The sequence below is a fragment of the Saccostrea cucullata genome, unplaced genomic scaffold (genome assembly GCF_032062105.1).
Source record: "Saccostrea cucullata isolate Sc308-1 unplaced genomic scaffold, CSIRO_AGI_Scuc_v1 ctg672, whole genome shotgun sequence".
NCBI lineage: Eukaryota > Metazoa > Mollusca > Bivalvia > Ostreida > Ostreidae > Saccostrea > Saccostrea cuccullata.
In genome coordinates, this window is record NW_026928000.1 from 15,265 (window position 1) to 159,443 (window position 144,179).

General features: G+C 32.3%; 10 protein-coding genes across 15 annotated transcripts in view; 9 read left to right on the forward strand and 1 right to left on the reverse strand.

Moving 5' to 3' along the window:
• The first annotated feature begins 5,904 nt into the window (after window positions 1-5,904).
• Window positions 5,905-9,774, forward strand: LOC134276124 (uncharacterized). Its single transcript, XM_062758396.1, has 3 exons — window positions 5,905-5,976; window positions 6,788-7,165; window positions 8,194-9,774. The coding sequence occupies exons 2-3, from the start codon at window positions 6,874-6,876 to the stop codon at window positions 8,688-8,690; spliced, it is 789 nt and encodes a 262-aa protein (XP_062614380.1). The 5' UTR covers window positions 5,905-5,976; window positions 6,788-6,873; the 3' UTR covers window positions 8,691-9,774.
• Window positions 9,775-16,877: 7,103 nt separating this feature from the next.
• LOC134276125 (uncharacterized) lies at window positions 16,878-18,718 on the forward strand. Its single transcript, XM_062758398.1, has 3 exons — window positions 16,878-16,957; window positions 17,707-18,006; window positions 18,191-18,718. The coding sequence occupies exons 1-3, from the start codon at window positions 16,939-16,941 to the stop codon at window positions 18,679-18,681; spliced, it is 810 nt and encodes a 269-aa protein (XP_062614382.1). The 5' UTR covers window positions 16,878-16,938; the 3' UTR covers window positions 18,682-18,718.
• A 3,029-nt stretch (window positions 18,719-21,747) lies between these two features.
• Window positions 21,748-23,308, forward strand: LOC134276126 (uncharacterized). The gene is made up of 3 exons (XM_062758399.1): window positions 21,748-21,829; window positions 21,918-22,340; window positions 22,463-23,308. Exons 1-3 carry the CDS (start codon window positions 21,772-21,774, stop codon window positions 22,969-22,971), a joined length of 990 nt encoding a protein of 329 aa, XP_062614383.1. The 5' UTR covers window positions 21,748-21,771; the 3' UTR covers window positions 22,972-23,308.
• Window positions 23,309-29,557: 6,249 nt separating this feature from the next.
• Window positions 29,558-30,459, forward strand: LOC134276127 (uncharacterized). Its single transcript, XM_062758400.1, has 2 exons — window positions 29,558-29,730; window positions 29,856-30,459. The coding sequence occupies exons 1-2, from the start codon at window positions 29,724-29,726 to the stop codon at window positions 30,338-30,340; spliced, it is 492 nt and encodes a 163-aa protein (XP_062614384.1). The 5' UTR covers window positions 29,558-29,723; the 3' UTR covers window positions 30,341-30,459.
• A 4,718-nt stretch (window positions 30,460-35,177) lies between these two features.
• On the reverse strand, window positions 35,178-48,242 carry LOC134276134 (uncharacterized). Of its 3 annotated transcripts, none has more exons than XM_062758408.1 (8): window positions 48,154-48,242; window positions 44,978-45,184; window positions 44,401-44,725; window positions 43,986-44,122; window positions 43,024-43,168; window positions 42,292-42,458; window positions 39,317-39,532; window positions 35,178-39,088 (listed from the first exon to the last, which is right to left on the reverse strand). In XM_062758408.1, the coding sequence occupies exons 2-8, from the start codon at window positions 45,170-45,172 to the stop codon at window positions 35,213-35,215; spliced, it is 5,061 nt and encodes a 1,686-aa protein (XP_062614392.1). In that variant the 5' UTR covers window positions 45,173-45,184; window positions 48,154-48,242; the 3' UTR covers window positions 35,178-35,212. The 3 variants fall into 3 exon arrangements, with proteins under 3 accessions (XP_062614392.1, XP_062614391.1, XP_062614390.1); XM_062758407.1 differs by lacking the exon at window positions 48,154-48,242 and adding an exon at window positions 45,366-45,464 and having other exon boundaries at window positions 44,401-44,722; XM_062758406.1 differs by lacking the exon at window positions 48,154-48,242 and adding an exon at window positions 45,366-45,464.
• A 728-nt stretch (window positions 48,243-48,970) lies between these two features.
• Window positions 48,971-53,389, forward strand: LOC134276130 (beta-1,3-glucan-binding protein-like). The gene is made up of 12 exons (XM_062758402.1): window positions 48,971-49,154; window positions 49,686-49,766; window positions 49,988-50,104; window positions 50,417-50,544; window positions 51,260-51,334; window positions 51,525-51,591; window positions 51,705-51,875; window positions 51,967-52,044; window positions 52,161-52,275; window positions 52,642-52,710; window positions 52,901-53,024; window positions 53,174-53,389. Exons 1-12 carry the CDS (start codon window positions 49,043-49,045, stop codon window positions 53,369-53,371), a joined length of 1,335 nt encoding a protein of 444 aa, XP_062614386.1. The 5' UTR covers window positions 48,971-49,042; the 3' UTR covers window positions 53,372-53,389.
• Window positions 53,390-57,043: 3,654 nt separating this feature from the next.
• Window positions 57,044-63,333, forward strand: LOC134276128 (beta-1,3-glucan-binding protein-like). Its single transcript, XM_062758401.1, has 12 exons — window positions 57,044-57,176; window positions 58,724-58,804; window positions 59,009-59,125; window positions 59,396-59,523; window positions 59,730-59,804; window positions 59,929-59,995; window positions 60,158-60,328; window positions 60,497-60,574; window positions 60,666-60,780; window positions 60,980-61,051; window positions 62,617-62,740; window positions 63,117-63,333. The coding sequence occupies exons 1-12, from the start codon at window positions 57,065-57,067 to the stop codon at window positions 63,312-63,314; spliced, it is 1,338 nt and encodes a 445-aa protein (XP_062614385.1). The 5' UTR covers window positions 57,044-57,064; the 3' UTR covers window positions 63,315-63,333.
• Window positions 63,334-68,421: 5,088 nt separating this feature from the next.
• On the forward strand, window positions 68,422-77,804 carry LOC134276131 (beta-1,3-glucan-binding protein-like). The gene is made up of 12 exons (XM_062758403.1): window positions 68,422-68,568; window positions 69,250-69,330; window positions 69,439-69,555; window positions 69,851-69,978; window positions 70,719-70,787; window positions 71,145-71,211; window positions 71,305-71,475; window positions 72,936-73,013; window positions 74,182-74,296; window positions 74,421-74,480; window positions 76,392-76,515; window positions 77,536-77,804. Exons 1-12 carry the CDS (start codon window positions 68,457-68,459, stop codon window positions 77,731-77,733), a joined length of 1,320 nt encoding a protein of 439 aa, XP_062614387.1. The 5' UTR covers window positions 68,422-68,456; the 3' UTR covers window positions 77,734-77,804.
• A 4,630-nt stretch (window positions 77,805-82,434) lies between these two features.
• On the forward strand, window positions 82,435-83,998 carry LOC134276118 (uncharacterized). Its single transcript, XM_062758393.1, has 2 exons — window positions 82,435-82,603; window positions 82,758-83,998. Exons 1-2 carry the CDS (start codon window positions 82,435-82,437, stop codon window positions 83,855-83,857), a joined length of 1,269 nt encoding a protein of 422 aa, XP_062614377.1. The 3' UTR covers window positions 83,858-83,998.
• Window positions 83,999-96,995: 12,997 nt separating this feature from the next.
• The window catches only part of LOC134276135 (transient receptor potential cation channel subfamily M member-like 2), a 59,888-nt gene continuing 12,704 nt past the window's right edge, over window positions 96,996-144,179 (forward strand). For 2 of the 4 annotated variants that reach the window (XM_062758410.1, XM_062758411.1), the window contains exons 1-27: window positions 96,996-97,049; window positions 99,105-99,309; window positions 104,639-104,730; window positions 106,828-106,872; window positions 109,410-109,593; window positions 110,149-110,329; window positions 111,642-111,805; window positions 112,076-112,265; window positions 115,758-115,867; window positions 116,280-116,377; window positions 116,588-116,796; window positions 117,050-117,150; window positions 118,243-118,377; window positions 126,522-126,581; window positions 127,792-127,990; window positions 130,815-130,951; window positions 131,278-131,378; window positions 131,544-131,769; window positions 132,328-132,429; window positions 132,583-132,665; window positions 133,217-133,319; window positions 135,399-135,527; window positions 138,374-138,520; window positions 140,022-140,276; window positions 140,780-140,954; window positions 141,226-141,385; window positions 143,144-143,334. In XM_062758410.1, the coding sequence (XP_062614394.1) occupies window positions 99,160-99,309; window positions 104,639-104,730; window positions 106,828-106,872; window positions 109,410-109,593; window positions 110,149-110,329; window positions 111,642-111,805; window positions 112,076-112,265; window positions 115,758-115,867; window positions 116,280-116,377; window positions 116,588-116,796; window positions 117,050-117,150; window positions 118,243-118,377; window positions 126,522-126,581; window positions 127,792-127,990; window positions 130,815-130,951; window positions 131,278-131,378; window positions 131,544-131,769; window positions 132,328-132,429; window positions 132,583-132,665; window positions 133,217-133,319; window positions 135,399-135,527; window positions 138,374-138,520; window positions 140,022-140,276; window positions 140,780-140,954; window positions 141,226-141,385; window positions 143,144-143,334 (3,727 nt within the window). In that variant the 5' untranslated portion in view covers window positions 96,996-97,049; window positions 99,105-99,159. The remainder of the gene's footprint in view (window positions 97,050-99,104; window positions 99,310-104,638; window positions 104,731-106,827; window positions 106,873-109,409; window positions 109,594-110,148; window positions 110,330-111,641; window positions 111,806-112,075; window positions 112,266-115,757; window positions 115,868-116,279; window positions 116,378-116,587; window positions 116,797-117,049; window positions 117,151-118,242; window positions 118,378-126,521; window positions 126,582-127,791; window positions 127,991-130,814; window positions 130,952-131,277; window positions 131,379-131,543; window positions 131,770-132,327; window positions 132,430-132,582; window positions 132,666-133,216; window positions 133,320-135,398; window positions 135,528-138,373; window positions 138,521-140,021; window positions 140,277-140,779; window positions 140,955-141,225; window positions 141,386-143,143; window positions 143,335-144,179) is intronic. The other 2 variants (XM_062758413.1, XM_062758412.1) reach the window with 2 other exon arrangements.

Consider the following 144,179-nt stretch of genomic DNA (forward strand, 5'->3'; position numbering starts at 1 on the left):
AATTTCTAAAATGAAGTTGGATATAATATTGAAAACATGTTGATGAAACAAGCATTTCGCAAATCTTATATAGTAATAAGTTTTACAGTTTACAATTTTTCAGGACAAGGAGCACATGACGGGTGTTATTGATAGGCAGGGGATGGTTCAGCAACCAACCTCGGATGTTTTGGAGGTCCGAGTTTGTTCTGCTCCGGATTTGTATTGTTTTATGTACTTTTGGGATTGAACACTGTTCGTTATCTCCATATATTTTATCATTATATCGAATACTGACTGATTTCTTTTTTCCTACAAATGTGTCTATGGATTTTTCTGTTTGTCTTATCAGGACGTGGGGCACATATATGGCCGGTGTGAGCGGCCAGCAGGGGTGATTACTCCTTCGTTCGAACCTGATATCACATTTCATGTTTAAGAGATCCGTGTTTGCTCACACCTGCTACTTACACCACCCCCACGAGGAAACAAATTTTTGAAGTCAAACTTCTAAGTTTTGATCACTGTTAGTGGTCTATGTATTTAATTTAGAATATTTTTATTTAATCAAAAAAATACATAGCTGTAAGAGATAGTTTGGTTAAATATGTCCATTACGCTAAAAGTGTAGATGTATTTTTTTAAAAAATCATAAAATGTCTAAATAATGTGTGATTGATTCTCAAGAGTTGGCAATTTGAAAGACTGTGAAGCTGATGATTTTCAGTTACAATTACAAAAATGTGAGGATCTTTTTAAGACAGCCATAGAGACTAGAACCATTATCTTTGATACAAATCTCAAGATGTCCATGTTAATAACTTTGGATACAAAATGATTGATTTTTTAAAAACAATGACATTTATAAACAATTTCTTGTAAGGGTAGTAGCACGGTGGATGTGGTTGCCACAACATGAATTTTGTGATATCTTCTTTGTAACTTGTATTCGGATGTGCACAATCTTTCCTATTTTCGCTTTTGTGTAATTTCAGAATAATATATCAATGCAAAATGCATAATAACAATAACTAAAATAAGATTAGTATATGTCAACAAGGTAGATTCTATCACCCGCGCGCAAAATTCAAAACAAAATATACATCTTTCATGTAAGTGTCTTATTAAAGAAAACTAGAGAATTAAAGACTTTGGTACATAAATGTAAGTAATATGATTATATTAATGACAAAGTCTTGTTTGTTGATTTTTTTGTCAGTCTTGCATTTGCACCAAGGTTTGATTTATATCAAAAACCAAGATTTATATACAGTGAAAAGCATCATTAAATTTTTGTTTCATATTGTAAAGTCGAAAGAAACAGTAAAGTAAAGTAATTGATTTCTTTTTTTTACCTATAAATAGCTACAATTTTTGGGAAAGATAATATACTTGTCATAACCATATATAACAGTATATATAGAATCTGTCTTTTGTGTGGAATTCAAGGTATTAATTTTAATAAATATAATTTAACAGCTATCAGTATGGTCAAAATATTAGTATTCACGCTTTCAAAACTTAATGCTAGTAGATCTAGTACTAAGAAAAAATACGACATAATTCAATTTGAGGATATTTCAACATGAACACTTTTAAATATTGTCATCAATAATTTTGACTATAGATATTGATCAAAAAAAGAAGCATTTGCCTCCAGGGTACATGGACGTGTGGCAATATAAATCCAAAGGACAACTGAGGCCTAGTTAAAAGCCACTTTCCTGCACATTCAGTCTTAGACTACATTGTTTGCTAACAATAGGACTCAAACTGATTTACATACTAAGGAAAAACTCTGCAAGGGAAATTAATCTTAGGTGTCATATCAATTAAATGCTCTTATTACTTAATTGTAATGTTTTTAATGTACTGAATAGGTTAATTTAAATAAATTCACAATTGTTTGAAAATTTTGTTTGTTTACTCGTAGGTTTTGAACTTTAGATGTGACGTTAAACGTAGAATTAACTTTAAACAGCCTAATTTTAAGAAAGATAATTGTGAAAACAAACGCAATAAACCCTGGTTCAATAAAGAGTTGAAATATCATTTGGCAAAGCGATTAAATAGTAAAAATCCTTGTTTAGAAAATAAAGCTAATCTTCAATTAGAAAGCAAAAATTATAAAAAGATTATGGATTCGTGTATAAAAGATTATAGGAAAGGCATAACAAAAAACTTGAAATCTTTACGATCAACAAATACTAGAGAATATGGAAAATTTTAAATGGTCCTAATGCGATAAATAAATGTGCTGTAGATATTAATGCTATGTTTGATTTTCTGAAGGGCATCAATGAAGGTCATGACAATGTAAGTTTTCCAACAGATAGCCGTGTATGTGATGATTTTTTGAATTTTGAGATTAGTGAGGAAGAAATTTTATGTGCAGTTAAAAGATTAAAAAATAATAAGGCCGCAGGCTATGACCAGTTGCTAAACGAACATATTTCATCAACAATAGCTACGTTTTTGCCTGTATATAAAAAAATGTTTAATTTGATTTTTGATAGTGGAATAATTCCAGACGAATGGCTCACGGGTATTGTCAAACCGATTTTTAAAAATAAAGGTGACCCAACAAATCCAGAAAATTATCGTCCAATAACACTTTTAAGTTGTCTTGGTAAGCTTTTTACCTCCATTTTATGTAAACGCTTGGAATGTTATGTAGATAGCTTAAATCTTATAAGCGAAAGCCAAACTGGCTTTCGGAAAGGTTATTCTACCTTGGATAATATACTTAGTTTACATTTTCTTTCAAACATGGTGATGTCTCTCAAAAAGAAACTTTTTTGTGCTTTTATTGACTTCAAACAGGCATTCGACACAGTGTGGAGAAATGGGCTTTGGTACAAACTTTTGAATAATGGCATTACCGGAAAATGTTTTACTTTTATAAAAAATATGTATAATGGTGTCAAGTCTCTTGTGACTATGAATGGTCTTTCATCTGAATTTTACAATTGTAACATTGGTGTCCGCCAAGGAGAAAATTTATCACCTCTCCTGTTTTCTATGTATATTAATGATCTAGAAGAGTTTCTGGCCAGCAAAAATGTACATGGGCTATCTTTTAATAATGTGAGCAGTTCAAACTCTGTAGAAAATGAAATTTTGATGTATTTTAAAATATTTATTTTGTTCTATGCTGCGATACATATAATGTCTGAGTCTGCAGAGGGTTTACAACATGCTCTAAATGAGTTTCATTCATATTGTGTACAATGGAAACTGACTGTCAATGTAGACAAAACAAAAATTATGATTTTTTCGAAAGGTCCATCTGTTAAGAATGTATTTTATTACAATAATTCTGTTATTGAAATTGTGAACGAATTTAAATACCTAGGTATACTGTTTTCTGGATCAGGTTCATTCTGTAAAACTAAAAAACATTTATGTGAGCAAGCTCAAAAAGCAATGTATGGAATTATACGAAAAATTCGACAATTTAATTTTTTGCCAGCTTGATTTGTTGAAAGTTGTCACTCCAGTACTTTTGTATGGATGTGAGATATGGGGTTTTGAGAACATTGATATGATTGAACGTGTTCATCTTAAATTTTTGAAACATATTTTTAATCTAAAAAGTAGTACTCCTAGTTATATGGTTTATGGCGAAACGGGTCGCTTCCCTTTGTATATAACAGTGTATTCGAGAATGATATCCTATTGGGCAAAATTATTGGTAAGCCTGAAAATAAGATTGTTTATGTTACATATAGACATTTATTTGAACAGTTCAGTACAGGAAGTCATAAGAATCCTTGGATTTTATGTATTAAGAATATACTAGATAGTTGTGGCTTCTCAAATGTGTGGAATGAACAGACCTTTATAAATATTAAATGGCTAAAGGCTATAGTTGATCAACGTCTTAAAGATCAGTACATACAGAAGTGGCAAAGTAATATGCGCGATTCATCTAAAGGTCTCTTTTATAGTATCTTCAAAACAGAATTTGGATTTGAAAAATATTTAGCCTTACTACCAAAAAAATTTAGAACAATATTAATTAAACTAAGAACAACAAATCATCGTCTTCCAGTTGAGACTGGGAGATGGTTTGGGATTCCCAAAAATGATAGACAATGTAATCTTTGTAATAATGGACAAATAGCTGATGAGTATCACTACATTTTAGAATGCAAATATTTTTCCGAATGTAGAAAAAAATATCTTCCCAGTATATTTGTAATAGACCAAATTTTTTCAAATTATCAGAATTGTTGTCATCTGCTGACTCCAAACTATTGATTAAACTATGCTGTTACATAAATAGAGTATATGAAAAAGTCTGTCCTCCATAGTTATCTTTGTTACTTTATATGAATATTTCCGCCATTTCACGTGTATCTTGTATATTATTCTTTGTATATATTGTACATATTGTTGAACCTCATGTACCATTGATATGGTCTGAGTGAATAAAATGAACTTGAACTTGAACTTGAACTGCTACTTATTTTTGAAGTTTCAGTTGATCACTGTTAGTGGTCTATGTATTTAATTTAGAATATTTTTATTTAATCAAAAAAAAATACATAGCGTCCATTACGCTAAAAGTGTAGAATCTTTTAAAAAATCATAAAATGTCTAAATAAGATTGATTCTACAGGTTGGCAATCATACAAATCTCTTTACAATTAAACAATTTCGATCTACAGAATTGTGCTTCTTTGTTTTCTTATCTTTCCTTTTGCTTTTGTGTAATTTCAAATAAAATTCAATGCAAAATGCATAATAACAATAACTAAAATAAGATTAGTATGTCAAGGTAGATTCTATGCCAAAATTCAAAACAAAATATACATCTTTCATGTAAGTGTTCGAGTACAAAGTAAAAGTGCATTTGCACCAAGGTTTGATTTATATCTATTTCTTAAATTTTTGATTGAAGTTGGAAAAAAGTTTTTTTTTTTATTTCTAGTCTGTCATAATTATATAACAGTATATATAGTCCTTTTGTATGATCCACCCACCCCCTTCGAAAAAAGTGGTTTGCAGAAAGCAATAACAAATAAAAAAGACAAACATATGTGTACAACATGCATAAATGTCATAACATTTAATGTAAAGGTGATATGCATATACATTAAATATTCTTTTTAACTAAAACTTAAACTTGTATTTTGATTAGCATTACTTCCATAGATAGGTGGTTTGAAAACATTCAGCTAATCAAAACAGATAATCAGGGTCAAACACTAAAAATAAATCTCTTAAATCATGCACAGCTAATACAATTGTACATATATTGTCTTCAAGAATGTTAACGTGACCTGATAAATTATTTTCTTTTTACTCAAATTCCTGACATTGCAAGGTCATTTTATTGATATCATATGATTAAAGAAGCGGAGTTTTTGAAAAGAAGTTAATGTTTTAGTTTCCTCTTTTCATTCTAAATCTAATATGTTTAGCTATGATAAATAGAATACCTCTTTTGGGGATTTTGTATAGTGATGTTGTGCAAAATTGATGCTGAGCATGAATTCACTTTAATAAATTCATAAAGTGTAATACCAGTAACAGACAAAAAATTAATGAAATAGTACACTATATTAATTATGCATATATTCATCAAACGCAGCGTTTTGAAAGTTAGAGCATTGCATTGTGACATGCATTATGTATATCTTTAGCAATTAAATGAATGTTCTACAAGCTATTTGGCGCAGTAGCTACAATAATGTTAAAACGTTCTTTTTTTGCAGTTGAACTTTGACATGTCAGACCATCGCGGGGTTTGGCGTAGATCAACGTACATGTACTTCTGCGTGTCCATAGGATTTGGAATACCGTCGCACCTTGGGGTCCTAAATATTTGTTACAACTTAAATCCTGGCCTGTTTTCAATGTAATTGGGCGGTATGAGAAGAGTATAATACCCATGATGTGTATTTAAATTTAGACTTGTATAGGATTTCCAAAGAATCTATATATAGGATTATTTTTTGTCCATAACAGTTGGAAAACCTATGGCAAAAGGTAAGGATATCAATTGTAAAAGATTAATGAATGAATGGGAATCCATAGTTTTTATCTGCTTAATAGTCGCTCGCGTGGAGAAGTGGTTAGAGCTTCTGCTCTAGGATCGCGAAGTAAGGAGTTGACCCTTACGTCGCGGGTTCGAATCCCACTGTGGGACGTGGAGACCGGTCCATCGGATGAGACAGTATAAACCGTATATATTTTCATATAAAAGGTGCTGACAGGAAAAAGATCCCTCACTGCTCAATAACCCTAAGTGCCGAGCATAGGACAAAATTTGTAGCTCTCCACCGGCAAGTGGTGGCGTCTCCATATGAGTGAAAAATTCACGAGAAGCACGTTAAACTGCATATTATCAATCAATATGTCTGGAATAGCATGATTAATTAATGATTACTATCTACCTTGTATTTTGATGTAGCAATAATAAGAAAAAAGACGGTATTTGCATTATGTTATGAGCAAAATTATGATGTAGTTAACTATTGTAAAATTAAGTCATGCGATTTATTTAAAATACCCCCAAAACATAATGTCCCTTTAAAATAGTAAGATTTGCAGGAGCCTTTCTTTCTACAGTCATTGATTGCAATATTTTATCTTGAATTTCTCTAGGTTTAGTTCGAATCTGACCTTTTGTAATAATATTTTGAAAAATTTGTTTTTATGTACATGTGTACTTTCAAAGTGAACTATTGCTTAAATTCAAGAAATCACATTTGGTTTTTCCAACCTACAGGATAAGAATTGATACAGATCTTAATTGATGATTTTAAAAATCTAAGAAATGAGCATTTTTATTCAACAGAAATCACCGAGGAACAAAATGATTTTGGGCGTGTACTGCTTAATTCCCCTTAAGCAAGCACTTTAAGTTTTTGATTCTGAAAATCAATGGCGTCCCTTCCAGAGGATGAATCTCTATTGAAATCACTATGTGAAATGCATCGAAACAGTCCCGATGGGGCTTCTCCAGAGGAATCTTTAAACCAACAACCTGCTATTGATCCTGAATCAAAGTCATCGAAACCAGGAGTTTGCAGCTGTTACATGTATAATAGATGTGCTTCAAAAAGTCAGCCTCTATCGACGAGCTCAGAGTCTTTGGAGGACAGCATACCGGCAATATACCGATCAGCGTCGTTTTCTAATTTCTTCAACTCTCCAAGAAGTTCCTCTACAATCTGTAAGTGTCTATTATGGCTAGTTTACTATAATATTTACGGAGAGGCTTATCCTAGCCGCGTACAAGATTGTCTCTGTTAATATATACTAATCAAAATTTCTAAGTCCACAGGTAAGTTTATTTATTATTAGATTTTGCTGCTGGAAAAGCTCTCACTCTCCGGTCCGTCTTGTCCCATTCATGTTCTATAGGGTTGAGATGTGGATGACATTGAAGCTTACCGAAATTGTTTGTACCGGACAATATTAAGCCTACAGTGAGGTCTCCTTACATGCATTCCCCACTCTTCCAGTTTGTTTCTTATAATTTGGATAATTAAGGAGACTTCAATTAATTTTTGATAAGTGCAGAGTAATTGCACATGCACTTAGGTTCCTTCAAAACAGTGAATAATCTTTATGCAGTATCCCTGTTGTGTCGTCGCAGTACGTGCATACGCCTTGACCTTGGGCACTTCCGGTTCCGGTTTCAGTGAATTTCCGGATAAACCCTAGGATGGTTTAGTAGTATATGTTGAAAATATAGCGATTTTTAATGATTGTAAAGAATTCAAGTAAGCTTTGTTCATCTTTCTGACGGTATTTTTAAAGGTTTTAAGTAAAAAAAAAAACAAATACAGGTGAAGGAAATACAACTCTCCTTTAATGCTACAAGCGTGGACCATGTCAACTTCATTTGCACATTGTTGTGCGGACATACACGGCATTTTTATGAAGCCTTTTTCTGTTTTTCGTAAACAGCTTAAGATGGAGAACACATGGAAATTTAAATAAATGAAAGATACACCAGAAAACATAATTATGAAACTCTCACTTTATGCTTTTTAACAAAAACGGTCATGGTTGAGTAATTACACATTCGATTACAAATTTTTGGCCGTAACACGTAAGCATTGAAAAAAGGCAAAATTATAAGCAACTTGTTAATTGATTTTAAGGTTTTTAAATAGTACTTAAAATAATAAAAGTGGGGAAATAGAAAGTTTGACAAGTATATATATTTTTTCAAATGGTATTTAATCATTGTAGATACAAGAAATCCAATTATTTATTTGACATTTTCCGATGAAAGTAAGAGGCATACACTTGAAATGTGTTCACTTTGTACAGAACTCAGCGATTCCCTTGAGTATTCTGTGAAAATTGATTCTTATAAAGCGCTTCGAAGAGCAGGAGAACTGAATATTCATAGTTGGAGAGACACAAATTACAAAAGAGCTAAATGGATACTGTTCTGTATTTCACCGCAATATAAAAACGCATTAAAAGCAGGAGAAGATAACCGTCCAGTAGTTGAGATAAAAGAACAAGAGCAAGGCATTATCTACATTCATAATATTGCAAGGGCGGAGTTTCTGCAAAATGGGAGCAAAAACCATAGAATGATACCGGTTCTTTTCACCAAAACTAAGGCATCTACAGATGATATTCCGGAATTTTTAAGATCTTCGGCATTTTTCTGGTTTCCAGATCAGAAAGAGGATTTATATCAATTTTTAAGTACACACAGAAATGACAGTCTGTAAAACAAAAGCCTTTACATGTATATTTGTAAATACCTATTTTGAGATTGGAAGAAAAAGTTGAAAGCATATACAGTTATAAATATAATAGAGCCTATTTGTATAAACCACAAACGGAGGTTAAGGCAGCAGCTAGATCATTTTTCCGCCAATGAACACTTCAATAATTATTGTAAAATCCACAATTAAGGGAAAATCAAATATTAAATTTATTATATATTTCAATTTATTGTCCTTTAAATAGTCCTGAATGAGTCTCGGGTAAATTGTTTTATTCGAAAAAATGTCAATAAAAAAGTTTCAGCTAATCCTTCATCCAACAATCGACTATTTGAATTTAATGTCTTTAAAGACCTCTTATCAAGGTACATGTAGGATGTGGCACAATAATAATCTCTCACTAATCATTTGTTCCTAGTGCCAAAAAAAGGCATATAGCTGTAGATTTAAAGATCTTTACCGGTATATAGTGAACCTATATACTGGTGAAAAATTTCGAATGGAAGGTTAAACAAAATATAAACAATCTTGTTACAGAATTAATTATTCCATAATTTTGCATGAAATAATTTGTACATAGTATTGAATAAAGTTCATCAATTCCTATTCATCACACGATGTTAGCAGCACATTCAAAGTACAGTGTACATTAAAATAAGGAAATATTTGTTATTTCAAAGTATGCCGTGTAATGTTGAACTTAAGCATCTTTGTTGGTCAGAAATACAGAGCAAAAACAAAACTAAGCCAATTTTATTTTTAAAAAATTAGGATAGTAATTCAGCTAACTAATTTCTCTCCATTTATTTTTAAAGAATCACTCATGATATTTACATGTAGAATATATTCTTCATATCTCTCATTTCATAATTTTTTAACATGAATTACTGGAGGATTGCTATTTTTATTATCACTCAGTATGCACACTTATTTGATCAACTGTTATGATTTTATGTGTTAAGTATTTTACCCTTATGACAACACTTCAGTACAATGACAAAGGTTTAACTAATATTTGTTTTGTATGTTAGTATTTAATTTTAGCACTTATATTAATCTTTAAACATGAATAAAAAATGTTATCTCAGTCTATAGTTCATGTTATTTATGAAAGCATGTAAAGAAGAAAACACTTGCTGTATTGTGGCCTTCAACTTGACATTTGGATATATAGACGACGATGTATTGTCAATAAACAATGTTTATTTCCAAACTTATGTCGAGACGATATATCCCGGTGAGCTTGAGATGAAAGATGCCACAGAGTCTGACACATCTGTGCCATATTTTGATATTTTACTTGAAAAAGACGTTAATGAAACATGCAACAATTCAAAATGGGAGCAGGGATAAAAAGGACCCCCAAAACATAGGAGGTGGATCAGATTTCATGGAGGAGTGAGCATCTCCTGCCGACCGGTCCCACCCGCCGTGTGTTCCTTGACACGATCGGAAAATAACGAGAAAATCCGTCGTCAATTCAGTGTATAAATAATGGTCTAACAATTACTATGAAAAACGTCAGTAGGCATTTGACTCAATGATACCTTGAATTTGCTGACAAGGTCATTACATCGACCATAGATTTTACAAATGATGACTTTAAACGAGATTGCTGGTATTTTTGATTCATCAACTTATTTGTCAATAATTTACCCCGTTTTAGAAATTGTACATAACGTAGAGCATGCTCTTGTGTACCGAATCAACTGCAAACTCCATATGCAAGTGATGAAGGTATATTGCTGCTGGAAAGGAAGCTGACGATTGAAAAGTTAGTCAACACGTTTATCATAGAGCTTTGGTGTTAGATTGCTATTAACATCTAACAACAAAGCTTTATGATAAACTTGATAAGTTTACAATCGTCAACTTCCATATGCCTTAACATACTATTCGTAATGTACATAAAATATATGTACAAATTGTGACAGGCTATTGATAAAAACTTTTCAAAGGTATTTAGAAGTAAATATCTCGGCAACCTTTATGACTCCTGGTCACAATGTTTGAATTACATTGATCTATAAAAGGTAATCCAGTTCTAAAAGCAGTTTACGATGCAACATTGTCCTCTTGTCATAAAAGAGTATGTATATTTACATGTACTGTTTCATTGTGTGCGATATGGGTTTGCACTTAATTTTCACTGGTTTCATGTTTGCACATTTTCAAATGTTGACCTTAATGAAGCTTCACATTCCTTTCACTGTTTAATTGTACCGAAGTCCAGATCGGAGAAAATTCTTATTCACAACTCAGTTTTCGAATCATTTACTGAGGTGAAAATGAAAAGTGTGTGTAAGGAGGAGAATAATTCTCTACATAAAGTATAACCAATTTTCGGTAAACTTGATTTTTTTTTTTACAGACATTAAATCATGAAGACTGAGAAACGTCAATTTGCAAATTGATAACAAAAAATACTCAACCAAAATTATACATCCTATTTTATTGGGCGGAGGACTTGGACCCTTGACAAACATGTTGATTCCTTTTTTTCTAAATTCTGGAACTTGCCATTGTTTGTTCTTACATCAACAAAAAGCCGAGGAAACCTGCAACTAAATGCAAATTGATTAAAACAAAAAATAGTTCTTCATGAAAATTCCCTTTATAAAACTTTTTACATCCAAAAATTATTATGGAATATTTTGATAGACAAGGAATATGAACAATGTCACAGACCAAATTGTAATTAAGGTACAGATACCTCATATATATATTTTAAAAGAGAGGTGTGAATGCAACCTAAATTAAAAATAATATATTTATTTGAATTCACGTGAAAAAGAAATCAAAACAAAGGAAAGGACAAAATAATGCTTTTAATCGAGTTTGACACACAGGGTCGGCATATTTTATATTTTTACATCATTATATCAATGCAATGAAAGTTCAACAGGTAGATCTTTTTTCCAATGGGCAAAAAATGAGATAATTTTTCACTCAGTGTTATTTTTTTATGCCTAGATATTAATTGAGCTGTCGTTTGAAAGAAATTTCTAAATTGTACATTTAATAAATAAAAATGAATATAATGTGCGAATTTAATTAATCTCTCTTAATATATTTAGAATTTTGATTCTTTATCACCGTCATTTTCTCTGAGAAATTAAATAACAAGATAACGCTTTTTCTAATTATCTACATCGATTTAATTCTGTCAGTAACGGTATATCCGAGGTCATGATTTATCATCTGATGGACTGTTGAATACTTGGCAACAGAAATATAACCTGGGTGGGATAGAAAAATTTGTTACCTGTATACATACAAAAGCAATCTACTTCGACTTTGTGCATTGGCCTACGTGCAGTATGTCCAGGTTGCAATGGCATGTCAAAAATAAGATCTAGGACACTGCCATGGAGTGTACTCATGCATGGGGTCTTACATATTCTGTATTTCACAATGTATGTATAAATAGCAAAAACGAACTAAAAAAAGTAATATGAATATCTTTAAGATGTTCAATGATGCATTTGCTTATATTTTATTATAAAAAGATATAATGAATCCTTAATGTCAGTTGTATTGATGGAATAAAATGAATGGTCATGCTATTATCGCTAGAAAAGTGGGAGGGTATATACTGATCGGGATGTCCGTCCGTCCGTTGCGCTTTGGGGTACCCGTCTCTTTTAAGAATTTAATGAGACATTCACAGAATCTTTGTTATATAATGCCATCGTGCTCCTCCTATTTTACTTTTTGATGTGACACTTATTTCGGGCCTCTGAGAGCAAAATATGAACTTTGCCATAATAATCATATGGGAGGAGGGGGGGTCATTTAGTGAGGTCAGTGCTCTATATGTAATTTGTAATTAAAAATGATATAGATCAACACTTTATGTTATGTAATGCTATATATTTTTAAAGATCATCATAACATTAATTAAATTGTGTGGGTTTATTTTTTATATACACAGCACAATTACAACCTCAGGGGTTACCTTATGAAAAAACTAACAGCTACATTGCAGATTCAATAGCCATATATATGATAAATGGTAACTGTTTTTGAAAAGTTTGCTATGTGTTGTGCATATAAAAGAAACTGTAATGTTTTCTGAAAATTTAATTAATATCTTGTATCCCAAGTCGAAGTTTTATATGGGAAAGAGCACGTTCAAGCCGATTACAAACTTGATTGTTCGAATTTCACTGTGTGTCGTGGAGACCGGTCCTTCAGTTGAGACCGTATAAACCAAGGTCTCGTGTCACAGTAGGTGCTGGCACGAAAAAGATCCCACACTGCTTAATGGCCCTAAGTGCCCCGAGTATAGGTCAAAATTTGCAGCTTTTTTCACTAGCAATTCCTTTCAATATTCATTTTTAAAGCTTCGAATACTATATTTCCTTCATATTGAGGGGGGTAAAGCCTTTCAATGAACATTTTCAATAGTAAAAGTATTGTTGGCAAAAAAAGTGCCCCCCCCCCTGTTGCTACGTCCCTGCAACATTAAACCATGGCAATCATAAGACTATTTTATTTAAAATTAATAAAAAAAAATTAAGGGAGGTCAAAATGTGACAGATAATTGTGATATCGAATAAGATATTGATAATATATTGATAACAACGTATCATTCTATTTTTACATACTTCATTTGATAGCCTCTTCCTATGATTCGTTTATCTTGTTCTAAATGTTTAACACATACATTTATACAAGAATAAGGCGATGATGATTATTCTGATTAAAACAAAACTGGACATAAAGGTTTAAAACAAAGACAAAGCATTTTTTAGCCGATCAGAACTCGTCGGAGAGAGAATGCCATCGATAGCATACCCTGAACAAAAGTTGAACAACAGTTCATGATAAATATGGATGTAAAATATAATGTTTTTTCATTATTGCCCCCAAAATTATTATTTTTCTAAAAATATATTTAGAATCTTAAAGCGATTTAAAATTAAAGTTTCACAGACTCTTTTCCGATGATTAAATTAATGGCAATGTTTGTTGATACATTATGTGTATTTTTGTTTAAATGTTTAACATATACATTTATACAAGTAAAAGGCGATGATAATTATTAAAAACTGAATTAAATAAGCTGTTTTATTAAAGAACTTAAATACTTATGGAAATTACAAAGCAATTTTTATTAAATTTGAAATCGATGGACAGAGAGAATGCATAGTTCGTGTACCGAATGTAGGTCATTATCAAATTTCAATATCGCAAGGGCATAAAGTTGAAATTAGAAATTCAACTATTAATTGTTTTCACTTTGTATGAAAAGTATGCTGCTTTGTAAGAACATTTTAATAGTTAAATTTTCAGGTAAATAGACCAAAATTATTTTTAAAAAATATTTTGTGTACTTATAAAATCTCGATTTAAAGAAAGCAGCAGCACTTTTCAAGTTAACGAAAACATCCTTTATCTATATTCAAAAAATGGTTAAGATCTATTCAATGTATGCCCTTGCGAAAATACGATTTTACGTGGCATCTCGATGTAAAATATATGTAACCTGTACATAAAAATACGACATAATTAATAAAATACATTCTCTTCATGGGTAATGAATAATCGCACTAAATAAAGGATATACATTGGTATTAATCGACTATTAAAAACCTTTGAATAATTTTCCGTTTAATAGTAAAAGGCATTTTTCATTGTTAAAAAATTCCTCAATCTGCCTCTCAAAGTACATGGAATACGTCATTTTTACAAAAATGACGTCATGTTTACAAGTTCATCCTGATCAGTGCTTTCTTTATAAGCAGCTACATGGGAGTTAACTAGCAACTTTTTTTTTTAGTGCATTGATAAGTTTTATTGCTGTTTATTATGCTAATACAGTTAAAAATGGCATATTATTTATTTCAAAGAACTTAAAATATATTTTTGTGTGACGTCACAGTAAACTTTTCTCGAAAATAGGCCCCGCTATTTCTATATAACACAATTTTATTCTTTTTAAGGTAATTCACATAAATAAGGAAGTGATGTACCAAGTGCTGTTGAACCATGATATAATTCGTAATTCAAAAAAATCATGGTTTTCCAAGATGATAAGTATTTCAAACTTGATATCTTGATCAAGTGTCATTCTGGTCATACAACTTGAATTTTATATCATTCTGTAAAAGGGGTATGATATGTTTATACCTTTAATTTCTAACACGACATGAAAATAATGCATCTAATAACAATATATACACAATGTGTAATAGTCAAGTCTATAACTAATAAAGGGGTAATATACAGATATATTCACAGAAACATAACAAATAAGTGCAGAGAAAATTATTTTTTTTTCTTTTTCTGTTCAGAAGCAGAAGACATGTATTTTTAAATGTCGATTAAAACACATAGTACGAATGCACCTAACAAAGCAAATTATCAGAGTTGTGAAATAAAAAAAAAGTTTATTTAGTTATTCGCATGTAATACAAGTGTTAAATAGCCCTATTACAGAGAGAGGGCATGACTTGGTAAACTGTTTTCTTATATTCTTTGAAATCTCTTCTTTACAAAGTCATTCCTCTTTGCATTGGAAAAGTCTTGATATGCATGTTCAATCAAAAATAGTTTATGATAAAAAGTTTAAATCTTTATGTAATTTCCTCATTCTTCTCTTAATTGTTCATAAGGATACTAGGTATACTAGACAAAGTAATACTTCAGAAATAATTAATTGCTGTTATTGTCGAGTGAATATGAGATTTCTTTTTTAAGGATGCATTTGTATATTTACTACAGTGATTTATTTTTTTTTTTTTACATTTACCTAACTAAACTATGATGTGATCATGCTGATGACTTGTTTCAATCATTCATTAAACTTGTTCATAATTCCATCGGCTTAGAAATACATTTGCTCTCGATTTTGAAACAAAGTAAGTGCTCTCTATTAATCTTTATTGATTTTTTTAAATTCATGTACGTGTTACAATATTGAAAATTAATTGTCATTTTATATATGAACAATAGTTTTAGGAAAAGATAACACCATGAACACTGGCATTTTACTATGGATATACATGTATCTCTTAATAGATGCAAGAAACTAGAAATACTGTGAGCACTGAGCTCACTAAATCATACCCCCGCCTCCAATATGGTTATAATGGCAAAGTCCATTGTTGCATTGGGAGACCCAAAATAAGTGTCAAATCAAAAAAGTAAAATAGAAGATACACAGTGGTATTATGTAAAAAAGAATCTATGAGAGCATCATTTAATTTTATTCAGTGGTATAGGAGGAGTTGCAGATAAGAGATGGGTGCCCTTCAATATTATAGAAGAATGGCCGTGTCATTGCCTTGCTCTTGGAAACCAAAAATATGTGTCCTATCAAAATCTAAAAATGAGGTGCATAATGGCACTTTGTAACAAAGGTTTTGTGAAAGTCTCATTAAATTTCATTCAGTGATATAAGAGGATTTACGGATAAGATATCCCTAACAACAAAATACTGTAGTAAACTACATGTATAGTTTACTATAGTTAATTTTACTAAATCAGTGTCAAAGTTATCACTATAGTAAATCAAAGTTTTCAAAGTTTTCACTAAAGTGTCAACGTGTTCACTATAGTAAATAAAAGTTTTCAAAGTGTTCACTATAGTGTCAAAGTTATCACTATATTAAATCAAAGTTTCAAAGTTATTACCATGCATAGTAAATCAAAGTTTTCCATAGCAAAACAAAGTTTCTCATAGTAAATCAAAGTTTCTATAGTGATCACCATGGCCATTCAAAGTTTTCATAGTTATCACTATAGTAAATCAAAGTGTCAAAGTGTTCACTATAGTAAATCAAAGTTTTCATAGTGTCCAAGTGTTCACTATAGTGAAATATAGTAAACTATAGTTAACTTTAGTATTTTTTTTGTTAGGGAAGAGGTACCCTGAAGCGTAACAGATGGACAGACGTACAGACAGACGGACGGAAGGACCTCCCGACTATTATATACTCGGTACCCTCCAATTTTTCAATCGGGGGTATAATAAGCTGTTTAATCGTAATGAGGCAAAAATATGACTGTTTTTGTGTTAAGTGCTGTCTTTTTATCACAATTTGACTGTGTTTCAAAAACAGTTAAAACGTTCACAAAAGAACATTTAACTCCATTCATAAAATATAATCTTGGCATATCGTCAACATTTTTCGGCTGATATCTCGTAAAGTGGGGTGAACAGTAGGGTGACGTGAGGTGTATCTAAATTTAGACTATTACCTGTATTTCAAAGAAATGTGTTTGGTCATATCAGCTGCGAAACATGGACCCAGGAGATCAAGGTAAGCATGGTTCTTCTGTTAGATGGACAATGAACATGTTTATTTGTTTCTGTTGCTGTTTAATTAATATGAACATGTTATATTGATATTGATTTTAAATTCGTTTATATAGCACCCATACTTTTTAGGTCATAGAATAAAGCATGTCAAAATTTATATAAACCTGTCAACAAATATAATTATTACTTTGTGCCTTCTTATTTGATGAAAAAAAAAATCAATTGAGTGCGCATTAGTAGTATGTTCATTAAAAAAATTCATTATGTATTTTATGCCCCGAAATAATTTGCTTTTTAATATAGGTCATGCAAATCTTTCAAATGTTCCCATTCAACTGATGACCCTTTAAAGTCAATTTATAAAAGCCATTCAGGTTTTGCTTAATTTTGTAAAACTGGTTGATAACTCTATAAAATCTTAGAAGCATTAGCATCAATTTACAGTAAATACACATCTACACTACCTTTCGTATACACTACATTTACCACGTAAATATTGCTTGGCGTAAAACAATATATAATCAATCAATGCACACTACCTTTCGATCTTCAATAAGTCGTCGAAGTCTGTTTCATTGATAAACTGTCCCCGTTCTTTGTTATTGCATTTAGAAAATTTGATGTTTTTGCAAATATAGTGGTTTTGAGAATCATATGGATATTTCATACATATACGGTGAAGGATTTGGTATAAAAATGTTTGTTCATCTTGCCCTGTGTAGACTTACAGATGGTTGTTTTATTCAATAGGAAATAGATGTAGAGCAAGCGAGAACAGGTGTGACTGTAGAGACTGTAAACCTCACCATTCCCTTGAACCTTACAATACATACACTGGCTCTGAAATTCCCTCTTCTTATTCCCATCTTCATCCTGATTATCCTGATCCAACATTGGAACAAGGGTGTTGTACCTGTTATAAGTATAAGACTTCCACTGCAAAAAGCCAACCCCTACTAACTACATCAGACTGCTCAAGGGAAATCACCAGGTCTCGGACTTGGTCATTTTCTAGTTTTTACAGCAATCCCAGAAGATCGACGATAACCGGTATGTAAATAAATGGTTTCCAAAAACATTTATTTGTTATCAGGAATATAATTAACGCAGAGAAAAACTTTAAGACGATATTGCAGATTTTTCTTTTTATTTTTCTTAATCTATGCAGCAAATAGAATAAGGCCTACTTATAGGATATACGTGTTATTTATTGTGTGTTATTCTAATGTTTCAGATGGAAGAAAGCCAATTATTTATTTGACATTTTCTGATAAAAGTAGGAGACACACACTTGATATTAGGAAATTGTGTGAAGAATTGAAGCATTCTCTTGAGTTTTCTGTGAAATGTGATAATTATACTGCCTTAAGAAAAGTAGGAGAACTAAATATTTATAGTTGGAGAGACAAAAACTACGAAGAAGCTAAATGGATACTGTTCTGTATTTCTCCGGAATACAGTAACGCATTGAAAGCAGGCGAGTGCAATAATCCAGTGGCTGAAATAGATGAACAAGAACAAGGCATCATCTACATTCATAACATTGCAAGAGCAGAGTTTCAGCAAAATGGCAGCAAAAACTTTCGAATGATACCTTTAATTTTTACAAAGACTAAGGCATCTAAGGAGAATGTTCCGAAATTTCTAAAATCCTCTCCGTATTTTTTGTTTCCAGAAGATAAAGAGGATTTGTTTCAGTTATTAAGTCCACAAAGACAGCAATGACAGTTAGTTAAAGAAATGAAATTTTACATCACTCTGATTCAGAAACAATCGCACATTTTTCGTTCACAAAGGAGTTTTTTAACTTGTTCTTTTAAATAAAAATGTCAATTTTATTGGATTTGTTTTTGCTACAAAAGCTCTAAAAATTCTAATAATAAATGTTCTAAAATTCTGAATGCTTAAGATATGTGTTATTTATTGATGTTTGCATGTTTCTTTATAAATAGGACTGTGCTATATAAAATAAGAAACATTTATATATACACAAATCCACAAAATTTTAGTTCTCTATATAGAGAAATGTAAAAAATAAAGTATTTTTGTTTCATATTAAAAAAATAATTTTCCACATTTTTGGATATTCTAATGTCCTATGAATGAACAAGCGAACACGAACTCTACTTGTGTCTATGGTCAGGTGAAAGCTAAATTACCTTAACATGGATGACCCCACCTTTTCCATCCTCAATAAACTCCCAATTTATGTTTAAATTTCTCAATATCATATCACCTGCATATTGAATTTAATCATTTTCAAATCGAAAAAGCACAAAGGCAGATTTTTGAGAAAAAAATTGATATTGAATAGCTTTCTTTAATTTCCATTGAAGTAAGAATTTCACAAGAAACCTTTTAGCACATATATTGTATTTTGTATGTATGATATGTTTCCTATCAATTCTAATGTTATTGATTAAAACCACTACTGACTACGGATTACTTCATCTACATGACTATAAAAGAGAGATCAGGTGTGGCCGGTCGACATGAGGTGTTTAATATTCCAATAGTGCACCTGATATTCAACCTCTGGTGTTTCCAAAAGTCCGTGTTTTGGTTTTTTCATGATTTTTATTGAATAAAGGATTCATGAAATATACGGAGATAACATACAGTATTCAAGCTCAAAAGTCCATTTTACTATACAAAATAGGATAAGAGCTAGCACAGATCTCAAAATCATCAGAGGTGGGATCAGGTGCCGTGAAGGAGTGAACATTCCCTGCCGACCGGTCACACTAGCCGTGTGCTCTTGGTCATGATTGGGAAGTAAAGGGAAAAATTCGTCGACAATTCAGTGTGTAAATAATGGTCTAACAATAAGTATGACAAATGTCACTCAGTATTTGACTTAATGATAAATTGTATTTGCCGACAAGGTCATTGTATCGATCACAGAAGTTACGAAATGATAACTTTAAATGAGACTATTGTGATTGACCGCTTCTTGATATTTTCACTTTTGGTACTAGACCTTATTGTTGAAGGTGATATGGCGAATGAGATGTTTTGTGTACTTGCTTCACTAAGGATGATTTAAAAGATATGCTTATTTGTAAGATTGTAAAATATCCAGCTTGTTTTATTTTAAAACATTCAATGATTTATATTTTTAAGTATTTAGGAGCTGCATAAGGGCATACTGTATTTCCGTTTTTGTTCTAACCTGAAGAAACATTTAAAACGCACATTTACTTTTCCAAATTGAAAGCAAGATGTGTTTGTGAAACACCGATGCTCCGTATATGGTAGCTTTTATTAAGGGTTGAATGTGCATACAACGAATGAAAGTCAAACTCCAAGGTTAAGAAAGGTGTGTCACAAGAAATATACATGTGAAATTTGAAAAAAATTGTATTAACTGTTAAAAAGATATGGCCAAGGAAACAGTTTTATGAAGTGGGCCAAACTCTAAGGTCACGTTCAACGGGTCAGAAATATTTATAGTCTTTTAAAGGTCTTCTCACAATGAATATTCATGTGAAGTATTAAAGCAAACAAGCAGGTACTAGTAATCAGGCAAACAGACGTGCGGACAGAACAAAAACGCATACGCCCGAATCCTCGATTACAGGGACAGAAAAATAGCGAACTTGTTTATAATGATAATAACTGAAGCGGTAAAGTGGCAGTCTACACTAAATCAACGTGATTAAGGCATATATTTTATTTTTAAAACATCAATTAACAAAAAAGTCGTATTTGTATTGAATTGATTGGCTTTTAAAACTACAAGATTTTTTCATGAAATAAGTAGTAAAAAAAGTAAAGTACGGGTTGTTATCTTGGACCAGGACTTACAGGACTTCACTGTTTATTCATTTGCAATTCAGTATAATTAATGGAGATGATTTATTTGCATCTAATTGCAGTTTAGTAGTTATAGGATAACATTTTTGCATTCCTATTTTGCTACATACGACTTCTTCAGGCAGTATTAAAATTACTTTGGACAAGTTAAGTTTTTCCGCTTTTCTTTTTAAAAAAATACCACACTGTAAACCAATGAAAATGTAAAAGAATAAGAAAAGAGAGTATATTCTTCCTAAATAAATTTACCTTTATTAAAAAATTCTTTTTATAGGGTTTAATACTCTGGATATCCTATTATTAGAAATAACCCTTATCGAAATACGTAGCAGAGGTCATTCAGTTTGAGTTTACATCAGATACCTTGTAAAAAATTGTATGTAAAAACGTGAAATTAATTCTACTCCTAACATTTGGAATACATTTATAGGTTTATTCTTTTAAGAGCTAAAATGTTTCATTCTCAATGTATCAGTTTGAAACCAACCCGCAACGATTTTGACTACTGATAGAATATTTTCTATGATCTTTAAGTAAAATAAATGATTCGCAGCGATTTATATTCGCCAGCTGAGATCACCAAATTTGCAGAAATGTCTCACGCGCCAATAGAAGTTGGTTTATAGTATTTCATATGTATGTATGAAATTATTTAAAGGTTAAATTTCGTTGTCTTTTGAAACCAATTGATTTATTTATATCATAGGCGTTGGAACCGGGGGGGGGGGGCTTACTTTTTTTTTTGGTTGGTTTAGCCTGCCCACTTTCAATTAGCCCGTCCTTCGATTTGCTTCCGACGCCCAAGTATATTTAAAAAGATAATATAGTGTTAAAACCCGTTTGCGAATCGCTCGGGTGTTAAAGTTGCCAAGATAAGAGTACGTCACAGGTGACCCAAAATAAACACGGTTTCGGTATGACCACGTGACTACGTTTTAACCTGTTTATAAACAAGGACAGGGTATTATGTCTGACATAGGACTTTTCACCAAATCTGACATGGACAGGATGCATTTGGACCAAGTCATGTCTGCAAAAGGACCTTCCAGTAATTTTGGTACGGACAATTGCGACATATATAGTCTGATAACTTTCTTTCTTAATTTTTTCAGTTGCATTACGTAAATTCTACATTTTGATTTCAGATCATTCGTGCTCTTGCCAAGACTGCCAAAATTATCTAAAACAAATAGGAAATTTTGATTATGTGAAAGGTGATGACATACATTGGGGTCAATGTAAAAACAGTTCATTTCATGAAACTTCAGTTGAAAGTAACATTAAACAAAACTTATGTAAATCAGATTCGAAAGACTGCAAGTCATGCTTGATGCCTAACAAATGGCCATCTCTTCCGAATTCACTTTTTGAATCTAAACATGAAGATGGTTTCAAACCAACAGAGGATAGCTCAAGAAGCTTGCCAAAGTCGAAGAATTCTCTTGTCAAAGGAAATGTTTCATTGAGCACTGGACATTTACCAAACCGGCTTATTGATTTTGAAACTTTGGAAGACAACCCACACAGCTCTCATAGTGCGGTTCAATTAAGCAGTAATATACCCCTCTGTAAGTACTTATTCAGTACATATTAACAATGATAAAAATATTAACATTCTTTTCGTATTTAATCATCTTTCAATATCAGGTCTTTAGGTATCTACAATGATAATTCTTTTATTTCTTTTCAGGCATTTGCAATGACAATCCAATTGTTTACGTAACGTTTGCTCCTGGAAGCAAGAGGCATGAACAAGAAGTTGCTGATTTGTGTGAGATATGTGATGGAGCCGGGTTTACCGTCAAATGTGACAGTGACAGGACTCTAATGGAGAACGGGGAGCTGAATGTTAATCAATGGCGGGATATCAACTTCCAGCGGGCTGCGTGCATTTTGTTCTGCATTTCACCAGCTTATAATGGAATGGTTAAACTGCTGGAGGAAGATAACATAGCCATAGCAGAAGAAAATGATCGTTTCAAGGGAGCTTTGTACATTTTTAATTTAGCTCGAGCTGAGCTTGTTGACTCTTACTCAATTGATAGGAGATTTTTTTGTGTTTTGTTCACGAACTCAGCGGGGAAGCTGGAAGTTCCGAGGTGCTTTACACCTTATGCAAAGTTTAAATTTCCTGGAGAGTCCCAAATCCTTGTCAGTGCAATACAAAATCGTTATATACGCAATCAAAGGAGATTGTAGTTAAATTTACTTGTGCTTTGTTTCGGATGATAAAAATGTTTCTTATTTTTGTCATAAGAATAAACATATATATGATTGCATATACTGTTAGACACATTCTTTTTGAATGTCATTAGTCTCCTATGGGGGTTTTAAATGTTGCAAATTTCAATTGCATTAAATTTGGATAAAGAGAGATAATTCTTTTTAACAATGTGCTTTTAAATACGGTATGGCATTTAGCAATACTAAATACGAATTTCCAGGGAATTCCAATTGTTATATTTAAATGTGCGTCATTGGGTGGGTATCTGTTCAAGTGTACTCTTTCAAAAAGTGGTATGTACAGTGTATACAGAAAAGTCTCTTTAAGTAGGTTTATAAAAAAATAAAAATTACCTGTTTAGACAGAAAACATTGTTTAAAGAGGTATTTTGTATTCATTTTATGCTTTATAGCTACTTAATTCAGATTTTTAGATTTAAAACTTTTGGTATAGTTTGTTTTTATTTCCAGTCATGGTGATTATACATCACTATTTCATAAGCATTGTTCATTTGAAAAATAGCAATGTTAAAAAGTTCACAGGGACATGAACTTTGCTGGTCAAATTATCACATCCTTTGAAGTCCGAAGAATTTCTCTGCAGATGTGATCGTGTATGAACTTAATTTGTCGTAAAAGGCATTTAGAGTAGCGGGCGTCAAATTAGACACTTTTTCGACACGAATGATTTGTGTTAATAAATTTTCTAAATTAAATGTTTTTTCTCTTAAACATTAAAACCTTATCCAAATAAAGGCTTTTGGAGAAAAAATTTAAAGAGACATTAGTCTTTTTAAAGATTTTAGTTGATAGCTAGGTATAAATTTTTAAGGTACTTAGGTAAAATAAAGAGGGAACTGTTTATGTGATAGGAAAAATGGCAAGGCTCCTCATATACATTTGCTATTAAAAGATTGTATATCAGTAGGTAGTAGTATTCAAAAATATATTACGTATGCATCGTTAAATATTATCAGTTTTGACTGTTTTATAATGCATTTTTGTGTGCCAAAATAAAAATGTTAAAAATCAATATTTTTCATCAATTGCAACTTATGAAATTCATATTTTGTTTTAAGCAATTGTTTGAACTGTAAAAACAATTATGATAGGTAATTACTTTTAAAGTAGATCAGACTTTTTGTCAATAAAAATGGATTCTAGCGACCTTTTAGAAGTCTACAATTTGTTAGAGGACTTAGTTTCCGAAAATTAGGTTTACAAATGTTGTTAATGCCGAAATCTAGCATCCTTTTTATGTCAACTAGAGTATCTGTGCGTAAAATCAGAGTGATTTTAACGAAGTGTGTAATTTTGTCGAAGACTCATCACAACATGTAAATTTCTGAGTTCCGCTTTTATTGACGAAGCGGTTGTAAATCAAAAAGTCTTGTTTTTTTTTTTTAGTTATTGTGAGGCATGGTAATAAAAAAAATGTACAAATTTAAAGTGGATTTATCGGAGTTTTTGAAGAACCACATCTGATTTACATCAATTCTAGAATAAGCTGCAGGACAGAACGTCTGCGCTTCTCCTTAACAGTAAATATCATTTTGGTAAGAAAAGAAGTATAGAAAGTGTACGATAGAGTTTTTAATGAATCCGGTAATATATCTTTGTTTGTTTGGAATTTCATACGAATTTTTTAAGAACACAGAAAAGGTAGGATGGATAAAACTCATTTTGGATTGGTGAAATTTTAAACGTATGAATTACTGAAATGTGATTTTGATGCATTTCATCTCTGGAAAGTGGATTGAGAGTATGTGTATAGGTCTTCCAGACCTAGAATTAACACCAAATTCTTCCAGAATGCGTTACAAACAAAGACGATATTGTTACCAGACTTGTCTTCTGGCACCATTACACATTTTTCATGTAGTCTCTCTAAAAAGATGTTTCAAACAGGACTGTAGTAGAGAGAAGAAAAAAAATGTTTTGGATTTTCAATATCTAGGTTCTGTAGGATTTGTTTGCAATTGAAAATTTTGGAAGCAACAATACAAGTATCTGCAGGAAATGCGAGGTGTAGACTTCAACATGAAATATAAAGGAATGCAAGATATTCCTGTTTGGTTTTTATTTTCGAAAAGAGTAGCTAAGTTCCTTTCTGCAACGCTTTTCATCTGAGGTTTAATTGATGCAGTTTTTAAGAGTCTGTAATACTTAGAACTTTTAATTATAGAAAGCTGATTATAAGCTTATGTACAATAAATATTTTTGATGATTGATTAATATTATGGCCAATCTTTTTTATCCTTAAAAAAATGTGAATTAAAAGTAATGAAATTAAAGTTTCTTGAAATACACTCATTATTAAGTTGTGATATATTCCATATATCTTTATTTTTATGTTGGTTTAAAAAAGTTATTAAAAAACTTTTTAATCTACTCCTATTTTGTATTTTGGTATGGACATTTGAGCTTGAATACTATTCGTTAACTCCATATATTTCACCAAAGTTCTTGTAACAATTCTCTCTCAGGCGGTAATGGAATGATACAATGTTGTCAGTAACTGTATTTTCAAAGGCCTGACTCATTCTTTGATACACTGAATACCTGACAACAACCGTTACCCGGAGAGCGTTGAATCTTTTGAACCTGTTACTTTTCCATTTACATGTATCTATACAATCTATTTCGAAGTTGTGAAGTGGTGTTATGCGCTTGGTACCCTGGTCACAATGGCATGCCAGAAGATTATGCAGGATCTGGGATTTCCGCGGGTATTGAATACACATTGAGACATAAATTGACCAGACCGTCTAAAACATGCAGGAAGGTACTATAAAAACAGATTTGAACATATCCAGTAAAATTTGTTGTGAGTGATATGTCAAGAATAGGTTAAAATATACCTGTCAGGTGTTAATGTAATATGTATAAGTAGTGGTTTTTGATTATTAGATGATCAAACAGTTCTATGCCAATTATTTCTTTAGTATTCAGCAATACAGTGCTTTATAATACGCAGTAAAAAAAAATTACATGTAAGAAATACATGGAGATAACGAACAGTATTCAAGCTCAAAAGTTCATAAAATACAAAATAGGAGCGGAGCAAACACGCCTCCAAAAGCTAAGAGGAATCAGGTGCCGTGGAGGAGGGAGCATTCCCTGCCAACTGGTCACATCCGCTGTATGCTCTTTGTCATGTTCGGTAAATAAAAATTCATAAAGATTAATTCAGGATCATGGCAGAAATACAAAAGTTCTCTACGTGCAGGTGCACCCAGTTTGTATTAGGTTTTTGTGCGTACGACGAGGTTTGTGTGACATTTTTTTATTTTTTTTTTGTGTGTGTGTGTGTGTGATATCATTAAGCTCCTGTCTTAAACATGCACTACGGTGTAATTTCGATATCACAGAAATTCATATCAGTATAAATCTATCACGATTTCATGGTCGTACCTCTGTATGTTAATTTTTTTTATAAAAAAAATGTTGGGTACGCAATAAATATTACATTGATATAGAGAATAAAACTGCAAAAAAGAAACTGTTGTTAAATATTTTAAAAGTAAGATAAAGCTTACTCTTAACGTACATATTAGCTTGATCTGTTCCAGCTGAGGATAAAAACACTGGGTAGGAAGGCATGAAGTTATAATACTTTTTTTAAATAAAAAAAATTGATTCCTGGAATCAAAATTTTATGAAGTTATAATACGTTATAGTTTTAATGCATTAGTAATTAGTTTTAAAAAAAATTGATTCCTGGAGATTTTGGATGTCAAAAGTTTGCTTTGGACCCTTGGTTACTGTATATCTATTTTATAATTGTCATTTACACGCTAAGAAATACATCTGTGATTGTGACGTGATAGTGAGTCACTTCGTCAAAAAATGAAGTTAAAGAAAATAAAATTAGTAAAAGCGTGCGTTATATTTTTTATATTTTTCCACAGAGCACAATCTCAAAATATTATTATATTAATTAGTTTTAATGTAAGAGATCAGAAACTTACATAGGTGTCCGTCGTCCGTCCGTCTGTCTGTCTGTAAACAATTTTTCAAAACGCTATCCTACAGTTTTGGAAGATTTTAATATTTTGGCACACAAGTAGAATACACTAAGATTCATAAAATAGTGCATCGGTTTTTGATTTCGATGAACGGTGTTGCCATGGTTACTAAAAATAGAATTTTCTGTGAAATTCCTTTGAAATGCTATCCTACAGTTTTTTATTTAATATGTGGCACAAAAACACACTAAGATACATAAAATAGTGCATCAGTTTTTGATTTCGATGAACGGTGTTGCCATGGTTACTAAAAATAGAATTTTCTGTGAAATTCCTTTTAAACGCTACTCCTTCTACAAAACTGATTTCAATATAACTTGGCACACAAGAAAATAAAACATAAAAAAGCTCGGTTTTTGATTTATATATTTTATGTTTTTTCTGTGAAATTTCTTTAAAACACAACTTCTTCTACAGTTTTGGTCAAAATATGCTATCCTTTTTTTATATTACCAGTAGCTACATCGACAGAGACTTTTTGATATTGACAATTGAAAAGCATTCTTTACTTTTTGACCGTTGAATGTGCTCATCTTTTCATTCTGTGCTGAAGGTAGTCAAATGCGGGTTTCTTTCTGTGAAATTCAATAACATTGTTATTGCAATTTCACCTATCCTGGCTAAACTCTTAAAGAAAACCTTGTAATCGAAAATAAAAAATAAAGTTCTTTATACTACATGGGATAATTGCTTCATGTTCAGGGTTAAAATGTATAAAGTGAACCTAGTTCTTTTAACATGTATCTTGAAAATATAACCTACAATTCAAATACACCTTACTATATACTCAGGTACTCAAATTTGCAACTAAACACTGTAGATTATCAAAAGGTGGAATCAAAAAGAAAATCCTTTAATCATGCATAATTAATACCTATGTTTCACTATATCTCTAGTTTCAAGTGTTTCAAATCTCAAGTTCATATTTTTATGGTTTTTTTCTTTTATTCTTTTTTCAGTCTATTTACTGATGCAACGGTCGTGTATCTTCATTTTATAAATATAGCAACTCTTTTTAGTCATTTTTGTGGTTGCTAATTAGATTAGTTTAAAGTCTGAAAAACGTATAAAACGTGTATAGTTTAAGATATTGTCTTTTAATTGGAGAGTTCGATTAAAAGATAGAGGTAACGTCATGGACTACTAGTACTGTTTGTGCTGTACATGTTTTCACATTTACTACTGAAATGCTAACAAGTATGTTAACCAAAATAGCACATAGAAATTTGTCCCAACATATGAATTGTAAATTCTTCGGCTTATTTATAAAAATGATGTTCTCCTTTACGTAATTTGTTAAAACACATCTTCGATGAATGTTAACCGTCGCCTTTTTTCTGTGGAAAATGTAGTTTAAAGTTTTAAAAAAAACCTGAAGGTGGAACAATTGCTTTTCCAAGAGCTAAAAGCCTAAAATATCTTTTCATACGAGATACATGAATTCATTGTTTCCTTGTATCCGTTGCAATTGGTTTTTAGGTCGGTCCTATGATGTATTTAAATTTAGACTATTATCGTTAAGTCAAAAAATGTTAATTAATTTGGTCATAAAAACTACAAAACATGGACTGTGAACAAGAACGTAAGCATGCAAATATTAAAGATCTATATTTGTAAAGCTTCATCATTGTTCAAATGATCTATCTATTTATTTTTAGTTTTATGGGGGACATATCCTAATATTTTTGCATTAACTGAATAGAATTGGGATTGCCGTTCACTTAGTTTGATGCAACGATAATAAGCATAAAATTAGTTTGCATTCTTTTCAATGAAACAAAATCACGAATCCTTTTATATATGAAATATATTTATTTCAATAACCAGAAGTCTCTGTCGAGACTGTAGCTCTACTGGTTTATACTTAAAACAAAGGAAGAGAAAAGTAGCAGTTGGGACTTGAGACTTTAAATCAGCAATAAATTTTTGCATCAAAATAAAAACCAATGCACAGAATTATGTAAGTATAGTCTACTTGTGTGCCAAGTGATATGAAATCAGACCAAATCTGTAGGAGGAGTAGCATTTTGAAAGAATTTCACAGAAATTTCTATTTTTAGTCACCAGGCAACACCGTTCATCGAAATAAAAAACTGATGCACAGAATTATGTATCTTAGTGTAGTCTACTTGTGTGCCAAGTTATAATGAAATTGGACCAAAACTGTAGGCGGAGTAGCATTTTGAAAGAATTTCACAGAAATTTCTATTTTTAGTAACCACGGCAACATTGAAATCAAAAAAATGCACAGAATTACTACTTGTGTGCCAGGTTATACTGAAATCGGACCAAATCTGTAGGAGGAGTAGCATTTTGAAAGAATTTCAAATAGGCAACACCGTTCATCGAAATCAAAAACCGATGCACAAAATTATGTTTATTGTGTGATATGAAAAATTACACTAAACTGAAATTATAAGCTCTTCTGGTCTTTAAATATTTCAGAAATTAGCCCTTTTAGGGAAATTTAACATGGAATTTCCATTTATATGTATTTTTGGATTGTATTACCTCATTCTTTGATTGGTTGTAATTTGTCGTCACGTGTTCAGTGCTCAGTACTATTTAAACAATTTTTTCTACCATTAGAGTTTTTTGATGTGCGAAGTTTAGTTTTTTAGATAATTTCTGAAAACATTTAAAAGGTTCGCGTGTTTGTTAGTTTTGTTATACTTCGACAACAATACCCGGGGCTTGACTATGGCAAGTAAGTAATAGGAATTGCTCTCTAGTGTTGCAAAGCATACAATATTGCAAAAAAAAAAATTTAGTCTTATCTAGTATCATATTATGTCATTTAATATTATTGTGTTATTTCATTTTTTTTTTCAGATGCAGGACAGCCAATTGTTTATTTGACATTTTCTAATAAAAGTAAGAGACACGCACATGAGATTTTTAAATTGTGTGAAGAATTGGAGGATTCTCTGTATTTTTCTGTGAAATGTGATACATTTAATTATAATGCCCTCCAAAATCCAGAACTGATAAATTTCAATGGCTGGAGAGACCAGATTTACGAAAAAGCTAGATGGATATTCTTTCGTATTTCGCCAGAATATAGCAACACTTTAAAAGCAGGAGAGGGCAACATTCCAATGGCTCAAATAAATGAACACGATCAAGGCATTATCTATATTCATAATGTTGCAAAGGCGGAGTTTCGGCAAAATAGCATCAGAGACCATCGATTGATACCGTTGCTGTTTACAAAAACTAATGCCTCTGTTCATGATATTCCACCCTTTTTACGATCTTCGCCATATTTCTGGTTTCCAGAACAAAAAAAGGATTTATTTAATTTTTTAAGAACCTAAGGTATCCATTTAAAGTATCAATTGAAAAGCATTTTATAACTTGGTGCGTTTTTGCATTATGACAGAAATTTGAAGACATACACGAGAATTAAGTCCGTGTTTGTATTTAACACTTTTTCAGTCCGTGTTTGTATTTAACACTTTTTCAAAATACTTTTTCAATTCAAAATATTTGACCACAATCATGATAATGTGTATATTTTTTTGTGTTCGTGAAATCGGATCTAAAAGACTATTATAAAAGTGATGAATCTTAAAATTAGGAAAACCCTAAATATATAACACAGCATGATTTATATAAACGTCATGTTTGTTTTCAAACATAGTGTTGTGACATAATAAATGTGGTACACTAAATTATCTATATGTTTAATATTACTTATATTAACCTTGTGGATAACATTACTTAAACTTACGTTTCATATTATTAACATAAATAGGGAAAATTAAGGGGGCGTTTAATAATCATAAATAGACCTTTATAAAAAATAAATTAATAATTAAATTTTATATCAAATTGTCTTTGTAATAAATTGTATTTGCTAACAAGGTCATGGTATCGTGCTTAGACCGTGTATGGTAATAAAAAGTTTGGAAGCAATAATTGATGTAGATTTGTAGAACATACAGGTTGTAGACTTCAATTTAAAATATTTATATTACGTGATTAATATTACTTATATAAACCTTTTATAATATTATGACAGGGTGTTTTATAATCATAAAGAGATTTTATTTTACAAAAGAAATTGATAATTAAATTTTTTAATGACCACATGAACATCATAAAAGAATAAAAATATTTTTAGTATTATATTAAAACTGTGACAACTGAAAATTTATAACAAATAAGGAAAGTTCACAAACGATTCAGAAACATCTTCAGAGAGAAAGTGATTCCCAGTTATAAGTGAACAAGACAGCTAACACATATATTTGCTGTCAGGGGAATGTTGTACCAAAACTGTATGTAACTGATCTCAAAAACACCTCATTTAGAACACGTTTTCAGCATAAGAAAAAGAAAACTACCTCCTACTCCTAGTTATTGTATGTAATTTTTTTTTCATCTTCTTTGTGTAAAAATTGTTGAATTTGCAATAAAATTTATAAACGTGTTCTGTTGAAAAATGTTCAATTTAAATATTCAAATAAAGCATGCCAAGATGAGACAGACTAGCAATTTAATATTTTTATATAAGAAAAAAAATATTGAAGATTATGAAACACATCATTTAATAACATTTTTGAAACTTGTGAATCAAATCTTTCAGAAATAATTTATATCTATTCCTTTAATGAAATACCATTGGATAACATGCTTTTTCCACGTATAACTTATTTTGGTAAGATTTTTTTTAAAAGTTTTTAACAATTTAATCTAAGGCAAAATAATGAATAGAAATAAAATTGGTTTTATGTTATATGGTTTGTAATAATCATATTTTTAATAACAATTTTGATTTTAAAAATTTTTTTGTGAAACGGGCTGATTTTCCATATTTTGGTCAATGTGTCCTTTGCAAAGATATGCTCTAATACTTTAATTACAAAAGGTTTTAAACAAAGATTTTAAAAGCAAAATATAAATTTAATTAATTGCTTGCATTAATGTAAATAAAATGATGATGTGATAAGCTGATAAAAAGATAACTCCATTCAATTAGAATAAACTGTTACTTAACAAAAGCAAAAAAAATACTTAATACTGTGGTTCAAAGTGTAGGTCCACTTTAAAAAAGAACTTAAGTCTAAGTGTTGAATTAAACTCTGCATAACAACCTTATTAACATTATACATGTATTATGTCTCCTACATAGATTGGGCACAAAAAAAATGACTTTTTATGCCTCTGCCACATCAGGACAAAAGAAACATTTAATTTCCATTGCACTGGTCAATGTTACATAGTGAAACAAACACAAATTCATGTTTAGAAAAAAAAAGCATGGACAAAATACACACAGTTGAACATAATGTACTATCTGCATCAGCAACAAGGTACAAGCAATCAGATGTAACCAATTCCAAAGTTTGATAATCAAGGCTGATAAAAGAAGTATGAAATCTAACATGGCATATGCCTATTTATGGGTCATGTTCAGCTTCAACTTTAAATATCATAAAATTGTACTTTAATATAGACATTAAAAAATATATCTTTCATTAATAATAATTCCTAATAAGCAACAAGATAGGAATATAAATCTCAAAAGGTACCATTCAGCTAAAATGTTTAGTGTGTACATTTTTAGATATTTTTTGTGAAAAGGCCCTTCAAAAAATTGTCTACATATTGCTTTCAAAAGCTGAGTAGTAATTATACATAGTTTGAAAACTATGATTAAATACTTACGCAAGTGAGTTAAGGCTAAATATGGATATTTCTATGCAAATGAGCTGATAAAAATTCATAAGTTGTATATTTTATGTACAGAGAAAGTTCAAATTGAATACATACAAACAGGTTTTAAACATAAGACATCATTGTTCTCTCCCATTCAAGGTAATAAATCATATCAAAAAAATCACGTCGGCACAAGGGCATGTCCTATCTAATTTAAAATAAACAATGTATAATATTAAGGAGAATATTATTAAAATTAATAAAATTGCTGCACAAATCCTATGGACTTTCTCAATCGATAAAAATTTTAGGAAACATACACTGGACTGTGAATTTTTACCCTGCTTAAACTTAAAACTGCACGGATAGTAACGAAACAACTGTAGTGCCGACATTTGTGCAGCAGTATCGTAAATCCTTTTATTACACACTTAGTAATAAATACAGGTTTTTTGCATATGCGATAGACGTGAGCATGACAAAAATGGATTTGCGGGGCTGATATCCGTATCAGCCCTGCAAAAAAATGGATGATACGGCTATTGTGACCAATATCACACCCTTAGTAAATTAAACCTAAAAACAGTACTTGTGATCATACACAATTGTTGGTGCATTCATATTCTCTTAATTTTAACTTTTTGAAAATAAGGTTAATCTTAATTTACAAATACATGTAGTATATACTATAGAATATTTTCAAATGACGGATCAAGTGCGTTGAAATAAAAGTGGAAACAAACCCAAATCTTATGAGACATTAGACTAAAATCATGATAACAAAATGTGTTCTGTATTTTATTACTAAGTATGTAAAACATACCCTTTTCCAACACAATGTACTAATAGCCCTCGGGCCTTCGGCCCTCTGGCTCGGGCTGATACAGGATGTGATATGGAAAAGGGTATGTATTATTCTCTATGGAATATCCTGCGTCTTTTTATATCTTGCTTCTGTAAAACAAAGAAAGGTGTGCCCTTGCGCTGAAGCGATTTCGTTGATGTTTCTTATAAACTTGTGTAGTAAAGCTCGATGACGTCATAATATGACGTCATAATGTGTACTGGCTATTGCATGTCGTGGGTACCAAGAATGTATATAACTTTTTCTGTGCAGTAGGTAGAGCAATAATGGAATTTAATTAGATATTTTGCATAGAAACCTCCATTTGTAGCCTTAACTCACTTGCGTAAATACATATCAAAATGTACATTTTGTCTTTAACTTTGCCTTTGAAGTCTTTTTTCTTTTCATTTCATTAATTTTTATAAATCAGAGTTGTCTATGAACAAAATTTAGACTAATATAGCCTAAAACTGCGAACAAAAAACTTTTATTGGTGAACGTTTTTAAATTAAAAATTCAAGAACGGACTCAAAAAGCATGCTTTTCTATTCCCCCAAACACAAAGTGTTCCCAGATGGTAGATTATTTTCCTGCATCGCAATATGTACAAATTAGGGATGTCAAATCGGTCAAAAGTTACCACGTTTTTCAGTACCCGGGCGGTAAAAGTGTAAATAAATATGAACAAGTAAATTATATATTTTTGACGTATAAATCAAACCACTTGCTCTGATAGGAGGTTTAAACGTAAAAAAATTTCTGTTGTAACCCTTCCGATGAAATTTTAAAAATTTATGTTCAATTTATTTATCAGATAAACACAAGAAATAAAATTTGGTTCATGGTGTTTTTGTTAAAAAAAAATAATCCACTACGTAATTGTAATGTAACTCTTTGTTGCATTTACGTCAAGGTATATATCAGACAGTCGTACAGTTTGACTTGAAATATAATTTTTCTTAACAGAGCCGATTTACGATTTTTTTTTTCGATCTAGATTTTGTAGTTGCCGGTATTTTGTAATTCTATGATTGACATCATTTTTTTAAGCCTTTGCCGTCAACTATTTGTACATGTATTGGCATGTAATGAAACACAACCAAATTAACAGTTGCGCATGTTTTAGAATTCACGGCTTCTCAGAGAAATGACAAAATATCTAATTTATTTAATCATAACAGACATTAAAAGATGCAGTGAAAACAAAAAAATGAAAATCAAAAAATAATAGAAGACAGCCAAAGGTGAGAAAAGCCAGGTAAAGGTTTTTAATTACTGTTAAAATCATTTAGAGGAGTAGGAAACCCTAATTACTGTATGTACAAGTGCAATGAGTATTTTACATTTTAAAACAGATTGTTTAATGCATTAATAATTAAGCTTGAGAATATTCAAAAATATACATCCGAGTAACCGAAAACACAAAGTGTTCCCAGATGACAGAATTGTTTCCTGTATTACCATATGTACAAATGCTATGCATTATCACAGATAGGGAAAAAAAATATATATATACATACCGTAATTAAATGCTGGAAATTTTTTTTTAAATGCAAATGAAACAAAAATTCTTAAATGTGCAAGGGACTTTACACATTTTTACACAATAAAACTAAATCATTTTATAAGAAAGACTTATAATTACCCAGTTACTATACTTTTAAAATTATTAATAAATTTAAGTCACTGCATCTTGTGAATCTGTTTCTTTATCTAAAGCCCATTCATCTTCTGACACATCTTCATCCTCCTCAGCACCTAGTGCCTTTCTACAAATTTCTACCCCCGTGTCCACAATCATATAAGGCAGAGAATCCCCCTCCTCATCAGATACTTCCACATTAGTAGAGGAGGGACCAGACAGAGCTGAAGACACATTAGGTTCAGTCATATTTTCTTGAAAATTTTTATTTGGAAACACATTTACTTGTTCACTACAATTTAAACTTGTAGTAGTTTTCTGTTCTTGTGGTGATTTTTCTTTTCTGAATATCAGTTTTAGAGAATGGCTATTGTTAGTGGGTGAGAAGGAGCAAGTCATTGAAGGGAGCTCCTCAAGATTATCACAGTTATAAGCCCTCTGGTTGGATTTATCACAAAATGATGAATTAGCACTATGACTGTAACTTCTGGTTAGTTCTGGCTTTGAACTAAATGGATCTGTATTAATTTCTATGTTACTTAATGTCCTTGACCTATGGTACTGTTTTGGAGTATTAACAATTGAGCCAGATGCAAAATAATTTTGGTTTTGTTCTGATCTCTGGTTCTGAAGACACTCCGTCTTGTAATCCTCCAAGATCCTTCTCCAGAGTTGATCTTGATCTGGATTGGCATCTGGAATATTTGAAGGTGAACTTCTATTCCCCTTGTCATGAGTAGAAACTTTTCCTATGACATACACTTCAGGGTCAGAAAATACTGGTTTTATCTGAGATTCTTCTATCACACATTCTTGGTTAGAGGTCTGAAGAACCTGAATTCTTCCTTCTTGATATGCTGCTGTAGAAGTTGACAAATTGATATTACCAATTTCCTGATTAGGAGAAAGGAAAGTAGAAATGGTATGCTCACTTTGAAGAGCATTAATTTGCTTCTTGTTTTCAGTATCATCAGAAACAAACCCAACGGGTATTGCATACAGTGGTAAATCCCTATTACTTTGCAAATATGATTTTTCTAATTGCTGACTCTTCAAGTCCCCTGTTTTTAAGGAAGAAACTTCTGTATGTGTTACTTCTTGCTCTTTGCTAATTTCTATATGATTTGCTTGAATGGTTACAGTCTCATTAGAATTGGATAAAGAAAAATCATGAGAGTTCGGTTGAGTTACTGAAGACTCATTAGAACAAAAACTGAAATGAATATCCACAACTTCACTTGCTTTAACCTGAGGACCAGGTATCAGATGAATGTTGTTATTTACTGTATTATCCTGGGTAACAAATGCAGGTATTTGATCAGTTTTAGAAGCAGGAGGTTGAATAGTGTTGTAGTCTTCAAGAAATTCATAAACCTCTTTAGGTATTGATATATCCCCTGGTACTTTACGGCTTGTGCTTACAGCCTCGTCTACTGAGTGTCCTTCAACCAAAGCTGAACTATCATCACAGAAATGAAGCCTATGCGATCCATCATCTTCAAAAACTACCTTATTTTCTAACTCTGTTGCAGCTTCCTTCAACTCATCATTGATGCTTTTGGGAACATTTATGACATCAATCCCCATGGTATATTCACTAGACTCAGCTGTGTTATTCATGACAATTATCTGCATTCCATCTTTCTGATCTGTTTCACCTTCTTGCTCCTTTTCCTTGTATCTCTTAGGAGTCTCATTGAAATGACTCTCTTGAGGTTTTGGTTTTGTTGATGGAAAGATTCCGAGAGTCTTTGCAATAATCTGAAGAAGATCTCTCCCATTTTCTGGACTAACTGAATCTAGCTCAGGTGGTTTTCTTATGACTACATCATCGTCTGCATATGTTAATATCTCTTCATTTGAAGGAATTGTAAAAGTTGGTTTGTTGTGTTCTAAGTTCTTTGGGTCAATTGGTTTTGGATACACAATTACTTCTTCTACAACGTTTGAAGTATTTCTTTTTTCACTGCTAGGATGAGTTAAATGTTTGATTTGTTTTTCTTCAGGATAATTAATGTTATTTGAATTGCAAACTGCTTTTGAATCTCTTGAAACATTTTCCAGACTTTCAAATAAATTTTTCCTTCCTGAATTTTGTTTCTGGTTCAAGGGTTTAGGGTTTGGAACATTTTTATGCTTATTTTCTAACCTCTTCAGGCATTTTAGGATGAAAGAAGACCTTGGATACATGATTTTGTCTGTAGCTGTTGGAATATCAGTCTGCAATCCCACTGTCACACTGTATGATGGTTTTGTAGAATCTTCTTTTGATTTGGTCTTTGTGAATTCTGATTCATCTGAAAATGTGTCACCTGATACTTCTATTGCATCCAAGAAATGTCTTTCACAAAGAGTTTTGTTTGGAGATTTAAGGGGTGAAATGGATTCAGTTGCAGTTAATTTTTCAGATGAATTCTCAAATTTGCTGGGGGTGCGCAGTTTTGAATTTTGATCAGTCAGTTGAGATTTTTCTGAATTACTTTCATTTTCAAAATTATTCTCCTTATTGAGTTCATTAGGGTTATTGACATGATCCTTCATAGACATCTTGGTATTGTTTAAGTTAACATCCTCAGATTCATCTAAAGTTGGGCATTCCAAGTCCGCTACTGCACTATCTTCCTCAACACTAAAACAACCTCTATTCAACTCTTCTACAGTAGTCAAAACAGGGGGTTCTATATCATGATTAATTTCATCCCTCAATATGTATATATCCTCCTGTATTCTGCCAGCTGCATCAACTACCTTCTCCAAAACTGGGGGTTCATCTTCAACAGAATGCACTTCTTCCTCTTCTAAAACATCCTGTACAACCCCAGATTCATTCTCTTTCAAAACATGTTTGATGAGAGACTTCGGAGTTTTGTAATCTGTTGATAAATGAGCTCTTGCAATGAGACCTAAATGAAAGAAATGCTGTTCTTTCTCATCCAGAGAGTCGTACTGTACTAAAACATCCAGACTTGCCTTTCTGTGGTCACTACTTCTTGTAATGCAGAAGTTAAAGTCATACATTGATTTCCTTCTCGTCTTCAACTTTCCTTTCTTGTCCTTTCTGTAATCTAACCTGGTGTCTGAAAACCTTCTATTAATAAGAGTGATCATTTTTGGCTTATTTGGGGCTGGTTTCTGTTTCTTCTTTTTCTTTGTTTGTACAGGCACTGGTTTTTCTAGTCTCTTTGGCCTTAACACTTTCTGTGTGAGATTCCTTGTCAGTCTTATCATACATGGGACTTTATTGTGTTTACGCAGCAGCTCAGTTGTTTTGAATTGCTTATCACAAACTCGACACTTTGGAATTCGTTCAGTTCTGGGTTTCTTCTTCATTACTTTCACTTCAGAAACAGACTTCACATACTTTTCAGTCGTATTTTCCTCGGAAGAAATTTGAGCATCAGATTTCAATTTATGGTCTTTTTCTTCATTTTGTACTTCTTTCTGAAATTCAGAATTATTCTTTTCCATTTCTTGAATGTTAGATGTTTCATTGTTTGATTTTTGTCTGCCACATGATATATGGTTGTTCACTGCTCCTGAAGTTACATGCTCTAATTGAGATCCAAAAACTTGTTCATTATTCTGGAAATTTAAATGTTCTTTTGATTTTGGTTGAATTTCTCCATTACTGGTAATAGTGGCAAGTCCATTTACTTCAGTATTGAGTCTCAAAGTTTCAGAGGCATTAGAATAATTTCTGTTTTCAGTAATGGTGCCTTGTTCACTTACAACTGCTTGCTCACTTTCTGCAGAATGTTTAAGTTCAACAACATTAGAAACAGAAGAAAAACTTAACTCTGGTGCTATGTTTGCATCACATTTAGTCGCTGTATCAGCAATGTTTGAATTACATGAATCTTTTTGGTTTTGTTCCTCAACTGGATTTTGCTCATTCAAATCTTCACCAATGACCTACTCAAAGAGAAAATGAAATTTTACCACAACATTTATTTCATTTGGTTAAAAGTCAGGAAGTCAGACAATATCATAATCATGCTTGTAATTAACATTTTCTAATATGGCTAAATTACTACCCATTGTGGTTTCATTATATGTTGTAAAACATCATATTAGTATAGGAAATCATTTCTTTTCATTTCTGCACAGTCACCCTATGAGAAAATGAGTATAAACAGATACCTGTGAAATGAGATCAAACTCATCCACTGGATTTCCAGTTTTCGGCACCACCTCACTGGCTGTGTCAGAAGAGAGCACCACCGTGACTGTCACACCATCACTACTCACTAGGCGGACTTCACTGGGAATAACGCTTGGGTTTACACTTGGTATAACACTCGGCAGAACACTGGGATTAATGCTAGTTGTGTTATGCTCCTCCTGAGTGACCATAGTCTGTCACAAAAAATATATAAATAAATGAATATATAATTAAGCCAAGGCCTTCAAACAACTTAAGATTTCTTTAATTCAAGAAAATTTTAAAAATCACATGTGTATAAAAATGTCAAAAAGTTTACCTATAATTAAATGCTATTGGGAAAATATAAGAATATTTTTTATTAAGTATAAAGGGGTGGAAATCGTTAACGTTGCACATTAAAAAAAATATTTTATTCTAGGTATTAACTGAGATGTCTAAAAAAAACAAGAGGCCCATGGGCCTTATAGGTCACCTGAGCATCATGCAACAACTTTCAAATGATTGAATTTGTTTCATGTTTTAAGCTAGATGTTAAGGCATTCACAATTTTGGAAGAGGCACTCTTGCTCAACATAACTGTGTACTTAGTTAGTTTATTTAAAACCTAGGAGCAGAGAAGAAGATTTTCAAAGATTTAATGCATTTTCACTATATAATCAATAGAGCCCCGTCATAACACCAGAACCCCTGACCCTGGGGCCATAAAATTCACAATTTTGGTAGAGGCACTCTTGCTCATCATAACTATGTACTTAGTTAGTTTATTTAAAACCTAGGTGCAGAGAAGAAGATTTTCAAAGATTTAATGCATTTTCACTATATAATCAATAGAGCCCCGCCCTAACACCAGAACCCCTGACCCTGGGGCCATGAGTTTCACAATTTTGGTAGAGGCACTCTTGTTCATCATAACTATTTACTTAGTTAGTTTATTTAAAACCTAGGAGCAGAGAAGAAGATTTTCAAAGATTAAATACATTTTCACTATATAAACAATAGAGCCCTGCCCTAACACCAGAACCCCTGACCCTGGGGCCATGAATTTCACAATTTTGGTGAAGGCACTCTTGCTCATCATAATTATTTACTGAATTAGTATATTTAATGCCTAGGAGCAGAGAAGAAAATTTTCAAAGATTTAATGCATTTTCATTATATAATCAATATAGAGCCCCGCCCTTACACCAGAACCCCTGACCCTGGGGCCATAAAATTCACAATTTATGAAGAGACACTCTTGTTCATCATAACTATTTACTTAGATAGTTTATTTAAAACCTAGGAGCAGAGAAGAAGATTTTCAAAGATTAAATACATTTTCACTATATAAACAATAGAGCCCTGCCCTAACACCAGAACCCCTGACCCTGGGGCCATGAATTTCACAATTTTGGTGAAGGCACTCTTGCTCATCATAATTATTTACTGAATTAGTATATTTAATGCCTAGGAGCAGAGAAGAAAATTTTCAAAGATTTAATGCATTTTCATTATATAATCAATATAGAGCCCCGCCCTTACACCAGAACCCCTGACCCTGGGGCCATAAAATTCACAATTTATGAAAAGACACTCTTGTTCATCATAACTATTTACTTAGTTAGTTTATTTAAAACCTAGGAGCAGAGAAGAAGATTTTCAAAGATTAAATACATTTTCACTATATAAACAATAGAGCCCTGCCCTAACACCAGAACCCCTGACCCTGGGGCCATGAATTTCACAATTTTGGTGAAGTCACTCTTGCTCATCATAATTATTTACTGAATTAGTGTATTTAATGCCTAGGAGCAGAGAAGAAGATTTTCAAAGATTTAATGCATTTTCATTATATAATCAATATAGAGGCTGACCTAACACCAGAACCCCTGACCCTGGGGCCATAAAATTCACAATTTATGAAGAGACACTCTTGCTCATCATAACTATGTGCTTAATTAGTTTATTTAATACTCAGGAACAGAGAAGAAGATTTTCAAAGAAATAATGCATTTTCACTATATAATCAATAGAGCCCCTCCCTAACACCAGAACCCCTCACCCTGGGGCCATAAAATTCACAAATTTGGTAGAGCCACTCTTGCTCATCATAACTATGAACTTAATTTGTTTATTTAATACCCAGGGGCAGAGAAGAAGATTTTTAAAGACTTACTGCATTTTCACTATATAATCAATAGAGCCCCTCCCTAACACCAGAACCCCTGACCCTGGGGCCATGAATTTCACAAATTTGGTAGAGGACTCAATGCTGATTACAATCATACCAACAGTTTGACTGCTTGATGTCCGGGAGTAAAGAAGAAGATTTTTAAAGATTGCACTATTTTTAGTGGTTTTTGCCCCACCCCCCAGGCCCCAGGGGGGCGGGGACCACGAAATTCACAATTTTTGTTCCCCTTCACCCATAGATGCTATATGCCAAATTTGGTTGAAATTGGTTCAGTGGTTTCAGAGAAGAAGCTGAAAATGTTTAAATGTTAACGCACGACGGACGACGGACGACAGACGACGGACGACGACGGACAAAAACGGATAGCAATAGGTCACCTGAGTTTACTCAGGTGACCTAAAAAAAATTTCATTCCCATAATTTTGACTAAATAACTAATTCAGAATCCCATTCTTGTCCTGTAGAAGTGCTTTTGTCCGTGTGGTTTTAATTTACGCTATGTACCCGATCACACATTTTCTGTGGAAATTTGTCCAAGCGTAATTAATATAAATGCAAGGCATATAGTGACAGTCTGAGAAATCTGCGTAATTTTCAACCCGCGGATTAAACGGTAATTGAAATTCCGCAGAATTATGACCCCGTGGAAATAAGTATGTCTACAGTAATACAAATTTTTGCATTATAATAGTTGCAGAAAGCTTCTTTAGAGACCCCAATTGTTTAACCAAGCCTGAAATGTTCTTAACAAGAAATCATTCGATCAACTTTGCATACCTGTGGCTGAAAGGTTTCAACTATGCCAACTGTTGACAGCATGTACTCTTCAGTGGCTGAGCCTCCCGGGGTGTCATTTTTGCAGATTTCAGATGAAGCCGGCTGTTTGCCATTCTCAATGTTAATTGGTCCATGAAGTGTGCTCTGGGCATGGTTTACAAATGCTTCTGTTTTAAAAAAAGTAATTCTTATGTGGTATGAAAACATTAAGTAAGGCTATCTAAATTTAATTCTCTGGTCCTCAGGCCAATTTTCTCCAAAACAGATGCAGAAGGGTGACATTTTATTTATCATTTAATTGGCAATAAAGAAGATGAGGGAGGTATTTTTTAATTGAATTTTTTAATTTTCTTTAAAATAAAGATAATCCTTTTTATTCACAGATATACTTTCCATTTCTGTTCAGAGGGTTTGCTTTATCAATTGCTTATCAACATGAGAACATTGAAGGCAATGTCTTCGAAAGTATTCTCAAACGAAGTAGTCAAAATCTCTTTGCAAATGGCTACCGGAAGTGATATTTGAGTACTAAACTACAAAAAAATTAGGACCGAACTTTTTTTCCGGATTGATCTCCGCAATACCAACTTTTTATTTTATCAAAAATACAATAAAATTAGCAATGTGGCTACCTCCAAAACTGATGCGCCTGGGCCTGAGAACCAGAATTTCAATTTTAGGTAGCCTAAATATGAAGGGAGGGAAGCTATAGTAATCTGAATTAAGTCTGACCTTGCCCAGCTGAGGTCAAGATGATTTCCTGAGAAGGTAGTTGGTTATACTCCTCTGTTGTGAGGTTAATGGGAGGAGTGTGGAGACTACGATCCTCATCAATAGGGGGCGTGGAGGACACCTGCTCAACTCGCACTACATGCATCTGTTACAAAAAAAATGGAGTAAACTTTAACAATATCATATCATGAGGTATAACCTCTTTAAAAAGAAAAGAAACAGACCATGTAGATAATGCTTCGATTATTACGAATAAAAATTTAAGTCAAAATCCATCTAACATCTCTTTGCTCTTTACAAGTTTACATGAATTTGATGTATGAATATGCAGACATTTGAAGTGAAATATTTCTATGTACATATTTCAATCAACAACCTATTGCTCACCTTCAATCAGCAATTACCGTATAAGTAGAATTTTTAGCGAGGATTTAATTTTGGCATTATTAGCGAGGGTCCTGAGATAGCGAAAATATAATATCGCTAAAAATATATTGCGTTGTAGTTGTTATATCTTCTTAAGTGACCATTTTATAATTGCTGAAATTGCTTCTCGCTAAAATCAAAATACCGATTTTTAAGGTCAAATCGCTAAATTTGCGTCTCGCTAAAATTTCCACTTATACGGTATCTCTTTTGAGATGAACAAATACTTACACAGATATTGCCATTCACTGATAAAACATACCTGTAGCAATTGGCCTCAAGAAAAAGAGTTTTGATAGTGTGATAGATTGTGAGAAGTATAGATCACACACACTTGGCTAACAAAGCCATTTAACAAACAAAAAAATCAATATTGTAATACACTGTTACACTTCATCTAATTTGTACATTTATTAAACTTAGATGTATGCATCATGTAAAAACATCAGAGGTAAGTAGATACACCTGCATTTATCTATTTTGGTAATCCCCTTATTTTATATATAGATCATTCATATCAATATTAATATGCTCACCCCCTCTGATCCCTCTATGGAGGAGTAGTTAGGAAACCCAGGCCCTCCGTATTCTTCCATACTACACAACACTGGTTCCCCCTGGTTATACAACCAGTCTGGATTACCCCCGTCTGGTATCACCTCAGTCTCAACATCTACAAGACAGAATACAGTTGAGCTTCGGTATCTTGAACAATGATTTTTTGAATACCGAAGATATGTGGAAGTTAGTTGAGTTGAGAGAGGTGCCTATCTTTTCTACTTTATGTATTTCAACCATAAATTAAGAAGTTTAAAAATCACACTTTGTCAAGACTGACAGAAATATACCGGTAATAGAGAGAAGTACAGTTACTTTCATAAATGCAGAAAACTCAGGTTTTATTACACAATCCAAAGTATTTCTTGATAAACTAAATAAACATATACTGACTCTGTAGCTGCTGTGCCTGCTGCCTTTGTTGCTCTTGCTGCTGCTTGTGCAAAGTCTGAGCTGCTTTCAGCAAGGACTCGATTTGATTGGTGGCAATTTCATCCCCCTTTGCATCCCTTAGCTGCTGGAGTTGATGCTCAAAGTTCTCATATTCTGGATTGGGTTGGCCCAGTGGCTGGGATTTCGGAACAAAGGGCTTGTTACATGGCTGTTTGACATGCTCTTTCATCTCCTCCAGAGTAGAGAAGACAGATTTACAAATGAGGCAGTTGAGAGGGTTTTCTTTCTTCTGTCGTTTTTTGCTTGTTCCAGCTTTTGCTGCCTGCTTTAAAAGAAGAGTTTGTATTTTAAATTGTAGCTTTTGTTAAAACTATTATTTATAGTCTTGTGTAATAAAAATGTACATTTTAAACAACAACAAAAAAGCATTAAAAAATTGTATTTAAACCTTAGATGCCCCTCTTCTGAATGAAAGATTCAGGAATATTTCACAACTTTTATTAAAAGTGATGGGCATGGATTGCATGACTGCACAGAAATGTATCAATAAAAAAACAAAATAAAAATTGGTATTCACCTCTGCAGGGTATTCCCTTTTCCCTGTGCCATTTGGTGATGGTGATACATCTTTGCCCTTTGGTGGAGCCTCTTTTTTGCAGCTTTTACTATGACGCCATCTTTGAATCGGGTCATAGAACTTGGCCATACAATGGCGACATGTAAAGATCTGTTTCTCTGTATTGCTGAGATTATGGCAAGGATGTTCAGACATGATGCCTAGTTTCTAAATATATGATTATATACTTCAAAGTAAAAAGTTACTAGAAAAAAGTAAACAAAAAGTCATGTATACACTAAACACTATAGCTCTTGGGCCCTACGATTACTAAGTGTTCCCTTATACATGTTATAAAAGGTTTTTCTTTCACATTGACATTCACTTGCTTATCATGAAGATAGGTTACCATGACACAGCATATACAATTATAGGCTTTCTATTTTTGTATTTGGTTCATGACCACGAACAGACAACCGAGCAAAAAAAATAAATGGAATCTGAATGCTGTTTTCTACTTAGTTTAAGGGGGGACATACTAAAACAAGTCCCACGGGGAAAATAAGTCCCACATGAGTCCCACAGAAAAATAATGAGTCCCACCAGTAAATATGATATTTTATTAATATTTAACAACATATTTTTATAGAGTATCATTGTTTAGATATATTTTGAATAAAATTTTGTCACAAAAATGTTTTAGAAGCCGGTTACAACGATTAGTTACAAAAACAAAGAACGATAACTCCTATATCCTCTTATAACTATAGTGTTTCCTAATCCCAACAATAATGATAAAATTTTAGTAGTTTTTGAAAACAAATATTAATAGATATTATAATTTTATTATTAAATTAATTATATTTTAGAAAGTCAGGAAGTTCTAAGATGTTTTCTAAAGATCATGTATAAACAAAGAGCAGTAACTCTTACATCTGCCTCAGGTTATTGAAGTAACAAGCCATCCAAATTTTAATTTTAAAGATTTTATGAAACTTTCACAATCTTCCTGGGTTTAAACGCCTTGTGTAGCAGTTCTAACGACTAAAAAAAAACTACTACCAAAAACAGACATTTTCAATCAATTTTTTTTTTTTTTTATAAATTTAACAATTTTACAATATCAAAACTTGGGAAATTCAATGAATTTTTTCAATGCTAGTCTTGTATTTATCAAGCATATGAGAAAGAGACTTTTAATTGATATGTGCATTATGACTATACAGTCCTAGGAAATTATATAGACCTACAGAGCTAAAAGGAATTGTTTTAAAGATAAAGAAAGTGAACTACTTTACTCATTCATAACAATTGGATGAAATTGGAAGTGATATATATCGGACAAAAGTGATAAACTAGTATTTTAATAATATTTTTATTTATTTAAATTAAATTAAACTTTTATAATACTCTGTATTTTATAAAATACAGAGTATTATAAAAGTTTAATGTAATTTTATTTAAATAAATTAAAATATCATTAAAATACTAGTTTATCACTTTTGTAATAACAATTAAGTGAAATGAGGAATCAAACTGCAAAAATCAAAATTCCAGTTGACTGAGTTGAGATAGCTGTGTTTTCATCCATTAAAGATATACTTGTGTTATGAAAAACTTTTAGTTAATTAGAGAATTAGTACTCAGATGCATGGGCTTGTATTCAGGTATCCTGGAAATAATTTTTTAATTAATATGATGAACTTGTGGAAAATAAACATGTTTATTATAATCTAAATTTTTATCTTAATTTACATGATGAATAATAAACACATTTTTTAAATAAAGAAAATGGATAGATAACAGCTACTTCTCTGCATGGTATTTGTTCTACAAATTAATACAAAACTTCAATGGTTGTGCCTTTAATACTATAATTTTGAATCTTTTCATACAAGTCAAGAATTTACAATACAGTTTATGCTGTCTTAGTCTATTCTAAATCATAATTCTTATAATTTAATTTTCAAAGAATGTTTTTATTTATAAAATCAAATAGGAAAATTTTTGATTAATCACCTTATTTGTCATACATAATAGTAGCTGAAATTTCAATAATTCTATTTCTACATTTAATTAAATATTTTATTTGAAATCAAAATGCTGTAACCTAGCCCCAGCATTGTTCAAAAGTTATTGTAATAGGTATACAAACAACAGGGAGACTGAAAGGTGTGAATAACATCCCCCAGGTGTTGTATACAGGTACCTCCACGGTGTCTGTGTATATACCGTACCTCCACGGTGTCTGTGTATATACACAATAAACATTGGGTTTCAGAAAAACTTACCAAGTTGTTGTTAAATAACATAAAACAACAGTAAAACTATTTTAGTTTGTAAGAAACAAAGTAATTATATAAAATCATTATAATAAAATAAAACGTACTTTTAGTTGTATATAATGTAATTGGAAGAATATTTTCAAACGAAACTTAAAAATTCAAGTAAAACAGAAGAACAAATTTAATTCAGAAATAACACCATATTAAATTAACTTCCTTATTAAAAAATATTTTACAAATATCTATTTTTTTTTCAGAAAAAAAGTTACATGTAGCTATCAGCAGTAATTAAACATTTTCAGTATAGTTCTTGGCCATTGTTTACATTTGAACAGAGTTATCGTTCTTGACTGTGGTCTGAAATTTACAATCGTCTATTTAACACACTTAATACATTTTATCAAAACTTTTTTTGAAATATGATCATATAAATATAATGTTCTTTCAAAATAACCCTTTATTATATGTATTTATTGGCTCTTTTGCTGTGGGACTCACGTAGGACTCATGTGGGACTTATTTTCTCCGTGGGACTTGTTTTAGTATCAGCGGTTTAAGGGTGCTGTCTATCATCGATAAATTCAATTTGTATTTTTCCATGAATGATGACAGCTCGACAGGTGCTCGGGTTTTACACTTCATGAAACATACGTTTCTAAATCAATCGGACAAGTTTTTCATCAAACTATTAAAAGAAGTCATGGGTTGTCAATCAAATTCTTCAAATATGACAAAATATTGCAATAAATTTTAATGGACACCAAGTTGTCGATATAAAAATTTAGAGTTATTCCCCTTGATAAATGAGTAGATGTTAATATTTTGCAAATCAAAGTGCTAAACATGGAAATAATACATTCCAACATGTAATCATGGGTTTTGCCATTTTTCTTAACTACATTATTTACTCACTCTAACGTTTTCCAACTCATTTTGGCGAGACTTCTCGTTCGCGCAAATCTATCTCTCTCGGAACGCTTCTGTATTGTTCTTCAAATCCGGGAAGATTCCTGAGACATAGATGGCGCTCTTTAAAGTGTGATTTATCTTATAAAATGCAATAATTATAATGTATTTAGAAGACTGACCATATGTAATACTATATATTTCACTTTAAAGTATATTTTTTTTTAAATGCATAATAAGATTATGCCTTTTTACGTTCATTTTTTCGACACGCCAAATATACAAAGAACGACAAATCTTTGTGTAATTTACCCTACAAAACGTACAGTGGTGGATCTCAACAATTTAGCACCTATTTGTCAAATAGTGTACATACAATACATTTTAAAAATATATATATATAAATAAGCTTAAAAAGTAAAAAAAATAACAATAAATATTTAAAACCAACACTACGGAGGTGATTAACATTAATGAGTTTGTATTTAAAAGTTTGCCTCACCGAGGGAGGGGGGTGCAAACGCTGGCAAAGAAATATACATCATACGTCATAAGTTTGCCTTTTCGCTATTTTAAACAGTTACTTTAAAAGGAAAATACAAGAAACTTATAGGACGAACGAAAAAATAAAGAAAAAATGAACTCCATGGCACCAGAGTGTTAGTATAGGCAGTTAAAAAACGGCATAACTCTTCTTTTTAGTATTTTATAGGGGCTGGAAAGAGGGGGACCAAGAGGCGATATCTGCTATAAAAAAAGGGGGAATAAATTAATATAAAAATATTCAGCAATGTTCTTATCAGGAAATTTTGCAACTAAGGGCACTGGAAAACAGGTCATGAATTCCTTATATAAAAGTGATAAGGGTCGAAAGTAAGTGGAACGGTGGTCAGCAATGAGGGTGATCGGATGTACTCTGCTTCTGGTTACCTTAGTGGTCGCCTCTAAACAATTTTATCCGGAAGTCTCCATCACCGGACAGTCAGGACTGAGGCTGGGACTAGCAGGTGCGCTGTTTTTTTTTTTTGTTTTTTTTTTTTGGAGGGGAAATAATTAAGTTTCTTCATGTATGTATTATCATGATTATGATGAACACTATATATAATTATATCTAGCGTGAATTGTTTTGGAAAACAATTCACGCAAGACACTAATTATAAGATGTAAATTTTATATCCAAAGAAAATGGGAGAGGGGGGGGGGATTTCCATTTTACTTACCGCTGTGCATAACATATATAGCAAAAAGAAGAAAGAAAAGAAAAATACATTTTAATAAATTATAAGGATATACAACACAAACCAAAAAGTTGCACACATTTTATTTCATTATTATAAAAACTGACAAAATATTCCCTTCTTTCTTCCCCGACAAATATTATTCTTGAAAGCTATCTTTATTAACATAAATCTATATTTTAACGAATTCCATCATTTCAATTTTTTTCGATAAAAAATAAAAAATGTGCTACTCTTCTTTAATTTGTGTATATTTCTACATGTATACTGATTTACAAACTTACAGTGTTCTTTTCACAGATGAAAAAGGCATTTCTCATGTAATATATGCAGTCCGCACTGAGAATGGAGAGAAGACATTTAGAGTCGAATCCAAAAATGGTAAGATTTTAATCTTTTATGCATTCACGACCGGACATAATTCAATTATACAACGGTCCTTATTATGTATTGCAATTTTGTTTTGCAAAATAAATATTCATCTGAAAGAAATCACAATGTAAGAAGACACTAGTATATAGTATGTATTTTTAACTTTCTACAGATATATTCAGAATTAATTTTCATATATGAATGTGGGATATTTTAACAATCTTGAATAGATGATGATATTTGGGAATACGTGGATCTTGATGCAAACGCTCAAACTGGGGACCTCGTAGAATACAAAACTTCTGTATTATATCACAATGAATGGAACGACTCCACTTGGAACAAAGGTAGAAGTTTTCTTTACTCTTCTTATTAAAAAAATGAAACTTGAGAGTAAAACAATGCGGTTTTTTTCATGCTTAATGGTGCGATCATATCACAAGTTTTTATAAATCACTTTAATAACAGTTTACATGAAAATATTAACCTTAGAACATCACATTTGTCTGCGCTGTGAAAAGGCGATGAACCTTTTTCATTTATTTTTCAACAGAAAAAAAATATTGGGCGGCATACATGAATGCCTTATAAGCCTTAAATTAAATATCGATTTCTACACAATTCTAAGACTTCTATTTTTTCCCTTTTGTTTCATTTAGTAATTCTCGTACCAAGAGATTTAATGATGCCCAGAAAGAGCAAGAGGTCCCACACCGTATTCAGGGACGACTTCAATTCCTTCAACAAAGGCTCGTACACCATAGAAGTCAGCTCATGGGGAGGCGGGGTAAGAGATCTCACGTGATGTGATAGTTAATCTAAAGTTCATGAACATTATTTAATTTTATTCACGCATTTCCATCTGATTTATAATTGTTCATTTATTTTGTCGTGTTTGGATTTCTTTAATATTATGCCCGGTTAGATAAGATTTTCTTTAATGAAATAAACTTTTCATCAATTTTTTTTTTTTTGTTACTATAATAATTCGTCATATTTTTGTAAAATAAAATGCGTTTTTTAACATTTTCATTACAAATATATCGTACTATTTTCTTAAATAAAGATAACAGACATTTAAGAAATAAACAACAATTATGTTTAAAAGTTCTCTTGGAAATGAACTTTTAGTTGGTCACGTGATCAAATCCTGTGAAGCCCGAAGGGCTTCTCAGTAGATTTGATCACGTACCAACTAAAAGTTCATTTCCCAGTGAACTTTTTAACATTGTTGTTTATTACTTAATATTTTTACATTTGAAACGAATACATTTCGAGTTAAATTGTATTTATTACACGAACGGGCCAACGAATTGCTATGTAGTGACGCGCAATAACCTAGAAGTTGTTTGGTCAAAATATCACATCACTCTGTGATCCGGTCGCGGTATGACCTCTGACCCCCAAATGAAATTCACATAGAATTGAACGTATTTTCTTTTCAATAGGTTCCTCTAAGAAAGATATTTGCAAATGTAAATATTTAAATGTGTTCACTTCAGAATGGCGAGTTCCAGGTTTACACACCAGAGCATAACAACTTGCACACCGCCAATGGATACCTATACCTGAAACCGGTAAAACAAGAGTAGCCACCGGCAGAGTATTTGCTTGTAGATATTAAAATTGTAAAAAAAAAAAAAATAAAAAAAAAAATTAAAAAAAAAAGGAAGAAAGTCTTTAGATATGGCATAATATTGATGATATTAAATATCCACAATATCAAACATGTTGAAAAAAAATTACAAAATGTTAAATTACTTGTAGACCCTTACTGTTGACCATCCATCTTTTGATAATGCCAAACTTTACAACGGAAGAATGGTCTGTAGAGGTAAGCTGTCCTGCAGTCTCGCTTCGAAAGAGTTCTTTCAAATCTCATTAATTTTGTTTTTAAGAAATCTTAGAAGTTTTGCATAATTCGAAGAAATGCATGTTTGTGGTTAGATTTGTGGGGAGCCTGTACAAATGGAGCCAACTGGGGCTGTGACAGAACTTCCTTTGGACAGGAAATTCTCCCGCCAATAATGTCAGGAAAAGTGACGTCACATGCTTCAATCAGATATGGCCGTGTCAATGTACGCGCCAGAATTCCAAGAGGAGATTGGATTTGGCCAGGTTTCATTCATTAGTCCTAAAACATTCTTTTGAAAATTTTCTCTATATATGGCAGATTTATTTTGATTTGAATGAATGTTTTTTTGAACAGCTATCTGGATGTTGCCCCGCGATAATCATTACGGAGGGTGGCCAAGATCTGGTGAAATTGACATGATGGAATCTAAAGGTAACCTGTTCTAAAGATAGTTAGTATCTTTTTAACATATTTGTGTTTCATTGGAAGAAAACTGTATTAGAGTAAATTTGACAGAAAATTTAACTTTGAAAAGTATTTATATAAAGGAAATCTTAGAGTGATGGAGGGTGGATCTAACCACGGTGTTAGCTACATCGCCTCAACTTTACACTGGGGCCCAGACTATCAACACAATGCGTATTATCTCACACACAAGGGAAAGTAAGGAACATTTACAAGTAGTTATCAACAAATAAGAAAAAGACAAGTTCATTTGTATTACCAAAATTACCAGTATTAAAATAAGGAACACTTGGTAATTAACAGCAAACATGATAGAGACTAATGAACTAACGCTGAATGATGACGTGACAGCACCCGAATGCTTTTTTCTGATAGACAATATTTTCACAACATCATATCATTTTTACTGCATCATGAAACATTATCTTTTCCAAAAAATAAAAGAAGCACAAAATATTTCCGAGTACAGATTAGCTCAACAGTTTCATTTAACACTTCTCAGCAAGGTAATTAAGGTTCCACAGAAACATCAAAATATAAATTGAGAATTACCTGAACTTTCAGACACTCTAATGGTGGAGACTGGCACGGCTGGCATACCTATTCTCTTGAGTGGACAGACAGACACATCATGTAGGTATTGCAAATTCCCCTTTATTAATGCAATGAAAAAATAACAGAAAATAACATTTGATTCTTTATAATATACACATGTACATTGTTTAAATTTCAAATATAGATTTTACGAAAACTGCTGCTGGTAGAAACAATTGAAATCTAAGATTTAATAAAGAAAACCAGTTAAATCCTCTAAACTTTGTAGCACATATGTCGATAACCAGGAAATCCTTCGTGTAAACACACCATCTCAGGGATTCTGGAACTGGGCACATTTCTCTGGTCACAACATCTGGGGAAATTCACATAATGCACCTTTTGATCAACCTGTATGTATATCACTTACCAAATCTCTGTATTCATTATGAATATCAAAACCTTCAGATTTGATAATTATTGAAAGGAAAACAAGCTATAAATAAAAATTTAAGATTTCTTTTAAAAGGAATTAAGAGGATATTTTGAATATTGTTTTTAGTTCCATCTTCTCCTCAATGTGGCCGTAGGAGGAGGTTATTTTGGTGACGGTGCCCAGTATAACACACCCAAACCCTGGCATGGAGGGTCCCCACACCCGATGAGGGACTTCTGGGAACACAGGGGAGACTGGTTACCCACGTGGCATGGAGATGACGTGGCTATGTTGATTGATTATATTGAAATGATTCAGTATTAGAGATTATAATTTGTTTTGACTTGAATACAATACTTTTACTTTTATTTTTCCAGAATTCTGTCATAAATTACATGTGCTTTTTTAAAGAAATAAAAAAACAAAAGAAATTCGAAAATTGTCACTGATCATTTGCAAAATTATTTTGTTTAAACTTAAAAAGCATTTTGATTGTACACACAAGTACATCGAAGTTGAAATTTTAAAAATGCTTGAATTTTGAATGAAAATATTCAATAAATTTTTTTGGAGGTCAAGTTTTACAACAATCTGTAAGAATTGCCATTGCAGTTGTTACCAATTGTGCCCCATTATTAGCACGCCTACCGGTATTTTGTTTTCATATAAACTTTATATAAAGCAAAATTTATTCAAATAACTCCTACATGAACATGAGAAGTCTCTTTCTGTGGCCTTCAGGTCAAAATTTAGATCTATTGAGGAGGTGTTATCAATTAACAATATTTATTTTCTTTCCTTTGATGATTTGAATTATCCTTTTGAATTCTTAGTAAAGGTACCAAAGAGGCTGATACATGTAAATGTGATTCATATAAATGTGGATATTTTACTGGAAAAAGACGTTAACGGCAACATATAAACAAAACTTTTAAGCGATGACTTCAACTTTTATATTGTTATATCTATCAATGACTTCCCTTATTCAATCTAATATTTTCACCTGCCTGTATATGGAATTTATGTCTTGCTGTTTATTTGCTACAGAGGAGCATACTCTACCTCGGATCAATTTATAAATCGAGATAAGCAGTTGACAAACAAGTTGATGTAACAAGAATTTCAACAGTCTCTTTAAAAGTCAAAATTTTGTAAACTCTATGGTTGATTGCCTTGTCAGCAGGACATGGTCGACAGGGTTGCTTACTCCTCCATGATACGTGATCCTACCTGAAAATTAAAGAGATCTGTGAATGCTCTTTCTGTATCTGCATTGTTTTAGTAAACTTTTGAACTCGATTACTGTTTTATAAGAAATAATAATAATTATTCAAAACTTGACTTAACTATTAGAGTTAAGTGTTACATGTATAGAAAGGCGCGGGTGGTAATATAGATATACATGTAGTTTTTACTTTTCAAAAAGATAAAGAGATAATGCATTTAATAAAGTTGCAATTACTCGAATATCTCAGTAATTTATTAAAAAGTCCCTTCAATATTGAAATAGGATAATTTGCAAACAGCCTTAGCTGCCTGTACATATCTTGTCGACCTTCAACAATTGGAGTAACTTTGATTAATCTATTCCAAAAACTCACTGGATAATTTTGAATTTTACGTACTGTACACATATAACAACGTTTAGGTCATTGCATAGACAAAAAAATTAAATCAACAATAGGTCTATATTACTTTAAAATGTTAACAGACCCCATGTAAAATAAAAGTCGTCTGATTTTACATACTTTTCTATAGCACTATTACAGATTTCTTCCTTTATAGCACCCTATTCAATCAAGTTTAATTTCTTAATAATGAATACTGATTTTTATCGGAGTGAATGATCTATTTATTCCGTCTAAAACCCCAGTCACATTTCCAAAAAAGACCAACGGCCGACGGGTTTTATTGACAGTCAAATCGGCCGTTGTCTTCGCCGATTTTGACCTCTTTTTTTGTCGGCCGACCAATTTTGTGTCCATAAAAATTTTTTATATGTGGCCGATCCTTCAATTGAATTCACAATCGGCGGTAGTTTATAAAGTTGGATATGTATTACTTATTTGGAGACGATTGGCCGAGGTGATTTTGAAATAACACAAACAAAATTTTGATGGATTGATATAAATTTTTTGAAAGACATTAATTTCTATGATATAAAGAAATCTAAAGTATTATTTTTATGCACCATTTGTCATTTTTATGCAATTCCACATTACATTTTCAATCCATCACCTATCTGAATATAGATCTATGAAAAAAGCTCTATAATGTTTAAATCCATAAAAATCCAGTTAAAGAAGACCACAAAAATTTTCGCCCGACCATCGGCTTTAGGCATTACATAATTTAAAAATATATGCATACATGGTATTCTTATTTAGTTTTATGAATAAAACTTTTTTGAAAGACTGTTACCAATTTTATCGGTATTCATCCATTATAATGTTGAAATCCATAAAAACGTACAATTTTTCTTGTTTTATGAATAAAACTTAATTAATAGTAATATTCAATTTTCACTGTAATGTATGCTATATATGGATACATTTATATTACAAATTTATAATATTGTAACAATTAAGAAAATCATTTTAAACGTTCCAAGTTAAAATTGATGCAGGAAACAGTTTCTATGAAGCACGTGTGTATTTTAAGATGTACATGTACAATCCACTGAAATTAATCAATTCATCTTTCATGCAAGTCCTTCTAAATCGCTTATTTCGGGTCATTTTTATAATTAGAATTCGCTACTTGACTTCGATGGTACTATACAAATTTAATATTTAGGATAACTTTCTTATCAAGCATTTTTGGACTATACCGGTACATGTATCTGATTGCAGTTAATACATTACCGGTATTTTCTTTAAGCATTGGCAGCATAAAGAATTTTCTTGAATAACTTATGTAGACCTTATCGAGTCACCGCAAAGTTTGAAATTTAAATTGGAACAAATACTTAGTTTATCCAGTACATACGCACCATTCTTCATTTCTTTATTGCTTGCTTTCTGCATAAAACACTTGCTGTGGCCCTCAACTCGACTGTTAAATATATTGACGACGTATCGTCAATTAACAATGGTTATTTCCATTCTTATGTCGATACGGTATATACCGTTGAGCTTGAGATAAAAGATACCACTGAGTCTGACACATCTGTTTCATATTTGGATATTTTACTTGAAAAAGACGTTAATGGTAACCAACGTTAATGGTAACTAACAACCAATTTTTTTTATGTGAACGTGATGAATAACTTTTCAATTGTCAACTTTCCTTACTTATGCAGCAATATACCTTCATTACCTGCATACGCGGTTTATACCTCTTATTTGATTCGATACGGAAGAGCATGCTCTGCATATGAACATTTTCTTGAACGAGGTTATTAATTGACAAACAAGCTGATGAAACAAGAATCTCAATTGTCTCGTATAATGTCATCATACCGTAAGCTCTCTGGTCGATACAATAACCTTGTAAGCAAATACAATTTATCATTGACTCAAATGCTGACTGACGTTTTCCATACATTATGTATAATTGTTAGGCCATTATTTAAATACTGGATTGTCCATGAATTTTCCCGTTATTTCCCGATCATGACAAGGAGCACACGGCGGGTGTGACCGGTGGGCATGGGATGCTCACTCCTCCATTGCACCTGATTCCACCTCTGATGTTTTGAAGGTCTGTGTTTGCTCCGCTCCTGTTTTGTAAGAATTAATGGATTTTTGAGCTCAGAAACTCTTCGTTATTACCACTTTTTCATTTGAATGGAAAATACATGTATTAATCAATTTTAACAAAAAGTAAAAGAATAAAAAAAACAAATCCAAGAAAGAGAGAATATAATTGAACATTTCTCGTAACATCGGACCTGACACATTCTTGTTAAACAACATATTAATATGAAAAGATAGACAAAGAGGGTCAGATAAGGTCACCTATTTTCTCTGTAGTATATAAATGAGGGCAGTCTGGAGAAGGTTATAGAAATCTAACATGTGGTCTGCTGTTTGCCTGTTGTTTCTAGTTTCTGTTGTGGTGACCTCTAAGTCCTTCTACCCAGAAGTCTCCATAACAGGGGAGTCTGGGTTAAGGTTAGGACTTGTTGGTGAGTTAAACACATTGAAACATTTTTTTTTACATTTCTTTCATTTATTAACTTTTACATACAACTTTGCAACCGTCTCTTTACATTCTGGAGATAAACGATTTTCATTTTTTTTTTTTGGTTCCAATCTAATAGCGAGAATTTAACTTTGTCGGTAAAGCAACTCACATGTTTGGTTTCTTCATGCAAAGAACGACCTCAATCAATTCATGATAGTCCCTTGCATATTAAATGTTTGCAATAGATAAATGCATGCTTATAGTTGGATATTTAAAGAGTTTTAAGATATAGACCATTGTACATTCGGTCATTTAGAACAGAATGAGACTTAAACCCCAGTCACATTTCAAAAAACCACCAACGGCCGACGTTTTTTGAAGCAAAAATGGGATTATTCGGGTGACAGTCGGCAGTTCATCGGCCAATGTCTTGCCCAGTTTTGACCTCTTTTATTGTCGGCCGACCAATTTTGTGTCCATCGGTCCAAGTTATAATTTTTTGTGCGTCGGTGGCCGATTCTCCAATTGAAGTTATCCGTTGACCAACCTTCGATCATCGTCCGACCATCGGGAGTCAGTTTATAAAGACGATCGTTCGACAATAAAGGTGTTCATTATTTTGGCCGACGTTTAAAATCAAACTGTAGCTCAGAGCTCGATGATCAGGCGACAATTGGCCGACTTGTGAATATTTAACCTATTAAGGATACATAACACAAACAAAATTTTGATGCATGGATTGATATATATTTTTTGAACGGAAATAACATAAATAATTATTCCATAAGATATTAAGAAATCTTAAATATTCTTTGCTGCTTAGATATGCGCCATTTGTCGTTTTTATGCAATTCCATACAAAATTTTGCACACATTTTCAACATTGAGTCACAATTTTATAAGATTCTGCCACTTTGCCTTGCAAACATTACTCGTGTCACCTATCTGAATATAGATCTATGAAAAAATATTGCTGATTTCTAAAGAAAAAAGATTGTTTGTGTTATTTATTCAAGTCATCGGTGTCCCTAGGAAATAATGTGACTGCTCCGTGTCGCCCGATACTGTGTCGACCGATCATGTTCTTTCAACCGACAAGACCAGAAAAATTTAGTCGCCCGGCCATCGTCTTAAATGTGACCTAGGCGTAAAGATAACACATTCTCTTTAGATTTGCAGTTTGTTATCAAGATAAATCAATTATAGGACATATTAGGTCAGATTTATTTTCCAGACCAAACTATCCAGGTCCCAAGGTCATTAACTGAGAACAGACGTTTCTTAAAAATTGCCAGTTTTGCACGGGATAAAAATTTAAACACATCATGAAAAATTTATTGCATTATCAAAATTTTCTCAACACTTCTATGGATTTGAATTTTTGACTTAAATTTGCTCTGTGTTTATGATCTTAGCGCCACATTTTGAAATCTTTGCTTAAAGCAAACTTTATTCAAGAAATGATCATTTTGATATTTTTAAGTCTGTTTATATTTCATTGATTAAAAACCAGCTGTATTAAAATATTTATTGTTCATAACTTTGAAGATGAGGATGGAATTACGCATGTGATCTATACAGTCCGCTCGAGGAATGGAGAGAGAAAGTACGTTGTTGAGGCTAAAAATGGTAGGAATAATGAAATTTTCTCTCGTTGTATTTTATCAATTTATTTTCCTTTCAGTTGTTAATAAAAAAAAAAGACTCATCAAGTTATAAGTATTAATGCTTGCATTTAAGGAGATAATACTATTTTGAAAATGTAGCATAATAATCACATACCTCGTGTCTTTAAAAAAAGAAATTAAGATATTTTACCTCTATTTATTACAGATGATGATATTTGGGAGTACGTGGATATTGATTCTGATGCACAAACAGGTGACCTAGTGGAATACAAGACCTCAGTTCTCCTCAACAGCGAATGGATCGACTCAGACTGGACCAAAGGTTAGTGTGGGATTACAGTAAACCAGTTATTTACAATCAAGTACAAAAGAAATGGATTCCCTTCTGAAAATTAAAAATTAAAATTTTGAAATTTTAAAAACTGTTTCTATTTTTCCTGAACAGTACCTTACACTGCATTGACTTTTGAAGCTCAAATTTAAGAAATTTGATCCATGCAAATGTTTGAACCATCAAACAAACAGGGCAAAGATACCAGTATCTTCTACCTGATTGACTTAAGGATTAAGTCATTTATTATTTGTTTTCCAGTGTCTCTCGTACCACGGGGACTTATGGTACCCAGAAAAGGAAGAAGATCTTACACAGTGTTCAGGGACGATTTTAACACCTTTGATAAAAGTCATTACACAATTGATGTCACTGCCTGGGGAGGGGGTGTAAGTTGTTAAAATTTCTATAACATAAATGTAATTAAAAATAATATTAGGAAATTTGCTTAAAAACTGTATAGATTTAATTAAAAAAAGATTTATTAAAGATTTTGTTTTATAAAATTTACAGAGGAAATGAAAAAATTTTATTGTGATAAAATTTACAGTTTCTGAAATGAAATGAATAAATTATTTTATTTTGTCTTTTCTAGAACGGAGAGTTTCAAGTTTACACACCAGAGCACAATAACTTATACTCATCAAATGGATATTTATACATGAAACCAGTAATAACTTAATTATTAATAATCTCTCTAAAGTCAATTCAGCATAAGTTTTTTTCTTCTTCAATTTTACACAAACTGAAAATTAAAAAAAAGCGTTTAAAGCACATACATTTTTCTTTAACAGACACTAACTGTAGACCATCCATCTTTTGATAACAGTAAACTTTACAATGGCCGTATGGACCTAAATTGTATGTAGTTTTTTTTTATGCTAAAAACCTTAAATTGCAAAGGCAGTCTGTTGATAACTTCAAATTTTAAATGAGAGGTGGTCAAAACATAAATTTAGAAAAATTTATCAACGTCCATTTTCCACTGAATACTTCCTAAGACGGTTTACTGTCTTTATTCAGCAATGTATCACACCTGTACTAATGGAGCAAACTCGGGCTGTTCTAAGTCAGCTTACGGACATGAGATTCTTCCACCAGTTATGTCCGGCAAAATAACTTCCCATGCTTGTATGACATATGGACGTGTCAATGTACGTGCTCGTATTCCAAAAGGAGATTGGCTATGGCCAGGTAACAGAAAAAAATCTTTTGAAAGTTATAATCGTATTCAGCTACTTAGTATTTTCCCCTCTTTTTTCAATTTCAAATCTGAAGTAAATATTAACGCAAATTTTCCTGATAATTATTTGATTTTTTTTTTGTTTCCCTTTTTCACATAATTATCATTATCGAATTTAGCTATTTGGTTGCTGTCTTGTCATAAGCATTATGGAAGTTGGCCAAGATCTGGTGAAATTGACATCATGGAATCCAGAGGTATAGTTTTATATCCATGTATCCATGTGATTTTCCACATTTTGCAAACATCAACTTTATTGTTGCACTAAATATGATTAATTTTTTGTAGGAAATCTAAGAGCAGATGTACATGGGTCTAATCATGGTGTAAGTTATGTAGCATCCACTCTACACTGGGGACCTGATGCAGCACATAATGCCTACTACCTAACCCATAAAGGAAAGTAAGACATGATGTTTTTATGCATTCATGTTTTTCTTTCAAATACACACTTTTTTTTTTAATTAAATGTGGTTTGGTTTTTTGTATGTTGCTTAACGTCCCATCTCGAGAATTTTTCACTCATATGGAGACGTCCCAAATGAGGTAGATAAGTTGGAATTAAATGTTTGGTATTTTGAAATAAATTAAACTGTTTGCAGACATGCACCAAACGGAGGAGACTGGCACGGTTGGCACACCTACTCACTGGAGTGGACTGACCACCATATTATGTGAGTGCAATGTTAAAAATCAGTACACACATGCAAATCACCCTTTATACATCATCATTCCAAAAAAAAAAAAAAACTTGTCTTAAAGACAGATGATACAAACTTTCTTCAAAAAGTATGCAAAAAAAACCTAAGTCATGCTTTATCAAGAAAATGAGTATATTTAACCGAGTAGAGTTTGATTTTCTTAATTTAAAATTTCACTTTAATTTCGTATAATGTGATCAAAGTTGACAAAGTCTCATAAAGGTTGAAATTATTTTTCAGAGAGAGAATTTATTTTGAACATCAAGGAAAGTTACCAATTTATTATATTAAAGAAATTATATATTCATAATATAGGTATTACTTACATGAACAAGTTACAACCAAATAAGCACCATGCAAACGTTATATCAGTACGGACATCATCTGTCCTTTAGTTTTCCATAACGATGTTATACAGATCATACATGTACGAGGGTTGATCCAAAAGTTCATGGAATGTCTTTCTAAAATTTTATCGTGATTTTATGAAATCAATCAACAGGCATATTCATAATATAGAGTCATAATGCAACAATATTGGAAAATTTCACCACTTTCCAATTACCAATGAGGTCACACGAGCTTTCTGAAAATAGATAGTTGGGAAACCCGGGGGAGACTTCGACGTAATGTCAAGTTAGATATGTCACGTCACGTTATAGAAGCATCTCGCCCATATGTCCAATTATAATACGTAATTCTACAAAATGCTGCCTTTTTCTCCTTTTTTTTCTCAAGAATAGCCTGGGTATCCTCTCGCACCAATTTATCTTCATTTTTTACTCATATTTCAAAATACTACCCATCTTTCCATATGATGTTCCACTTTCAGTGGCAATGTCAAGAACAGTACGGCAGCCGACAACGTCCATTAACGCTTTTAATTTGTCTAGGGGGATACGTACTTAAACAGAGTCTCTAAAGAGAGACTACACCTTTTATCAACGTCCATGGAAGTTCTATTTTTCTTAAATTTCTTTTGCCACTGGAAAACCAGCAACTAAATGCAGTTTTCTCAAGCCTATGTCAATAATATACGCGTTTAAGATGGAGTGATCCCGGAATTTTCACAAAACGTGGGACTTGACCAAAATTTGACGTTAGATAACTACTTAAAGATAAACAATAAATCATCAACGTATAAACTAAATATCCAGTAAAATCAGTAAAACTCTCACACAAAGGTTTATAAAAGATCAAGCAATCGTAATAATGATATAATTTTCGTTTTCTATACCACATAGGGCGGTTTAATTCTTATTTCACGTATTAAGAATTAAAATGATAATAAACGCGTTCATGTCTCCCCCGCATTTCCAAACAACCGTTTCTATGGCAACTGGCATAAAGTTACTATCCAAGATATTTGAAATGTTTTTAAATTTAAAATATTCATCAAGTGTCTATATTTTCATTTGTAATTTTCAACCAATTCCACTGAAAAATAAATAAAATATGAAGAAATTCCACTTTCGGATCAACCCTCGTATGCACTGTTTCATTTTTAGCCTTTTCAGCTATATATTATTATTTCATAGAACATATGTTGACAATGAGGAAATTATGCATATCACCACTCCTAGCCAAGGTTTCTGGAATTGGGCTCATTTCCATGGCAATAACATCTGGGGTAGTCATCATAATGCACCATTTGATCATTCGGTATGTAATATTTATATGCATTTTCCTTTTCCTACAATTGAGAGATATACTATGAAGAAAAAAGTTCGCAAATTGCTATCGAGAAAACAAAATTGATAAAAAATTACTAGTATTGCATTAAGTGAATTGAAATAATTGTATATTGGATAATAGTTAAATACATATACAATGTATATTTTAGCTTTTACAGCTATACATTCAACATCACAACCAAGTTACTGTTACAATGAACCATTAAGTACCTAGTACCCTATCCGCCAGTAAACATACCTAAGTGACTTTCCTGGTTTAAAGTTGGTTCTTAGAACAAGAAATTGACCTGTATAACTTAAAAAGAATAACAAGTATTTTTTTTTTTATTTTCTTCTATTTTTAGTTCCATCTTATTTTAAATGTTGCTGTGGGCGGTGGATTCTTTAGCGACGGTGCTCATTACAACACACCCAAACCCTGGCACCATGGCTCGTCACACCCCAAGAGGGACTTCTGGGAACACAGGGGAGACTGGTTACCCACGTGGCACGGGGATGACGTGGCTATGTTGATTGATTATGTTGAAATGATTCAGTACTAGAAATTATTGATACTATAAAGCATTGTTTTATATAACTACAGTTATTATTCTGGGAGAAATTTCGAAACTAAGACAACTTAGACAAATATTGAACTATTGTGAAAGTGTGCATCGCCCCCAGATACACATACTGATAAAAAAGAAGAATGGAATAAGGACATAATATCAACAATCATTACAAACGAGGAATGAAACACGTGAAAATCCATGAAGCGAAATCAAGTACCTATGGGAAGACAAATCTATTTCATATTTAGATATTTTACTTGAAAAAGACGTTCAGAGTAATCTAACAACCAAGCTCTTAGATAAACGTGATGACTTTAATTTTTCTATCGTCAACTTCCTTTACTTATGCAGCAATACAGCTCAATACATTATTTAAAGCTCAAATGGTTTTTCGCACGAATTAAGGTCACATGTTTGTAATAAAAGTTACATTGTCCGAACTTCAGTACGATGACATAGCCCTACGTTATTTTACATATATAATGTCAAGTGTTTCATATTCAGATATTTTACTTGAAAAAGACGTTAATGGTAATCTAACAACCAAGCTCTAAGATGAACGTGATGACTTTAATTTTTTATATATAAATTAGCATTCAGTAAATAATGTCATTGGGGCTCGGAAAGAAACAAAAAACGTTTTTCTATGACTTTGTCATAATGATTTTAGTAAAATATTCTCTTTCAATTAAAATGCATATATCCGTAACATTTTCATTCAATTTCTAATTGTTTTTAGAACACAGTTTTGAGTATGACCCTTCGTATACTGGAATATGGCAGATCCTTTGATTTGCTGTATTTGTTTTTTCTTTCTGATAGATGTTTTTCTAAATTTAGGAAATGAAACAAGTCAAAGGTTGAAAGATCTGGCAAATTTTGTTGGTGTGACAAAACATTAACTTTCTGTTTATCCTCCAAACTCCTTTACTCTTCATGGCCTGTGGGTTTGGACGCCGTCATGAAGACATTTAATGTAGTGAATTCCTCATTCTGTTTCCTTCCTCTCATAAACCTTTCATTTTTTTTTTCAAAAACATTGTTTTCTAGACTCCTCCAGAAATTGAACTTCCTCCCCGAATATGAATTTGAACAACAAGACCGCTAATATTTAAGAAAATAGCATATAAAACTGTTTCATGCTATTGCAATTCTTTGTTCTTCTTAGGCCTTTGCAATTTTGTCAAGTGCATCTTATTGTAATTTTATTTTGAGGGCTTAAAGCAAAATGGATTCAAGTTTCATTATCTGTTAGAATTTCATACAAACGTGGATAAGTACAGTTTTTGATTTTTTAAAATAATTTTTTGGATATTCCTACATGCTGTCGTTTTCACTCATTTTTCAAAATAAAGGGTGACCTTTGAGTATTAAACTTTTTTACTATAAAATGTTTCTTTAAAACAGTATGAACTATCCCCAAAATGATTTTTATCTAAAGTCTAAAGTTAATAAAATATAATCATTGATAATTTGTTGAAATTTCGCAAATTTACATCGGTTGTTGTAAGATATTGTTGCCAAGGACGGTACCCATTTTTGATGCCCATTATAAAATTTTTGTTTATGGAAATCTACATGTTCACTTGTCTATAAAACAGACATTGGTTGCTGTAAATTTCACATATTTCAGTTAATATATATTTGGGATATTAACAAGTTTTACAGCTGCTTTAATGAAGCGTTTAATTTGACTAGTTTACTGATTCTTGACCATTCATTTTTAATGCAGTGTCTCGAATAGCCCTTGTTTTCCAGCTTCCCACGATGAAATAATGTGATGAAAAGTGGTCACACAAACTGTTATCAATTCATTAAAGATTCAATAATGAGAGAAAGTCAAGCTTTATGTCATATGACTACTATGCTGTATGTCATCGAGCTAAGGACATTATTTATTGAACGTCCCTCGTAATGTCAAGCACAGTGCTTTAAAATTTTTATCTTAAGTTTCCAAAGTGGATGTTTTAAAGATGAATTTATCAATAAATGGTACGATGTTTCTACTATACGATTCTACAGTAGGGTTTAACAAATTGTGTAAAACGAGCTTTCTTTAATACCATGTACCTGAAAATTTTAAATTTTCTTCTTAAAGTTTAGAATTTTTAAGACTTCTTTGCTCATCATTTATCGTACTCCTCTTGGTTTTGCCGAAATGTAGCTCCGAAAAGGGATAACATTGCAGAAAGAAACCACACTAAAGGGTAGGATAAAGAAGTATTGTGTATTTTTTAAATAGTAAATTTTTTTTTATGAAAAGTAAAATTCTTCTGCAAATACGGTTTGAAACGTTAAAATTTTGCTGTGGGAGGAATCATTTATTATTCTAGATTTTAGAAGATGACTCTGAAAAATGCCACCTTATTAACATACAAAGCAGTCAAACAGATGAAAAATACTATTACCACCCCGCGTTAAAGGGTCAGAATGTACACAAAAATGCAAGTTACTGTAGCTGTACTGTGCCCGTGTCTACGTTTCTGCAAAGAGCTACTGCTTTCAAAAGAACGGATAAAAACTCAGCTGCAATTGGCAAGAAACCACAAAAAATCAAATGGGAATGGTTGTTATTTTTCAGCTATGAATATATCAAAGTTCTACCAATTGATATGATATATCATGGCGGCTGTGACCGGTCGGCAGGGGTGCTCACTCCTCCATGGCACCTGATCCCACCTCTGACGTTTTGGAGGTCTGTGTTTGCTCTGCTCTAATTTTGTGTTGTTTTATGGACTTTTGATCTTGAATACTGTTCGTTATCTCCATATGTTTCAAGGAAAAGTATGTTGTTGACAAATCAGATCCGTCGTGTATTTATACAATAGAAAAATAATTCAATTGTCAAATATTTACATTTCCAATAAATTTCCCCAATGATTCTTTACAAAATAAAATGTAGTATATTTCCTCATGAACTACATTAGGTATTTTTCACGAATGAGCATGAATATCTCCATTGTTACGTCATAATACCGCTCTTAACGTCAAAAAGTCAACAAATATAGTGCACACGTTTTTGTTTTAAAAATGACAGTTGAACGGCGTAAATTTATGGCAAGTCATCAGAAAAATAATGTAAATATAAGATATGAATCTAATTTTTTGAAGATTCATGAGGTATATGAACTACAACGCTTCACGCCGGCATATTTATCATGAAGCGCTAACGCGCTTCATGAAATATGCCGGCGTGAAGCGTCGTAGTTCATAACCTCATGAATCTTCAAAAATTAAATTCATTTCTTAAATAAGTATTAAGAATACCAAACAATTGGTATGAAACACATCAGCCAAAATACGACCAATGAAGGGCGTCAAGGTCACTATATCAACCAAACGTCCAGAGTATTAATTATAAATTATCACAATCATTAGAGTTATATAAATGATTGATTAAGGAGGTTCGATCCTGAGCTTTTGAGCAGATTTTGGTCTCGATCTTTATTTCCAAAATTCTGCATCATTTTTAAGTTCTAACATTAAATCTGGATTTTACAATGCAAATTAAACCATATCCAATTTTTAAAAAAAACGCGATTGAATTCCATTAAAATAGGATTAAACCAGGAAATATATTTTGTTGCGGAAAGTTTTCTTCAGAAGAAAATGATCATTTTTTTTCCTTTTGAAATATATATAGTACAATTAAGTTTGGATTCATATTTTTCCATGCTGGTTGCACACAGAGTTGTTTTTTGCAGTGAAATGTTTTATGCTGGTTCTGAACTATTTATTTAATTATATCTTATGAATTCTTTCATTATATTGAGACAAGTACAGAAATATATTAAAAAAGTCCAGGAAAAAATAGAGCCAATTTTTAGCATAAAATTAAACCCTTTCAGTACATGTAATATCTATTAAAAATTACATCATAGACCCCTAATTTTGCTTTTCTTTTCTGAATATATAACTGATCAATCTGCTTAAATTCAATAAAAGTTTAAGACTTTAAAATAATTTTCTTGTTTGTTAAATTTCCAATGCCAGAAAAATCACATTTTGTGAGTGCAGAAAGGTCAAATAATTGATTATGTGAAGCAATTTGAAATTTTAAGGTGTCCTTTTTTAAATAGAGTTATATTATATATTATACTATGATTTATTGGGATAAAGAAATGAGAGAAAACGTCGAAGATGTGATTTTTGTTTAAGACACAGATTTCAGTGCAAAATACTCTAGCGCCAAAAAGCATATTGACCCCCCCCCCCTATTTTGTGTTTGATTTTTAATTAAGCTATGTTAGTAGAAACTAAAAACATTCTTGACAAAAAAGGTTTAAGACTTTAAATATCATGATCCAACTCCGTTGATAAGAGAGATTTTGTCTCCTGATAAAATATGTCAGAATTGCAATATGTGAGTGGGATGATATGCGGAATTGTTATTTGAAGTATGTAGAAAGGTCAACATTTAGTCCATATCAAATGCAAAGGAAATTTTCATATTTAAAGATACAAACACATAAACATACGTATAAATCACATACATCTAATAGTTTTAATTCGTTTGTATATGTGCACTATATGCATGCATAAAGATAAACTCTTTGTAAATTAGTTGTTTTTTAATTCATTAAAAAATTGATTTATCCAATCCTGATGGATTAAGCGAATTCACAATAAATTCAAGTTTGCAGAAAATGTGACGAAAAGAACGTCCTAAGCCTGCATTTTGGGGGAAAAAATGTATAGAGTTGCATTATCATTTAGTTTTATTGTCAAAATAATAGAGTGAATGACATATGTCGAAGTAGAAAAGTTAAAGAGCATCATCCTATCTTCAGGTCAACAAGAATGTTACCTAGATGTGAATGCCTTTTATTCGATTTTTATATACTTCTTTTTAACTGTTGAATAGTAAACCTAGAAACACCATTACATGTAGATGTAGGATTTCTAAGATTTATTTTTACTGGTGCATCGGAAAGAAGAGATGATTTTATTTTTATTTTTTCAAAGTTCACAACTACATGCAACTGATTGCAGAAAAAGGTGAAATACTAGAAGATCGCATTTGGCCAATAAATAGTATAAAAGTCGCACTTTTTACGTAAGACTGATAAAATTTCAAGGTCATTGACTGCGGTATAAATGATAAGATTCTCTGCATGACTCGCAGAGAAAAAAATGAAGAGGACAGGCTTTCTGTTTCTTTGCGCTGCTCTGGTTGCCTCCGCCAAGAACTTCTACCCCGAAGTCTCTATCACAGGAGAGTCGGGTCTTAGACTTGGAATTGTCGGTAAGTTTTAAGATAGGTAGGGTTTTTTTTTTAAGAAAATACTTCAAGAAGATATGTGTAATATATTGTGATTTGTTTTGTTGTAAAAGCAATATACATAGCCCAAATAGGTTTAGCATACGACTTTCAAAACTTTATACAAATACTTAACACGATGACTTTAAGGCCAGCTTAAATGGCATCAACAAATAAATGGAACTCGTTAGGTTACTTACCTTGTCACTGGTCATTTGTAAACTTATTTTGTGTGAAAATACACAAAGGTCTTCAAAAGATTTTATTATAAAGATGCTTGTGTTTCTGTTTGACAATATCAACATGAATGTAGTTTTTGGAAATCGTTTTCGAACTATCTGTTAGACAATCAAATGGTACTAATTGCGCCCCGTTATTAGAAGACCTAATTGGAGTCTAATTTTTGTTTTCATTTAAAGTCAAAGCTTTTCAGTTTGTTGTGATGTTATGGACTTCTGTTCAACATTTAGATATATCGACGACGGTTGATTAATTAACGATTATACTAGTATTATATATTATTCCTGTAATAATATTTTACTGAAAAGAGTTAATAAATTTTTTAAGTCAAAGTGAAAACTGTAGTTTTTCCATCGTCATCTGTCTATTTCATCAATCACAAATGTATTAATTAATTCTTCATATAAAGTCTTTTGTTTTATTTAGATGAAGATGGCATAACGAAGGTCTTATATACAGTACGCTCAAAGAGTGGAGAAAGAACATATGAAGTTACATCAAAAAATGGCAAGAATCAAGAAATAATTTTATATTAAGTATCAATCTTTCATTGTGAGATAAATTAAATGATATTTAAGGTAATGCCTTTTGTAAACTTTGTATTTTCTAACACAGGGGATGATATTTGGGAGTACATAGATCAAAACGCTAATGTTCAAATAGGCGATCTGGTAGAATACAAAACTTCTGTTGAATACGGTGGAGAATGGATGGAATCCAAGTGGAATAAAGGTTTGTTTTTTAGGAATGCTTGAAGAATATAATAAATCATTGATGCTGATATGATTGATTTCCGTTGTGTTTTTACTCCACTGATAACCTGAAAAAAAATTAATTTGTATGTAAAGTTTTGGCATATATTCTGATACAAGTAACCACGAAGCTAAAAGTACATTAAATCAAATTTAATACATTTATAGATAATTATCAAAATTTACACACTGATCAATACATCGGCCAGTAAATGTCCATATTTTTTCCCGTTGGTATCATTTTAACAGAAAAGGGCGATGTTGATTTATTTTAGTTTTCCTTACACCAAGAGGACTTATGATGCCCAGGAAAAGTAAGCGATCTTACACGGTATTTAGAGACGATTTTAACTCCTTCAACAGAGATTCCTACACAGTAGAAGTCAGCTCCTGGGGAGGAGGGGTAGGTGTTTATGTTTTCCTTAAGGTCATACGCAACGTAGTTTGAACTTTATTAGGTTCTTCCCTAGAGTTGAAGAGTTCCACTAAATAAAGGACCCGTGTGCAATACTTTTAATGTCTATATATGGATTTGTACACCTCTTCCATAACAAATTTTGATGAAAATAAATCTGGAATTTACGTTTAATAATTTTTGTACATTTTTCTTTGAATAATGCAAAAAATTTCATAATTTGATATCTTTTCAAATCCCATGTAACACATGCTGATTTTTTGTCTAAGAACATGTAATGGTATTATAATTTTGAATTTAGAATATCTTGAAAAGTTATCAGTAGGTAAGGTACTTAATTAAAGGTAAGGTCCTTAATTAAAAAAAACTTTTATTAATTTGATGTGTTTTACTTTGAAAAGGGAAAGCTAAGTACTAATATGTTTTAAAGTCTAAACAGCTCCTGGGGAGAAAGGGTAAATAATTTCTTTTTATTAAAAAAAAATGTAGTCATTATTTTTCCTGTTTACATTTTTATATGTATATTTTACTTTGAATTGAAAGGGAAAGTTAAGTATGTTTGAAAGAACATTTCATCAACATTGTATTATATGGAAGAAAGGAAAATTTTAAAGTTTTAAGAACTTTTGCCCAATTCCGGTATAGTTTTTATTGCATACATGTACAATAAATATTGCTCAAATTGAAATTATTATTTTATTGAACATGTTGAAGTTGTTTTAATTTAGAATGGAGAATTCCAGGTGTACACACCAGAGAATGTTTATACAGCCAATGGATGGCTTTATCTTAAACCGGTATGTTGTTTTTAGGCAATAAGGACAGCTATCCTAGATACATATATTAATTACACAGTATATCATAATCTAACAGAGTAAATAAATTATTCATACTCTTTTTCAAGGGCCAAATTATTAATTTATTTAAAATATTTGTTTTTAATTATTGGTTTCAAGATACTCACCAGCTTGTCGAGGGTGCAATCAATTTTTGGACTTTTTTAAAAGTGAAATTTCGGTTTAAGGTCCGGTTAGCAAAATTATAATTTATCTTAGTTTTTAAGACTTGACATTAGATACTTAACGTTTAACAATCACATGTTTTATTAGCATTCATTTTACTCATAACCTTGGAAATCCGTTGTTTTTTCTTAGACATTAACTGTAGATCATCATGCTTTTGATGAGGGTAAACTTTATCACGGGCGAATGGACGTAAACAGTAAGTTGCTTTTTGAATGTTGATCTAACATAAGCATTTGATAGAAACAATCATAAAGGTATATAAGTACATATTTGTTTACAAAATTTACAGGTCTTTGGCATACATGTACAAACAGTGTTAACTGGGGCTGTGACAGAACGTCATTCGGACAGGAAATTCTCCCGCCAGTTATGTCAGGAAAAGTGACGACACACGCTTGTATCAGATATGGACGTGTCAACGTTCGAGCTCGTATTTCCAGAGGAGACTGGATTTGGCCAGGTAATATCTCACTAAAATATAGGTTCTTATCATCATTTCCAAAATTAATTGGATAGTATACTGTATATTTCACTAAAATATAGCTTCTAATCATCATTTCCAAAATTAATTGGATAATATACTGTATATTTCACTAAAAGATGGTTTTTGTCATAATTTCCAAAATCAATTGGATAATATACTGTATACTTGGGTTCTTGTCATAATTCCAAAATTGATTGGATAATATACTGTATATTTCACTAAACGATGGGTTCTTGTCATAATTTCCAAAATTAATTGGATTATATACTGTATATTTCACTAAAAGATTGGTTCTTGTCATAATTTCCCATATTAATCGGATATACTATAGACAGGGAAAATTTCGCGACCCTTTCGACCTTCTCACTGGAAAGCGAATTTAAACCAGCGCAAATTCAAAGAACACAAAATATTTTTTAAAGAGAACTATGACTGGGCCAATTTGAAACGGTGCAATATTGCTTGCAAGTGTAAGACGAACCTCAATTCAGTAGATAACATAGGTCTTTAAAAAAAATAAAAACACACATATTCTCTTTATTTTAATGGGTCGACAAAAAGCAAAACCATTTTGACTCCTAATGTAACCTTCTTCTTTTTTTCAATAAATATTAATACATTGATTTAACAGATAATGTCATCTTGAGATTTTAAAATATATAAATGCATTGAATTATAATCAATTTCGTCAGAGAAAATGACGTTGTAACATCAATTTTATGCCTGATTAAATGAATACTGAAAATAAAATATAAGATTTATTATTTTTGTTTAACGTCGAGTCGGCAATATTTCAGCCATATTTTGGCAATCAAATTAAGTGAATATGGCCTTTGTTGAATTTTTCGTTTTCTCTGGTAATTTAGATCTTACAAGAGAGCCACAGAGTTTAAGAAGACTATTTTTGTCTGCCCCACTTCAAATTGCAAATACTTTAAATATATGTAAATCTTTTGTACATTCTTTTTTAAACATTTTAATATGTGATACAAAAGAGATTTTACGATCAAAGATAACACCTTAAAAATTAATTTCTTTAACAATTTTGTAAAATATAAGAGGTTGACGTCATACATAGGTTTGTAAACATTTATGACCTTAGAACAATACGATCAAGTGCAATGATGCTCAAATTTATGGATATGAAGAGCGCATTAAAGTAAAACCATAAAACTGTCTTATCAGAGATTTAAGCACATTTAGATCACATCTGTAATTTTAAAAATCCAACAGAAAAACTTATTTTCCCGGAAAAGACTTGAAATTTATGGGAACAGAAACTGACTTAAAATAAATTATGTGATATATAAACATTAAATTCATGAAAGGTACAATGAATCTTAATTCGCAATTTTTTTTATCTGTTTATAAAAAATTTAGAATATGTTTAAAATATGCATTTCTTCATTAAATTACCTTTCCACCCTTTTTCTCAGCAATTTGGATGTTGTCATGTGACAGACATTACGGTACCTGGCCACGATCTGGAGAAATCGACATAATGGAATCAAGAGGTTGCTCTTTTAAATTTCTTTTGCATGAGTGAGAGTTTATATATAATAGACAAAATTGCTAACGCACCACTTGTTAATTCTTATTTGTGAATTGAACATTTACCAGGTCGGTACTAGTGTATATAATATGCCATTATTTCCAAAACAGTGGGATTGACAAAAGTCTTGCTATCATGAAAAGACCCTTGAATGACCTTCTTGTCCGAAAACCAATTTCCAGATGTGCACTTCGCATCATTTTTGCCCAGATATAAAATTCTTGATCACTAAAGGTTGTCTGTGAGGTTGCCACAGGAGTAGTTTCCCAGTTATAAATCAAATAACAAACTGCCATTGACTCTCATATCACCTAGTTATCATCCAGTGCCTTAGTGTCCATACCAAATCCACTCAACTTCCGGTTGACGTAGTTTTGTGGAATAATTTTCAACTTATTGTATGCTGCTAACTTAATGCAGTGGCCATCTATGGTAAACATATTTAGGTTTGCTAATCTATTTGCAACATTTTTCATTAGTGGAATTGATGAGCTTTGTATTGTTTTCATTTTTACAGATTTCTGTAAAGGAACCCAGTGCAGACGCCATAGTGTCTGTTTTAGCACGCTCCTCTGCCGTCAAACCCCGCATACGGTGTAACTTTTCTCTGAGTTTTTAATTAGTACGAATGTAAAGAACACAAATACGAAGAAAATATTTTTTCTCTTCGAAAATGGAATAGAAACGATTTTATTATTTTCTTTGAATTGGTCACACTTCAGTGAACATTGTAGTAACTTATAAGGTTTGACATTAATATTCCTCACTTTTTATTATTGTAGCATATTTATATACCAAAAACATCACAAACTGGTTTTTAAACTTAAAACATTAATTCTCTTAGGTGATGCGTTAGCAATTTTGTCCAGTGTACGTGCTTCGACACCACGAAATTGTAGAAACAATCGTAGAAACAACTGAGTTTAAATTCCATTAATTAATTAAATATGCCTGTATTTTATATTATTTTAATGTTGTCATTTTTTTTTAGATTTTGTTATTACTGGAGGTGCTTGGTTTAAAAAAAACTATTTTTTTAATTCTCTAATTATTGCACAAGTCACATTATGACTGTTGACAGCAGTCAAGTTTTGACAAATTATTTAGAATGTGACTTTATCCATTTACAGGAAATTTAAGAGTGATGGAGGGTGGATCTAACCATGGCGTTAGTTATGTAGGGTCTACATTACACTGGGGACCTGACAGTAATCATAATGCCTATTATCTCACACACAAAGGAAAGTAAGCTGGATATGAATGGATTATTTTATTGAAATTATGATTTTATATATGTTTATATCTGTTTAAATATCATTCCTCACTTGAATCAGAAACTAACGATATTGCTCTTGATCTTTTAATTTAGACACGGTGACTGGTTCGGGTGGCATACTTACTCGCTGGAATGGAATGACCGTCATATAATGTGAGTATTTGTTAAAGTAGCAAATGAAAATTGATAGGCTGTTATTAAAGCCGCTTGATCCGAAACAGGCACATATTATCTTACACAATAAAAGTACTTCATTACATAGATAATATATGAAAATAAATTATATGATTGATTTAATAGTTTATTACAACAATCCTTACGTGGAAAACATAGATCAAAAACCTTATTGACAAACAGAAGTTCCTGACGGGAAGTTAAGATCTGCTGTGAAGTTACCTTTGAACAAAAAAAGATTTATCAATTATATCTAATTATGAAGATAATTCAAACCCGAGTATTTTTTCCATTAGTAAAAGCCTAAGTCCTTTTAAAAATTATGAAATTAATTGAATACAATCTATAGGAATTTTTTTTATTAATAAGCATATTTAAAGAATAAAGAAAAATCAGATATTTTTAAAGATCTTTTTTAAAGGAAGTTTAGTAACGAAGGCTAAAATATTGTCCGTGTACAGGTATAAGTACTTTGTTATGGAAAAAAAGGTCGAGTTTGTTCTTCATGAGATATACATGTAAGCGATAAATCTAATTTTCGATTTCTAATTTTTGATTTCACGCGATATCAACATAGGATTATTTTTTGTGTGACCTAACAAAAATTATTTTTTTAACTTTTGAATTTTGATATCTTTTAAAAGAAAAAGACTTTGGGGATATAATTTGACAAAAGTTGAAACAATTTATGGACAATTATTTTTCAAGAAGAAAAGCGAATATATTTTTCTGCGATTAGAATCGGACTAAGCGGCTTTAAACGAAAAAGGGAAAATTATATTTTAAAAAATGAATGTCAAATTTAGATAAATGTACATGTATATCTCAATCATAATGGTAAGTTTTAAGATTTCATGATACGACGTTATTCCAAGACCATAAACTGAGAACAGACTTTTGTGTTTAAATATTTTGAGTTTTTATTTTAAAATACACATGCGTTTGCTAAAAATTTTGAAATTTTATATAACATTTAAATTCAAATCAATGATGAAATTATTTTCAATTTGATTAAAAATTTTCTCTAAAAAGTTACATTGATTTAAAATTTTGACTGACGTCTTTTCTTGGTTTGTGGTTTTGGGACCTTGACGTCCGACACATCGACAAATAGGATAATATGTTGACAGTCACGACTTGGAATCTTGTAAAAATCAGCATTTACCCTATTCATTCAGTACATGTATTTCTGTTCAAGATGTTGTTCTTCTGTTCAAGATAATTATGTAGGTTTATTTTCTCATATGGTGAAGCTATCAAGATTGTAAAAATGCCTTTTGAATTATTTTTCCTGTATTATTTGATGTTTTAAATTTTGCCATTTTGCCATTCATTTTTACTTGTGCAAGAACGGATTCCCCATATAGTTTGAAGCATATTTGTTTAGATTAATATGCAAAAAATTACGGATCGAGCCACTTTTAACAATCTTCCTGCAAAGTAAACCCTAACATATGACATGCAATGTGCAATAAAGATTCGAAGTCAACTCAGTTATTTGTTTCTAGGATTTTTTTTATATTTGTTTTCTTTTCAATTCCTAAGTACAGTAAAGCAAATGGCAAAATGATGCATGTTTGTTTATTCAAACTTTTGTTTTAGCTCACCTGAGCTAAAATTCAGCAAAGGCATTAGTCACATTTTTATAAATTTTGGTCAAATTATGATTATGTCGGGAGTAGGGTGGGGCTACAATTTATAATCAAATTTTGCATTTGAATATATAGAGGGGAACAAATCGTAAGGCCGTAAAAGGTAAAGAGTTTAAGCGGTGATTTCAAATGAATACGCAATGTAATATGGTCACAGTAAAATTTGTCATTAAGAATGTGATTTTTAATTGATTTTCTCTTCTATATTGTCTTATGAACTTTGATCAATCTATTGCAGATTATATGTTGACAATCAAGAAGTCCTGCGTGTAGACACTCCAGCCCAAGGATTCTGGAACTGGGCACATTTCTCTGGTCACAACATCTGGGGAAATTCGCATAATGCACCTTTTGATCAACCTGTGAGTTAATAAATTGTTTTGTGAGTTAATAATCTAATAATTGAATAAGATTTTTAAGTAATATCCATTTTTCCCGTTATGTTTAGTATTTGCTGATGACAATATTTATTACTTGGTACGGTGTGGTTAATTTTGGTTATCAATCATATTTTGCTAATCAAAGTATTGTTATTCTATGTTGTTCTTTTATATACAGTTTCAGTAAACAATTTACCTACCTATGAGTGACAATTTATTTGTTTCATAATATTCATTCAATTGCTGCTAAATTGCTAGTATGTTTCCTAAATCAGTTTGGGAAGAAATTTTTTACATTATTTTTTTGCTTTAGTATATCCAAATGTGTTCTCAAGTAAAATTTAGTAAATGAGCGGAACAAATAGCTTTTGACTGTATACGCAGTACGTACACACGAAAAAAGTATATGTATGAAATTGTATGACCATGACCAACTTTCATACATGTCAGTAATATTTGAATTGAAATGCACGTTCATCAAATTATAATACAAGGATGTGTCTGCATGTATGTAGATTTATTGCCATAGGTTGTGATTAAGTGCTGCTTTTTTCCCCTTCTAAATAAAATCATTCAAAATATAAAATGAATGAACTGAAACTTAAGTATCACTGAAATAGGCATGTGAAAATATCAGATCAATATAGTTAGGGATTGTGTACTTTTTGGTTGTGAAGAGACATGTGGTTGTGAAGAGACGTTTGGTCTAGGAACATCTAGTACAATTGCTTGTATGTAGATTTATTACAATAGGTTGCCATTATGTGCTGTTTTTTTCCTTAGTTCTAAATAAAACCATTCAAAATATAAAATTCTGAAACCAATCACAAATACTAAAAGTAGCATTACTTTATGGTACTTTTACATGTCGTAAGGGATATATACATAAAGGCTGCTATGATATGTTTAAACGTATTTCTCTTTTACATAATTTTATCACTTTGTAATCTAAACTTGATGGAGTGTTTCATTTGTTACATTCAGTTTTTTTTCCTAATTTAGTTCCATCTCCTCCTCAATGTGGCAGTAGGGGGTGGGTACTTCCCAGACAACGCCCAGTATAACACACCCAAACCCTGGCACCATGGCTCGTCACATCCGATGAGAGACTTCTGGGAACACAGGGGAGACTGGTTACCCACGTGGCACGGAGACGACGTGGCGATGTTGATTGATTATGTTGAAATGATTCAGTATTAAAAGATCTCATATATTTTTTTATCCTCTGAGAGAAAGGATTTAAATAATTGGATTAAATAATAGTACTAGGATACTTGATTAATCTTATTTTTAAAGGATTTTGATCCTTACATCATGGGTGAATCCCACTGTGGGACATGAAGTCCGGTCTTTCGGTTGAGACCGTACATGTAAAACCGAGGTCCCGTGGCGCAGTAGGTGTGGACATGAAAAAGATCCCTCACTGCTCAATGACCCTAAGTGACGAGTATAGGAAAAAAAATTCAGCTCTCGACTGGCAAGTGATGTAAGTGATATACGATTGAAAAATTCGAGAGAATTAAACAACAAACAAACACAAACGTTCGTTCTTACTGTTCTTTTGATTCTCTCTAATTTCTTGATATAGAAGTGAAAAACTGATGCATGGTCTGTACTGTTGGCTTTGCCTTTATTCAAATATGTTCTAAAATATTGTTAATAATATTTTTAAAATATGTCCAACAATTTTAGTGACCTTTAGTTGGCAATGTATTTACACATTTTTTTTTACAAATGTAAATATGAAATGACCAACCTGAAGCAAGCTTTCTTTCCAGATTTGATCCAATTTATCCCCAAGTAAATTTGTTCACCCCTCACAGTCAGTCATCTCGCCTTGGCACAAGGAATACAAATCTGTAAGTGTGAAACTAACAAAATGTCTTAAAAGCAGGTGCATCTTTCGCTTCAGTTGTAAAATTTAAGTTGTAAAGCTAACTTCTCAGCAAATAAGTGTTTAGAAAAAATATTAATTTTTTTTTATTGTCATGTAAATATTTTTAAATTGTAAAAATCAATTTTCATTTAAAAACAATACTTTCTACTTTCTTATTTACATTTTTCATGAAAGATTTTCGGTTACGTGGTCTACTTTATAGCTTCCACTCAAGTTCCTATATTAGATAAAAATAAGTGCTATTGAAAGCAAAAGCCTTTTGTAGATGTGAATTTTCAAAAGATTTGGAAATCTAGACAGTGATATATCTGAAACACTATAAGTCTATATATTCCACTTCTAATTTTCATGTGTGACAAAAAAAATTTAAAAATGAATTCAGTAGAAGGAAGAAGCTGGAAGGGATAAGAAAGCAGTATTGTATTTATTTATCGAAGCCTTTCTACATGTCCTGATATCAGTTTACAAGACCTACAAATTCGTCCTCTTTTACTTTTGAATCCTCTTCTTTTGCAATATTTTGTTCCATCAGAAATATCACCAGATTTAAATATATATCAAGCTAGGCATCCATCTTTTTATATCATCTGTCCTTAATCCCCTCTCATACATTTTTTTGGTTTGAGAGTGTGTATTTTTAATGGACTTGACAGCAAATGTTGTTTGTGTGCTTAGATTTTAAAACATAGTACCGGAAGTGATAAATTATTAAAAGTACATGTGGGTGTTGTTTTCAAGAATGTTTTGTACATGTATTGTTGGTTATATTTAACGTATTAAATCAAACTGGTCTTTAAAATACATGATTTTTTTTAATTCAAGGCGTAACCTTCAATCAATGAATTACTATCCGCGTTATAATTTCAAATGCATTTGTACTTTAACTTTTTTAAATGCAGGTCCTTAAAAATGCATTAAAAAGTGGCAATTTCCTCATTATTTTGATATTTACCGGTAAAATGCGTATTGTTCTTTCATTATCAATAATTCTACGGATGCATATGATCTATATCCGTATTGTAGGTTTTAAAACGGGTATGGTAGGCTCAGGCTTAGAGGACTAGATCCGGTCACCAAGCGTTAAACAAAGGGTTGTCATCCAAAAAGATATAGATTTTATGGAACAGAGGCATATAGATAATTCATTCTGCAATTACAGGGGCAAATATCTTTGTAAAAATGTAAATATTGCTGAGTGTCGGTTCATGACTTGCAATCAATGATCCCAATACACAACCATAAAAGCTAATGACTCCCGAACAGATTCCGAGGTATAATCAATGATAAAGAATCCTGCTACACTATATGGGTGAAAGAATAGTACAGTCCTGACAGGTGAGTTTTGTTTTTAATATATTTTTTTTTGTTTTGTTAGAACCAGATAGGTAAAAACCAGAATGTTAACGTTCTTCAAAACCATTATGTTCCCCCAAGAACATTGTTTTACGTTTCTCGTACGGTACGAGTTTCTTTTTTTGAAAATTCGTATCGTATGATACTGTCAATTTTATTTTGTTCATTTAACCATGAATTATTAAGACCCTCTTTATTTTCTGTCACATTTTCAGCAAGTGTTCACGGATAGATTTTTCATAACACCTATATTGATTTTAGGAAGTCGTAAAACTATTATCGTTTCATTGATTATTAATTTCATCCTAGCCCCTATTGACACAGTGTGAAATTCTCTAACTCTGTGGTGCAAACACACAAAAAATGATCTTATCATGGCTCCTAATTAATACCAAATTGCTTTGCAGTATTTGAGTAGCATTTCTAAAATAAATTTACTTTTAAATTAGTTAAATAGTATGAACTAAACAAAGATAGTTCGCTTTCATTTCAAAGCACGTGACTTTAATTACAATTTTACTTTTTAAAGTACATGTATAATTTTCCTTGAATTTCAAATTTATTTACTTTTATTTGTTCTCAACTAAACAACTCTCTCTATATAGTGGAAAATTAAGAACTATTTAAGTGCATGCAACCCTGTAATTTTCGAAAATATTGTTGGCGTATATAGGATTTTATGGAAGTAAAACGATAGCTTCTTTTTCCCAATATTACAGTATATCATTGTACTGGTCGTGGCCAATTAATGAAGCTGAAAGAGTTCAGGCATTTGAAACTAGAGATTAATTCAATAAAATTGACAATTCATGGTGCGTCTTTGAAGGTTAATGAATAGAAATGATGGAATAGAAATAGAAATGAAATAGTTAAGAAATCAATTTTAAAATCCTCGGAAATTAAAGCTTGCGATTTAGAAAGGCATCAAAGAGGTGGCCATGTTAGGTGAAAATCACATAACGGAAGTCCTAACGATAATTTCATGGCTAAATGTTGTAAATTTCGTAGAAAGGAACCAAGGGAAAATAAAACTTTTGAGAATGTTTTCCCGATATAGATACCCATGAATCATAAAAGCAGCAGAATACTTTTTTTTTTAATTTTATATCTTGGCAAAGGTGTTTTTTATTTTACTTGTAACGTCCTTAAAAATCATAGTTTAAGGGTGTTTCATACATTAAATATCTCCGAATTTTCCATTAACCCATATAAACAGTTTACAGAAATTCAGTTTCTTTGTGATATATTATGAATAAATCTTATAATAGTTAATATGAATAAAGTCTTATAATAGTTAATATGAATATGCATAAGAAACATATCAAAACATATGATACTTTAATCATGAAATATAAATAGAATTCATAAAGAAAGGAAAAAGAGCTCTTTTTTAAAAGATATATAACGGGAAAATAAATACATGAAATTATGCATTACTTATAATATATAAATTAATATTGAAATTGACATGCATATAATTTGAAGTACTTTTAATTTAGTAAGTAGTTAATTATTTAGTAAAGATAGAAGTATATTGATACCATTATACAGTGTATTTTACAACAATAAACGTAGTTCCTTACACGCAGCCCAAAGAACCTTTACGTCACTGTTAATATTTAAGCAAAAAATAAAGGCACACAAATGAACATCTAGTTTTTAATGACGTAATTAGAATGTAGAAGCGTGCAAAATGTCCGGGAAACTTACATAAAATTTCTGAAAAGAAAGGAAAATCTAAGGACAAATTTCACAATTTTTCAAACCTATTTTAAGGAAGAGGTTTGTTTTTCTTCATAGAATTAACAGTGTTGAAAAGAATGTTTTTCACTTTGAATGTCGTTAGCGTTGCAAACTTGCAAATTCTGTCTTGGGGTGGCTAAGGTTTATAACGATGAGTTTCAATTGGAAGTGTAATCGCCTGTGTGCTATGAAAGATATTAGAAAATTGATGAAATAAAACGAAATACGATTATATAAAAAGCATTCTCATTTTCTAAATTTAACTTTCTGTCTATGCACAAAAGAGAATACAAATATTTGAAATTAGCATACGTATTATCTGACCGCACTAGAATTTTCTTACAACCATACAGTATTTTCTAAAAGTTTTGCCTGACATCTAGAAAAGTAGTAGGTTTTTTAGTGTTTATTTCTTACAAATGTATAGTGACATGTGTTGAAGAACATTAACAACCGTACAATAATATCATCAGAATACACATCCGGCCCGTTGGACCAACACGTCACCTTTTAAGAAATACTAATTAAATACATTCTATTACATATCACCTTTCGGCTCTGCAAAGGGTATCATATAGCATTTTCCTTCGAGCCAGCGAAGCGAATCTCATTTTTAAAGAAGTTAAAAATATCTGTATGACGTATGTATTACCTGAATACCTGTAGTATATAAGGCACAACTCCACGTGCCAAACCATTTTCTTTTTCTTTGAGCGAGCGACAAGTAGTCACCTGTAACACAGGTGTGTGTTCGATTATTAAAACACTGTTAAACTTAGAACGTTGTTCAAGTTTGTTTGGGGGGTTTATGCTGTAAAACAGCTACATTTATTTTACACTACTGTTTTTGCGAGTCAGGTAAGTTTTGGGTTGTTACTTTGTTCTTAAATTTTGCCGTGTTTTCGGAAATGGCGTCCGATAATGAGGGCATGTTGTCTCTTAGAGACAGTGATACTGAGAAATTCTCAGATATTGAGGAATTATTTGGCAATAAAGTTGCTACTAGAAGTTCGGCCAGTAATGCCACAGATGACAAGAAAACTACGAGGGGAGTGAAGCGTAAAACGCAGACCCCAGGTGTGGTAGATAAAACACGTGCAAAAACAAAGAAATCTAGGAAACAGGTAAGCACAGATACGAACCCTCAAATAGTTCATGACATCAATTTCAATGATTTGAAAACTCAGTTGGGGATTGATAAAATACTCGAGTCTATTTCTTTTTTGTCAAGTCAAATGGGCCGAAAATACGGAGCGCCGTTCTGGTCATAATAATGTTTCAGAATCTATGGAACACAATGTCAGCAACAATAAACAAATTCCATCTTGCACTGTAACACAGGCAGATGTATACAATAAAGGTAACAAACCTGTAAAACAGTTTGTGTCTGTTCCAGATTATGATCAAAACAGTGTAGATTATAATGTATATGACGGGCAAAATGAGTTTGATTTTGATCTGAGTTATTTAGACAACCCAGAGCCCTCACCTTCAATCCCAGGTATTAATCCAAATGATGCCTTCAAAGATGTTTTTGATAGTAAAGCTTTGCAAATTACCATAGATAATGATCTGAAAGAGGACAATGATTTGTGGGATATCCCCCAACTAAATTCTACAGAAAAAACAGGTCCTAAAGTTAACGATGGATTGGCTAAAGCTGTAAATGCAGCAATATCTATTAAGTCTGACAAAGAAGCTATGACTGAGTTGCAAAAACAATACGCACGTCCAGAGAATTGTAATCTCAAAGTCCCACGTGTAAATAAAGAAATCTGGGATGTTATGGGGAAAAATGCCCATGCAGTTGATTTAAACTTACAAATAATCCAGAAATCTATTGCAACAGGGTTAATTCCCCTTGTTCAGATGGCAGAATCTCTGATTAGTAAACAAGATACGGAATCAGTTAAAAACAAAAAGATGCTTGGTGATGCCATTAGCATGCTAGGAAACAGTTTTTACAATTTATCTATGAAACGCAGAAATGAAATCAAATCATGTCTGACCCCTAGATACAAGAAAATTGTTTCCGCTGAAATTCCAGTAACTGATCAACTTTTTGGGGACAATTGTGTGTCAAAACTGAAAGAAATGGGGGACATAAATAAACACCCTATTGGTATTAAATCCCCATTCTGGGATTCAAAACCCAAAAATAACTTGCCATTTACAAAAAACTACAGCAATCAAAATTATGCCAGTCAAATACAAAGGTACAACAATGCATACCGAGGCAGAGGCAGGTCAAAATTCATGACCATGAACAGTACCCAGAGAGGTCGAAGTCAGAAACAGTACATGAACACGACAAAGAAGTACTACAAGTAAAGGTAAGGAAACTTAATTATGAATACTGGACAAATTTTACAGATGATCAATGGATTTTAGATATAATTTATGCTGGATATAAAATTGAATTTATGGAAATTCTTTTACAAACTTCTATGCCAAAACAAATTAAATTTAATAAGGAAGAAGAAGATCTGGTTTCTAACGAAGTAGAAAATCTTATAGAAAAGGGTGCTATTGAGGAAATTTTTGATATAGGAGATGCTTATTTCTCTAATATTTTCCTAGTACCAAAAAAGGATGGAAGTTTACGACCAGTCATCAATCTGAGGAATTTAAATGAATACATTGAGTATCATCATTTTAAACAAGAAAATTTGTCTTATGCTTTAGAATTGATCAAAAAAGATGATTTTTTGACTTCTGTTGATCTAAAAGATGCATATTTTAGTATAAGTGTACATTCAGATTACAGAAAGTTTTTGACATTTGAATGGAAAAGAAAATTTTACAGATTTGTAGTACTACCATTTGGACTATCATCATGTCCACGAATATTTACCAAGGTTCTTAAACCCATATATGCTGTATTCAGAGAGAATGGAATTAGATGTTGTTATTACATTGATGATTCCCTGATCATGCATCAAAATTATTCCCATTGTTTAAACCAAACAAATTTGGTGACTTCAGAGTTACATAATCTTGGGTTTACTGTGAATATCAAGAAATCGGTTACCATTCCAACACAAAGAATTGTTTTCTTTGGAATTATAATTGATACCGTTGAATATAAAATTTATTTAACAGAGGAAAAGATACAAAAAATCTTAAATTGCTGTAAAGAAATAAAATCAACAAAATTTTGTAAGATTCGCAAATTTTCATCCTTGATTGGTTTGTTAGTACATGCTTGTAATGCTATTATGCAAGGTCCGTTGCATTACAGAAATTTAGAAAGGGATAACGATATGAATTTAAAATTGAACAATGACAATTATGATTCTTATATGGTTTGTTCTGATATTAGTCTTCATGAAATAGATTGGTGGCATACAAATCTTAGGAGTTTGAATGGTAAACCGATTAAAACCAATTCTGTTGATTTTTGGGTTGAAACAGATGCATCATTAAAAGGATGGGGTGCAAGGTTTCAAAATAAAATGACAGGAGGTAGATGGACATGTGAAGAAGCGAAATTCCATATTAATGTTTTGGAACTTCTTGCAATATTTTTTTGCATTAAAATCCTTTTTCAGGAAGTTTTCTTCAAAACATATTTGTTTCAAAACTGATAATACAACAGTTGTTTCATATATTAATGCAATGGGTGGTATGCAATCTAAGCAACTCGACAAATTAACAATTGAGGTGTGGAACTGGTGTTTTGAAAGAAATTTAATAATTTCTGCACAATATATTCCAGGCATTGAAAATGTTTATGCCGATTCGTTATCTAGAAAATTTTCAGATTCAACTGAATGGATGTTAAAATCAGAAATATTTGAAAGAATTTGTGATCAGTTTTTTAAACCAGATATAGATTTATTTGCTTCAAGGTTAAATAAACAGTTGAATAAATTTGTATCATGGAATTTTGATCCAGAAGCATATCACGTTGATGCTTTCACAATGTCATGGTCAAATTTTCGTCCTTATATTTTTCCACCTTTCAAATTGATTGGTAGAATTATAAATAAAATTTTTGATGACTGTGTCAAAGAAGCCATTATAATAATTCCATTGTGGAGAACACAGATATGGTTTCCATTAGTAATGTCTGCTCTTGTTTCTATTCCAATCAGGCTTCCTCGGCACAAGGACTTGTTGACAATGACTCACACAGGCGAGGTACATCCCCTTCGGAAAATGAAATTGATCGCTTGTATTGTATCAGGCGAGCACTCCAGAATTCAGGACTTTCAAACTTGGATGCAAAAATCATCGCAGCATCTTTACGGGGAGCAGCAAACAAACAATATCAGTGTTGTTGGAAAAGATGGATTTTTTGGTGTTATAAATGGTGTATTAACCCCTATAAACCGTCTGAAGTGAATGTTATAACATATTTGACATCTTTAATGAAGTTAAAACTTTCCTATTCTGTTATAAATACTCAGAAATCTATGCTAGTAAATAACTTGCCTTTTTTCGGTATTCAATGGATAAAAACCTCATTATTGATACCAAAATTAATGAAAGGTTATTTCAACATTAATCCCTCGAGACCAAAAGTAAAACGTACTTGGGATGTTTCAAAAGTGTTAGGATTTTTACGTACTCTAATGCCTCTGAGTAAGGTTAATTTACATATGTTGACTCTTAAATTAATAGCCCTTATTGCACTCACTACAGCTTCAAGAGCACAAACATTATTGGCTTTAGATTTACAGAATATGAAAATGTTTAGTGATAAAATTGTTTTTATTATTAACAAATTGCTAAAAACTTGTAAACCAGGTAGTCCTGCCCATAAAGTGACATTGTGTAAATATTCTGACAAAAGCATTTGTGTTTATTCTACATTGAAAGAGTACTTGAGGAGGACAAAAGACTACAGGAAATTTTCAAATTTATTTGTTTCATATAAAACCTTTCTTCCTGTGACAACTTGTACTTTAGCTAGATGGCTCAGGACAGTTTTGGAACTCTCCGGCATTGAAAACTTTACAGCGCATTCTTTTCGTGGAGCTTCTGCTTCTGCCGCCTATCTCTCAGGAGTTTCCATGAAGGATCTGTTAGAAACTGCAAACTGGACATCTTCAAAGACTTTTTTCAAGTTTTATTTCAAAGAACCTAATGTGAATCAGTCAAGTGATGGACAATTTGCGACAGCGATATTAAATAGATAAATTTGACTGTGTGCGGAATAATGAACTTTGGTGTGAGAAGAAGGACATTATAATTTGTCAATTTAATGTTTATATTTTCTAAATGATGATTTGTTCATTGCATTGTATAATCTATATGTGAGTTGATTTTCTTTGTCTTTAATAAATTTGGGAAAAGTGATTCTCTTTTTATTTCCAAATGCTTTTGCATTTGACAAGAATAAGGTTGAGAATTTCAAATGATAGTTTTATACGTATCACAGTACCAATACTGGTAGTCAACCAGAGTTGATTAAAATATTTTTATAAGGTTAAATTTGGTATTATTGACTCTAAATTGAAGTTGGTCAAATTGATATAATAGTTTGACTTGAATAGTTAATTTCAATGAATTTAATTTCAAGTTCTTGAGCTTAATAATATAATAGAACGATTTTAAAAATTCAACCATGATGTATGTTTTCACTGAAATATGATTACTTTTCTGATCGCACTAAGAAGTCTTGATGTTTGTGATCAACACTTTAAACATGCTATATGATACCCTTTGCAGAGCCGAAAGGTGATATGTAATAGAATGAGCCCTCCTCCAAGCATCCTTTAGGATGTACAGGATGAGGGCCATTCTATGTAATGAGCCTGAGGCTCAAAAAGGGTATCATATACCCATCCCATAATACTACTTGGATACAAATTTCCCACCCAATTTAGATGTAGAGTTGTCACAAACATTTCTTTTAAAAAATGGTTTGGCACGTGGAGTTGTGCCTTATATACTACAGGTATTCAGGTAATACATACGTCATACAGATATTTTTAACTTCTTTAAAAATGAGATTCGCTTCGCTGGCTCGAAGGAAAATGCTATATGATACCCTTTTTGAGCCTCAGGCTCATTACATAGAATGGCCCTCATCCTGTACATCCTAAAGGATGCTTGGAGGAGGGCTCATAATGTTGTTTTAATATACACCTTGTGATATTAACTTATAGAATAATTGTGTGGGTTTTTTTTTAATCCAGATATTAAGGCGGTTTTAAAAAATATAAACTTTTAACTGTTGTTTTAAAATATAAGGACAATGGAAGAAAAAAATTAATTTCTTTAGATATTGCTACGAATAATTAAAAACGTTAATTTGTTGATTAAGGCAAACTTTTACTTGCAGCTAAAGAACTGCAAAATGGAATATCATAATGATGTACAATGACAGAATTTTTTTAAAAAAAATGTATGTTGGGATAATTTTTCGTACAATATCAGCGTATAATGTATATAAAAATCATCATGTTATTTCGAAGTATCTATTTTTAAATATATATCTGATAAAAAAAAAACACACAAATAAACAAAACATTACAAATTATCATGATCATATAATGAAGTTTAAAGATTTGAAGACAAATTATGAGCAAATAAAAGCGAATAATCCAAAAATATGTAATAAAGAAGATGTGTTTGTGAAACACCATGTCCCCGATGGTAACACAATTCTGGAGTAGGGGCGTAGATTGAAGTGGAATACACTTGACAGCGCAATAGTTATGGGCTAGGTTAAAATTGACAACAGACAGACAGACAAACAGACAGGCAAACACAGAGAGAACAAAAACAATATACCCCCAAGATCTTTCGATCCGGAGGCATAAGAATTATCAGCATAAAATCTATGGAGATAACGAACAGTATTCAAGCTCAGAAGTCCATAAAACAATACAAAATAGGAGCAGAGCAAAATATCAGGGGCGTCGTCAATTAAATATGTTAATGATGGCCTAACAATTAGTATTAAAAAAGTCTATCGCCATTTGACTCAATGGTGAAACATATAATTATGGAGATAACGAACTGTGTTCAAGATCAAAAATCCATAAAACAATACAAAATAGGAGCAGAGCAAACACGGACTTCTAAAACACCAGAGGTGGGATCAGGTGTCATGCAGGAGTGAGCATTCCCTGTCGACTGCTTACACCCGCGTGTGCTCCTTGTCATGATCGGGAAATAACGAAAAAATCCATCGTTAATTCAGTGTATAAATAATGGACTAACAATTAGTGTTATGAATGTCAGTCAGCATTTGACTCAATGATAAATTGTGTTTGCTGACAAAGTCATTGTATCGACCATAGAACTTACAAAATGATGACTTTAAACGAGACTGTTGATAGTCTTGTTTCATCAACTTGCTTGTTAATACCGGTAATTTACCTCATTTCAGAAATTATTTCAATGTAGAGCATGCTCAAGATTGCGTATCGAATCAACTGAGATATGTAAACTCTGTATGCAGGTGATGAAGGTATATTGCTGCATAAGTTAGAGAATTTGACAATAGAAAAATTAAAGTCACCGCGTTTATCATAGAGCTTGGTTGTTAGATTACCATTAACGTCTTTTCAAGTAAAATATCCAAATATGAAACATGTGCGTCAGACTCTGTGGTATGTTTTATCTCAAGTTCACCAGGATATATCGTATCGACATAAGAATAGAAATTACTATTGTTCATGATTGTTAATTGGCAATACATGTACGTCGTCGATATATCTACATGTGTAAATGTCGTATTGAAGGCCATAGCAAGTGTTATTTCATATACATGTATAAGATTTTGGACAAATTCTGCTTCATATGAATACAAAAATAGGTCTGCTTATAGCGGGGCGTAACTGTTACCTTGGGAATTCCAATTTGTTGGAAGACCGTGTCTCCAAAAACAACATAGATATTGTCAATCAGAAACTCAAGCATCTTTTTATGTCAACTTCAGAGTACCTGCATGTACAATCAGAATGTTTTTAAACAAAATAAATTTTGCCAATGACCAATGACCGGTTAAGTTAATTTACGAGTTCCATTTTTATTGAAAAAGATATCAAAGAGCCTGGACTTTAATTTATCGTGGGAAATGGTTGTGTATAAAAAGTTGAAAAGTCGTAAGTTTTTAAGCTGTTGAATTTGGTAAAATCTTGTGATTTTAAATTTTTAAAAAGTTCCTTGGAATTTTTAAGTACCCACATCTGATTTTCACCACTTTTCAAATATATTGTTGTACAGAACTCTTGTTTCTCCTTCACTACTGTTAATGTCTTCGCGAGTAGTAAAGAAAGATGCTTGACTGAACATTTACTGGAACCTGTTGTGTACTGTATCTTTGTTTGTAAGGATTTTTATGAATTTTCGGAATCCAATATATATATATGGTAATTCAAAATCATTTTAGGTGTTTGGAATATTAAAAGAAATATTAAAAACTGACATGATTTTGAAGAATTTCTTCTTTAGAAAGGAAAGGGGACTATGAGTATAATGTGAATTACCCCTCGTAGAATTAAATCCAAGTTCTTCCGAAACACAATTTTTATACTGAGCCTTACAAACGACGACAATGTTTTACCTGCTTTGTCAGCAGGGACCAGTACGTACTGATCATGTATTTTTTCTAATTCTTTTTTTTCACTTCTGTATTATTGAATACAGAAGGATAGGTGGCTTTCATATTGCCACTCAATCTTTCAATGCGCGATTGTAACATAGTTCTGATACATTTAATCCATTCTGACGAAGTGTCAACGTCTTCTTTTTTATATCTGGCCCATCACCTGACGTAATCTTCTTTTGAATCCATAATATTTATGAAATTCCGACGCCAGTTGAAGAATCGGAGATCCCTGTATTTAGAACCTTTTAAAATCAGTGATCTACGGTCCTCATTATGAACTATATTTACGTCACCAGTATACATCGTGGGTTCCATTCAATGTGGTGTTAAACAGATGTGGTTTCTAAAATAACTCCAAGGAAGTTTTAAAATATTAAAAATCACATATTCAATAATCAAAGCATACAACTTTTCAACACTTTATACAGCTTTTTTCTACGAAAAAGTGCAGACTTTTTGACATCATAGCTGCTTTTTTATGCGCCGGGATCGATAGATCCGGGGCGTATATTGTTTTTGTTCTGTCTGTCTGTTTGTCTGTTTATCTGTTTGTCTGCAAACTTTAACCTTCGCCGTAACTTTTGAACCATTAAAGATAGAGACTTTTTAGTATGCATACTCAACTAATAAAGCTCTTTGAAATGACACCAAGCTCAATGACCTTGTGACCTTGACTGTGACCTATGTGCTAAAAATAGCTTTTTCTACAAACTTTAATCTTTGCCGTAACTTTTGAACCATTAAAGATAGAGACTTCATATTTGGTATACATACTCAACGAATTCAACTCCTTCCAATGATACTAATGTCAATGACCTTGTAACCTTGACTATGACCTATATGTTAAAAAGAGCTTTTTTGTCTTCAATTTTTAACCTTCGCCATAACTTTTAAAACATGAAAGTTAGAAACTTCATGTTTAGTATGCATAATCCACTAATGAATTTCTTTCAAATGACACTAAGGTCAATGACCTTGTGACCTTGACTGTGACCTATGTGCTAAAATAGCTTTTTTTAACCTTCACCATAACTTTTGAATCACGAGAGATAGAGACTTCATTTTTGATATGCATACTCAACTAATCAAGTACTTTAAAATGATACAATGTCAATGACCTTTTGACCTTTACAGTGACCTATATGCTAAAAAAACTTTTTTCGAACTTTGTTGCCGCCGGGTACATAGGATTTCACAAACACATCTTGTTTCGATATAAAATGAAGCTCGTGAAAACCTTAAATTGTCATTTGCAAATTTATTTTGTTTAAAAACATTCTGATTGTACACAAAAGTATTCTGGACTTGATATTTAAAAATGCTTGAGTTTGTGATTGACAGTATCTAATTATTTCTTTGGAGAACAGGGTTTCAAAAAAGGTACCAATTGCGCCCGATTACGCGAAGAACTATTTTCTTTTCGTGTTTGAAGCAGAATTGATTAAAAGCATATACATGTAAGAGAAAAACAACAGTTGTTTTGAACTTCAACTCAAAATTTCGATATATGAACGGTGACGTATTACTTAGTGTATTACTTAGTGTCAATAAACAACGTTTTTTTTTTCATTCATACTAGTCTTATCACCTTCAAACTCGGTTTATGACTCTCAGTTGATTCGATTCACAAGGGCATGCTCTACGCATGAAAAATTCCTAAAACGAAGCAAGCTATTAACAAACAAGTTGATGATACAGGGATATTAGCAGTCTCGTTAAGAAGTAATCATTTTGCAAGTTTTATGGTCAATACATTGACCTTGCCAGCAAATACAGCCTATTATAAGTAAAATCCTGACAGACAATTTTCATACTAATTGTTAAGCCATTACACACACACTGAATTGAATACGGATTTGCCCCACTTTTTCGATCACGACAAGAAGCACATGGCGGATGTTAAAGGTCTGCAGAGGATGGTCACTCCTCCATGTCACCTGATCCCACCTCTGATGTTTTCGGAGGTCTTTGTTTGCTCTCCTCCAAATTTTTACTATTTCAAATATACTTAATAAATAATTAAATCTTGTATATTACAACAGTATTCATTCTGTTCCTTACATGCATCTTCATACCGTAAAAATTTCAGTGATTTATTTTTGGTATCAATTTGGTTAGCAAAAATTAATGATCAGTGACGTCATTATACAAATTATATTGCCATGGGGGTGACGATGTCAATATAAACTTTTGATTTACAAGGATCTTGGAATGCAGTTTTTGAAAAGCCTGCTGCAAGATAAACTGTGGTGATTTTACTTTAATTTTGCTTAAATATAAATTTATTTCATCCTGCTCAAACCATGTAGATATGCAGTTACCTTTTGTAATACTGTTTCGTAGAAAATTGTTCAACGCAAGCTTAGAAATTTAAGATTAATTCATCATACAAAATTTTACCGATGCATTTCTTTTTGGGTGCAGATAAAAGAGTTGTTGACAATTTCATCAATAGCGCATACAAGCATTAAAAAAACTGCAAGCAATATCCATGTCTTAATGAGCACTTTTATGAAATATAGGAAATGATCGAAATATTTTGTCTTATAATTGTTTCTAGAAAAAAAATGAGACAAAGTCCCGCTTCCAGAGGGCTGATAAGACGTGCGAGGAAATCGTAAATCAGAACTGTACACGATCCCATCGATTTACCGGTTTCTTTGTCGTTTTAATTAGCATACAACAGCTGGTGTCCTTAAACTCATTTCCAGATATGACTAAACTGTTTGTCTTCCTCCTGTTCTCCATTCAATCGCATTTAATTCTATTTAAGTTTGAGAGTTTTTGGTTTTTTCGTCCTAAGTTGAAGCAGGTCTGTCTCTAGAGTCTGGTTTGAAGATGTCTGGTTTTCAAGAAATGGTTATCAGAAATGCAAACGATTTTATTATTTTACAGTGTATAAACTGAGGCGATAACTGTAAATTTTGTTATTCTGTTCTATTTAAGGTGCTAACTGTATTAAAGTTATTTTAAAATGTATGAACCAAATTGAATTTTTAAAGAAAATATGTGAATATCACATGGGCTGGTTAAATAAACTTTAACCTATGCTTGATTTTACGTGATAACGATAAATTTAGCTAATTATGTTTGCGGTCCATAAACACCTCACCCTTAACTTGTGTGAAAGGTACATTCAGTTGAATGCTCAGATATGTGTATTCGTTGTGCACATACCCTTTCGTTTTCAAAAGCAGTTCCAGAATTATTTGAAGGTAAATTAAGGGTGTCGAATAATTTAGCCTGCATGGAGGTCTTGTCAAAGTGCTAGCTACAGAAATTCTAAGTTACTGAATTCTAATTTTTTAAGGTAATTTATGAAGTCTTCTAAGAAGACCATTTTACTTTTTATCGTTCATTCCTGATAATGAAATATATGGAGATGACGAACAGTATTCAAGCTCAAGAGTCCATTTAAAAAATACAAAATTGGAGCAGGGCACACATGGACCTAAAAAATCAGAGGTGGGATCAGGTGCCTTGGGAGAGTAAGCATCCCCTGCCTGCTGCCGACCGATCACACCCTCCGTGTGCTCCTCGTCATGATCGGAAAATAACGGGAAAATCCATTGATAGTTCAGTATGTGTACCAGAATATTATGGCCTAACAATTACTGGTAAAGAAAACGTCAGTCAGCATTTGACTTGAGTATTATTTTGTTGACAAGGTCCAACATTGTATCGATCAAAGAATTTACGAAATGGTGACTTACCTAATTTTTAAGATTTTGGAAAAATTCTGCTTCATATGAGTACAAAAATAGATCTACTAATAATGGGGCGCATATTGGTACCCATAGCAAAAATGAAAAATTATAAAATCTCAAATAGTTTATTAAGGTCACAGCTAGTGTTTTTGCTCAAAAACCGATGTGTCTGATATCTTCAAGAAGCTCCATCTGCTTAAAATTGCAATGATATGTTTCCAATAATTCATTTCTTCCCATGGGTATAATGGAAGGAACCATGATAAATATGTTGAATATTCAACTTAAATTAATTTGGGGTTAAGGGGGGAATGCAGATGATTTCTTCTTTTAAATTCGCTACTGGGATGCCATTCATTTGTTGTTTTTTTTTTTATTGCATCTCGATAGGAAAGGGGGTGTTAATTTATAGTTTTAAAGTTTTTTTGTCATAACTAAACGTACGCGCGCGATTTCAAAAAATGAGTTAAATTCTTATTGACCCAGTGGCGGATCCATGTGGAGGGAGGTGAGGCCCACAGGGCCGAAGGGGAAGGCATGGGAGGGGTGTCCCCGATAAAATTTTGTTTTAAATGGTGTATTTTTCAGAATTTTTTGGGTACTTTTTGTAGCTTTTTTAAGACCGATCATCACAAATTTTTAAGAATTTGGAAAAAAAATGTTTCAGTTTAATTTAACACAAGACTCTAGACTTTGCTTTAAAAAAATATTAAATCTGACAATTTTAGGAATACAAGCAGTTGACTTCAAGTTGTCTTCACTTTAAATGCACCTTCTATTAATATGGTCGTATGTCAAGCTGACTTCTAAGAACTGATGTGCACTTTTTAAATACTTTTTTAAAAAATAAAAATTAAATTCTTTTTAGAATCCCAAACTAGTGCTTTTCAATTTACTTGAGTATACTGTCAATATGATTAGGAATATAAACACACAAGTACTATTAATGATATTTCAAACTGAAGAAAAAATTATATAAACTGAGGATTATCTGTCAAAACTAGAGGGTTTTTCTAAGCCAACCTGATCAATTTTGTTTAAAAAAAATTTGTGTTAATTTAATTTTTAAAACGGTAAAACAAAAAACCCGAATAACAGTTTATTCAAATAGTTAAAAAAAAACATGCATTTAATCAGCAAAAGAATATTACTGAGCAGCACCGTAACTATACAGTTTTCTATTGTTGGCACCTGCATGACTACATGACGTACTGTACATGACCTTGTGACTTCACTAGATGCACGGACTACCCTGATCTCTCTCTTTTGATTATCTGTGTATATTGTGTGCGTTCAAGCGGAAGGTGATTTCCTGTTACGTATTTGATGTATATTTCACAGTTGCACAGAACAGTGGATCTGTGTTTATTAGAGTCCTATCAATGCAACAAAATGATGACACTTGTAAAAAAAAAATTATGCGCGGGGGGGTTCCCCCCCCCCTGAATCCGCCACTGTGTTATACATGTTATAGTTTTGGGGGGGGGGGGGGCAACCACATACAGTACATGTAAATAAATAAATAAGGGGGGCCTCCCCCGACAAAATTTTGTATTAAATGGTTCTAATTGGTGCATTTTCCAGCATTTTGGGGTACTTTTTGTAGCCTTTTTAAAGACTGATCATCAAAGATTTTTAATAAAATGTTTTCAATTTAATTTCACTTTAATACAAGACTTTAGACTTTGCTTTAAAAAACTGTTTTATATAAATTTAATGAATACAAAGTTGACTTAAGTTTCTTATAATTTTATGCCCCTACAATTAATTTTCATATGTCAAGCTGACTTCCAAGATATAACTAATGTGCATAATTTTTAAACACTAAAAAAATTAAAAATTGAATTCTATTCAGAATCCCTAACTCATAGTGTTTTCAACTTACTTGAGTATAAACTATATACTGTCAATATGATTTGGAATATAAACACACATGTACAATAAATGAAATTTCAAACTGAAGAAAAAATTAGAAAACATAAACTGGAGAATCTGTCAAAACTAGAGGGGTTTGCTAAGCCAACCTGGTTTTGTAAAAAAAAAAAAATTATATTAATTTAATTTTTAAAACGGTAAAAAAAAACTGAATAATAGTTTATTCATTGTTTAAAAAACATGCATTTTTTATCAGCAAAAGAATATAACTGAGCAGCACCGTAACTAAGCAGTTTTCTGTTGTTGGTACCTGACTATACTGTACTGTGATCTTGTGATTTCACTAGGTGCACGGACTACCCGATCTCTGAGGCACTCTCTCTGTTGATTACCTGTGTATTGTGTGCGTTCAAGCGGAAAGTGATTTCCTGTTACGTAGTTGATGTATATTTCACAGTTGTACAAACAAAGGGTTCATGTTTATTAGAGTCTTACCAATGCAACAAAATGATAAAATGGCACTTGTAAAAAAAAAAAATTTTAATGAGCGGGGGGGGGGGTGTTTAAAACCCCCCCCCACATTAGTTATATCCGCAAATGACAATGAAAATTATTAGACTAAAATTATAAGAACTTATTATTTGTTTCATTATTTTATATAAAGATAGAACTTTTCCGTAAATTACAAAGTCAATTGCGTTATAAAGATATTTTTTAAAAATCTATTATTAGCAGATTGTGAAAAAGTATGGCTATGATTGGTGGCATTGTTAAAACTACAACAGTTACAAAAATTCATTTACCTCACTTTATTTATTTATTTATTTATTTATTTATTTATTTATTTATTTATTTATTTATTTATTTATTTACTTATTTATTTATTTAAATGTACATGTATGTGGTTCCTGGCATTGTTAAAACTATAACATGTATAATTGTACTTCGCCATATATATATGGCTTTAATCTTCATGAAATATAATTTTTTTAGAGTCCTTGAATCCTATATATTTTAAAATAACAATTAAATAACAGGCAGTCATACGTTTTAACTTCTTAAAATTTTGAGGATTTGTGGTTCATTTCTCTCCCCAAACCAATTATTTTTAGATCGAAATCTTTTAAAATAAATTTACATTCATGACAAGCAATTTTACGTCATCGCTTAGCAACGAGTGCATAGTGCCCATCCGAGTCATTATAGCGTTTTAATCGATCTGAAAAAAATATTGCACTTCCTGTATAGGAAAGCGCGCGTTACACTCGGATACACAACCAGACGATTCACGTTGTTTACTTGACTTTTCGTTCAATAAAATGGAGATAGATCTATTTAAAATGTTTAATAGGAATATATTTTTAGAATATTGGTAAGTATGTGCGTCTGCATCAGTTGAATTAGATGTAGTAGGTTTGGAGGAAGTTAAATGGTAGGTTATCGAAATTTGGACTCATTTATTTACAAGATAAGATTGTAAACTGCGGCCAGACTGCAGAATGGGTGTTTTGATTAGCCTGAAAATGGTGCATATTGCCTTACAAATACACATAAATTATCGTTCCGTATTTTTTGTACATCTTAACATTTTTATTCAATACATATTTTGTCATCACATGAATCCATTTGGCATATCTTACAATATTTCTTTGTCAAGAATGGTTACAATGAGTGTACAGTGATAGGTTCTATCTAACCAGGTGGCGGGTTGGAACTATGAAAGTGGTGCACTCTATGTAATAAAGACTTGTATGATATTTTATGTATGAATTCTTATCCACTCAATCCAAAATGTTTTACTGAGCCTGTCTGAACTAATTAAACTACAGTTCATTTTGTTGAACCAGAGATATTTTGTCTGGGCTTGAATATGGGGTTGGAATATAATTCTACTAATAATAAATTTCTGAGAAGAGTCTTTTGTTGATAATCATGCTTTAAATTTTCATACAAGGTGCCCTCTGTCAATTCGAAATTTGCTTTTAATATCTAATTAAAATTAGAGAATAAAAACATTCATGGTTTCGGGTACATGTATACTCAATTCTCATTATATCGCGGGTTTCATTGTATCGTGGTATATCGCAAAAATTTGGATACATAGCCTATATTCTTTTTGTTGATGGACAATATGTATGCTGTCTATATGTTGACATTTTCGATGATTTAAAAGTATGGAACATCCGTTTGAAAAAAAAAATATTCATATAAAACGTAATTTTACAGATTTCAAGTCCCGTTTTTATTATATTTTGACCATTAAATTATAACCTAGTAAAAATTATAATGAAGCTCACGTTTTAAATGTCTTTAGTTTGTAAAATTGTTTATTTTTCATGTAGAATTACATCGTAAATTCCAAAATAAAAATTGAAGTCCATTTCATCTACAAGTTTCCATGTTTCCCCATACTGCGATACAATGAGACTCTCCAATTTAGGAGGTAAATAAGACTTCCTGTTTTAAAAATAGACCACAAATTAAATGATGCATGTTTGGAAAATAATAGAACACTAAAAAGTTAGGCCAAAGTTAGAATTACAAATATCGTTTGATAAAAGTTAAAGTAAAAAATTGGAATAACACTTTTTATGCAAAAGAATTAAGTACCGCGATATAATGAGACACCAGTATATAGATACATGATTTACTTATATATATATATTGCAATTCTTTTTTTTTCTTAAAATATGAATGCCCAGCCTTAATTAAAGTCCAATTGTTTAACATGTTTAAAAACTAAAAAATCTTAGCAATGGTATTTTTGTTCACCTTGCAAGTTTATATAATTAAATGTTTGACTTAAATTTCTGCATTTTCTTTTAAGTCAGCAAAACTATAATTTAAATATAGCTAATATATATTAAAAACTAAGCACATTGGACCAGCAAAGGTGTGATCTTAACTTTGTCTGATGTGGATTTCACTTTGATTCAGAAATTACACTACAGTAATGTATCAATACTGTATCCAATCAATCTGAATGATCTATCAAAACGATCATTCAAAACGATCATTTACTGAATTGCACAATTTGGCAGAGAATTAGGTATAAATTGTTTTAGCTTTATTGTGCCGATAAAATTATATGTTTTCAAACAAAATGTCAAAAAGATTTGAAACTGGCTTAAATATTAGTTAAATTTATGACTGTAATAGACCAGGAAAGAATATTTGGTATGAAGAAGTACCATTATGGAAATATGACCTGAATATGACGTCATTAGGAATTCATATGAAAAAGTAGGGGACTTTGGGAAAGTAGAAGGGGATCTGGGGTTCCTTTCCTAATTGAAAGTTTAGGAGGAATATCAAAATAACTTGGCGGATTACATCAGTATAGGAGGGGATATTCCCCGAGGCCTAGGTCTTGGGAACAACCCGTGTCAAATTGAACATATTTTTTGATTATTTTTTTTATTTTCAGAATGACACAATAAGCTGTTGATCAACATGTAAAACAGGAAGGATGGCCTAACTGAATGGAGAAGAAAGTGACGAGGGTCAGTCCAGCTGACCCGGCCGACACCATATCATACGAGATGGGGACACCTAAACGCAACAAGAGTTTAGTCAGTCTCCATTTCAATGAGGAGGCGGTTGATGCACAAAACGTGGGGGCTGCCCCAGAGGTAGGATGGAAACTTCAAACTGAAATAAACTTAATTTTCCTTTGACAGTGAAATCACTAATTTTTGAGGGGGGGGGGGGTAATTTTCATTGTTTTAGAAGCATGGAGAGACCCACAAATTTATGACCACCATGAAATTTAAAATTTCATATGCATTCACTACTTAACCATGTTAAGAGTCTCCAACCACAAATTCAAGTCCCCACAAACAAATATTTTTTTCCTCAGATCTTGAAGATTTGACCCCATGCAAATATGTGATTTTACAGTATTTTAGAATGATGCTTTTATATATCGTTGTCTGATTCATTTGAAGCCGTGATATGCAGCTACTTTTTAATTTCATATGACACCATTTTTTAGTGGGGAGAATGGTGCAAGATATTTTTTTATTGTATGATGACATTATAAGGTTTATTATATTCTATTTCTGAAGAAAGAAGATTATTTCAGATGGGGGCATTACTATGTATAACCTATATACATGATATATAAATATCAAAACAAAGTATATTTGATCTCTGATATTTCCTGTACTATATATATAGTATGTATGGTGTATCCCCTCAGTACATAATGGGTGGAGTAGCTGAAATAGTATAAAAGTTTTCATAAATAATAGATTGATAGAGCTATAAAAGAACAAAAAAACATATCCAATGGCATCAAAAGAATTTATAATACCCTTCACTTCAGTATCAATTTTCTCTCTCTGTATATATCTCTGTATACTGATGCATGTCCATAAACTTTGTCTCATTAAAAATGTATATACTGGATCCCTTTGGGAGATAAAATTAGACATGACAGAGATCTTAATTATTAATGTAGGATATATACTAATTAAATAAACTGCAATTCATGAATCCATTGCATTTACAAGATATACTAGTACACTCTACAAATAGATATTAAAATCTGAATTATACAATGGAAGGTTAATTATAGCAACTATCTAATTGAATTTGTTAGAGCAGGTAGATCTAGATCTATACATTGGAGAACATGTGTATATTTGCATAATAATTTACAAAACCGAATATTCTATATTTATAGAAATATTTTAAGTCAAAATTGATGCAAACATCTGTGCACTATAATAATTAGTCAAACCAAATACAATATAATTGCTGTAGCCTTATATTAACACTTTGAGATCTAAATGGATTTAACATAAAACAAGCTAATTCAGAGAATTCGTGTCCCCCGCTTAGGGAAAAAGTCGACTCCCCCTGACTGAATTTGTAGAATTATTAAATGTATACATGTATACTGAAGGAAATAAAATACATGTATGTCAATATGCATATAAAGATTTGATTGCTTATTCTTTATTATGTGTATAGAAGATTTTTTCATATGGAATATTTATCACACTGTAATGATGATTTTATAACCTCATAAATTTTTCATTTCACATGCTGAATACTATCATTTAGTAAAAAACAAGTATATACTGACAAAACGTCAGAGATTATCAAGCTGTAGAAAGTCAACTAGGAAGTGTCATTAATATCCTAAAATGGTATAAGATAAGGGCTGTCGAGTAAGACTCGAGTTCAATCTTCTGTTGAATAAAATACATGTACATGAAACAAAATTCATACATTGCATTTAATTAGAATAGATATAATTAATGGTAGTACTACTTTTTAAGATGAATTTACTTACTCACTTTTAATAATATTTTATAGACCATAGTGGCCGTTTCTTAATTTAATGAAATATTTTTTTATCCTGATACACTTCAAACTATATGTGCGTTTGTTTTCTATTTTTACTTTTTTTTTTTTTTTTTTTTTTTTTTTTGCTTAATGAAGAACATCGATCACACGGGTTCATCTGGCTGTGCGACATCCGTATGAATCCAAAAGAAGTTATATAGGTTCGTTACCAAATCTGAAGATAACTAGAACGATCTTTTGAAATTAAAAAAAAAAATACGAGGGGGAATTTATCATTGATGTTATGCTATAATTTTACTGTCCTTCAAAGTGCACATGCACATCATTCTCAGGCCCGTGAGAAGCAATTTCAATATGGGGGGTACAACCATACATTTTCTGGCCATGCATAGTAGAATTTGTTAACGTTGGGGTGACCTGCGTCACCTTTCAGAGTAAACAGTGGACTCGTCCAATGATGCTTTGTCAGCGTCTGTAAAAGTTACCTGAGATTCCTACGCAAAGGAAAGCGCGAAATCTCTGTATAGAAACTGTTACGGCTGCGGAGCTTCACTCGTTGTTCATTCGCCATAGAAAAGAATCCGACATTTAACGCTTAGTATCTTTGAATATACAGATTTTTTCAAAATAAGCTTCATTTTTGTTTCTAGAAAAATTTTTATCTACAAAAATAATATCTTTTCGTGTATATTAACTGAGTGAATCGATGACTTAGCATCGTTTTAGATAACTCAAGCCCCTCTAGGGCTTGAGTAAAAAAGTATTTAAAAAAAAAAAAAAGAACGGTCTGACCGAGAGTCGATCCCGGGACCTCTCACATTTGAAGCGAGAGACCTAACCACTTGACCACGGAGTCACTTTACACGGAGTGAAGTATATGCAGAACTGAAGTCACATACATGACTGTATATATTCATGTTTTCATGTTCGGTATTCTCAAAATTTTACACAATCCATGGTGTTTGATTTATTTAGCCTTTATTAAACAGTTCTAATAGATGTAATAAGAACATAAAGTCCGCCGAGAACCTGTTTTATACGCAATAACTCTCCTCATGCCCCTGCGCTAAAAATAGCGACATGTAATACTATAAATATTAATAAAACAAACGGGGCGGGGCACTTTGAGAGGGGAGAGAGACGTCCTAGGCAGTTTTGGTATAAAATTACATTGCATAAGCTCAAAATCTTCTTGAAATATCGCCCGGAAATGATAGTGTTACACACAGACAGAATGTATAAATTTACGACCTTGAACTTTGACCTTTTGACCTCAAAATCAATAGGGGTCTTCATTAGGCCACAGGGAGTTGAGTTTTGTGGTGAAAGCGAGTTTATTTCTTTCTATACTATTGTAAAAATTTGATTTAAGATTTTTCCTATGTAAAATTTCATTGCAATAGCTCAAATGGTTCTAGAGATATCGTGTGGAAACGAAAGTGTTTTAACAGACAGAATTTGCTTATTTATGACCTTGACCTTTGACCTTTTGACCTCAAAATCAATAGGGGTCTTCTTTAGTCCATAGGGAGTTGCTATGCTAAATTTCATTGCAAAAGCTCAAAGGGTTCTCGAGATATCGTGTGGAAACGAAAGCGTTACAGACGGACAGAAAGACGGACGGACGGACAAACCCAAATTAATATCCCCCACTTTTCAAGCGGGGGACAAAAAGTGGTCCATCCGGGACCTGAATTCAGGACCTCTCACATGCTAAGCGAGAAACATAATACCACTAGACCACGGAATCGCTTTACATGGCATTAAGTTTATGCAGAAGTGAAGTCACATACATGTAGATATTCATGTTCGGTATTGTCAAAATTTTACACAATCCATGGTGTTTGATTTATTTAGCCTTTATTAAATTAAACAGTTCTAAGTTTGCTTTTTTAAAGTGTTTGTATATTGTAACAAAATGTCCGCCGAGAACCTATTTTATACGCAATAACTCTCCTCATGCCCCTGTGCTAAAAATAGCGACATGTAATGTAATACTATAAATACTAATAAAACAAACGGGGCGGGGCACTTTGAGAGGGGTGAGAGAGGTCCTATAGGGAGTTTTGGTATAAAATTACATTGCAAAAGCTCAAAAGCTTCTTGAAATATCGCCCGGAAATGATAGTGTTACACACAGACAGAATGTATAAATACGACCTTGAACTTTGACCTTTTGACCTCAAAATCAATCGGGGTCTTCATTAGGCCACAGGGAGTTGCTATGTACAATTTCATTGCAACAGCTCAAATGGTTCTAGAGATATCGTGTGGAAACGAAAGTGTTACAATAGACAGAATTTGCTTATTTATGACCTTGACCTTTTGACTTTTTGACCTCAAAATCAATAGCGGTCTTCTTTAGTCCATAGGGAGTTGCTATGCTAAATTTCATTGCAAAAGCTCAAAGGGTTCTCGAGATATCGTGTGGAAACGAAAGCGTTACAGACAGACAGAAAGACGGACGGACGGACAGCTAGACGGACGGACGGACAAACCCAAATTAATATCCCCCACTTTTCAAGCGGGGGACAAAAAAATAGCAAAGCAGTTAAGAGGGTTAATTGTCCCAAAGAGTCGTAGACAGGGAAAACAGTTTAGTTTCTCTTTGCTAAATTAAATTTCTTTTCTTATCATAGCAATTAGCAAAGAGTAACATTTTATGATCATGCATTTCAAGTTTCATGATGATATCACATTTAATAAGAAAATTATGAAAAAATAAGAAAGCATGTAAGTGTACATCGGCGCACGAAAGCAAGCGAAACTTACGTCTCTTATAACGTCATGATCTCTTTTTCTGCTACACACGCATCTGTTAATATCCAGTATTTTTTTTAAGTGAAAATCCGCTCTTGACTAAGGGACTTATTCAAATTCACTTAACTGTCCATTTTTTTTTAAAATTTTTTTTTTGAAGTTTCAAACTTACGTCGAAATTTAGTCGAAAGATCACCTTACCTTTTAGGCAACAAAGAATACACATTGTTTGACGTAGTTCGTGGCTCAGATTGTTCGAATTCCCCACTGTCTGCGTTTAACAAGTTTACAGTACTCTACTTTTTACATGCGGTATAAATAATTATCGGCATTGAGGAAAAACTATCATCGATTCTCATAACATTAAAAAACAACTTCTCTATTAGTATCTAGTGTGAAATGTTAATTCTGTACTCTTTTTTGCATGTCTCTGATGTATATAAACATGATATCCAAATCAGTTTGACATGTTATTCAGACTTTGATTCTGGTTTCACTGATTTAAATTTGAGTTCAATGTTTTACATAGTACCAAAGAAATAAAGCAATTCAAAATGTAATTATAGTTTTGGGCGTAAATTATTCCGAATTCTGTTCCTGCACCAATACACCATATCGGCCTTCATTTGATCTTCACAATATTAATAATATGATAGATATGTATATTTAAGAATTCACAATTTTAAAGAACATTGAATATGTTATGTCTATGCAAAATTTGGTTAATATTGATTGCATGTTAAAAAAGTTATAAATATTGAATGTCTACAACTTTTTGGGACAACCTTCGTACTCCACCCTTTAACACTGTTAAAGAAAATATTTTCTTAATCAGATAAGAAATATCTGGATAATTATTATGAATTTCTCCATGTGTTTTTGCAGGTGAATATGACGTTTGAACAAAGATGGATTCGTGACAACATCAAAATGAGAGTCTGTAAAAAGTTTGTAGAAAAACCAGTGGAGGTTAACAGGTAATTATACATCCAAAGCTTGTTTCCTTGAGCAAGTTCTGACTAACAAAAGAAAACAAAATCACTTTCTAGTCAAGTTCTGAAAGTGAACATAACATTATTGATAGATTTACTGTCTTTTCCCCACTGATGGAGCAGTTAGTAACTCAGGGCTCTCCTTATAGGCATTTATTCCTCAAAAATGTACCTCCCAAATCATTAATTTAATAAAGATTCATATCTGGAAAGAATAGTTTTGGATTTTTCCATAGTAATATTTGTTTTGATTGGAGAGAATTTAGTGTACCTTGAATGTATAACTTTGTGAACATTAGTTTCCTCTGTGCATTGCAGGACATAGTAATTTAAGGCTCATTTGTGAATTTCAATTAAAAAATGTGTGAACGTGTCATTATAGACCATTCAATGTGTGAAAAAAGAAGCTCCAAGCAGAACATGGTTTTAATAATCTAACAATAAAACATTGTAGTTCTACAATGAATGTTCTATGTAGAATTGTATAATTATCTGTATACAGCTTTTTTTATTTATATTGACATGAAGAGGCCAAACAAACCAGTCTATAAGGCCTAGAAAAAAAATATGTTTGTTTCCGCTTTCCCGACCGACCCTTATTTATATAGTGCCGACCCTAAATATTTTTTTAATGCTTTTGTCCCATGATGTGCAAGATTTCAACCAGGGAATTATAGCCTCCAACTTTGCAAGCTTTTCAAAACAGAAAGAAGTTTGGGTCACCTTTCTATTATAAGTTAAGTCACAGTAATGCTTGAAAACACCATTTCTTTTGTCATTAATGTTACTTCTATACACGTTTTGATTAAACAAGCAAACAAATTTTTTTCAAAAAAAAAAAAAAAATTGCCTACCTACCTACCCTATATTTTTTCAGCCTGAAAGCGGAAACAAACATATTTTTTTTCTAGGCCTAATTGTTTGTGTGTAATATACTCCCCCACTAGATTGTTCATGAGATCTAGGTTCTCCTTTTACTGTTAGATAATTCAAATTCAATAGGTTATGGATTGAACATAGTTAATTTACAGACCCGATTAAGCTATTCTAGTTGATGATTTATGAAAAGATGAGTAAACACTAGAAATTTGAGAACTTGGTAACTAGGTTTAATATTTTAGTTGGGTATTCAATATAATTATAAAATCAATACATTGGTTTAAACATTCAGTATGACGTGTGAATTATCTGTGGTTGGAATTTGTTTTAAAAATACAGTAGAAATAGATCAACATACTGTCATACACATGATATATTATTATGGGATCTGTTTAGCATTTTTTACATTCCTAAAAATTGATATAGCAAGGGCTTTGGGGTTCCTCTTTTATCAGTCAAATTGAGCAGGGGGGGGGGGGCATACTTGAGTCTTAAGGTCAACCTTGATGAACATTAGAAAAATATAGCAAAAGTCTGTAATATGTTTCATTGTCCTAATTCTTGCCATTGAACTTGAATATAGGATTTATTACCGTGATTATACATGCAACTATTAGCACATTAATTAAAACATGTTAAAAATTAAAATTGGTTTATAGATATATAATTTTTTGCATGGACGTCATAGTCATCCATTAAATTATCAATTTATTACTTGGATTATGACTTCTTCCTTTCATGTGTTCTATTACTGTTTTTGGATTGTGTATTGATTGCATGGTTGCATTCACAGAATCAGAACACCAGTTTGTGATTACCAAAAATATGCTTTACTTGCATGGTAAATTATAGTTGATTAATGTTGCCAGTGAATATCAATGAAATACATAAAACATTTTTTATTATTTTTTAGAATAGTAGCATTTCCTGCAATTTTTCTTTTCAAATACTCATTTTTGTTTTGTTTAAATGCACAAATTGTATTGGATCTTAAAAGCAAATATCGAATGAATATCTTTCTTTATCTGTCTTTGAATATGAGATCATGTATTTTATGTTTTCATATTATTTGGCATTATTTTACTGTTCTTTGATTGGTTAATTGGCACTATTTTACTGTGTTTTGATTGGTTATTTGGCATTATTAAACTGTTTTTATTTGATTGGTTATTTGGCATTATTTTACTGTGTTTTGATTGGTAGTGTTTCATTGCCTCCCATCAGATCTCCAGGCAAGAGTCTCCAAGGGTAAGTCTTGAACACACTCAAGATTTACTTTTTTTGCCGGATTGCTAAGCAGAATAGATTTTGAGATTTATGAAGTCAAACACTTTGTGATAGAAGAATATTGTTTTCACTTGATTTCACCTTAAATTGTAAGATAACTTCAAGATCCAAACTGCATTGAGGGAACATAATTTTCCACAGATATTGTCTTTGAACTGCTCATGAAAAGAAAAAGTTATGAACCATGTTTTCCCCTAAAGTTTTGTCAATGTTATTAGCAACCTTATCTATGTTGATAATTTTGGCATGCATGGATTCAATAATGCATCTAGAAATGCACATTACCAAACATGCTTTACATACTGCTTGTGACCTACATCTTCTGGATGAGTAACAGGCTTTGAGCTTTTGAAGCAGGTCCATCCCTACATGAACATGTAAGTTACAGTAAGGTTCTATGGTGCTGCAACTTGCATGGAATGATGGCGGCTACATCTAGGGATGTGCATCTCAAGAAGCCTTTGAGCTTTTGTAGTGAAATTTTACTCAACAACTCCCTATCACCCAAGGAAGATCCCTATAATTGATCTTGAGGTCAAAAGGTCAAGTTCTTAAATTCAAATATTCTCTGTTTTTACACTTTTGTTACTGTGCAATATCTCGAGAAGCCTTTGAACTTTTGCAATGACATTTTATACCTCTACAACTCTGTATGGCCTAAGAAAGACCCCTACCTGGTATAGAAGGAGTAACTAGTGGGATTACATCATTATAGGTGGGGAAATTCACCAGCTTCTGGGTCTTAGGGACTACTTTGATGTAGGATAGCTGTAGGGGCATTATTTTTTTTATTAAATGTACTTTACAGACAATATAATCATCACTTTTGAAAATAAGATTTTTTCCAAATATATATTATAAGCTTAGCAATCTGGTCATACCAATCTCTTGCCAGCAGTTTCTTGATAAATTGGCTTTGCAAGTTGTACACTTTACATTTACGACAATATAATCATCACTTTTTTTAAAATAAAATTTTTTCTGAATATATATTATAAGCTTAGCAATCTGGTCGTACCAATCTCTTCTGTACACTTTACATTTACTGTTCTCTTTTTTTCTATCCTTTGCACAGGAGCTCAATGTACATGTATTCATGGCCTAATAAGATCTCTTGATGTTGCATTAAATATTAATAAGTTTGCAGCATGCACATTTAACAATGAAAATTGTGGAATGATTATGTTTTCATGATAAAAGTGTTTGTTTAATTTGCACTATATAACTGAAAACCTCTCATATTGATATTTAGACCTATGCATTATATTCAGATATTAAACTAAATGTGTCAGAAATTTCCCAATCTTTGGTGTTTAAAATTATAGATTGCATTTATTGCTCAGCAGTTAGAATGCTTTTTATATCTTATTGCTTCACAGTACATACACTTAGCAATTTAAGGTGATATGTGCCAAGAGATTTTGCTGTCTCCATGGTTTGCATTTCATGAAAAATTTACATTTTAATGAATTGTAGATCAGAATATACATGATGTATGTAATCAATGAAAATAGCTCTGTTGTTGGCTTTGAAACTTTGTAAAGCTTTATCAATGCATAAAGAACTAGTTGTGCTTGATTCTATCTTGGAATATTTTTCAATGGATGAATATTGATACATGTAATATGTGCTCTTGTATTTTTAGTTTCTGCCCTATCAAAAGCACAATGTATTATATAAATATACCTTAGTAGATTTTTGTTCTTGACACATGCAAGAACAAAAAACCAGTATGCAATTTATTCAGATATAGAGTTTGACAATGCTTATTGATTTTGATTATCAAGTATGCACATAATATCATGTTTTATGACACACCTATTTTGGATGAACTGCTCGAAGCACTTACAATTTTTGTCAGCAAGTAGAACAAAATTACGAAATACTTAACTTAAAAACCATTTAAAAGTGTACTCTGATATGACATATTGTGTGCGAATGGGCTGTGTTTCAAGATAGATAACTCTTGCTCGGCTTTGAAAGCTATAGTCCAAAAATAAAATTGGGACAAACAATGCCCTGTATACAATTTACATTATCATACAGGAATTCAGATTCAATTTGAAAATTTTGATCCAGATTACTTTCAGTTTGATATGCTTTGGAGAACATGTACATTTGGATTTCTGTTGTCAGATATCAATGAAAATTGAAAATATGTTACTATATATTTTTTCATAAAACTGTGCACTAAAATTCTGACTTTTAACAAAAATTCAGTTTGTAAATACATGTACCCTTCTTACTTTTTTCTTGCAAATACCTGGTGCTAAATTGAATGGAAATTTCTTACGTACTAAAAAATATATTTATTTATATAAATACATGTATTATATACCTGTTTGCTTTTCAAAATTACTCCAGAATACCTATAGCTGCAATAGTTGCAAAAGTCAGCTTGAAGTGCCTGAAGTAGACTGTATATTTACCTTTGTGTAGCATCAGTTATGGTCTCTGTTATGGTCATAGCACTAGGGTCTTGTATTTTTGTATTGCAGTGCTGGGACAGAGATTGAAGCTATATGTAAATGTGGCTACCCCCGGACTGCCCACACCTCCCTATTATCCTCCCCTGGGGCCTCAGGACTGGAGGAGTGGAGGGTAGAGACCCACACCAGGGCCATCAGAACCAATGCCTTTGGCACTGTTGAGTTCCTGGGGTTTGGAGAAAATGAGAGGAATGTAAGAAAAATATGCTAGTAATGTTCTGTTAAGGAAATGTGATATAGGTTTTATGGACACTGAAAATTACTTCTAATTGATTTTAATTACAGGGTTTTGTTTAGGAATTGGCTGTTAAATTGATGAAATATGTACAATCTTAAGTTTACTTTAGGTTTTATTTTAATATTTCAGATATATTATTACCAGTTCATATGTTAACTAACTGTCACTTTCTATATCAGAATCTTCAACATAATCAAAATGTTCAAATTCTAAAATTAATAGCTATTATGCTTCAAGAAGACCTTTATAACTTCTTTTTTCTTTGAAAAATAAACAGTAACACTCCGTTATAACGAAGTCACTGGAACCTATGAAATTACTTTGTTATATCCATAATTTGTTATATCTGTATATAAGGAATTTGTTAAATCTATATAGCTAGGGATTCAAGATAACTTCGCTATATTAGTGAATTTGCAATATCCGTGTTCGTACTAAACGAGTTTTACTGTAGAAGTTCCAAAATGAATGATAGATGTTATTAATTCTTAACACTTTTTCACATGACAGTATGTACGTGTGGATGTGAACACCAAGATGGACGTCATGATGGAGCTGATGATGGACGTGTGGGGACTGGAGAAACCCAACCTCCTGATCTCAGTCACTGGTGGGGCCAAAAACTTCACCATGAAACAGAAAATCAAGGAAGAATTCAGGCGTGGTCTCATGAAGGTGGCCCGCAGTACAGGTCTGTAATTTTGCGTGTAATTACATGTTCACAAGTTTGAGTTAAATAAGGGAAATTAATCTTGATAGAAGCACAGGGTAAAATTTTTTAGTTTTCCTGGGAAGTAAAAACGGGGATTTTTATATTGATAGGGACCATTGATTTGCCATTCAAACTTTTTAGTTAAAAACACTTACCTCAAATCAAAATTTGAACCATGAAGTCAGAATGAATTCAATTTTAAGGTGGCTCATTACATCCACAGTTTATTTTAGATTTCAATACAGCACCACTTATAATGTAGATGTCAAATATCCAGATGGGGATATTGATATCATAAATATTTTTTATAGAATTTTTTAGTTTTTGTTTTATTTTAGTGAAATGTTTTATTTCAGGTTTATTATTCACAGAATTTCAGAACTTTCAGTGTCAAATGATGGGCATCTTCTTAAGACAAGTACACACAGTGAAAATACCTCATAATACCTAATAATAATTTTATTAGAAAAAATAATTTTCTCCTAGAAAACAATTAATGTCATTATCTTGTTAATCTATGCATAAAACATTTGAAAAATGTGTTCTGAAGAGACAAGGAATGTATTTCAATGAATTACATGTGTCAAATTGAATGAAGAAAGTTTAAACGAAATGAAAAATCCAATTGAAAAAATATTTGGTATAAAAAGTCCACTTTCAAGAGTTATCTTTCGTAATTAGCCAAGACTCAAAACACTATGGAACGTTTGACATTACATCTAAAATTCAGAATAAAGCTTTAAATTGCCGGAGTATACATTTAAATCAATAAAACAAATATATAAATTAACACCAACACAGTAAATAGCGCAATTAAATAAAATTTTAATTTCAACAAGGTTGTAGATTTTAACTCGAATTTCCTCCATACATACATGTCAGTGATTGATAGAGTTCACTGCATGCATGGCTATGAAATTGACATTACTTGTTTGGCGAAGATTTGACTGTTGCTTTCTTTTGTTTCTGCCTAAAAGCAATTCTTTTTGGTTTATGCATAATGAATCCGTTACTTTGTTTTCACTGTTTACAACACCGCATGTTTCATCTATTTTTAAAGCGTTTTAAAGGTCAGGGTCATATTATAGAGGTACCTATACAACTCGTCCCCTGAGCAAACCGGTCGACACAATGGAGGTTTATTTTTTTGTGTAGTACGTCATCAAAAAGTGGTGTAATGAGCCTCCTTAAATATAATGAATGTGATTTAGAATGAAATTTAGACTGTATATTGCATTGTAATTATTAAGGTTATAGCTGTGCTAGTTTTCAGTCTAGTTCTATTTTCTAGGTGCCTGGATCATTACAGGAGGGACAAATGCTGGGGTGATGAAACATGTGGGGGAAGCAGTCAGAGATTATGGGCTTGTGTCAGCCTCCACTAACCCCATAATAGTCATAGGGGTGGCCACGTGGGGCTGCATACAAAATAAAGAGGACCTCACTGATCCTGAGGTAAACAACCCACCCCCTACACACACACACATACACACACACCCATATTTTTTTTCTCTAAAAAGAGAATGGAAGAGAATCCAACATAATAATTTTTTTTAAATATTACATATATTAACAGACTATAAAATTTAGCACAATTAAAAGTATTGAATTTATTCTCTTTTTTGAATTTTAATTCCAAAGATTTTTTAATGGATTAAAAAAAGTATTCAAAGTTTGATGTGAATGACAGTTTACTCTAAGATGCATTGATGTTTTTTACCACAGTGTCGAGGAAAATGGCCTGCTTCATACAGACTAGGGAAGAAACAGAGAATAAAGGAAAGTTTCCTGGATCCGAATCACACCCACTTTGTGTTGGTTGACAATGGAACTCAGCACCAGTTTGGAGTGGAGATCCCGTTCAGGGCGAGAATGGAGAATTCCATAGCAAACATGAAAACCAACACTGGCAAAAGTGAGATTGATAGATACATGTATTCTTACATTTTATATGATTTCAATTAAAATACAAGTAAATTTTTTTTAATTAACAATTTTAAGCACATTTACTGTAAAAAGGTAATTGTGCTTTTAATTAGCTAGTCAGGATACAAGTACATGTATTTTAATTAAGTACCTTAAGCCATTTTTAATGTAATGCTGCAAGGCTGTTACTTAAGATTTTTGGAAAGAATTTTCATTTTGAATCTTTTATAAGGCTACATGAATTTAATTCTGTGGTTCTTAGGCCAAATTTTCTTCAATATGGATGTAGATAGAGGCTCTTTTTGTATGATTTTATTGGCAATGAACTAGAAGAGGGAGATTGATATTTTTTTAATATGCATTTTTAGCTCACCTCAACGAAGTTGGGGGAGCTTATGTAATACCCTCGGCGTCGGCGTCGGTGTCGGCGTTGGCGTCCCAGGTTAAGTTTTTTGGAGCAGTTTTCTTTTTAACTACTTCTATGTCCTATATGGATTAGACATGCATGGAGGATGGTTCTAGTGTGTTTCATTGCACCATTCAAAGTTTCAGATGCTGCAATTTCAGCAAAGGAATGACCAGGTTAATGTTTTTGGAGCAGGTTAACATTTTTGGTGCAGTTTTTGGTGTAGGTTTCATTTCCAAGTAACTATAAGCCCTATGTTGACCAAACTTGCATGGATGATTCATCTAAGGATGCATACTATCGGGTTTGCTTCGGATGCTGAATCTGACCTACATTTTCCGGTTGAGTGAACAGGTTAAAGTTTTTGGTGCAGGTTTCGTTTCCAAGTAACTATAAGACCTATGTTGACCAAACTTGCATGGATGATACATCTAAGGATGCATACTATTGGTCTTGCTTCAGATGCTGAATCTGACCTACTTTTCCGGTTGAGTGAACAGGTTAAAGTTTTTGGTGCAGGTTTCATTTCCAAGTAACTATAAGCCCTATGTTGACCAGACTTGCATTGATGATACATCTAAGGATGCATACTATCGGGCTTGCTTCAGATGCTGAATCTGACCTACTTTTCCGGTTGAGTGAACAGGTTAAAGTTTTTGGTGCAGGTTTCATTTCCAAGTAACTATAAGCCCTATGTTGACCAAACTTGCATTGATGATACATCTAAGGATGCATACTATCGGGCTTGCTTCAGATGCTGAATCTGACCTACTTTTCCGGTTGAGTGAACAGGTTAAAGTTTTTGGTGCAGGTTTCATTTCCAAGTAACTATAAGCCCTATGTTGACCAAACTTGCATGGATGATACATCTAAGGATGCATACTACCAGGCTTGCTTCGGATGCTGAATCTGACCTACATTTTCCGGTTGAGTGAATAGGTTAAAGTTAATGCATGATTCATTTCCAAGTATCTATGATTCTTTAATGACCAAACTTGCATGGATAATACATATAAGGATGCATACTACCAGGCTTGCTACAGATGCTGAATCTGACCTACTTTTTGTGGATGAGTAAAAATGTTAGTTTTTGATGCATGTTTTATTCCAATTAACTATGAGCCCTATAATGAGCAAACTTGCATGGACAATAAATCTTAGGATGCAAACTAATGGACTTGCTTCGGATGCTGAATTCGACATGCATTTTTCAGATAATAGACCAGGTAAAAGTTATGAGTGCAAGTCTAATACCAAAAAACTATAAGGCTTACATAACATTGTATAAACCAAACTTGCACAAATGTTGCATCAAGAGATGAAAACTCTCAAATTTGCTTCAGATTCTGGATTTTAATTACATTTTCATGAAGAAGAACTAGTTTAAATTTTTTATGTAGGTCTGTTCAAAGTATCAGATCAAAATTGCTTTAATATTTTCATTTTTGGAATGTACACTTTTTGTTGGTTAATTGTGTGACTTTGCCTTACTTAAAGACAACATTCGTTGAGGTGAGCTCTGTAATCTCTGATTACCTATGTTTTTATTAATTGATAAAAAAAAATTTTATAGAGTGATATATTCCCCATACTTTCCATTTCTGATCAATAGGTTTGCATTATCCATTGTATGAACATCATAGGCATTGTCTTTGAATGTATTTTTCATCAAGGTAGCCAAGTCTCTTTTAAATGACTACCGGAAACGATATTCAAGTACATGTACTAAACTATGAGAAAATGAGGTCAGAACTTTTTTTGAATTGATCTCTGCATTACAAACTTTTTATTTTATCAAAATACAATAAAATTTTGAATGGCAACCTCGAAACTGATGTTCACGGGCCTGAGAACCTTAACTTCAATTTTTTTTAGCCTTAGTACAAATTGTAATCATTCCATCAATATTCTTGAGTATAAAACAAGCATGAATTGATATCAAGTTATGACAAAAAAAATTTCATTGATTGATAATAAATGTAATGTCAGGCATTATGTGTAGCTTTTCGGTAGTGGTGCCATGTGCTATTTCTGTGCTTGTGACCTCACTGACATTAATGAAATATACAAGTCATTTGCACCCACACAAAGTTAAACTCATGAACTGAAACGTAGATCCAGCTTTAATCAAAGTTTTATTATTCTAACATGTCTTACTTACATGAATTTCTTTGGCTGAACTTTAACAGAAATTTTGTAACATTTCCTGAAATTTCATAAATCTTCTTGCCATTTCCTTTTATTAAGACATATGTGATTGTAGCCTATGTGTGAGGGGGAGAAAAGTTTATGACATTTTCCTTTACATATACTGATACATTGGACTATAATACCTTTTAATTATACCCCTTAACCAATCAAAGTTCGAAGGGGGGGGGGGTGTTTATAGAATTACCCTGGTTAGTCTGTCTGAGTCAGAACATAACTTTCTAATACAGACACATTGGAAGCTTATAATTAACACTAAGATTCCTTATGAGCTTACAGTCTGTACCGATCTTGACTTAATAAAGGTCAATTGTGGAACTTAAAGATCACTGATAGAAAAAAGTTAAAATCTGTATCCTGTCTATGCCTCTCAGAGATTACTTTTGAGCCAAGAATACATGCTGATATTTCAGTGATTGAATCATTAAATCTGCATGCACATGTTCATCCATGAGTACTGTAGATCACCAAATTTTCGCGACACCTTATTTTCGCGATATAGTCATTGACTCTTGATTAGCGAGACAAAATTTTCACGAGTTGTGGTTATTGCTTTATATATTCTTAAGGAATACTATTCTACGCGAGAATTAAATTTTCGCGAGCACACTGTCTTGCGTAATTACGCGAAAATAAAGTTCTCGCGAATAAAAAGTGATTTACAGTATATGCAAGAGGAAAAAAAATTGCAAATTATTACTTTGATGGTGTCTAGAGAATATATTATTTAAGAACTATATGAATCACAAATTCAGATCTCAAGAGTTTACATTAAACACTGTTTTTGGTTGTTTGAAGTTTAAGGTAGTTTTACTTTTTGTATTTTTCCCTAGTGAAATGCTTGATTCTCTTGTTTGTATTGTTTAGATGCCTCTGTTTATGTGCCTGTGGTACTGCTAGTGTTAGAAGGAGGTCCTGGTACACTGGAAACGGCCCATCAAGCTGTCGCCAATAACACACCCATTGTCATAGTCCAGGTATTTAATATCATATTCAGAGTAGATCAGATATTGTAGGATTAATATCATATTGTACATGTATATACATTTATATTCTTTAATTACGTGAAAATTTTTTGGGTATTTGTTATTTCAAAAATTATGATATATTACCATTATACTGCATTATACAGATTTTATGATATCTTTAACTTAGTTTCAGTAGTTCATCTTTTTAGGTATATGTTGCTTTAATCTTTAGACATGCACCTGCATGTACTAACGAATCTTTCATTTTTGAAGAAAATTATCTCGAGTTATGTCTCTTTGAATACACATATACAGAGCTCTTAAATCGAACACACTTAAACAGGGCTCTTAGATTCGATTGTATTTGCATATAAATTTAATCAACCATTGTGAATGATTTAAGTGTTTGCTTCCTTTGTAGGGTTCTGGAAGAGCAGCAGACATTTTAGCTTTTGCATACCAGAATTCCTCAGGCGAGGAAATAGAAGCTATGGATCAAGAGGGCAAAACAAAAAAGATGTAAGCTGGGAACCTGTCTTAGAAACTGTTGTTACTCCATCAATTTTCATACCATTTGGTCTGTTTTGAGATTTTCTTATAATGATGATTCAAACGTTTCCATGAAAAAAATGACTGAACTACTGATAATTTAGCATTTGGAATATCATGCATTTAAAAACAAACAGAAGTTTAGGTTTTAAACTCTGAGACATTTTACATGTATTACAGAACACAGACAATATTTGATGCCTCGGTAGAAGCAGAAATAAGGAATCAGGTAGAAGAGAATTTTGGGAAAAAGAACCTTGTCAGTCACTGCGAGATGGTGAAGGAGACCCTGAAAAATCGGGACTTGATCACTGTGTTTGAGTTCAGTATTGGAGGTCGGGGGTCATCCAAAGACATTGACAAGGCCATTCTCCAGGCACTACTCAGGGGTCAGTATCTAATCTTGTCTAAGGTCAAGGACAATGAAGTTTAAGAAATATTTCAGCTTTTTTCATGAAAACTATACTGTTGACATCAATATCTTTTTCTCCAAGTATACACATATATTTTTAAGTAGTACAGTGTTAAAATGTTTAGTGCAGTGTTGAATTCTTTGATGATTTAAATTTTTGAAAACATGAACATCAAATTGCCTTTAAAATTTTTCAAAATGGAATAATAAATTTTACTTTCATTTTACAGCAAATAAGGATCAGATCTTTGACCAGTTGAAGTTAGCTTTAGCTTGGAACAGAATAGATATTGCCAAAAGTGAAATCTTTACAGATGACCGTTTCATTCAGGTATAATCTATGGAGAGTATTTATTGATTTATATAATTATTTGCATTTTATTTTCCCTTATGATATTGTAAGGATTAAGACCAGAAATACTGTTTCAGAGTGTTTAAGGAAGGGATGGATTGGACTGGAATTTTTTTTTGGGGGGGGGGGTTGAAGTAATCTGACCCTTAACATTCCAGCCTCACCAAAACAAGCTCATGTATACACATTTATTTCTAATAGTGTTTATCATAAAAGATGAATTACATGTGCTGTTAATAATATTTCATGATATAACTATGATTTCAGTTAAAAGATGGTGTAAATCATCATAGGTTTAAGAAATTGGTATGATGCTTTTTATAAAATCAAAATTTGTTTGCCATTGACCAGCTAGACTTTGAAATTGCTTGCCTAGTTGCTAGAGTAATTTTGAGGAAATGCTTTCAAATATTGTTTAGAATGTATATTTTTCTCTAAAGTGTAATGACAGTGGAGATTTAGCTATACTCCTGTATACTTTAGGTGGAATCATTATAAGGTTTGGTCGCAATATGTGGCATGTATTGGCTTTATTTCGCTAATCTATGATCAGTGCAAAAATTAAAATAGGTTAATATTTAGATAATTGAAAACAACTATAGTGCTTATTTACAATTTAATTAGCTTATAAAGGCTGCATTAAATTTTAATCATGGTAAAATAAGTACAAGACATAACTATAGGTGAAGAAATTGCAATGACTTCATGCATATTAATTCCATTAGGATATTGATTTTCTATACTTTGCTACAATACAATGTTGGAGAGGTGAGAGAATAGCTTGCATCCAGGCATAATAAATATCTCTCTAATTCCATAATCCATACTGCTTCTTTTATCGCAAGAAAAAAATTATCAAGATAAAAGAGAAGGAGAAAAACAGGAAATTTAATTGGTTATTTTAGCATTATTATCACGAAGATAGGGTACATTAAATAAAATTTAGTCATATTTACAAAAGGGTACTTGAAAAGTCAGGGGATCCTCTAATGTAAATTTAAAATTTCTCAAAAATTTTAGGGTATTGAAATTTGAGTAAACCCTCATTAAAAAAACAACTGTCTTCTTCAGACTAACATGCTGTTTGAGATCATGCAGTCGGCCTTAATCCTGAACCGGGTAGGCTTCGTAGAACTGTTGATGGACAATGGCGTCAACCTAAAAGACTTCCTAACCAAGAAAAGGCTTCTCAAGCTCTATAATCAGGTATGTCCTAAATAATATTTATCTTCTGTTTAAGGTGCCTATCCGTTATTGCCTCAAAAAAGATGGTACGGTTTAAGCTTTATTGTGCCCTAAAAATTTAATGTTCTTAAAAAGTTATGAAATTGGCTTTAACAGTAGTTGAGTAGATGAACATGATAAATCATTAAAGAATAAAGCATGAAGAAGAGCCTTTCTTGAAAATATGACGTCATTAATTTGGTACATTTTTATACGCCCGTCTTAAGACGGGACGTATTATGTTATAGGCTTCATGTCCGTCCGTCTGTCCGTCTGTCTGTTAGCTTTTTCGTTTCCGGCTCATAACTTTAATACTACAAGGCCTAGGATTATCAAACTTTGTCATCTGATGCATCTTGGGTAGAAGGTGTGTCGCGCACAAAAAGTAGGTCGCTCTGACCTTTAATTCAGAAGTTATAGCCAAATATGGAAAAATCCTTTCCGGCCCATACATGTAACTAGAAAACCATAAGACCTACAATCATCAAACTTGGCCAGTTTATGCATCTTAGGTAGAAGGTGTGTCGCGACCTATTTCAAGGTCACTGTGACCTTTAATTTAAGTGAATTTTAAAAAAAAAAAAAAAAAGTGTCTTTTTACCATGCATTTACACATCCCAAATAATGTAAGAGTATTGCACTGTTCTTATTAAAAAAGTGTTAAATCAAGAAAATACTTATTTTTTTTAAGCATATACTTGACAGCAATCTAAAACAAATATAATGTATGTTAGAGAAATCCCATGTCTCCCATGAGTGTAATTATCAAGCACTGGTCAAGAAGAATTTTGATAACAGAAAATTGCATGTCAAATTAGAGAGAAATTAATGGGTTCTGAGTGCCAGGAGCTAACTGACAGAGAATTGGCATTATCTATATCCCTTGAGAATTGGGTTGATTAAAAATAGCTCTTGTTGACTAGCTTAAGTTTTGAAATGAATTTGATGAAAAGTAATTAAAACTAATTTGATATTGCATAATAGACTCATCTGATATTATGTAATATTATTAATTTAAAAACTAATTTTATGGGGTGGGGTTAAATCAGCATGTCCATATGAATTACATACTAAAACCTGTCGGACATTAAATATCAACCAAAAAAAAAAATCTGAGAGTATTTTATATGTTTTTAAAAAAATTATAGTAGATAGTGCAGACCCATTCATCTCTTGGTAGTAATGAGTAGACAAGCATCCAGTTAAAGATTAATTAATGAGTTCAATGTAGGAAGGCTAGCTGTCTCAGTCACTCTGATTAAGCAGCCCTTTGGGGATTAGACAGAAGAACTGCTGGTCAGTTTATAACATATGTCATTTGATGGCCAGCCTTTTTTTTCAAAATTAATTTGGTATAGATTAAGTTGTTAAGACTAATTTGATGATGGGCATTTGACAAGGTCTAACACAACCAGCACAGAAATCTATCAGTGATGTAATATTTATTATAATTGATGCCTACATCACAGGGGATGGATACTATTTTAAGGAATGGAAAAATCATCGAAATCTTAGAATCAAGGTTGATGTGATTTTCTTGCACCTAAACTGTTCAGGAAAATTGTAATTTTTTGACGGGCGTATCATGCTGTGGCGCGGCACTTTATTAAGTTTAATGCAGAAAAGCTTTTAAATGACTTGTTTTTATGCCAATTTTCCTATAGAAAATAGTGTCTGCCACTGTCGCCCGCTTTAATTTTTGGATATATTATACAAACAGCTATGAAAAATCACATATCTTAAAATCTGTTCGGGCGACGGTGGCAGAGTATGTTTTCTGAAAGAAAATTCCACTGAAAATTGAGGTCTTCTGCAAATTTTTAAGAAAATACGGGAAAATGCACAAGTTAATGACGTCACAATTGGCATTTAGGAGGTCATATGAGAAAAACCATTTGTGTATTCTTACTGCAAAGAATTCCTATGATTCAGAAAGAATTAATTTTAATTTCTTATATCACTTTCATATTTTAGAAAAATATAGGGCTTTATTTGTATTGAAACTGTACCTTCTTCTTGGTCCTGATGGAATGCCTAAAAAAGAATTACTAAACTGATTAACTCTTACAGTTCTTTGTTTGTTTTTTTTGTTTATTTGTTTGTTCTAGTTTCATTTTGTACTTCGTGCGTGAAAAAAAAGTTTTCATATTTTACCTGCATTTTATAGATAAAAAGACTTATTTTCAAATTTTGTTTCCCATAGATGGTAGATATTGTATGTTTTATATGTTGATCATGAATTGTAGAGAGACCTGTCTTTTTCTTCACACCACACTATACAAGAGGTCAGAATATTGAGCATTCTTCATGTATAATCTAACAATATTATAGTCTTTCTTAAATTGGTTATGTGTGTCTGTTAACTTTGTGCAATTACAATTTACTAGTAAATGTCTAAGAGTGAAGACAATAAATTATCACAGTGACTTCTGAATCAAGCTTTTTTACAAAAAAGAAAATACTAACATCAGTTTGCACTTTGTCACCTTTGCAAAAATGATGCCCATTAGAGTGCTATAATTATATATTAGAGTGATATGCAGCTTTATCAGCTTGAAAAGTTAAACAACCATGAATGTTTTTTTTATTATTTTCACCAAGCTTCATGGGTATGTCTTTGGTTTACTCTGCCACTCTCATTTGCACATTACATTGTGTTCTTTCCTTTCCTAGGCAAAAACAACTGTATATTTATATATTTTTTTTTTCATTAATATTTTTCAGGTTTTTATAATGCCTGTTTTATTTCAGATCCCCAATAACTGTAATAATTATCACTCACTCACTCAGTCGTCCTTAGACGACCAACTACATGACCACTCCAATTCTTCCTATCAGCCATTAGGGTAGCTAGCTCTTTTGTATCCCTTGTCTTTGTGTCACGCTTCAGTGTGTCTAAGAACGTGGCCTTGGGTCTACCTCTCCTACGGTGTCCGTGATTTGGCTCCCACAGTACCAAAGGTTGAGCGCTGAGCTCTGGATGACGGAAGCAATGCCCAGCTAGCTGCAATCTCCTGGAGGCTATCTTATCACTGACCTTTGGGAGGTTACTATATAGTGACTCGTTGGGAATCTGTCTTGACCAGTGGATGTCTAAAACCTTACGGAGCATGCGTGTGTAGGTTCCGTCTAGCGACTTCTCCTGGGCTACTGTCAGGGTCCAGCTCTCACAGCCATACAGTAGAATTGACTCGATTGTGGCTATGAAGAAACGCAACTTGAGATCACTTCGCATTGTTGAGCGCCATATTCTGGACATCTTGTTCAGAGCCTGCCAGGCTAAAGCTTTCCGCACAGCTATGTCCTTTTCTGAACTTTCAACCCAGGATCCAAGATATTTAAAATCTTCTACCCATTCGATTTCAGTGCCATCTAAGGTTTTGAGTGGAGAAGGGTTGTCAGTATTGAATGGGAGGACTTTAGTCTTTTTGGCATTGATGCATAGCCCAACTTTCTTACACTCCCTCTCTACTCTAGATAACAATTCCTGTGCTTGGACAATTTCATCTGATAGTAGGGAAATGTCATCAGCAAAATCAAGATCAGTAAGAGCTTGTTTTGGGTGCCTTCTGGATTTTCTAGGCAGTATGGTGAAACCCAGTTCCTCTTCATTTCCAGAGATGGCCTTCCTCAGGGCATAGTCCAGTACTATGATAAATAAGAATGGTGCTAAGGTATCTCCCTGTAAAACTCCAGCAGTTATTTCAAACATACTAGTTTCCCCATCAGGTGTTACGATCTTGGCCATGGTATTAGTGTACATCTTTTCGATTGCTCGAATAAGATTATGTGGAATTCCATATGCCTTAAGTATGCGTATCATCTTGCCTCTGTGTATGGAGACAAATGCTTTCCGAAAGTCTATAAAAGTAAAGATTGCTTTCAAGTTGTTGGCTTTGACACCTTCGATTATTCGACGGAGGGCAAGAATCTGTGCAACTGTTGTTCTTCCAGGTCGAAAACCATTCTGATTTATTCTGAGACGTAGATCTATGACACTCCTGATACGATTTAGTATGAGCCGATTGTAAATCTTGGCTATGATGCATATCAAGCTGATGCCTCTGTAGTTATCAGTCTTCGATAGGTCGCCAGATTTGGGCACAGTTACAATGTTCATGAATGACCATGTATCTGGTTTGTCGTTGTTGGCGAGTGCATCATTACAGAAATCTAAACAAACACTATCAAAGTCACACAGTTTGAAGACTTCTGGGGGTATTTCATCCGGACCTGCTGCCTTGCCTAGCTTCAGGGAAGACTTCACTTTTCTGTATTCAGCTAGAGTGAAAGGTTCATCATTGATATCGATATCATCGAACACAATTGGAATTTCCTCTTCAGGCTCGTCTACATCAGGTTGGTTTCCTAAGAGATTCTTGAAGTGCGTATACCATGTACTGACTCTCTCTTCAGGGCTATTTCCGGCTACTTGTCCTTCCTTAGCTTTCTTTCTACCAGTGATCTCGTTAACGACTTTCCATGCCTCACCGTATCTTTGCTCTCCATGTGCTGTTTCAATACCTTTTATCTGTTCAGCTAGATCTTCTTCTTGTGCCAGCTTGTATGCTTGATAAAGGTTATTTACTGCTGCAGACCAGAGATCTTTGTCTTCGTCAGTTTTAGATGACTCATATTGCCTCTGGGCTACTTGTGCTTTCTGGCGAGCTTCAGAAACTCTGGGGTCCAATGACCTGAGTGATTTCTTGATTTTAGCTCGTTTAGGGAGACATTCTTTCATTGCTTCTTGATTGGCTTTTACGAACTTTTCGTATCTTTCGCTGTTGCTCTCATCCATCAGAATTTGAAATCTGTTCTTAACAGCGACTGTGTATTTTTTCTGTAGCTCAGTATTTCTGGCGAACTGTTTCCAGTCATATTTAACTTTCTGGGCTGTTTTTGAGGTTCTTAGACTGAGCTTGATCTTTGCAGACACTATTCTGTGGTCGGACTTCACTGTGCTGAAGGAGTTGTACGCTTCTGCGTTATGGACGCTATTTCTCCATTTTTGCCGAACGAGAATGTAGTCAAGTTGTCTCAGTGTGTTGGATGCTCTACATTTGAATGTCCAAAGTTTTCCAGAGCGCTTCTTAAATTGTGTGTTTACTGCTAGTAGACCAAATTCAACGAGAATTTCAGCAAGATAGTTTCCACTTCTATTTGTTAGTTCATGAAATGGATGAGGTACATGTTCAGGTCCCAGTCTAGCGTTGAAATCTCCCATGACTACAAGGAAGTTGTGGGCTGGTATATCCTGTAGTACGTTTCTAAGCTCTGTGTAGAATTCCTCGATGACAGAGTCCTCTGCACAGTTGGTAGGAGCATAGATAACTATGATGGTTGTACGAGGATTTCCATCGAAATCAGCTACTAGTATTCTTCCACTCTTAGATGGGACAACTTTCAGTAGAGATTTTCTAGCTTTCCTGTCTAAGAGGAGTCCAACTCCACCTTGAGCTGCTTGGGATTTATTTTTCCATCCAGATGAAGTCACTAGAGTGCTTGTATCAAACTTGGTATACTCAATGGGGTCAGAGTGTATGATGCGATGCTCTTGCACACCTAGAATTCCTATGTGTTGCAACTGACTGCAATGCTGTAGTTCCCACTTCTTATCCTCATCAAGTAGTGTGTTGAAGTTGTAGGTTGCAATGTTAGTTGTTTCTTTACAACGTAAAAATGCCTTCATACGTCCACTGTTCTCAGATGTCACCCCCCGAGGGTTCCGGTTTGTGGTGACATCTTCATTCCGTCGCTGATGCGAGCGACTAGCTTCAGTATTGATGGCAGGGTTCCTGCTCACTCCCGGAGCTGGAAGTATAGGATTTGGCTTACGAGACGTGTTCATGGTTGGTTTACGAAGCGATGATAATTCACTTGGGTCGCTACTCCTCAAATGAATACTGTGAGCCGAATTGAGATGAGATCCTCTCATCGCCCCCATTCTTCGATACAAGCAGGATCAGAAGTTTCTTCCTATGTCTATAGGTAACGCAGAAAACACCACCTATTTTAAGTGATAGGTCACTTGGTATTTGTCTTGGCACCAGAGCGTATCCACACGCCGCTGAGTCATGCATGCCATAGACTTTAAGGGACCCCAGCACATGACCTCATTACTGAGTCTGCTACTAACAGCCGCGAAGCTGCGTTCCCCGGGAGGGCGGGCGAGAACCGTTGTCATGCACTTGTGAAGATAACCTATAATCAGAACGTACTCCGACCGGTGCTCCGAGACAGCTGTGGAGGGAGCCTGATAGAACTGAAAGCTAAAAGCTTATAGGCCACCAACACCAAGCTACTAAAAGCATAATGTACCAAGCAACTAGCTAAAGCAAACTACAAAGCACTACTTCTAGCAGCCCCCCCCAATATATATTAATAATTATAATTAATTAGTAATAATTATAAAGTATTGAATTTTCCTCAACTTGGTAAAAGCAAAATTTAAGGTTCATAAGAATATCTAGGTCAATTATTTTTTTGGATACTATCGTGCAATTATTGACAGAATTATTCCCGTAGAATTAGAAAATTTCAAATTATCTGCAGTTTCTTTTCATTTTCTTCGCAAGTATGTCCAGGGGGAGGATGCATAAGTGTTTCACAAACACCTCTTGTTTATCTTTGTTTTTATGAAAAATATATATCCCCAACTTGAATTTTTTCTCTTTTAATAGAAAATATACCCCCACCTGTTTTGTTTTATTTTTTAACATACCGTATTCCTCAAATGTCTCTATAATTTAAGCCAAGGGTATATATATATAATTCATTGTTCATACAAAACTGATGACCTTATATTTTAAACAGAATGTGCTTATTTTCTTGAATGTTCATTGAAAATTCATTTTTATCAATTATTGACTTGGATTAAGAACATTTATAGATACCAGATAGAAACAATATTCATTTAACCAAAAGGTTAAAAAAAAAATTCGATTCTAGGGAATACAAGTGAAAATCTGTTTTAATTTATTGACATATTTTTAATAGGTACAATTATTTTATCACTTAACAATGATAATAAAAACGTGAAAGTCAAATAATACTGATAGAAGTAATATATGCTTGCTGTTATGATTTCATAATCAAAAGTAGATATAAGCTTGATGTAATACTGTAACTGATTGTATTCTATTACTGATGATTTCCGTATAATGATGGAAAGTTTGTTTGGTGAGGTAAACAGGATGTCATATGTTTTTAAGTTTACCACAAAGGGATTAGGTAATCAGAGAAAAATCATCTATTTATGTTTGACTGCATGGGGCAACTGAGAAGACAGCTGTTTCTTGTAATTAAAATTATATTATGCATCATAATATGTCAAGGCTGAACTGTAAAAGAAAACAATGTCTATAAACATTAATTGACAACAACAACTATTTAATAAGTTACAGGTATATTACAGGTATATTGATTAATGTGCGAATTGTAAATTGAGTAAAAGTTCCACTAAAATTCTGAGATTTTGTTTATCATTATAGGGACATACTTTGAAGAGGGCAGTCATCGAAAGTGAAATACCCTCATACATGCCAAATATAGTTCTATGCAGATTGTTTATTTTTTTTTTTTTTTTTGGTGGTGGTGGGGGGGGGGGGGGGCATAAAAAGTAAATTCCATCCTCTACTGGTACTTATATCACTTCAAGTCTTTGAAGTATTGTATTTTTCAGCAGATCAAGTCTACTGTACAATAGCTGCAGTGTACATTTACATCATTGCTTTAATAAAGGGGAGATAAGCAGTACAATAAAGCAAGTAACATGTACATGCAGTTTATAACTTCAAAATTCAAACATTTAAAGTGAACTTTTAGTTCCAACCAATTTCTTATATCATATTTTATGATACCCTTTGTATCTGAAATCTTTAGAATATGCTGATTTTTTTTCGTACCCTATCAAGTTTAAAACAATGAGTCTTGACTGTTTGCTTTGGAATACCTGGCTTTATGTGTCTGCTAGCTTTCAGAAGCTCATTTTAGTATAGCATAATATTATAAGTTTCTGAATCTTGCCACGTTTAAACATTAATTTTTATGACATTTTACATGTATAGAATAAAATGTTAATTAGCTGTCAGAACACAATTTATTTTTATATATGTTTTATTTTACAGATAAACAAAAATACTCAACTGTATCAGATGCTGGATAAAATTCGACGGAAAAATGGAAATGTAAGAGAAAGTATCTAATGATGATTTAATGCTCTTAAAAAAATGATTCATATCTTCTTGATATAAAGTTTAATAAAACAGAAATTATTTTAACACAATAATTATAAATCTGTAGGTATTAAAAATACATGTACTAATTGGAAGAAGGCGTAAATAAATTTTACATGCAGATATATATTAATTATTTGCATACATATACAGTTAATTCTCGATAAATCGCCACCTTTTGTAATTTAGAAATCATGGCGGTATAACGAATTTGGCGATGAATTGAATTTCCTGTCTTTTAGAACACAAGAAGTAGAGTTACCGTTCTTAGAAATACCATTTAGCGATTCTAGTCGAATTATTACATGTACATGTATAATAAAACATATTTCTGATTGAAAATACTTCAAATATTTTTTAATGTGCAATTTCGCGAAAACAAAATGTGCAGTTATGAAATAAAGATAAATACATGTGTATGCATGTAAATCTGCACGTCTGATATTGAAAAAAAAATCACTGGGTCGATCGTCGTAATATATTGCTGTACATAAAATGAATTCTTGAATAAATTCATTGTTTATGGCATCATTGTTAATAAAACATATCATTATTTTTTCATCAAACTTTGCATTGTTTAAAGCAGAGATCATCAAAATGATATCGTTATCGGCGTACTAAGTTTAACAATGACCGCTTTCGTGACAAAGCCGTGACTAAATGATTTTTATTAAACAGAAAACAAAATTATTATAACAGTTCATGTTAAAATATTTGTTTATTTAATTCTTGTTTAATTACTTAATTGCATGTACTTTGTCCGCCTTTGCATGCTTTACAACAAGGATAGCATAAACCAATTAGCCACGCTTCACTGACCGCATGCACCTGTGGCGGTATAACGAGATAATTGACACTTTGAAATGGACGTTTGTTGTGAAAACAGGGTGGCGGATGGCGGTATGCGAATTTGGCGTTATAAAGAGAATTTTATATAGCGGGAGAAACGTTCTTGGGAAATCCTGGCAGCATGGCGAAATTGGCGATGAATCGAATGGCGATAATTTGAGAATTGACTGTATATGAAAGACATGTTCACATGCATTTAAACACGCACCCATAATTGTTTTTAGGTTAGGTAAGGAAAGCTTTTTATCATTTGTAGAGAAACTTTTAACCATGCAATAAAGCCTATAGAATTGTTTTTCTGATATCAAAATAGGCAAAGTACATTTCCTTGGTGGATGTGGGTTGTTTGATCCAGGACCTGATTGGGGATTTCTACACCCCCTGGTACCTGCTGGACCCCAAGGTTAGGGACCTGGACGTGGAGTACCTCCTGGATGGGGTGTCGGCAAAGTGTATGGGCATGCCAGGGATCAAAAAGGGAATATTATCCATGGCAACTGGGAAGAAGCAAGGTATAGTCCTCAGCTGGCAAAGTATCTTTTGCATGCAGATGATTACAGTATCAAATTAAAATGTGGGGGCATTGTTATGGTAAAATCTACTTGCAGTATGTCAGTGTAAATTTTTCACATCAAATTTTCACATGATTTTCTTCAGCATAATGATGAACAGATATGCATGTACATGCAATTTTAATTTCATTATCTCGTTCAAACTACAGAATTTAAACATTGCATGTTGCTTTAGATATGCTTGTGGCTTAATACTGTCTGATCAGTCTTCAGTGCTTTTCAGTTATAATGCATTTTAATTATTTTAAAAAGATAAACATATATTGAATAATTTCTAATTGTGTTGATCACATAGATTCATTGCCACACATGCACAGTGACATCAAAGGCATTCACTTCCATGCCCATATATGTCTTTAGATACTGCATGCTCAGTGACAAGTTTTTCATTGCATTTGTGGTTTGAGAACATATCACACTCATCTGTTAACTAATGCCTGCCTACATTATTGGGGGCCAGTGGCTTTAATATTGCCTGATGGTGGTTTAAAATGTCCTACTCTTTTCCAATATCTGCCCACTTCTCAAGACTAATGATGTTTATTCTCTCCTGACTTAATTAATGCTGAAAACAGAAGACTGTACTTTTTATTAGAGTTCATTTAACAAGTCTATAAAATAAAAGCTGAGGTTGATGACTATAGGCAGTATACTATACTTTTTATTATATTGTTTGTAAGTGATAATTTATTGATTATAATTAAAGAGCATACACAGATACAGAGAAGCTGCTTTAATATCACCGTAAAAAGTGATAAATATCTTTTTAACTTACTTTGCACAAAATATTGATTCCATAGCGGCAATTACGCAAAATTAAATATTTAAAGATAATTACATAAGTCTACCATTTTATGAATTCAATTCAATTAAAACAAATGGCATTTTAAAGTGAGTGGTGAAAAATTGAGACTGGGAATTTCTAGTGAACTCTTGGTCTTTTGCCTGATTTTTTTTTTTTTTTCCTCTCGATTTTTTTTGTCTCCCGCTTGAAAAGTGGGGGATATTAATTTGGATTTGTCCGTCCGTCCGTCTTTCTGTCTGTCTGTAACGCTTTCGTTTCCACACGATATCTCAAGAACCGTTTGAGCTTTTGCAATGAAATTAAGCATAGCAATTCCCTATGGACTAAAGAAGACCCCTATTGATTTTGAGGTCAAAAGGTCAAAGGTCAAGGTCATAAATAAGCAAATTCTGTCTGTTAAAACACTTTCGTTTCCACACGATATCTCTAGAACCATTTGAGCTATTGCAATGAAATTTTACATAACAACTCCCTGTGGCCTAATGAAGACCCCTATTGATTTTGAGGTCAAAAGGTCAAAGTTCAAGGTCGTAAATTTATACATTCTGTCTGTGTGTAACACTATCATTTCCGGGCGAAATTTCAAGAAGATTTTGAGCTTATGCAATGTAATTTTATACCCAAACTCCCTAGGACGTATCTCGCCCCTCTTAAAGTGCCCCGCCCCGTTTGTTTTATTAGTATTTATAGTATTACATGTCGCTATTTTTAGCACAGGGGCATGAGGAGAGTTATTGCGTATAAAACAGGTTCTCGGCGGACTTTATGTTCTTATTACATCTTTTAGAACTGTTTGATAAAGGCTAAATAAATAAAACACCATGGATTGTGTAAAATTTTGAGAATACCGAACATGAAAATATGAATATATACATGTATGTGACTTCAGTTCTGCATATACTTTACTGCCTGTAACATGGACGGTGTAAAGCGATTCCGTGGTCTAGTGTTTATGTCACTCGCTTCAAATGTAAGAGGTCCCGGGATCGAATCTCGGCCTATCCATTTCTTTTTTTTTTTTAAATACTTTTCTTTTCTTTTTTACTAAATGATAGTATTCAGCATGTGAAATGAAAAAAATATGAGGTTATAAAATCATCATTACAGTGTGATAAATATTCCATATAAAAAGAATCTTCTATACACATAATAAAGAGTAAGCAATCAAATCTTTATATGCATATTGACATACATGTATTTTATTTGCTTCAGTATACATGTATACATTGAATAATTCTACAAATTCAGTCAGGGGGGATCCGATTTTTTCCCTTAGCGGGGGACATGAATTCTCTGAAATAGCTTGTTTAATTTTAATTTAATCACACTTTAACCCATGTCTATTTCTTTGCAACAGTTGTAAATGTTGAAAAAAAAAACTTCAAATATTTCCAGCTTCTTTGAAATGTTTGCACCATTCTCACCTAATTTGGTATATTTTAGGTATGTAGGAGAAAAAAAAACACAAGTAAAATTCATGCAATCCCCCCCCCCCCCCCCCCCCAATTCCTTTGGGTGTTTTGCAAAGATTCATAAATAACAAGCACATGCATTAAAAAACTCTCATCCTAAATTGAGAAATTCATGGAACCTTTTTCCACAGTGCAAGTTCCATGGCAGAGCTAAGTTAATTATATTTTGAAAGTATAGTTTAATATAGCACACCTTTAAAAACCTTTATTAGTAGACAAACTACTTTTATAATTTTAATGAGTACCCTTCACCAGTATTGTACACTTGTGACTTCTGTATATAAGGCTTAATTTATTATGTATTAAAAATACAATAGAAGTTTTGGAGATATTCTAATGGTCTTATTTCCAATTCCAGTTTTAGTTTTAATATCATTCACTCAGAAAATTAATTTTTAATTCATCCCCCCTACCCTGAACAGCTTATAATGAGATTGCATTCAGTTGTTTGCTTTTGCTGAGTAAAACCAATTCTCTTTGCTTTCAGAATCCATGGATAATGACCTTTTGACCTCTGACGAGTACCAGGTACCAGATTTTGATAATCCTTTCCAGGAACTGTTCCTCTGGGCGGTTTTACTAAACAGACAGGAAATGGCCAAAATTTTATGGAAAGGAGGAAAAGTAAGATTGTATTTAAAAATACACACAGCTTGTGATCTATCTGATTATGGACCAACCCAGCTGGTTATTTGCATTTGTGATTTTTCTTCACCTAACAAACAATTACAGAACTTAAAACTTTATTATCTTTGTAGACACTCCGTCTTTTCATAAAATATCATAATTAAAGTCGCATTATGAATGTTGAACAAAACATCAAGTTTTCTATTGGCTGAGTTAATGTGCGTAAAGATGATTTATTTATTACTTTGATTCCCCAGATGTTCTCTTTTTTTTTCTTTTTTTTTTTTTTTTTACGTACAATCTTATTTGGTGGTTTGTTTCAGGATGCCACAGCTGCAGCACTTGTGGCGAGTGGGATGTTGAGTTCTCTAGCCAGGGAGACCGATGATACAGAGTTAGCCAAAAAACTCAAAGCCAATTCACTGTATGCTTTGTTTTATAATTAATATTACCCCAGCTGTAGCATTTAAATGTTAATGTCATAAAAGCACCAAAATAATATTCTTCAAGCAGAAAGTTTTCTGCAAACATTATAAATATCAAGTTGATTACAGGGAAACAATTAAGTGATAATGTTATTTACTTGTAGGGAATTCTCAGATCTTGCCATAGCAGTGTTAAATGAATGTTACGATGTGGAAGAGAAAAAGGCTCAGAATCTATTGATTCGAGAGCTGGAACATTGGGGGGCTGCCACATGTGTATTACTGGCTGTGGAGTCCAACAATAAAAAGTTCATTTCTCAGACAGCCTGTCAGACACTGCTCAATAATGTATGGATGGGGCACCTGTCTCTAGACAACCAAATGCTACAGGTGGGATCTGATTTCTAATTATCATAATCATGCATATCTGACAGGAAGATTGTTGTATGTTTATGAATAAAATCTCATAGAAAGGCATTTGGATTGCAGATCATACAACCAATTTTTACAAGACAAACCATAAAATCACATATTTTTGTGGGAGCAAATTTTCAAGGTTTGAGAGAAAATTGATTAGTAAGCATTTGATTTTGTGGTAGGAGAATTGTTGAGAATAGTAATGCACATGAAATTTTTACACAGTCTTCATGGTTGTCATGTTTTCATGTATCTCATGATAGATTAAAAACAATGAATGATCAATATGATACTCAAGTGACTGTAAGTGCCCATGGGCCCCTTATTTATAATTTCAAATTAAAGTAATCATAGATAAAAATTCAGACATTAAAAAGTAAGTTAGTTATATCATACACCTTGTATTTTTGTGCAACAACAATTATAGCATACGTAAACTTTGTATTTTTTTGCAACAACAAGCTGTAGTTATGGAAACCAGCTGTGTCAGTCTGTATTATTATAATTACACATGGAGTGACAATTTTTCAGCTACTGTTGTGTGTGTTTGTACCCCCACTCATACTTCCTGTCATCAAATTCAAAGAAGAGACAGACACTGACGCAATGTCAGAGAAAAACTTCGAACAGAGAGTAAGTGTGAAAATTGTGACAAATCTCTCATAATTACTATCAAAATCACACTTCAGTCATAAAACTCAGAATGAACTTGGCATATGCATGCAAGCAGAAGGTAAATTTCCATTGTCTGGGTGGATTTTAATCATTTTGTTTGGTCACTGACAGGTAACAACAATTAAAGCAAAGAAGAGAAAACTTGAGAAGCAGAAGACATTGAACTCGATTCCTGTTAGTAAAGAGGATAAAGAGTAGGTTCTCTCTATGTACATTACAGATATTGTTTAAAACCATCTTAGGGGCTAAAAAAAGATTTTTTAAATCATATTCATTCATATATACCCATCTTAGAGTAAATTATGGGTGCACAGGATTCCCTTTGCATTTTGCAAGTCTGTTTCCTTTTTAACCTAAATCTTCTTACCCATCTTAATTGTTATTTTCAAAAAATGTGTTCTGATATTGAAAAGGTCAAGCAAAATATGTCCATGTCTGTATTAAATAAAATGAGGCCCTTGGTCAAATTGATTCAATTTGAAAACTTGAAATTTATATCAAAGCTGTATTACCTAGTTACTGTTCATTTAAAAAGTTTCTTACCAAAATCTTTGAAATCACAAATGAGGAGATTTGCTGCAATTCTTTACCCAATATGTAGTTGAGTAATACCTGTGATTTTACTGTCAAATTTCAGTTGAAATATCTGATACATGTACCAGGTTATCATGTTATATCTTGTATTCTTTACATGTATATTAAAAAAGCCAGGAAAGCTTAACTAAGATCAATATTGTCTTTGCAGAGAAAGTCAAGTGGAATTTGAATCGAAACCGTTTGCTCTCAGCTTTTGGAAGAAGCTATACTATTTCTACACAGCACCTGTAGTTATCTTTGCACACAATGTGGTAAGGTGTTCCACTAAAATAAGCATCTTATGTCTTAAGCCTCTTTTTCATTTTCTCCTTTTATTGTCCACAGAATTTTTAGCTCTACTGGTCAGAGACCAGAAGAGCTTATGCGATAGTAATGCGTCCGGCGTCCGTCCGTCCGTCCGTCTAGCTGTCTGTCCGTCTGTCTGTAAACAATTTTTCAAAACGCTACTCCTCCTACAATTTTAGTCTGATTTCAATATAACTTGGCACACAAGTAGACTACACTAAGATACATAAAATAGTGCACCGGTTTTTGATTTCGATAAACGGTGTTGCCATGGTTACTAAAAATAGAATTTTCTGAGAAATTCCTTTAAAACACTACTCCTTCTACAGTTTTGGTCTGATTTCAGTATTACTTGGCACACAAGTAGACTACACTAAGATAGATAAAATAGTGCATCGGTTTTTGATTTTGGTAAACGATGTTGCCATGGTTACTAAAAATAGAATTTTCTGTGAAATTCCTTTAAAACGCTACTCCTTCTACAGTTTTGGTCTGATTTCAATATTACTTGGCACACAAGTAGACTACACTAAGATACATAGAATAGTGCATCGGTTTTTGATTTCGATGAACGATGTTGCCATGGTTACTAAAAATAGAATTTTCTGTGAAATTCCTTTAAATTGCTACTCCTCTACAGTTTTAGTCTCATTTCAATATCACATGGCACACAAGTAGACTACACTAAGATACATAAAATAGTGCATTGGTTTTTGATTTCGATGAACGATGTTGCCATGGTTACTAAAAATAGAATTTTCTGTGAAATTCCTTTAAAACGCTACTCCTTCTACAGTTTTAGTCTCATTTCAATATCACATGGCACACAAGTAGACTACACTAAGATACATAAAGTAGTACATCGTTTTTTGATTTCGATGAACGATGTTGCCATGGTTACTAAAAATAGAATTTTCTGTGAAATTCCTTTAAAACGCTACTCCTTCTACAGTTTTAGTCTCATTTTAATATCACTTGGCACACAAGTAGACTACACTAAGATGCATAAAATAGTGCATCGGTTTTTGATTTCGATGAGCGGTGTTGCAGTGGTTACTAAAAATAGAATTTTCTGAGAAATTCCTTTAAAACGCTACTCCTTCTAAAGTTTTGGACTGATTTCAATATTACTTGGCACACAAGTAGACTACACTAAGGTACACAAAATAGTGCATCGGTTTTTGATTTCGGTGAACGATGTTGCCATGGTTACTAAAAATAGAATTTTCTGAGAAATTCCTTTAAAACGCTACTCCTCCTACAGTTTTAGTCTCATTTCAGTATCACTTGGCACACAAGTAGACTACACTAAGATACATAAAAAAGTGCATCGGTTTTTGATTTCGGTGTACGATGTTGCCATGGTTACTAAAAATAGAATTTTCTGTGAAATTCCTTTAAAACGCTACTCCTTCTACAGTTTTAGTTCTCATTTCAATATCACTTGGCACACAAGTAGACTACACTAAGATACATAAAATAGTGCATTGGTTTTTGATTTCGATGAGCGGTGTTGCAATGGTTACTAAAAATAGAATTTTCTGAGAAATTCCTGTAAAACGCTACTCCTTCTACAGTTTTGGTCTGATTTCATTATCACTTGACACACAAGTAAACTACACTAATTTACATATAATAGTGCATCAGTTTTTGATTTCATTGAATGGTGTTGCCATGGTTACTAAAAGTAGAATTTTCTGTGGAATTCCTTTAAAATGCTACTCCTTCTACAGTTTTGGTCTGATTTCAATATAACTTATCACACAAGTAGACTACACTAAGATACATAATTCTGTGCATCGGTTTTTGATCAGTAAAAACCAGTAGAGCTACAGTCTCGACAGAGACTTCTGGTTTTATTTTAACAACAATGATCAGATTTTCTCGAAAACAATTTTTGTATCACATGGGTGTGCATGTACATCTTTGATTGATGATATTGTGATATTTATGAACTTTCAAATACATTGTATTTATGAAAGGTCACATTAAAATTTGTAAAGAAAAACCTTTAATGTAATCGCTATGGTTTCATTCTGTTTCAGCTGTCCTATGTGATTTTCCTGGGGTTGTACAGCTACATTCTCTTGGTGAAGTTTTCATCAGAAGTCAGCGTAGAAGAGATTATCCTCATTATCTGGGTGTTCAGTATATTTGCTGAGGAAGTTAGACAGGTAAAATAGAAATCCACCAGACTGAAACCTAATAATATATTCCATTTAATTTCAGAATGTATGTAGGTAATTCTGTACATATTCTGTATATTATGTAACAAGAGGAGGCTCTTGTGAGGAGGTTTGTGGACACTAGCTGTTACATGTCTTGGACATACTTGTCTTGGACATGCAGCCACACACCCAAACAATATAGCATATCAGATCATCATCTGCATTGTGTAGCCCAGTGTGGGGATGGGAGGACAAATTTATTTGAGCTGTACCATATGTCAGGTTATGCTTACTACCGGTATATATATGCTTCAATACATACAATATGTAAAAATTTAAATCAATCCTACTTATAACTCTTGTTCTTAAAAATAGACAGTAATTTATTCACTTTTTTTCTCTTATCTTTTTTCAATTAAGACCAAAAGTTTAATATATCTTTAATGAGTATCAGGTAATAATGCATAATAAATGTCTATTGTGGGGTCCCTTGAATCCTGCAAATACATGCCACCAGTGTTTAGGTGACCAGGTCAGATAACTTACAGTTGTCTGAGAGCATGAATCCATACATTTAAAATTTCAATAGATTAAAACAAGTTTGCACAGAAAAAAATGAGAAAGGCACTAGTTTATGGAATGAAAATGTGTTGATTGCAAAGGTTCTTAATTGATAAAAAAATTGATATACTTAATGAATAAGATAGGAAGTCCATTGTTGTTCCACTATAGGTTTCAGGACAAGGCCTTCAAAATTGGATATCTTGTCATGTAAGTTTTGTGAAAAAGATATTCCCTTAAAAACTTGACAATTAACAACTATTTGCACCTCCCTATGTATGTTACCTTGTATGTCCACATGTACACTGAATTCAGTTTGGAAAAAATATCATTTTAAAATATGTACAGTTTGGAATAAATAGCCACATAGCATTCACACATATAATTTTGTGAATATTTCATTGATTATATTAATGATTGATGACAAGACAAAATTTTATGCTAAAGACGGGAGAAAGGCCATTTTTGGATTCTTGAAGGTAAAAAATGGTTGTCCCATGTAAACTTACTATAGATTTTATGTAAGTTTGATTTGTATTCTGTTTCCTGTGACTTGAATTGGCACCGGCAAGAATGGAATATGTGTATTTCTTGTAAATGGAAATTAATTACATTAACAGTGCAGAATTGAAAGCTGGATAAGTGTACATGTGTGCAGGGTACATGTACATGTGTATAAGAATGCCACCCAGTTTATTCCTTCATTTTACAGGACTTGGTTCTCCAACATTAATATCAAAAGTTATTTGTATGACTAGCTCCAAAAAGAGATACTGGTGTGTTATTGTGTGCCTGTCAACCTTTATCAATCCCTCTAAAATTTCTTAACAGTAATTTACTTTTTTATAAGACTAAAGTACTGATATAGACTTAATTCTTCGTATTAAACTATGCAAGTGTGTTGCACTGTTTCAGGTATATACACATGTACTTGTTAAGAAAGTACAGCCCAGTCTGAAATAAAACTAAATATTCTAGTCTCTTTGCAATGGTAAACAATATATTGTAAATTACTTTAAATTCACACATTTGGAGGGGGGGGGGTCATGGTTTGAGAAAAAGATGTTGGTTATTTGTGATAAAAAAAAGGTTGATTTTGTGTTGAGTGGTTATGCAGTTGCATACAGTATTTGGAATTTTATATTTCATGGTGGATATGAATGAATCTCAGCATACTTTAAAAACATCAAGTGGAAAAAAAAAATAATGATTTCACAATACTTCACTGCCATTTAAAATAGATTGTGTCAGTTGAAGTACAAATGAAAAAGGTAAAAGTGAGAAGTGGTAAATAAATGTTCACATGATGCAATTTGTTGTACAAATTTATGAAACAGTAAAATAATCAATATTATTTTTAAATTAGTATAATGCTTTGAATTGCTACCTCTTATACTGACATCTTATAAATTTTTTACCATAACTAGACATCATTAACTCCACGAGTTTAAAGGTTTCAGACATGTTGTTTCCCAGTATGTTGGTTTGTTGGTTTTCTGTCAGTTCCAAAAATTTCAAATTTAGTTGTGTCTCTAGGACTTATCTTTTGATTCTAAGATCACAAGGTGAAAGGTCAAACTTATAGTCTTGGAACACAAGCTGGTACATGTATCTACTGAAGAGGAGATGACCTTATTGATTTTCAGGTCATGAGACCAAGGGTCAATACTTGTCAAGATACTGATGACTTGGGGAAAATATTGACCATTCAATAAATTGGTACCCTTTCGCTTGACTATCATCAAACTTGGAACACAGCTACCCCTTATAAAGAAGAAGACCCCAAATGATTTTGAAATGCTAGGTCAAATGTCATGGGTAAACATGCTCTTAAGCATTGAGAGATATTGTGTACTTGATCTTTGAAGCTAGAGCACTTTGCTTGACAGACAGCAGACATCGTTTTTGTACACTTGATTAAGGTGTAAATGACCCCCTATTGATTTGGAAATCATAGGGTAAAGGGTGAAACTACAATGGGCATAATAATACATAAAAGAATTTGCATGTCCACTCAGACTATGGTGAAAAAAGTTTACCTGCTTTCAAAAGTACCATTGCCACATAGAGGCATTCTATGTTTCTACTTAACCTTTCTCGTCATCATAAATTATTTTTAATTATAACCCACAGTACATTTCTTTTAGATGGATATGCCAAGACATATCTAATGTACATATCTGTATTACTTCACTACTGAACTGCCACTTATTTGACTTTTGTGATATAAGTACTAAATTATAACAAATTTAGACATGATTGCACTAATTGGTTTATTTTGATTTGAACAGTTGTTGTCGCAGTATTCAATTTATGAGAGAATAACTATATACCGCACGTCCACCAATCAAAATGCCCCCCACGTTATCAACCCCAGTGCTTCCAATCACACTCAAAGTTTACGAGGCAAAAATCCCTCATTTCACCCCACGACAAAGGTATCACAATTATATGTGCAATAGAAGCGTATTAATTTTTTTGCCTATTTTTATTTGCCTGGTTTATTTTTACCTTTTTTTTTCAAAAGAGTGCATTTTTGAAATGAAAAAGTTTTTTTTTTATTTTGTTATTACCAAAAATAAAAGAGGTGATACAATGTTTGCTTGTTTTCACAGCACTTTTTTTGGGATATATGCAGTAGATGAAACAAGTGTCATTAGCTTTATTGAAAGAATATCACTTGCAAATTAACACTGGGTTTTAATTAATAACGCATCATACTAGATCTTTCTTTTGTATAAAATCCAATTAACATTTAACATCAGCTTTTACTAGGCAAAATACTCCCTATAAAATTTTCAGAATTTAGCTATAATACACCTACTGATACCATTTTTCATCTCAGATTTTATCATCATGCAGTAATAACTAAAACATTTTCAATACATCTATGTAATGAACTTTAAAATCTCTCCTTTAAAATTTAAAGAAGTAGCAGAACAATAAGGAAATTTTTCAATTGTTTTCACATTAATGAAGAGCTGTGATTCACCTCTGTTTTATGCATGGAATGTTGTATTTTAAGTTGTATCTGTTTTGTGTGATCCCTTCGTTGCTTGAGTACACGTGTGTAGATAGCACATTTATTACTAAAATTGAAAAAAAATTTCTTGATCATTACTATTATGAATTTGTTTATAAAGCTAGTGTGTGATCAATAAAGACAATTCATCTGTGAATTTAATTCACGTTTTCAAAAAAAAGTGAATTAAAGTGAAATTTGCAAATAATATCATTTCACACCAAAAATATTCTCAGAGCCATGCATGCACAAAGATGGGTTTTCCTCTTGACAATGTCAAGATAAACAGATGAATGGATTTTTTTATGCATTGACCACAAACCAGCTGAAATGGATTTATATACATGTATTTTGTTTTGGTCGGTATTACTTTCAGTAATTTTTCATAATCTATTGAGAGAATCTTTTAGTTTTCTTTCATCTAATGATTCAGAAGTACATTTTACTCATATATTGCCAAAATAGTTGTATTCACTTTAACTACTTCAGTAATTAAGTCATATGTAGCAAAATTGATGCAGATATAGCAAATATACAAGTCAATATATTGGTTGAACTTTAGTATCTCAAACATTGATATTTCTCAAATACCATAGAAACATGTATGTCACACTGATTATTATAAAGTCCCTAGCAGTATTTTCTTACTGTATTTTTACTTCAACATGCATGTTTAACATTTTAAACATCAGAATTTTCAGTCCCTTTATGTTTGAGATAAAAAAGGTTACTGCTGATTTTTTTTCACCCAGCACCTAAATCTTGTGAGTTTTGAAATTTATATGACAAATTTAAATATAGACCAGGTTAATACCTTGGATATTTGCTATAACTCTATCTTACCATGTATACACACTAAAAATACACATCTGTCATTTATGTAAAAAGCAATTTAACACAGACTTCTCTGTCATCAGATGGTGTCCTCTTCAACCAAGACGTTCAACACCAAGCTGCACAGCTACATAACGGATCCCTGGAACATTGTGGACGTGGTGACCATTATCATGTTTATTGTGGGGATCATCCTGCGCTTCCTCCCCTACTCCTCCACTCTGGAGGCCGCCCGCTGTGTCATGGCTCTCAATCTGGTCATCTTCTTCTTTAGGATTCTACATATATTTTCTGTTCATAAACAGCTTGGGCCCAAACTAGTCATGATTGGCAGAATGGTGAGTAGTTTTGGAGAGAATATATGATTAACGTTTTTTATTATTCATCCTCCTCAGAAGGAAGGTATGTTGTGACCCAAAAGTAGATCACAAGGGCTTCATTTGAAAAATGTATAGTATTCAAAGTCTTACCTTCTCTGATTCCTACATTTGTGCACTCTTTGAGGCCTAGGACCATCAATCTTTGAAAGCCGATTCATGGAAGGGTGGGGGGGGGGGGGTTCAAGCTATATTTAGGTGTGAACTTTAATGTTTGAAAGCCGATTCATGGAAGGGTGGGGGGGGGGTCAAACTATATTTAGGTGTGAACTTTATGGCTATACATAAAGCAGAGAGACACAACAATAATTCTATACCCTAATGGTGCACATTATATAACTTAATAAATTGCAATTCATAAGATGAAAAGAGATTTTTATTAACAAAATACATGTAGGTTGATGTCACTTGATGGACTTGATTGTTGAATTTTTTAACTTATTTGTTATGTTATTTATTGACAGTTGATGGACTTGCTGTATTTTATCATCATCTTGATGGTGTTTGTCGTCTCCTATTCAATAGCAGCTCACTCTGTGATGTTTCCAAACTCGGAACTCAGTTTTGTCCTGGTGTACAATGTCATGAGGATGGGATACTGGAACCTGTATGGAGAGCTCTTCCTGGAGGACATAGAAAGTAGGTCTTCATAGAGTTATCTACACCTGAAACAAGACCTTTCTGAATGTTTAATGCATTTTGACCTGAAGTTTATTTCCTTCCAACCAATAAGAACCCAAAATTGGGGACCACAATTAACAGACTTTTATTTTATTTTAAATTTGATTGTTGATTTTCTTGATTTGCATGCTGTTTAAAATTCATAATGTCAAACGACTTCTGCTCATCAAAGTCAGATACATGTATGATTTTGAATCATTATTCTGACGAGTTTATGTTGTTTTTTTAGTGGAGGAGCCAGACTGTACCTTTGAATCTGATTTATACAGTAATGGTACATTCCCCCGATGCCCCACCCCTGTGAGTCGCTATGCAGTGCCGATTCTGATGGGGTTCTATGTTTTGTTTAGCAACATTCTGCTCCTTAACCTTCTGATTGCTATGTTCAGGTAAACCAGATTCACTTAGTTCTTAGAGATTAAACATTTTTAAGACATCATCCTTGATTTTTTAAGTCCAGTAATTTAAAACATTTCATATTGTTTGATAAGAGAGTTCAATATTTCAATATTTTTTATTCCTATAAGGTATATAACAACTTGTTAAAATCCATATCTTCAAATTTTCGAAAAAATGGCCAACATAAGGTGCTTTGGAAATATTGAGGAATTGTTAAATTATCTTCTGACAGATAATTTCAGAATATTCCTGTAGATGCTCAAATAGAAACCTTGCAATGTCTATAAACTGTATTTTTTAAAAATCTCTTGAATTATTGCATATGACTTTATCATTGACTGTCCAATGTTACTAATTAATGCCCACAAAGATATTTTGAGTTCCAAAATTTTTTACATGTACATCACTTTGAGTCCTTTAGCGCAAACACAAGATATCAATCATTATTTTTGCAAAATGAACCATTTCTGGTTTATCTCTTATTTTTTTCTGCAATGCAGTTTAAGTAAGGATTAAATTTGGGCATTAAGTCTTACCAAAAAAAATTGACTCCCACAAAAGCAAGATAACTATGTTTGTATCAAATATTTATGTCCTATATGTCTCCAAGTGCATACATGTTAACTCTACCGATTTAGGCGGGAGTTTACCGCTTTTTCACTCCATCTCCCGCCTACCGATTTAATTCAGAAATCTACCGCTTTTCTACAAAAGTTGCGTCTAACGTATTTTTGGTTCGCTTGGGTATCCATTTTTGAAGCCACTCTCATAAAATCTCGTAAGATATCGCGTGATTTGACTCAGAAGCATACAAACGCTTTTTCTTTTATCGATGTGTACATAGATTTCAAGCACGAATTTGACAATGACAACAACAAAGATTACCAGTGATTACATTAGTTATGATAAAATTAGTCAACATCACTGCCAAGAAAAAGGAGATACAGTTTTTAATAATTAGATTAAAACGTTTGGCATCGTCTATAAAAGCACAGGAGCTCACAATTTTATCAATAAAGTCAATAGAAATCACTAGATTGACCTAGCCATGTGGCACATCTCTACTTTCGTTTTCGATCATCGCGGGAAATCTGATTTATATAACGAAAGATAAGAACTTGTTTTGGGTATAGTTTAAACCATGTCATCATTTGTTTTGTTTAACAACTGAATGAACATTCAGAATTATTGCTTCTAGGATAAGATCACTCTTCAAAAGGCTAAGTTAAACAGCCAATCCAAGCAAAATGATGAGCATGAAAAATATTTGAATTTGTACAATTTATGTCAAACTTAAGGTGTTTCTGTCTTCTTCTTTGCAGTTGATATTTAAGATTTATTATTGTAGGTTTCATTTATTGATTTAAGGCTACATACATGTATATATATTACATGAAATATGTCGGTAATCCAAGCGTAAAACAACGCACGCGCAATGCTACCGCTTTTGAGGTCTGAATCTCCCTATTTTTCATTACAATAGGTTAACATGTATGCCAAGTGCGACAAGGACTAGATATAGTATCAAACAAAAATATACCTGATCAGAGATAAAATTGCAAGAAGTGACAGAATTACTGTGAATTATTTTAAGAATATTTTAAACAGGACATTTTGTGACAATCTCAGACTGAAGCAAAATAATTTATATGTTTGCATGATCAAATGTTTAAAAAAAACAAAATGAAAGTTCATTTTGTTCTTGTATTCAGTTTTACTAAATGTCTTTATATAATTGCTAATTACAGTTACACTTTTGAGATAACACAAAAGGATACTGACAGTATTTGGAAGTTCATGCGGTTTAACACAATTCGAGAATATTGTGATCGCACACCATTGCCTGCACCATTTTGTCTCATTTCACATATCTATTTGTTGCTACAACTTTTTTGTCGGAAATGTTGTAAACGAAGGAAAAATCAAATAAACAGTATGAGTAAGTGGTGAAGAAATGTTGAATTCATTTTTCAAGCATGCTCCGTATTTTTATTTTATTTTCAAGCTTTTTTTTCTTTGTATGAGACTATAGCAAGTTTGTGATGTTTTTTCTTAGAGAATGAATTTGCCTTTAATATCCACTGATAAAGGAAATAGAATAGGAAATTTGACTAGATCAAAAACCGCAATATGGTTTAAGAAGTATTCAATAATGAAACATATTAATAAGTAATAGGATGCATTTTCATGACACAATACAGTAAAACATGCTTATAAAGCAGGGATATGCGATTTTGTTTCATTATAAACATTACTTGTTATATCCGTTAGCTTCACAATATGTTTAAATTCCAAAGGGAATAAAAAAAATCTTTTTTTAAGTTTACATTAGAGTCAATTCATTATAAGCCTGTTCACTATGCATTTACACAAGACGAAAGACCACCTTTAAGCAATTGCTTAATGGTAGCTTAATGGTGACTTAATGGTGGCTTAAAGAATAAAAAATTAAGTCACCATTTGCAGGTGCTTAATGTCCAAACTTCATTCACATTAAGCCACCATTAAGCTGAGCTTAATGGTGACTTAATGGTCAAATCTCATTAAACTTTTAAGCATCTTATATAGAATCTTTGAATTAACTTTTAGTTGTTTTAAAATCATTTACGCAAAATTTATTCTGACTCATAATTTTTTCTGTGAAATGTTTTTTGATGCATATTTTGAAAACACTGAGAACAATGTTAGCTAACAGCCACACAGTGTGTAATAATTATTTTTTTAAATCATCTACAGTGATAATAAAATAAAACATATCCTTTATCAGTGCCATATATTATTTAA

Coding starts and splice junctions, on each gene's coding strand:
- LOC134276128 (XM_062758401.1), top strand. CDS start 57,065: ATGTGGTCTGCTGTTTGCCTGTTGTTTCTAGTTTCTGTTGTGGTGACC. Junction 59,524..59,729: donor TCACTGCCTGGGGAGGGGGT/GTAAGTTGTTAA, acceptor TGTCTTTTCTAG/AACGGAGAGTTTCAAGTTTA. Junction 59,996..60,157: donor TGGCCGTATGGACCTAAATT/GTATGTAGTTTT, acceptor GTCTTTATTCAG/CAATGTATCACACCTGTACT.
- LOC134276134 (XM_062758406.1), bottom strand. Junction 44,123..44,400: donor GCAGGCACAGCAGCTACAGA/GTCAGTATATGT, acceptor TCTGTCTTGTAG/ATGTTGAGACTGAGGTGATA. Junction 39,089..39,316: donor AGTTTGATCTCATTTCACAG/GTATCTGTTTAT, acceptor CTCTTTGAGTAG/GTCATTGGTGAAGATTTGAA.
- LOC134276125 (XM_062758398.1), top strand. Junction 18,007..18,190: donor CAGAAGATCGACGATAACCG/GTATGTAAATAA, acceptor CTAATGTTTCAG/ATGGAAGAAAGCCAATTATT.
- LOC134276118 (XM_062758393.1), top strand. CDS start 82,435: ATGGCGTCCGATAATGAGGGCATGTTGTCTCTTAGAGACAGTGATACT. Junction 82,604..82,757: donor GCGTAAAACGCAGACCCCAG/GTGTGGTAGATA, acceptor TTTTTTGTCAAG/TCAAATGGGCCGAAAATACG.
- LOC134276130 (XM_062758402.1), top strand. CDS start 49,043: ATGAGGGTGATCGGATGTACTCTGCTTCTGGTTACCTTAGTGGTCGCC. Junction 49,155..49,685: donor ACTGAGGCTGGGACTAGCAG/GTGCGCTGTTTT, acceptor TTCTTTTCACAG/ATGAAAAAGGCATTTCTCAT. Junction 51,876..51,966: donor AGGAGATTGGATTTGGCCAG/GTTTCATTCATT, acceptor TTTTTTGAACAG/CTATCTGGATGTTGCCCCGC.
- LOC134276131 (XM_062758403.1), top strand. CDS start 68,457: ATGAAGAGGACAGGCTTTCTGTTTCTTTGCGCTGCTCTGGTTGCCTCC. Junction 69,979..70,718: donor TCAGCTCCTGGGGAGGAGGG/GTAGGTGTTTAT, acceptor GTTTTAATTTAG/AATGGAGAATTCCAGGTGTA. Junction 73,014..74,181: donor CGACATAATGGAATCAAGAG/GTTGCTCTTTTA, acceptor ATCCATTTACAG/GAAATTTAAGAGTGATGGAG.
- LOC134276124 (XM_062758396.1), top strand. CDS start 6,874: ATGGCGTCCCTTCCAGAGGATGAATCTCTATTGAAATCACTATGTGAA. Junction 7,166..8,193: donor AAGAAGTTCCTCTACAATCT/GTAAGTGTCTAT, acceptor TAATCATTGTAG/ATACAAGAAATCCAATTATT.
- LOC134276126 (XM_062758399.1), top strand. CDS start 21,772: ATGGACAGGATGCATTTGGACCAAGTCATGTCTGCAAAAGGACCTTCC. Junction 21,830..21,917: donor AGGACCTTCCAGTAATTTTG/GTACGGACAATT, acceptor TTTTGATTTCAG/ATCATTCGTGCTCTTGCCAA. Junction 22,341..22,462: donor AAGCAGTAATATACCCCTCT/GTAAGTACTTAT, acceptor ATTTCTTTTCAG/GCATTTGCAATGACAATCCA.